This window comes from Sus scrofa, chromosome 15, assembly GCF_054392235.1.
Source record: "Sus scrofa isolate SSC_HxYL_T2T_F1_AM1 chromosome 15, Sscrofa_HxYL_maternal_Yorkshire_Landrace_v2.0, whole genome shotgun sequence".
Taxonomy (NCBI): Eukaryota; Metazoa; Chordata; class Mammalia; order Artiodactyla; family Suidae; genus Sus; species Sus scrofa.
In genome coordinates this window covers 79,193,214-79,310,781 of record NC_139397.1, presented here as the reverse complement: position 1 = coordinate 79,310,781, position 117,568 = coordinate 79,193,214, and the positions used below count along the sequence as shown (strand labels likewise).

Sequence of the window (117,568 nt, the reverse complement as noted above, 5' to 3'; positions counted from 1 at the left end):
TACAGAGAGAGAGAGAGAGAGCTCTGGTGTCTTTTCTCATAAAGGCACTTATAAGGCCCCACTCTCATAAATTCATCTAAACCTAATTACCCCCAAAGGCTCCATGTCCAAACATTGGTGATTAGAGTGTCAACATATGAACTTGGCAGGAGGACTCAATCCATAGCATAAACCTTAAAATTACTTTATGTTTGGATGCTGGGTTCTTGGAAGTTTGCTCTCTGCTTATGGACAGAAACAAAAGGGGATGCTCTTCTCATCAGTAGGAAACTTTTGAGGAAGAAGTATAAAATCGAGTCTGACCTTTTCTGATATTCAAAGCAGAGGTAGGATGGGGAGAGGACTGCCTTGATTATCAACTGTCATGATAGCTTACACGTACTGGGCAGCTTATTTCCACAAGGCACTCTTCAAAGTGTATTATATGAACCATCTCATTTTACCCTACAACTGCCTTATTAGACCTATATAGAGAAGAAGACACCAGTATAAGGAAATTCTAAGTAACTTACATAAGGTCCCATAGCTAATATGAGACTAAGTATGCATATGAAACCCAGCAGACTAATTCCAGAGCCTACCCTCTTAATCACTGTGCTCCACAGCCTCAGACTAGACACAGGTTATAGGAAAGGTACACACACACACACAAAAACCCAGAGATGTGCCTGAACAAAGTTACATGTATTCATATATTAATAACATGTATTAATTAATGTGCTAATGCCTATAGGCTATTTACACTTTCTGAAGGACTTTCATCAACTCAGCAAAATGCTTTTTCTTAACATCTGGCTGAGATCAGAATTTTAGGAAATGGGGGTTTTGATGAGTGGTGAAGAAGAAGAAGCTATTTTGGTTTGGGGCAATTGATGGATGAGAGGCCTAGATTGAAGGCTGAATTTAGGAGCCATGAACTACTAGGGTATGAGACAAAGGCTTAAGTGCTTGAAGAAAGTAAAAGGGTGAAGGAGAGAAAGGAGGCCATATTGAGGAGAGGAGTACGGAAAGCAAGTGTGCCCTCTCCAGAGCTGTGTGTGCCAGACACTCGTCTCAGGACATGACCAATGTATTATTTCCCCCCACAATAATCGTTTAAAGTAGATTTTGTTATCACTTTTTGCAGCTGTTGAATCCTGGGGATATTAAAAAAATGTACTTTAAGTTATGTAACTGCTAAATAGCCAACATTTAAACTAAAAAAATCTATACTATCTGTTCAGCCTTCCTAGAACAAGGTTCATTTACTTTTGCCCTTTTTGCCCAACATAGCCAGCATCAGCTACTAAAACCTATTTTTGTGTCATCCAAGTGCTCAAAGTGGGTCATGCCTTGCCATCAAGATGTGATGCATGGCTTATGTTAAAATATGACTTCACGTGGGACAACACTCAGGAGAGGCTCAAAGATTACAATGGTCCAGCTCAATGCCAGAATGGATGAACAGCCCAGTTATCCTGACTATCATCTCAAATAGCCTCACAAGTCAAAGGCTGGTGGGCATTCATGTCCAATATGAAACTGGCTGAGAGTAACAGCTTGGTTTCTGGATGGTCATGTTCACTAAATGGCAAGAGGGAAGAAACAAAGTCTAAGTGCAGAGGTTTTTCCCATCTTGCTTGGTTTTTAAAAATGTCTATGATGTGTTTTCCCATCTTTCTTGGGTTTTTAAAAATGTCTATGATCTTAAAGACCCTGAAATTACAACCAAGTATATAGCTGTTTTGGAAGTGGGACAGGAATGGAACATTTCTGTCTTTAATCAATTATTGAAGATCTCCTCAATGACTGATAATCAGTAGCTCAGCTAACAACAAGGCCATTTGCTGACATGGTCCAACTTGCTAATTTTATTCTTAAAAGGTAAAGTATACCATAAAAAATATGGAAGAAGAAAAGGAAATGAGCAAACATCCAAAGACAAATCACGATAGGGGGAGGAAGGAGAATAAATTTCGGGAGGGGGAGCAGGTGGCTGGGGTTTTTGGGGAGCTGATGGAGAGGACACCTGCTGGGAAGAGGGGACCTTGGGGAAGGTGGTTTTGGAAATTGGCCCGGGGCTCTTGCAAGAGCCAGGGCAGGATCTAGTATGGGGGAGCTGGAACAGTCAGCACAGGCTCTCCCTGCAGGACTGCTGAATTCTCCTCTGGCCCTTGGTTTCCTGCAGGAGCCAGTGCAACGATTCCTTCTAGAGGAGGTAAACACACATCTATCTGGGCTGCTGCCAGAGCAGCTGCAGGTTCTCCCTGCAGGGGTGGTGAGTCCTCATGTGGACCTAAGCCTTCTGTAGGGGCAGCTGTAGATTCTCCCTTCCCGGGTGATGAGTCCTCATGTGGACCCGGGCCTCCTGCAGGAGCAGCTGCAGGTTCTTCCTGCCTGGGTGGTGTCTTGGCCTCTGGCTCAATGTCTCCTGCTGGAGCTGTGAGGGAAGAAAAGCTTCCCTGCATGCCTGCCTTGCCATGTGCTCTTCCAAGGATAGCAGTCTTCCCAGAACCTTCCAGTCTAGTGCCCACCCAGCAACTTCTGGGTCTGCAGTCCACCAGGTGGGTGGTGGCGGTTAGTCTTTGCTCCTGGCCCAACACCATCCTCTGGGACTCCCTGCTGTGTGGCCCAGAACTCAGCTCTCCCCACACTCACAGGGCCATGGCCCCATCTTCTCACCTTCAGGCTAGGCCTCAGAGGGGGCCAGGCCATCCAGCAGACCCAGGCCCAGGTGTTCTCTGTCCTCCATGCCAGAGCCAGATGTCCTGAGCTCCCCATGAGCCCAGGAGAGGACCCCGGGGAGTGGCCTGGGTAGAGTTTCATCTGGAGTTTCTTCTGGCTTCCTTGCCCAGCTCCTGTCAGGGCTCAGGCAGGGGGCTGTGCAGTGACAGTGAGTGGCAGAGGGCCCAGCCCCGAGGTGTCAGAGCCCTGCGGTGCCATTATCTTCTCTCTGCTTCTTCTGCCCCCTTGACCTGTTCCCAGATCAGGTGAGGCCTTGTCTGCTCAGATACCCCACCACTGGGGGGATTGAGACCCCCCTGGAGGGCTGGGGTACAGCTCATACAATGGGCTCAACCCTGACATTCAACACCACCCCTGCTTTCTCCCCAGCCAGCTTCATCCTGAAGTGTGGACATGCCCCACCCAGCAGGCATCCAACCCTGCGTCAGCCTGCTCTTGCTTAAGGCAGACCAACCCATCACAAACCCCTCTGCACACAATCATCCAGGGAGGGAACATGGGCTACCATGTGGGATCAGAGAGGTCCCTGAGCTGGGCTGGAGCTCACTCTCCTTCTCCCTGTGTTACCTCTGGGTCTCTGCAGGCAAAGGCCCACAGGCATCTGCCCTGAGTTCTGATCCATTTTCTGCTGGTTTTGCAGACATTATCTGGGCTGTGCCCCCTCCTGTGGCCTTGGCCTCGGGAGAATGGGACAGAGCAGAGCAAGTCCACCGCTCCTCTGTCCTCTCCTGGAGAAATGGGCTCCTGGCTACCCATGTTCCAAGTTCTTTTGGGCTCTATTGCCAGGGAAGTAAGGTCACTTCCTGGGGTCTGCTTCGCCAGGCTTCCTCCTTCCACAATGCTCCCCAAGGGTACCTCTGGACTGCTCTAGCTCAAGCCCCCAACCCCATGCCAAGTCTAAACAAAGTGACACCAACACAACCCAGCCCACAGCTCTGGGGAGGCCTGAGTGCAGCCAGGGCCCCAGCTCTGAGGACACAGTTAGTTCAGACCCAGCTCCTCCTCTTCACCAGGGATGTGACCCTGGACAAGCCACCTGTCTCCCAGTCTCCCCACTGATACATCTGCACAGGATGGGCCATCTGGCATCTCCCTCCTAGGGAGATCATCAGGTCTATAGACCTAGAAACACTTCCAGTGCCTGGAAACCCCATGCCTAGTATCACAGGGAACTCCTGCATAGACTTAGCAAAGGAAGGATGACATCCGGTGCTGGCTGAGCACAGAATACAACTGCCACAGGCCTGGGTCTGCTCTGGGATCTAGGGGAAGTCAATCTGGGAAGGGTGAAATTCCACAAAAGTCAGACATCAACCCCTCTGGCCTACAAGCTTCCTGGTCCTCCTGGTATGTTTTGATTCAGTTCCAAGTGACTCATCTCGGCCCGTGTGGGGTGGGCTGCCCCACAGCAGCCTCAAGTATTTTGCCTCCTTGTCCAACATCCTAGTTCCATCTCCTCCCCTGCCAGGTGGAGGAACATGGTGACTGGGTTCTAACATATAGACTGATCGGTGAAAACTGTGTGACTGCTATTCATTCTCTCTCTCCTGTGTTCATTTTCTCTCTGTCTCTAAGCAACCTCCTTCCCCTCCCCACATGTATATGTATGTAGGTAAGTATTGTTAGGGCCCAGGGGCAGGTCATTTCAAAATGTGCCTTCATGCATAATGATTATTTTGAATGAATGTTACTTAGGAAAAGACCCATGCAGCAGAGGCACTTTCCACCTCCTGTCAGCCTCCATGAAAGCATGAAAGAAATCTCTCCTTTGATATGTACACCCTGTGGGGGCTGAGGCTTGAGGGCTGCAGCCATGCTGGCTCCTGAAAATCACTTCATTCTGGGAACCTTCTGTTTGTATTAACCAGGTGCCAGTTAGCTTTGCAATGGTCAAAGCCAGCTCCTCTCTCTGCTTCTTTCTGGGAAAGCCCTGAGTCTGAGCCTCGCTAGATTGTCTGGATTTTTTGGCACATGGACTGACCCACAAGCTCCCATCCTGCCAGACGCCTTGTACAAACACCTCCAAGGGAAGAGTTCTTCCTCCTCATCCAGATAGGAAACCACCCCCAACCCCCATCCCAAACCAGGAAGCAAACAGATATCCAGCTGGGCTCCTTCAACCTCATCCCCTTCAGAGAGCCCCTCTCTTAGAAATCCCTTAAGCTCATGACCTCCTGAAGTTGCCCTTTCTCCAGCACAATGCCATCCTTTCTCCTATGATATCTCATCACATTCACCTCAGATGCTGAGGAGCGTCTATGTTGTTTGCCTCTGTCTTGACAATTGCTGTGTATTCTTCTTGGACTTTTCCCTTGATCATTAGGTCGGGTCCTTTTTTCGTCTCTTGTCACAGTCTTTATTTTCAAGACTCTTCTGTCTGATTGATAGAAGTGTGGCTACTCCAGCTTCCTTTTTAAATTTTTTATATGATTTTTTTAAATTAGAGTGTAGTTGATTTACAGTGTGGTATCAATTTCTGCTGTTCTGCATAGAGACCCAGTCATATATACATTCTTTTTTATTAATGATTTTTATTTTTTCCATTATATTTGCTTTACAGTGTCCTGTCAATTTCTGATGTATACAAATTGACCTAGTCTCACACACACACACACACACACACACACATATATATATACATTTTTTTTCTCACATTATCCTCCATCATAAGTGACTAGGTATAGTTCCCTGTACTATAGTTCTCTGTGCTGTACAGCAGGATCTCATTGCTTGTCCACTCCAAATGCAATAGTTTGCATTTATTATCCCCAGACTACCAGTCCATCACACTCCCTCCCACTCCCCTTTGACAGCCACAAGTCTGTACTCCCAAGTCCATGAGTTTCTTTTCTGTGTATAGGTTCATTTTATGCCTTATATTAGATTCCAGATACAGGTGATAGCATATGGCATCTGTCTTTCTCTTTCTGACTTCACTTAGTATGAGAGTCTCTAGTTCCATCCATGTTGCTGCAGATGGCATGATTTTGTTCATTTTTATGGCTGAGTAGTATCCTATTGTGTATATAGATGCCACATCTTCTTAATCCATCTCTTAATTCATGTTCAATGGACATTTAGGTTGTTTTCATATCTTGGCTATTGTGAATAGTGCTGCAATGAACATAGGGGTGCATGATTCTTTTTCAAGGAAAGTTTTGTCCGGATATATGCCCAAGAGTCAGATTGCTGGGTCATATGGTAGTTCTACATATAGTTTTCTGGGGTACCACAATACTGTTTTCCACAGTGGTTTTACCAATTTACATTCCCACCAACAGTGTAGTGTGATGGTGGCCTCACACTAATTTTCTCCACACCCTCTCTAGCATATGTTATTTGTGGACTTATTAATGATGGCCATTCTGACTGGTGTGAGGTGGTATCTCATGGTAGTTTTGATTTGCATTTCTCTAACAATCAGTGATGTTGAGCATCTTTTCATGTGCCTGTTAGCCATCTGTATATCTTCTTTAGATAAATGTCTACTCAGGTCTTTTGCCCATTTTCAGCTGTGTTGTTGGTTTTCTTGCTGCTGAGTCGTATAAGTTGTTTGTACATTTTAGAGATTAAGCCCTTGTCAGTTACATCATTTGAAACTATTTTCTCCCATTCCATAGATCGTCTTTTTTTTTGTGGTTTCCTTTGCTCTGCAAAAGCTTTGCAGCTTGATTAGGTCCCTTTGGTTTATTTTTGCTTTTATTTCTGTTGCTTTGAGAGACTGACCTAAGAAAACATTTGTGAGGTTGATGTCAGAGAATGTTTTACCTGTGTTCTCCTCTAGGAGTTTGATGGCGTCTTGTCTTATATTGAAGTCTTTCAGCCATTTTGAGTTTATTTTTGTGTACTGTGTGAGGATGTGTGCCAGTTTCATTGATTTACATGTGGCAGTCCAGTTTTCCCAGCACCACTTGCTGAAAAGACTATCTTTTTCCCATTTTATATTCTTGTCTCCTTTGTCAAAGATTAATTGACTGTAGGTGTCTGGGTTTATTTCTGGGTTCTTTATTCTGTCCCATGAGTCTGTATGTCTGTTTTGGTATCAGTACCACACTGTCTTGATTACCGTAGCTTTTGAATATTGCCTGAAGCCTGGTAGAGTTATGCCCCCTGCTTGGTTTTTTCCTCCTCAGAATTGCTTTGGCATTTCTGGGTCTTTTATGGTTCCATATAAATTTTTGGATTGTTTGTTCTAATCATATGAAAAATGTCATGGGTAATTTGGTAGGGATTGCACTGAATCTGTAGAATGCTTTGGGTAGTATCGCCATTTTTACAATGTTAATTCTTCCAACCCAGGAGAGTGAAATATCTTTCCATTTCTTTGAATCCTCTTTAATTTCCTTGATTAATGTTTTAGAGTTCTCAGCATATAAGTCTTTCACCTCCTTGGTGAGGTTTATTCCTAGGTATTTGATTTTTCCAGGGCTTGATTTTAAAAGGTATTATATTTTTGTATTCCTTTTCTAATATTTCATTGTTAGTATACAGAAATGCAACTGATTTCTGATTGTTAATTGTGTATCCTGCTACTTTGCTGAATTTGTTGATCAGTTCAAGTAGTTTTTGTATGGAGTCCTTAGGGTTTTCTATATATAGTATCATGTCATCTGCATAAAGTGACAATTTACCTCTTCTCTTCCAATTCAGATACTTTTTTATTTCTTTTGTTTGTCTGATGGCTGTGGCTATGACTTCCAACACTATGTTGAATAAAAGGGGCAAGAGTGGGCATCCTTATCTTGTTCCAGATTTTAGCAGGAAGGCTTTCAGCTTTTCTCCATTGAGTATTATATTGGCTGTGGGTTTGCCATAACTAGCTTTTATTATGTTAAGGCATGTTCCCTCTATACCCACTTTGGTAAGAGTTTTTATCATGAATGGATGTTGGACTTTGTCAATGCTTTTTATGCATCTATTGAGATGCTCATGTGGTTTTTGACTTTTCTTTTGTTAATGTGGTGTATGACATTGATTGATTTGCATATGTTGAACCATCCTGGTGAACCTGGGATTAATGCCACTTGGTTGTGGTGTATGATTTTTTGTATATGTTGTTGGATTCGATTGGCTACAATTTTGTTGAGAATTTTTGGGTTTATATTCATCGAAGATATGGGCCTATAATTTTCTTTTGATAGTGTTTTTGTCTGGTTTTGGAATTAGTGTGATGGTGGCCTCATAGAATATTTTTGGGAGTGTTTCTTCTTCAATCTTTCGGCAAAGTTTAAGGAGGATGGGTATAAGTTCTTCTTTGTACGTTTGGTAGAACTCGCCTGTGAAGCCATCTGGTCCTGGAATTTTATTTGTAGAGAGTGTTTTCATGACATATTCAATTTCATTTCTAGTGACTGTTCTTTTCAGTTGATCTATTTCATCTTGATTCAGTTTTGGTGGGCTGTAAGTCTCTAGAAAGTTGTCTATTTCTTCTAGCTTGTCAAATTTGTTGGCATATATTTGTTCATAGTATTCTCTTATGGTTTTTTTGTATTTCTGCAGTATCATTGAGATTTCTCCTTTTTCATTTCTTATTTTGTTTATTTGGGTTTTTTCTCTACTCTTCTTTGTGAGTCTGGCCAGAGGTTCGTCAATTTTGTTTACCTTGTCAAAGAACCAGCTCTTGCTTTTATTGATTTTTTTCTATTGTTTTTTGAATCTCTCTTTTATTGATTTCCTCTCTGATCTTTATGATTTCCTTCGTTCTGCTGACTTTAGCTTTTGTTTGTTCTTCTTTTTCTAATTCATTTAGGTGGTGGGTTAAGTTGTCAATTTGAGATCTTCTTTTTTGAGGAAGGCCTGTATCGCTAAGAATTTCTCTGTAAGCACTGATTTTGTGGCATCCCATAGATTTTGTCTTTTTTTTTTTTTTTTTTTTTTTTTTTTTTTTTTTTTTTTTTTTTGGCCCACATCTGTGGCAAATGGAGATTCCAAGGCTAGGGGTCAAACTGGAGCTATAGCCACTGGCCTGCACCACAGCCCCATCAACACCAGATCCAAGCCATGTATGCAGCCTACACCACAGCTCACGGCAACAGCAGATCCTTAAAGCACTGAATGAGGTCAGGGATTGAACCTTCATCCTCATGGATGCTATTCAGATTCATTTCCCCTGAGCCACGACAGGCATTCTGGCATCCCATAGATTTTTGAATGGTTGTTTCTTCATTATCATTTGTCTTGAGGTATTTTTTCATTTCCTTTTTGATTTCCTCAGTGATACACTAGTTTTTTAGTTGCATATTGCTTAGCCTACATGTAGTCAGTTTTTTCTCAATTCTTTTACTGTGGTTAATTTCTAGTTTCATGCCATTGTGGTCAGAGAAGATACTTGAAATAATTTGTATACTCTTAAATTTGTTGAGGTTAGTTTTGTACCCCAATATATGGTCAATCCTTGAGAATATTCCATGTGCACTTAAAAAAAAAAAAACTGTATGTTCTGAGTTTTTTGGTTTTAATGTCCTGAAAACGTCAATTAGGTCTAACTTTTCTATTGTATCATTTAGGATCTCTGTTGCCTTATCGATTTTCTGTCTAGAGGATCTGTCCATTGACATAAGTGAGGTATTAAAGTCTCCTACTATTATTGTATTCCCATCAATTTCTCTTTTTATGTCTGTTAGTATTTGTTGTATGTATCTGGGTGCTCCTATTTAAGGGGCATACATATTGATGATTATAATGTCCTTTTCTTGAATGGATCCTTTTACCATTAAATAGTGTCCTTCTTTGTCTTTCTTTATGGCCTTCATTTTAAAGTCTATTTTGTCTGATATTAGTATTGCAACTCCTGCTTTCCTATCATGTCCATTGGCATAAAATATCTTTTCCCATCACCTCACTTTCAATCTATATGTGTCCTTTGGCTTAAGGTGAGTCTCTTATAGACAGCATATTGTAGGCTCTTGCTTTTTTTTTTTATCCAATATGGTACTCTATGTCTTTTGATTGGAGCATTCAGTCCATTGACATTTAAGGTAATTATTGATAAATATGTATTTACTGGAGTTCCCGTCGTGGCGCAGTGGTTGACGAATCCAACTGGGCAGTGGTTGACGAATCCAACTGGGAACCATGAGGTTGCGAGTTCGGTCCCTGCCCTTGTTCAGTGGGATAACGATCTGGCGTTGCCCTGAGCTGTGGTGTAGGTTGCAGATGCAGCTCCAATCCTGAGTTGCTGTGGCTCTGGCGTAGGCCAGGGGCTATAGCTCCGATTCTACCCCTAGCCTGGGAACCTCCATATGCCGTGGGAGTGGCCCAAAGAAATAGCAAAAAGACAAAAAAAAATATGTATTTATTGCCATTTTAAACCTTGTTTTCCGGTTGATTTTATGTTTCTCCTTTGTTCCTTTCTTTTATTGGTTGGATGAGTTCCTTTTATTTTATACTTGCATCCCTTTCCTTTTAGTTTTTGTGAAATGTTTGGGTTTGATTTGTGGTTGCCTTGTTTTTCAAGTATATTAGCCATTTCCTATATTTTCTTTCTTTAGCCTGATAGTCATATAGGCTCAAACACATTCTAAAAAAAAAAAAAAAAAAAAAAAAAAAGAGCCTAGATTTTCTTACTTTCCTTCCCCACATCCTATAATTTTGAAGTCCTTTTCTAACATCTTCATGTTTGTCCTTTTGCTGTTCCTTGTGTTTACTGTCACTTTTACAATAGGTTTTTTTTTTCCTTTTAATTCTATGTACTGGTTTAAGTGATTGCTTTCCAATTGTGATTTCCTCCATCCTATTTCTTTTCTTTTCTTTAGTCTTTTTTGTCTTTTTAAGGTCATACCTGTGACATATGGAGGTTCCCAGGCTAGGGGTTGATTTGGAGCTACAGCTGCAGACCTACACCATAGCCACAACAAAGCCAGATCTGAGCCATGTCTGCGACCTACACCACAACTCATGGGCAATACCATATCCTTAACCCACTGATCGAGGCGAGGGATTGAACCCATGTCCTCATGAATGCTAGTTGGGTTTGCTAACCACTGAGCCACAAGAGGAACTCCCATCCTATTTCTTCTTATTTCTTTTTTATTTAGAGAAGCCCTTTCAGTATTTCTTTTAGAATGGGTTTACTATTGTTGTACTCTGTTCACTTTTATTTGTTGGAGAAATTCTTTCTTTCTTCTTTTATTTTAAAGGATATTCTTGCTGGGTAGAGTCCTAGGCTGCAAAATTTTCCCATTTGGAACTTTTTTTTTTTTTTTTTTTTTTTTGGTCTTTTTAGGGCTGCATCCATGGCATATGGAGTTTCCCAGCCTAGGTGTTAAATCAGAGCTACAGCTGCGGGCCTATGACATAGCCACAGCAATGTGGGATCTGAGCCATGTCTGTGACCTATACAGCTCATGGCAATGCTGGATCCTTAACCCATGAGGGAGGCCAGGGATTGAACCTGCATCCTCATGGATGCTAGTCAGGTTCGCTAACTGCTGAGCCATGATGGGAACTCCCTGTTTAGAACTTTGACTATCTATCCACTCTCTTCTGGCCTTTAGTGTTTCTTTTTTTCTTTTCTCCTTCATTTTTTTTTTTTTTAGGGCACACCTGCAGCATATGGAGTTTCCCAGGCTAAGTGTCCAAACAGAGCTATAGCTGCCAGCCTACACCACAGCAATGCCAGATCTGAGCCATGTATGTGACCTACATCACAGCTCACAGCAACACCAGATCTTTGACCCACTGAGCCAGGCCAGAGATTGAACCCACAGCCTCATAGGTCACATTCATTTTCACTGCACCAAGAAGGGAACTCCTGGCCTGCAGTGTATATGTAGAGAAATCTGCTGATAGCCTTCTGGGGGTTCCCTTATAATTAACCCTTTTCATTTCTCTTGCTGCCTTTAGAATCCTCTCTTTAACTTTTGCTGTTTTTATTATAATATGTTTTGGTGTGGGCCTGTTGGGGTTCAACATGTTTGAAGCCCTCATCCTTCCTGTATCTTTATATCTGTGTCCTTTAGATTTGGAAAGTTTTCAGCCATGATTTCTTCACATATATTATTCAATCCCCTTTTCTTTTGTTTCTCCTTCTGGAATTCCTATTATGCATAGATTGGTCCACTTTATGTTATCCCATAGATCTCTTAAATTGCTTTCATGTTTTTTCAGTGGATTTCTGTCTGCTGTCTTGATTGGCTAATCTCCATTATTCTATCTTCCAGGTCACTAATTCATTCGTCTGCATTATTAATTCTGCTCTTTAGTGCCTTTAACTCAGTTTGTGTCTCTGCAAATGAATTTTCTATTTTTTTCTTGGCTCCTCCTTATATTTTATAATTCCTTTCTCAAGTCATCTGCATTATTATTTATACCTGCTCTTAATTCCCTCATATTCACCCTTAATTCCTTCAGGATTTTCACTATCTCCCTTTTGAACTCAGTGTCTGTTCAACTGCAGAGATTTCTTTCATTGTTTGCTGCTTCAGGTAAATTCTCCCTTTCTTTTAACTGGGAATGGTTCCTGAACATCTTCATTTCACTCATATTTTTCTTTTTCTGAGAGTTTAGGGAAACCAACTACTGTAGTCTTGGAGGGCTATTTCTATGCAAGAGTGCCCCTTTGTATTTTGTGGGGGGTTACTATTTATTTTTGGTGTGGGAGTTTGGATATTTGCTGTTTCTGTCTTTGATGTGAGCAGGCTGTTATTTCCCTGAATGTGTTTCCAGGGAGAAGGAGGCAATGGGTAGGGCTAGCAGTCAGTGCCTGGTTGCTGGGATCTTGACAACATCAAGGACCTGCAGGAAGTTGGCACAGGCTACTCCTAGTTGCAGGGCCTTGGGAAGTAGTAATGAGTCTTAGGCAGTTTTAGGAAGTGTCCATAGCATTTGGAAGTGGCAGTGGCAAGGTGTGTGAGTTCCCAGAGGAGTGAGAGCAACAACAGGTGGTGTTTTGTTGCAATGCCCTCCTCTGTCGTGACCTCTGAAGTGATTGGGGCCACAAGTGGTGCCTGTTCACAGACCCCTAGTGGTGGTGGGCCATGCCCACCTGAATATAGAGATAACTGTGGTGGTTTGCCCCTGCAACCCATAGAACATGCTACAAATACTTCATCTTGCTTAGCCCATGCAGGAGGTGCTGCACAGGCTATTCCAAACTGCAGGGTCCTGGGAAGTGACAGTGATGAGGCTTGTGTGGGCACTGCCCAGAGCATTTGGCAGTGGCAGCAGCAGGGCAGGTGTATTCCCAGGGGAGTGAGAGCAACAATGGGTGGTGCTCAGTTGCAGTGCCCTCTTTTTTTCTGACCTCTGAGATGACTGGGGCCACAGGTGCCTGTTCACAGATGCCTAGTGGTGGCATGCCATGCCTCCCTCTGGTTTCTGAGATGACTGCTATGGTTTGTCCCTGCTGCCTATAGATCACAAAAGAGGTGCCATATTGCTGCTGCCCTTAGCCCACACAAGAGATGCCTGGCCACCTGAAGCCCAGATAAGAGGCAGCTGGTCTCCTGTAGCCTGAGCAAGAGGCCTCTCACTCACAGCCTGCACCTGAGGCACCCCACCCTCTGAGAGCCCACATGTGCACAGGGAAAGAGATTCCTATGGCAGTCCCCCCTTCCTTCTCTCACCCTCCCCAACAATGGAACCTTGCATCTCCTGTGGGCCCAGACCTCCTGCCGGGTTCCTTTGGCTGTGGCATTCTGCTCCTGAGCCTGTGGCACACCACTCCCTAGGCCCTCAGTGTGTCTCCACACAGCCAACCCTAGTCCTCTCCCTGGAATTGATCTCCAGAGCCTGAGTTTCAGCACCCAGCCAACACCCAAGCATCACAGGCTGTGGTGTCAGGGCAGTGGTGCAGATAATCTGTGTGGCTCTCACTTTGCTTTGCCCTCCTAGGTCCAGCTGCTGTGCTTTTTCTCAGCACCTTTGAGGTCCCTCCATCTCAGCTGATCTCCCTCTTGGTAAGTGGCTTCCCAGGGTATGGGTTCCTTTCTTCTTTCACAGCTCCCTCTCAGGAGTGCTAGTCTTGTCCTGATTCCTTTTATTCCTCCCCCCCGTTTTTCTTCTACCCAGTTATATGGAGGGTTTCTTGCCCTTTTTGGAGGTTTAAACTCTTCTGCCAGCATTCAGTAAATATTCCCTATGCTATACAGCAGGATCTCACTGCTTATCTATTCTAAATGTAACAGTTTCCATCTACCGACTCCAAACTCCCCATACATCCCACTCGATCCCCCTCCCTCTTGGCAACCACAAGTCTGCTCTCCACGTCCATGATCTGTTTCTGTTTTGTAGATAGGATCATCTGTGTGATATATTTAATTCCACATGAAAGTGATATCATATGGTATTTATCTTTCTCTTTCTAACTTCACTTCGCATGAGAATCTCTAGTTGTATCCATGTTGCTATAAAATGTTGTGATTTTGGCCTTTTCATAGCTGAGTACTATTCCATTGTATATATGGACTGCATCTTCTTAATCGAGTCATCTGTTAATGGATATTTATGTTGTTTCCATGTCATGGGTACTGTTGTTTTTGTTTGTTCATTCAGGGTTTTGTTTTTTTTGTTTGTTTGTTTGTTTTTTGCTTTTCAGGGCCAAAACCATGGCATGTGCCTAGGCTAGGGGTCATATTGGCTACAGATGCTGGCCTTTGCCACAGCTGCAGCAACAGGGGATCCAAGCCATGTCTGCAGTCTACACCACAGATCATGGCAATGCCAGATCCTTAATCCACTGAGCAAGGCCAGGGATCAAATCCACATCCTCATGGTTCCTAGTTGGATTCATTAACCACTGAGCCACGAAGGGAACTCCTAACAACCTTAAAAGGAGAAATTGACAATAACACAATAGCAGGGGGCATTAACACCCCACTTACAGCAATGGCCAGATCATCCAGACAGAAAATCAACAAGGAAACACAGGCCCTGAATGATGCATTAGACCTGACAGACTTAATAGATATTTTTAGAACATTCCATACAAAAGCAGCAGAATACAATTCTTCTCAAGTGCACACGGAACATTCTCTAGGATTGATCATATTCTGGGATCAAACCCGCATCCTCATGGTTCCTAGTCAGGTTCATCTACCACTGAGCCACGAAGGGAACTCCTCTCTGTCTTTTCATTGTGTCTAGTTTTCTGTGTGGTCTCCTTTTTGCAGGCTACAGGATTGTAGTCTCACTTCTTATGCCTCCTTGTGGGTGAGGTCGATAGAGGGGCTTGTGGCCAGTTTTGTGATGGGAGGGACTGGTGCCTGCACACTGGTCGGTGGAACTTTGTCTTATCCCTTCAGTGGGAGGGGCTTTGTCTGTGGGTTTGATTGGAGGTGGCTGTGTGCCTAGGAGGACTTTAGGCAGCCTGTTTGCTGATGTTTGGGGCTATGTTTACAGCCTGTTTGCTGTTTGGCCTGGGGCTTCTCAGCCATGACTTGGCTGAAAAATATGGGGGGCAGATTTTTCTAAAATGGCAGACTGCAGAGAAGCTCATGCTGATTATTATTTTCTGGGACTCCTGCCTCCAAAGTGCTGCCCCCGCAGTGAGCTGCAGTCACCACTCCTTTCCTGGAAGACCGTCCAAGACCCACAAGTAGGTCTGACCCATATTCTATGGTTTTCTTCATTTCTATTTCATTGATTTCTGCTCTAATCTTTATTATTTCTTTCCTTCTGCTACCTTTAGGTCTGGTCTGTTCTTCTCTAGTGCTTTAGATGTAAAGTTAGGTTGTTTATTTGAGCTTTTTTTTTTTTCTGAGGTAGGCTTGTATTGCTATCAACTTCCCACTTAGAACTGCTTTTGCTACATCTCATAGGTTTTGGATTGTTGTGTCTTTGTTGTCATTTGCTTCTAGGGTTTTTGTTGTGTTGTTTGTTTTGTTTTGTTTTGTCTTTTTAGGACTACACCCACGCAATATGGAGGTTTCCAGGCTAGGGGTGAAATTAGACCTGTAGCCACTGGCCTATACCACAGCCACAGCAACCCCAGATCAGAGCCACGTGTGTGACCTACACAACAGCTCATGGCAATGCCTGATCCTTAACCCACTGAGTGAGGCTAGCGATCGAACCTGGGTTCTCATGGATGCTAGCCGGATTCATTTCTGCTGAGCCATGACAGGAACTCCTGCTTCTAGATTTTCGGAATTTCCTTTTTGATTTCTTCAGTGATCTATTGGTTGTTTAGTAGCATATTGTTTAGTCTCCACGTGTTTGTGTTTTTTGCAGTATTTTTCCTAGTTCATTTCCCAGTCATATAGTGTTGTGGTCAGAAAAGATGCTTGATAAGATACCCATTTTCACTTAAAAGCACAGCTTTTCTAGGTTCTATACAAGAGAATTTTATAATCTACGAGAGCATTTTTAGAGGTATATTGCATAGTCATAGAAATCAAGGAAGACAGCTTTGAGAGTGTAAAACCTGAGCTGAAGTTTGAAGAATGCATGTTAATCAGGCAAAGAGTGAGACAGATGAGATCCTGGGTAGAGGGATCTATAGGCCTGAAGCCCTTGTGTTGGGAACGAGTGTGTGAAATATAAGGCACTGACCTGTTAGTGTTTCTGCAGCAGGGGGAGGGAGGGTGAGTATTGATGTGGGAAGGTTCTAGAAAGGGAAACATGGGTGGGGTAGACTCCACAGGACTTTGAAGGCAAGTCAAGGACTTCATCTTTCCCTGATGGCAGTGGTAAACTATGAGAGATGTTAAGAGTTTGTGAGGAGGAAGACATAGTATCATCATCAGATTTGAATTTTTGAAAGATCACTCTGGATGCAGTGAGTAGAGTAGATTGACAGGGATGGGGGGGCTCCAGTATACTAGTCAATTATTTCAGTGATCTGAGTGGAAGCTGATGGCAACACAGAACAGGGTTTTGGTGGAGGTGAAGGAGATAGGAAGGCACAGACAGACTTGAAAGATAGACAAGGTAAAATTAATGGGATTTGTGTTCCCATTGTGGCTCAGCAGGTTAAGGACCCAACACTGTCTCTGCAAGGATGTGAGTTTGATCCCTGAGCTCACTCAGTGAGTTAAGGATCTTGGGGTTGGAGTTCCGGTCGTGGCTCAGTGGTTAACTAATCCAACTAGGAACCATGAGGTTGTGGGTTCATTCCCTGGCCTTGTTCAGTGGGTTAAGGATCCAGCATTGCTGTGAGTTGTGGTGTAGGTTGCAGACTCGGCTTATCCCAAGTTGCTGTGGCTCTGGCATAGGCCGGTAGCTACACCTCCAATTGGACCCCTAGCCTGGGAACCTCCATATGCTGCGGGAGTGGCCCTAAAAAAGGCAAAAAGACCAAAAAAAAAAAAAGGATCTGGGGTTTCCCACAAGTTTCAGTGTAAGTTGCAAACATAGCTCAGATCTGACATTGCTGTGGCTGTGGTGTAGGTCAGCAGCTGCAGCTCTAATTCAATCCCTAGCCCAGAAACTTCCATATGCCATGGATGTGGCCCTTAAAAGACAAGAAAATTAATAGGATTTGATAATTTGGTCATGAAACTAAGGAAAAGAAACTAAGTTGATGCTGACTTCTAGATTGCTGGCTTGACCAGCTGCATAGATGGAGATAGTACTCACTGAGGCAGAGAAACATGAGAAATCTAGAATAAGCCAGCTATGCCAAACTCCTTGCCATTTCTGAAGCACACTGAGAAAATACTTGCATAAGACATATTCGATAAAGGGCCATTATCCAAAATATACAAAGAACACTAAAACTCAGCAACAAGAAAATAAACAACCAATTAAGAAATAAAACAATGACCTAAGAGACACCGCACTTCAGTGCCTTCCAACATTCTCAGCACATGAAAACCTGGCTTCCCTTTTCCTGTGTTTTCAGGGAGCTAGGTTGTATTTAATAGCACTGATGCTGGCAATATGGTATAGGAGTCAAGCCTCTAGACACTGGAGGCAGACTGCTTGAATTTAAATTCTGGATAATTGCATGGTTGTGTGAGTCTTTCCAAATCCCACTTTCCAGGATAGAAATAGTACCTGTTCTTTGAGAGTCCAGACTCTACTGACTGAGATAATGTATATAAAGTGCTTATCACAGGGACCAGTACACAATAAACACCCAGTATATGTTAGATATTATTATACAAGTGCGTAAAAGTTAACTCTTGCCCTTGATAGAGAGTCTACATCTCTCTTACTTATTCTTCTAGGTCAAGGCTTCTCAAAAGGCAGATGCATGGGGAGAAAATATTTGTAAAAGACATATCCAATAAAGGGCTATTATCCAAATATACAAAGAACCCTTAAAACTCAACAACAAGAAAATGAACAACTGATTTAAAAATAGACCAATTTTTAATTGGTCTTCAGAGACACCTCACTGAAGAAGATATATGGATGGCAAATAAACATATAAAAAGAAGATACATGGATGGCAAATAAACATATAAAAAGATGTTCCAGGGAGTTCCCATTGTGGCTCAATGGAAACGAATCTGACTGGTATCCATGAGGATGCTGGTTTGATCCCTGGCCTTGCTCAGTGGGTTGGGGATCTGGTGTTGCCATGAGCTATGGTGTAGTTCGCAGACATGGCTTGGATCCTGAGTTTCTGTGGCTGTGGTATAGGCCGGCAGCTGTAGCTCTGATTCTACCCTTAGCCTGGAACTTCCATATGCTGCAGGCGCGGTCCTAAAAATCAAACAAAAACAAAAACAAAAAACAAAGAAAGAAAGAAACAGAATAAGAGATGTTCCACATCATATGTCATCAGGGAAATGGAAATTAAAACAAGATACCAGTACACTTCTCTTAGAATGGCTAATATCGAGAATACTGACACCACCGAATGCTAATGAGGTTGTTGAAAAACACGAACTCTCATTCATGCTGGTGAGAATACAAAATGGTACAGCCACTTTGGAAGGCAGCTTGGCAGTTTCTTATAAAACTAAACATACAATCCAGCAACGATGTTCCTTGGCATTTTCCCAAATAAGGTGAAAACTTATGTCCACACAAAAAACCTGCATTTCATTCATCAGTGTCTTACGCTTTTCAGAGTACAGGTCCTTTGTCTCTTTAGGTAGGTTTATTCCTAGGTATTTTATTCTTTTTGACGTGGTGGGAAATGGGATGGTTTACCCAATTTCTCTTTCTGATCTTTCATTATTAGTATATAGAAATGCAGTCAATTTCTGTGTATTAATTTTATATCCTGCAACTTGGAGTTCCCATCATGGCTCAGTGGTTAACAAATCCGACTAGGAACCACGAGGGTGTGGGTTTGATCCCTGACCTCGCTCAGTGGGTTAAACATCTGGCATTGCCATGAGCTGTGGTGTAGGTTGCAGATGTGGCTTGGATCCCACGTTGTTGTGGCTCTGGTGTAGGCCAGTGGCTACAGCTCCAATTGGACCCCTAGCCTGGGAATGTCTATATGCCCCAGCTGCAGCCTTAGGAAAGACAAAAAAAGACCAAAAAAAAAAAAAATCCTGCAACTTTACCAAATTTGTTGATGAGCTTTAACAGTTTTCTGGTAGTATCTTTAGAGCTTTCTAGGTAGGGTATCATGTTATCTACAAACAGTGATGGTTTTACTTCTTCTTTTCCCATTTGGACTCTTTTTTTTTCTTCTCTGATTGCGATGGCTAGGACTTCCAAAGCTATCTTGAAAAACACTAGTGAAAGTGAACATTCTTGTCCTGTTCCTGATCTTAGCAGAAATGCTTTCAGTTTTTCACTGTTGAGAATGATGTTAGCTGTGGGTTTGTCGTAAATGGCTTTTATTATATTGAGGTAGTTCCCCTCTATGCCCACTCTCTGGAGAGTTTTTATCAAGAATGAGTGTTGAATTTTGTCAAAAGCTGTTTCTTCATCTATTGAGATGATTACAGGGTTTTTATTTTTCAGTTTGTTTATACGGTGTATCACACTGATAGATTTGCAGATATTGAAGAATCCTTGCATCCCTGGGATAAATCCTACTTGATCATGGTATATGATCTTTTTAATATATGTATATGGATTGGGTTTGCTAATGTTTTGTTAAGGATTTCTGCACCCACGTTCATCAGTGATATTGGCCTAAAATTTTCTTTTTTTGTGGTATCTTTGTCTGGTTTTGGTATTGGGGTGATGGTGGCTTCATAGAATGAGCTTGGGAGTGTTCCTTCCTCCACCATTTTTTTGGAAGAGCTTCAGAAAAGAGGTGTTAACTTTTCTGTGAATTTTTGATAATATTCACCTGTGAAGTCATCAGGTCCTGGACTTTTGTTTTTTGGAAGTTTTTAAATCACGTTTTCAATTTCAGTGCTTGTGATTGGTCTATTCATATTTTCAGTTTCTTTCTGGTTCAGTCTTGGTAGGTTATACCTTTGTAAGAATCTGTCCATTTCTTCTGGGTTGTCCATTTTATTGGCATACAGTTACTCAATAGTAGTCTCTTATGATTCTTTGTATTTACATGGTGTCAGTTGTAACTTCTCCTTTTTCATTTCTAATTTTATTGATTTGAACCCTCTCCCTTTTTTTCTTAATGAGTCTGGCTAAGGGCTTTTCAATTTTGCTGATCTTTTCAAAGAACCAACTTTTGGTTTCATTGATTTTCTCTATTGTTTTCTTTGTCTCAATGCCATTAATTTCTGCTCTAATCTAATCTAATCTAATTTCTTTCCTTTTGTAATTTTGGACTTTGTCTATTCTTCCTTCTCTAGATGTTTAAGGTGTAAGGTTGGGTTGTTTATTTGAGTTTTTTCTTCTTTCCTGAGATAAGATTGTGTTGCTATAAGCTTCCTTCTCAGAACTGCTTTTGCAGTATCCCATAGGTTTTGGATTGCTGTATCTTCATTGCCATTTGTCTATAAGTATTTTTTAATTTCCCCTTTGATTTCTTCAATGATCCATTGGTTGTTTAGTAGTATATTGTTTAGCTCCCAGGAGTTTGTGTTTTATGCTTTTTTTTTTTTTTTCTTGTAGTTGATTTCTAGTCTTATAGCATTGTGGTCAGAGAAACTGCTTGAAATAATTTCAGTTTTTTAAAGTCTACCAAGGTTTGATCTGTGGCCAAGATGTGATCCATCCTGGAGACTGTTCCATGTGCACTTGAAAAGAAAGTATATTCTGCTGTTTTGGGGTGAAAAGTTCTGTAGATATCAGTTAAGTCTATTGGATCTAGTGTATCATTTAAAGGCTGTATTTCCATATTGATTTTTTTGTCAGAATGATCTGTCCTTTACTGTAAGTGGGGTGTTAAAGTCCTCCACATCATTGTGTTACTGTCAATTTCTCTTTTTATGGCTGTAGGTAGTTGTCTTATATATTTTGGTATTCCTACGTTGGGCGCATGTATATTTACAGTTGTTACATCTTCTTGGATTGATCCTTTTTGATCATTATGTAACGTCCTTCTTTGTCTCTTGTGACCTTTATTTTAAAATCTATTTTGTCTGATGTGAATATTGCTACCCCTGCTCTTCAATGATTTCTATTTGCATGTAGTATTTTCTTCCATCCCCTCACTTTAAATCTGTGTGTGTCCTTAGATCTGAAGTGGGTCTCTTGTAAACAGCATATGTATGGGTCTTGTTTTTGTTTCCATTCAGCCAGTCTGTGCCTTTTAGTTGGAGCATTTAATCCATTTCTATTCAATGTAGTTATGGATAAGTGTGTACTTATCGTCATTTTCTTAATTTTTTAGGATTGCTATTTTGGGTCTTTTTTTTCCCTTCCTCTTTTATTGTCTTCTCTTGTGATTTGCTGGCCATCTTTAGTATTACTTTTGGCTTGCTTTTTCTTTTTTATGTGTGCACCCATTATAATTTTTTGATTTGTGGTTCCCATTATATTTTGATATAATCATCTATATGCATGCAGAATTGTTTCTGGTTGCTGCTTTTTTAATTTCAAGTGCATTTTCAATGTTTTGTATTTGCCCTCTCCTCTTCCCATGCTTTTTAGTTTTGATATCATGTTTGTCAAAAGTAGAGTGGTTTTCTACTTTTATATTATCTTTGCCTTTACCAGTGACCTTTTTCATTTGTAATATTCTTGTTTCTAATTGTGGCTTTCCCTTTCCTGCTTAGAGAACTTCCTTTAGTAGTTGATGTGGAGTTGGTTTGAAGGTGCTGAATTCTCTTTAGTAGTTGATGTGGAGTTGGTTTGAAGGTGCTGAATTCTCTTTAGTAGTTGATGTGGAGTTGGTTTGAAGGTGCTGAATTCTCTTACCTTTGCCTGTCTGAAAAGCTTTTGATCTCTCCATCAAATCTGAATGAGAGCTTTGCTGGGTAGAGTATTCTTGGGTCTAGGTTCCTCCTCTTCGTCATCTCAAATATATCTTGCCACTCCTTTGGGCTTGTAGAGTTTCTGCTGAGAAATCAACTGTTATCTTTATGGGGGTTGCCTTGTATATGCTTAGCTTTTAATATTTTTCCTTGTGTTTAATTTTTGTCAGTTCAATTAGTATGTGTCTTGCTGTGTTTCTCCTTGGATTTATCTTGTAAGGGATTCTCTGTGCTTCCTCGACTTGAGTGAGTGTTTCCTTTACCATATTAGGGGACATTTTCAGCTATAATCTCTTCAAACGTTTTCTCTGGCCCTTTCTCTTCTCCTTCTGGAACCCCTATGTTGGTACGTTTAATGTTGTCCTAAAGGTCTCTTAGACTCTCCTCAGTTCTTTTCATTCCCTTTTCTTTGTACTTTTCTGTGGCAGTGATTTCCACCACTCTGTCTTCCACCTCACTTATTCATTTCTCTGCCTCCATTATTCTGCTATTGGGTTCCTTCTAGATTCCTTCTACAGTATTTTTCATTTCAGATATTGTGCTATTCATCTCGCTCTTTAAATCCTCTAGTTCTTTGCTAAACATTTCTTTTAAGTTCTCTATATGTATCTCCATTCTTTTCCCCAAGATCTTGGATTATCTTTACTATCATCACTCTGAATTTTTTTTCAGGTAGGTTGCCTATCTCTTCATCATTTAGCAGGTTTTGTGTATTTTTGTCTTGTTCCTTTGTCTGAAAATTACTTCTTTGTCATCTCAAACTATTTCCTGTAGTTTGCAATGTCAGCAGTTGCTCCTGCAGCCCCTCCCTTTGCTGGGGAGGTTCCTGGGACTACCTTCTGTAGCTGTAGGGGCAGGCACCATTCTGCAGTCACTCCCCTTGTTTGGCCACTCTAGGAATCTCTCTATATAGCCCCAAGGGTGGGCTGCTTCCTGACTGTTGCTACAAGGCTCTCTCTGTAGTTGCACTTCTGGTAGTCCTTCCCCCCACCTGGCTGCTGGGAGAAGTGTTCTCTGTAGCTGCTGTGGATTGGAATGTGGACCAATGGGCCTCCCATGGCTTCCTTGGCATGGGCCAAATGCCACTGGTGTGCGCCCTCACAGGACCACTGGCAGGGGCCCTGAAGCTTTTGCTTTTTTCCAGCTGGGTAGCCTGTAGCTCCGGCAGGGAGCGTGCCCTGGCAGTCCTCTCTTGGCTCTTTTAGTGCAGATTGGGTGCTGCTAGCATGAGGCCCTGCAGGGCCACTGGGCAGAACCATGGATCTTGTGGCTTTTCCTAGTCGGGCAGTTTGCAGCTCCTACAAGGAACGGGCGCTGGTGGCTCTTCTGGTGCAGAATGGGCACTGCTAGTGCCAGGGCCACTGGCAGGAGCTGGGAGCATGTGTTATTTCCCCAGGCCTTTACTGCCTGCTCCGAGTTTTCTGTAGCCCCAAGGGCAGGGCTACTTCCCAGCTGTTGCTAGGCAGCTGCTGCTGCCCAATGGCTCTTAGAACTGAGCCCGCATGTGTGCAGGGGACAAGCCTGTATTGGTGGATCCCACCCCTTCCTTCCAGCACCCCCAAACAATGGCTCCCAGCCTCTAAGCCTCCACTTATGCCCTCAAATGTAGTCACCTCTACTCTAGTCCCTCTAGGCTGTTTCCTTGCAGCCAACCCCGGTTTTTTCCCCACATACCCATCCCCAGCTCCCTCTTTGGGTATGATCTCTAAGGCCAGAGTTTTAGTTCTTGACACCTGCTGGCACCCACATCCAGTTGCCCGTAGCACTGACTGTGGAGGATTGTTTCTATTTTAACTGCTTCACACAGATTGTCTAGAGTTCCTCCTCCATCTTGGCTGATCTCCTCACTGGTGGGGGACCTTCCCAGGTGCAGAAGCTTTCCACCTCCCTTCTAGCAGCTCTTTCCTCCCTCCTCCTCTTAACAGTGCTTTTTTTCACTTCTTTTTCTTCTTTCTTTTGTCCTATTTGGTTTTGTGAAGTTTTTCTTGCTCAATCATAATCCTGAGGTCTTTGGTCAGTTTTTAGAAAATATTCTGTGCAAATATTTCCACATGGAGATATATTATCATTGTATTTGTGGGAGTAGGTGAGCCTCACATCTTACTACTCTGCTATCTTCCGGCAAGGTCCTGAAAGTGTGTGCTTTTAATTCAGTCTCTCAGGACCTGGATAATGAGTGGCTACCATTGGCTAATGCCACTAGGGATCTAACAGTACACGAATCCTTTCCAGGTAAGAGTGACTCAATGCTGTCACTGTTATTGAACATTTATCACAAGTGTACTTCTTCCTGTTTTATACATATCCTGGTTTCTCTTCCATCACACTTTCTCTGGCAGCTTCATGTGAAAATAAACTTAGGAAGGTACCTCTTTCTTTCCTTAGGAAGATTCCTCACTGTTCATTGGATGCTGGACTCATTGTTGGGTTCCAATTTTTTTACGTGTTTTTTCCTTTGGGTTCCTCCCTTTCAGAAAGTACCCCTAGTCCCCCCACCTGAGGCTGCCATGTAAAATGCAGGACAGCAGTTGAATTTGAACTTTAGGAGTTCCCATTGTGGTTTAGTGGGTTAAGAACCTGACACAGTGTCCATGAGAGTGTGGATTCAATCCCTGGCCTTGCTCAGTGGGTTAAGTATCTGGCATTGCTTCAAGCTACAGTGTAGGTCACAGACATGGCTCGGATCTGTAGGCTGGCATTTGCAGCTCTGATTCAACCTTCTAGCCTGGGAACTTGCATATACTATAGGTGTGGCCCTAGGAAAAAAAAAAGAAAAGGAAATAAAAATTTGAATATTAAATAAACAACAATTTCTTAGTATAAGTATGCCCCATACAGTATTTGGGACACATGCAGAGTGTCTTACATAGATTTATTTGTGAAATCTAGCAACCTTAACCCCATCCCTATATTTTTATAGCTGGAAAATGAATTATCCACTGTAGAGTGGTGGGGAAATTACTTGGAAGGCCTTGTTGGTTAGGGAAAAGAGCACATGATTTGTTGTTTAAAGATGCATGTGTCAGGACAGCTGGGGAATTACCTACATTTCAAAAACCTACATTTCACCCCCATGAAATGGGGGTAATAGTGTCCCAATAGCTAGGTTTTGTAAAGACCTAGTGAAATGTTGTATGTGAATAGCACTGGGCTCAATAAAAGCTAATAACTGTTGTTTTCTAGCAAAGTAAAATTTGTTCATTCTCTTTCATTATTCCCTCTGAAAATCTGGATTCTGAAAAACAGCTATTCCTCCATATGCCCTGCGCCCAATGCTGTTGGATTTTGTCCCCCGAACCCTTTCCTTTTTGAACATCTGATAGGAATTTAAATGATTGTTAAAGATGATTTAATCATGAAGTGTACAAAATCCTCCCCTGGTTTATAAATTTCTTAGGAAAGAATTCAGTTGTTATAAAATGAAGGATTATTCCATACCTTTCTTCCTTACAGTGTCCCTCATGAATTTGAATAGCTCACAACCAGTTATATCATCTAATTCTGAGTGTCACCCTATTTCACATCCCATGGTCACATCTGATTACAAGCAAATAAAAACTCGGTTTTAAAAATTCCTTGAGGAGTTTCCGTCGTGGCTCCATGGTTAACAAATCCAACTAGGAACCATGAGGTTGCAGGTTCAATCCCTGGCCTTGCTTAGTGGGTTAAGGATCCAGTGTTGCCGTGAGCTGTGGTGTAGGTTGCAGACACGGCTCAGATCCCGCATTGCTATGGCTGTGGGGTGGGCCAGTGGCTACAGCTCCGATTAGACCCCTAGCCTGGGAACCTCCATATGCCATGGGAGCAGCCCTAGAAAAAGCAAAAAGACAAAAAACAAACAAACAAACAAAAATCCTTGAATCACAGAATTTTTGTCTTCTTTGTTCACTCAGTAAATGTCAGATCCTTCTTATTCTGAGGTCTCTTTTAGAGACTGGAATTTGACATTGGAGTTAATGCAGTTTTTCCTCTTATCAGGGAACAAGGACAGGATAAAATAGCACATGAAAGGAAAGAAAGAAAGGAAGGAAGGAAGGAGGGAGGGAAGGAAGGAAGGAAGGAAGGAAGGAAGGAAGGAAGGAAGGAAGGAAGAAAGAAACAAAGAAACAAAGAAACTAAGCCAAGTAACATTTGTGAACAAATTGGAGCCAAACTGTTTACTTCTCACTCCTCACTTGAGTCTTTGCCTCTGTGCTTTTAGCAGGTAGTTGCTAACGGCTCTCATGGGTTCTTAAAAATGCAAAATAAAATAAATAATATGTTACTTCTTCAGGAGTTGATTTACTCAGGAATACACTCATGGAAAGCCTTAGCCCCTAAAGGTGCTTATTTATGTCCCAAGAATCTCTTTAGCAAAACTCTCTCTGCTAAATTTCTGTGTCCAGAACAAAGCATAAAACCCTCCACTCTCCATTGTTGCCTGTTATTCTTAATATGTCCACTCCTCCACTCAGGAAAAAAGAAAAAAAGAAAATTGAGGAAATCAAGGAGATTGACTATCAGAAAGAAAAAAAATGAATCAATCACCACTGTGAAAGAAGAACCCTGGAGCCAAAGGGATTTTTGTTTCAAATTGTGATGGGGCTTGTTGGTCCAAATAAAATCACCAAAGAGCCCTTTTTCTTGAGTCCCTCCCAAGTGAAATTTGTCAACAGGATTTAAGACTTAAACAAATATTTTCGAATTCTAATGTACAATCATAAGAAGCTAATGGAAAACATTTACAAACTTCTTCTCTGCAGGTGCTATTCCCCAGTGCACCTTAGCATCCCAGAAGAAAGCTGATGATTATTTTACCGCAGACTTCAACCTCTGAAATGGTCTTAGATCCCAAATGCAAGAGGCAGTTAATGTGCTAAGGCTCCCACTTCCCACAGGGCACGTGAAAGTCTGATGGCTACAGCCTGTTGTCTTGGACTATAATTTCCATGCACCTGTTGTTCACAGTAGGAAAAAGACTCACTAATGTATCGCCTCCTAAAATGAAAGCGGCCGAAAAGCCATTCTCTGCTATGAAATGCTGGGCCACAAACAGATGAGGAAATTTAAAAAGGAAAGTGGGGGAAAGAACACATAACAAGACCTGATGGCCCCTGGTTTGCATCGCACCTGAAAACAACTTGGAGTTTAACTGATGAGGCTAAAGGAAGAGAGAAGGGTTGTGGCATGGAAGGGGATGCTTTTATTTCCCCCCTCAGGTGCTGTGATTTTTCGAGGGTGCCACTGTCAGATGCACAAGCCCCTAAATCACTCTTATCTGTCCCAGAGCCTATGGTGGTGGCTGCATGGTAAAGAAAATATATATATGTATAACTGGGTCACTTTGCTATACAGCAGAAGTTGACAGAACACTGTAAATCAACTACAATTTTTTAAAAAATTTAAAAAGAAATTAACTATCTCTCACACTTTGCTTTTAATCTCTCTCTTTCCATGGGGAAGAAGTGAGCCATGGGTCCACAGCCAACCATTATTTTAGAATGTGATACTTCAGTACAAGTCACCTAGCGGGGCCCTCAAGGGATCAGACACATAACAATTAAATTGTGATGGGGCAGGGCAAACAGACTGGAGCCACACTGGGGAGACATGCATTGCCAGGGCTCACCCCAACAGCGCTGGTGCTGGAGGAGGGGAGCTACTGCGGTGGAAATGGAGAGACAGCCAAAAACACAATCCCCCACATCAAGTCTTTCAAGAGCCTGCTCTGCTTGGCTGGGGGGTGGGGGGTGGGGTAGAAATTGGGACGCTCTTCATCTCTAGTTTCAGATGCCCCTCAGGTCTTCATGTGGCTTTCTGATTTCCTCCTTTTCAAGCCATTCCATGGTAGCTCCAAGAGAAACGAGAAGAATAAGGTTAAACGTGGAAGCAAGAATCTTGAATAGCTAATCATTTGCAACTCTTTAAACCAATATTCTTTAAATATTTGTTTGACTTAAATGTCTGAGGAAACTGAGAGAGAGGGTGTGTGGGGAGCCTTCAGTTTCATTTGGTTTCCTGATCAGTTCAGGCTTTAACATTCACTGTTTCAAAAGCCTGCCCAGGGGTCAGTCACACACCTGCCACGTCTTGTCCAAGGAGTCCTTCCAATCACACAGAGTACAAAATATGAGACAAGTTCTTGCAAAAACCTGTGGTCTTTCTTATGCCGCATCCAGTGGAGTAGATTATGTGCTTGGGGTGGGGAGAAGCCAGCAACCCAGCTTTTAACCCATCTCTGGTTAACGGCCAGCTATAGATCCTCAGAGGCCCCCACCCTCTCACCTACCTTCCACGGAACGCTGCTCAAGACTGTTCATCCTACATATCTCTTCTCGCTTCAGATTTTGAGCCATCCTGAGAATAAAAACACAACAAAACTAGTAAACCAGGGCTGAGGTGGGAGAAGAACTAGCTGAGATTTGCAGCCCAGCAATGTCAGAGGCTGGCATTTCATAAATGTTCACTAAACACTAGTTGGATAAACACAGATTAATCAATGGGCCACAGGGACCTGGAATGAGGATGATGGGTTATCCATTACCTTCAAGTATAATTGAAGGTACATTCATGTATAATTTGCCTCTGTCTTTTTTTTTTTTTTTTTTTTTCTGCTTTTTAGGGCTGCACCCATAACATATGGAGGTTCCCAGGTTAGGGGTTGAATCGGAGCTACAGCTGCCTGCCTACACCACAGCCACAGCAACACAGGATCCAAGCCGCGTCTTCGACCTACACCACAGCTCATGGCAATGCTGGATCCTTAACCCACTGAACAAGGCCAGGGATCAAACCCGCAATGTCATGGTTCCTAGTCAGATGCTGCGCCACAATGGGAACTCCTAATTTGCCTCTGTCTTAATCTACCTTTCAACAGTTACAACTGCTATCGAAGTGAATGTTGTTTTCGCATATGACACTAAAGAGGGGCACCGAATTAGGAAAAAAGAAAAGGAAATTTTCTGTGCTTTCCCTCTTCAGCTGGTCTCTTGGTTTGCCATGTGATGTCTCTGAGTAGACAGACACGCCCAGGTTTAAAGCTGATGTCAGCTACCAAATTCTCATATCAACATGTTCTTCTTGCCACTGACATGCAAACTTGAGAAAAGCGCAGGTTTAACAACTTAGGCTGATGTTAGACAAATGAGTGAACCAGCAGCCACCTGTATTTCCAAACACCCCTCAGGTCATCATGTGGCCCAACATTGGCCCAGCAGCCCCGCACTCCTGCTGAAGTGTGGTTCACCTGGAATGGGCTTCGTCATTGGTTCCCCTTAAATAAACCTCAACACCCCTGCTAGATGAACATGTGGAGTTCCTGACAAAGATGTTGATGAGTAGGAAATACACCACAGGGCTTTTGGATGGAATGAAACTTAGAATAAATGCAGCATGGGATGGAATTATAAACTGACTTAGACTATTAACCACAAGGCTCTCAGATGCACACATAAAGAAAATGATAGCTAACTTTTCATAATTACAACCCAGAAAGACTACAAAGTACTGAACTATCTTCTGAATTTTCAAATGAGGGTAGTGGGAGTGTGATTTTAGTTTATCTGTTTTAATACATATATTTAAATTCTTTGAAAAAATCATATTCCACTGTAACATATAATAACAACATTTTATTGACTATAATATCTGAGTAAGTAGAATATGTAAATGAAATTCTGCATCAGAAAGAATTGACTGATTCCTGATTCCTCAGATGGGAAAAGGAGGTGAAATTTACAGGACTCCTTAAGCTTATTTCTGGTAGTGGAGAAACTCAATCACAATTACGTAACTCTACTGGGGAGACTCAGAGGAAAGAACATGTTGTCAAGATTCAACATTTTTATACCTTTACAGGGCACTTTTCCCAGTTTTTCTTTGGTCATGACTTTAAGAATAGGTGGAAGAGTAAAGAATTGGCTATTCTATTAATTTATCTACCTCTGACACTTTCTTGGAACTTCCCCTGTGTATAGTTCTGTCTCTTATTTCCTAACTGGAAAGTCAGATCCCAATCGACACAACCTGGCTCAAAAAGATGATCTGGGACCCGCTGAGTCTCTGAGTGCAGAGTCTCTGAACTAACACACTGTGTGCAAATCAGACACTTAGCAGTGAGAAATGAAACTGTAGACAATGATTTAGAGAGCCATTGAGAAGTTGGCTGGGAAGTTATGATGGACCATTTTCAAGTGAGGTTTTGAGGGAGCAGAAACTATGAGCAAGCAGACACTCTCATGGTTGGGCTATAAATTTATTTAAACCTCAGTTCCACTGTGCAGAGAAAAGAAAGCTTCCTCATTTAATTTCTGACTCCTTTAATCCTCTTCATGAATCCCTATCCACTGAATAACAAAAAGAAACAAAGCAAAATAAAACAGAACACCTTAGTCTAGTTATTAGCTTGAAGTAATATTTTGAGATTTCTTTTGTATTAGTTGTTTAGTATATTATTGTTTTTCCTGCTCTATTTCAATATGGCATCTGGGTATATGGGACAAGTGGGGCTTCAGTGACCTTGTGTCTCTGAATGGAAAGAGACCTAAAAGTCATTTGATATCCTCTGTCTCCACTAGTCTCCATAGCCATCACCTTTGAGCACCTGGTCACAGCTGGTCCTGCTGGCATTCAAACCAGTCACAGGCAGGTGGGGTCACTTGTGATCTGGTCTCTTAAAGCAAGCATGGATCGTGGCTGGTGGCCTCCCTGGCTCATGTGGCCTCACTCCGTTCTCGTTGATGCTAAAAGGCTATGACACCCTCCCATTCATCTGCTGTAACATCAAAACACTCTTGCTAAGATATAAAGCTCCCCAAACTCTCGGTTTCCTCTGTGTTGAATCCACATCACTGGAGCACCAAAGACAGACCCAAAACACTAAAACATCAGAAAGTTAGTCCTTTATGCCACACAGAACCACCAGGTTTACTTTGATGAGGCTGCTGCAGAGAGCTACAGAGGGCAACGTGGGAAGTGACTGCCTTCTGGAGTCCCAGGGGTGGAGTGCAGCAGACGCCTCATCTACTTAAGTACCTCAGATTCCCTAGGTGTTCCTCATGCTGCCCACTGCCCTTGACGAGTTAACCTTGAGGGGGTGGGAGGAGAAAAGAGGAAGAGAAAAATAGGTGTCTTATGTCATCTTTCTTCCATCTCTGCCTCTCTCCTTTCTCCCATCATCCTTCAGTCTAGAAAGGGAGGGGGTTTTCCATCACTTCTGCTGTATCATATTATCCCTTCCATCATTATTAGTCAAGCCTTGAGAGTTGGCTAGATTAGATGGAAAAGCTGTCATCCCCATCCCTGGGAGGAATTCTGTGATCTGACCCATCCAGGTTAGTTCCTAAAATTCTAAAGGGATTTTGAGAAATCCTCTCTCTCATCCAAGCCTGGTTTTCAAACCTGTTACTTTCTCATAGGACAAGGGATTTTATGGCTGAGACTCAGAAGTGGAAAGTTACAAAGAATATGACTTATAAAACATATTAGTTTAATATTTTGCAAACAGTCTCCCTATTGCACTATAGAGAATAGGAAATATGTTTATATATTTATAAAGTTGGGGTCAGAAGTAAGAAGACCGAGATGTGAAATCAAGCCTATTATTTGTAGAGTGCTAAAATGAAACCCACAAGCATTTTACTAGAGCCATCTGGGTTATAGAAGACTCTCCAGTTACTGTCTCCCTGAGGCCTCCTTTTGTTTGTTTGTTTGCTTAACTTTGCCTGAGTCCTGACGCTTGTGTACAAATCATTAATTACTTGATTTAACTTGAGAGCATTTCTGTTCCTTAAAGCCAAAATATCTGAATAAATAAAAGCTTTCAATTACGGCTTTCATACTCTCCACTGTATACACTGGGCATGTGAGTGTCACTAAGTCTTATTTCATGTCTCCTGGAAAAGTCTTTACAAGCCATCCCCCCATCTTGCCCCAGATCCCACCTGTCATAGTCCCAAATCACCTCCATGTTGCTCTAGATGGCTGGCCCAACTACAAGCTCTCAACTCCCTGTTATCCTGAAGTCCTTGCCCCTGTAGTCTTCCTGAAACTCTACCTTCACCACATCTTCTTCTGTTCAGAGACCTACACGCTTGATTCCTCCCTTCTCCCAGTCATACTCACTTGTTGCCTCAGTCCAGTTTTCCGGCTCTGATCTTGGAAAATAATCCAAGTCCCCTCTTTGCCCACCATTCCTCTTCTCTAGGCAGCTGACATCCAGACTGGCCCAGGAATAGAAACACTGCTGTCTGTGCCTTCTCTCTTTCTTTCTTTCTTTTTTCCATTCTTTGAAATGATTTTTGCCCCTCTCCACTGTTTATTTAAATTTTACAAGCCTATTTCAAATGCAACTTAGGCCAGGTCATGCCACACTACTTTAAAGCTTAATTTTATTCCATTTTTGAATAATGCATAGTATCAATAGCTAATATTGAGTGCCTTGTATGGGCTAAGTGCTTCACAGGGACAGCTCATTTGATCTCCATGCCGACCCTATGAGGTGGACACTATCATATGCACATTGGAAGGTGAGGAAAATGAGGAAGCTTATAGAGCTGGTAAGTTGATGGAGGCACAATTCATGGAAAGAAATCAAGTGATAGAGTCTAAACTTTCACTTAATACGGCACTCAGAGAATTGCTCCTTCTAAGTGTCTTCATCTTATCTCCACAACGAGACTATCAGTATCTTTATGGCAGGATCATGGCTTCTGCACCCTCTGGAACTTCCTAAGCAAGCACATTAGACTCTTGAATGACACTTCTTATTTCCCAATGACAGGCCTTTCTCATTGAATCATTTTCAAATCTAGAGCAAGGTGACCTCTCCATTTTAGGTGTCGTCAGACTCTGCGGAGGCTATGCCCTGCCTCCGTCCCCTTTCTTCCCATGATTGCTCTGTGAGACCCTGCATGGCTGAGGTGACCACCACCAAGAGTAGCTGGCATCTGATGCCCTGGTAGAGACTCCAATTCTCTCTCTCCCCCTCTCTCTTCCTATCTGCCAGGCATGACTTCTGACATCCCAAGACCCTGGCCACCACCTGATGCCCTTTTGCAGTGCCAAGGTGGCCCAGTGTTCCTAAATCCACCTTCAAGACACACACTAGTCCCAAAGGATTTTATAAACAGAATTGTAGCCTGCAGGAGGCTGTCTCAGGCCAGTTCCCCTGAGCTGGGCTTTTTGAGCAGAGTTTACACGAGACCCCAAAGATCTCTCATTAAAATACTCAGCAGTCCTGGGATTTATCTGGAGAGAAAGCAGATGCCCCAGCAAGAGTGAAGAAATGTGTGGCTTGCTAACAGATTTTAAACATTAGAGCTTAGCATTTCAAGGGGGCTTTTCCCAAGAGAATTTCTCTTCCCCAAGTGAGAAGCCACAAGCATTTAGGACTACCTTAAGATTCAGCGAATTGAGGCTTTGAGGCTGTCAGCATTTGGTTGGGGTCTTTGCAGACGGTATGTGGGAGCTTCCACAGGCCTAAGCCTGGCATGAGAAGTTTCCACAGCTGCCACTCTGTCGTGAGAGGACTTGGGGGTAGGGGGTAGAGGAAGTGGGATTTCCTCAAAGGGCCTCCTCCCAACAGACAGTATGGCGCCTCCCTTCCTCCAGCCAGCACAGCAGTCTCTTCAGAACCTCTATCTCTCGCCTTCCTCTTCCCACCCACTGTCCTTGGGAGGAAGAAGAAAACAAAACACATTCAAAAGGGCCTTCCCAATTCCTCAGAGCACAAGCTTCTTGTCATCCTAAGATCGAGGTGTGGAAATGAAGCAGCAAGGTCAACAGTGACAAGATTATTTCAGGATCCCCTTAAAAGGCCTGCTGTTTGTTTAAATTTCTGGCCACAGCAGCCTGTTTAGGAAATCTAACAAAAGCACTGTGAAATCCTGTTTGATCTCAGCCGTATTCACTGCTAATCCCACAGGATGGGAAAGTGGAGTTTGGTTCAAGGTGAGGGAAGAGTGGCTTTTGTGATCACGACAAACATCAGACACTTCCCCTTCTAGACATGTCAGGGAATGTTATGGGTTATGGGATGTGCTCAGGAAAAGATGGGGTTGTTCTTCCTGGCCTGCTTATGTCTTTAATCATCAACTCTTCTTGCCTCCAGAGGACAGAGAGGAAAGAACTCCATAGGCCTATATGAGTCAGGGCAGCAGGAAAAGGAAGACGTGCTCCCAGTAAAAAATTCACTCTTATCCTGCAAGTAGGGAGTTTATGTCTACGCCTGCCCCACTGTATCTACTGCACAATGGTCTTGGACCTGGGCCCTTGCCAGCAGGAAAAAAAGAGAGACAGCATCTCTAAAGAAGAGTGGATGTACCCTGCTAAGAAAATCTGATTCCTGGAAATCCAGATTTATGAAAGTAAGATTAAGTCAGAGATTAGGTAGTTTTCTCGTTTTACTGGAGAAAGATCAGAAGATGTCTTAAAATAGTGTCTCCCATCCAAGGGCATTTGAAATGCAATCTGTTCTTAAAAATTTGGTCCCAAATCAAATTCTTAGGAATTGGATCACATACAGTTTTAATGGGAGTAGGGGGACTCATTAACTACATCTATGCAGTCCCAAGATTAGGTGGGGAAGCAAAAATTCTCAGGGCAGAGAAAGAGTTACTAATCAACTGACCACTTTTTAAATTAGTTCCCATTTAATCATAAGTTCCCATTATACTGGTATCTGCCCTCACACAGGGCATCAGGATCTTTGTTGGACACTCCCATGTGGTCAATAATATGATGCAAATCAAATGCAAATTGACTACAACAAAGTGAAATTGCATATCCTGCGAAAGATGCAGGCTTACATCCCACTTGGATGAGGACGCAGTTTGAAATTTATAAGGGAGAGATTTAAATATCAGAGAATTAAAAGAGACCATTGGGAGAATAAGTGAAGTCCTTACTATATTGGCAAGAAAATGATCCTTTCAATAACTATGTAGCAACAGTCACATGTAAAGTAAAGGGGGTCTTAAAATTTTGTCAAACTTTCTCACAATATACACAAAAATAAACTCAGAATGGATTAACAACTTAAATGTAAGATCTGAAACCATAAAAATGCTCAAAGAAAACATAGGCAGTGCATTCTTTGACATTGGTCTTAGCAATATTTTTTTGGATCTGTCTCAGGCAAGGGAAACAAAAGCAAAAATATGAGACTACGTCAAACTAAAAAGCATTTATACAGCAAAGGAAACCATCAACAGAACAAAAAGGCAGCCTACTGAATAGGAGAAAATATTTGCAAACAATATATCTGATAAGGGGTTAATACCCAAAATATACGAAGAACTCAGACAATTCAATATCAAAAAACCAAACCACCTAATTAAAAAATGGGCAAAGAACCTGAATAGACATTTATTCAAAGAAGACATACAGATGGCAACAGGCACATGAAAAGGTGCTCAACATCACTAATCATCAGGGAAATGCAAATTAAATCACAATGAGCTGTAACCTCACACCTTCAGAATGGCCATCATCCAAAAGAAACAAATAACAAGCAGTTAGTAAGAATGTGGAGAAAAAGGAACCCTCATGCACTGTTGGTGGGAATGTAAATTAGTGCAGCCACTGTGGAAAACAGTATGGAGGTTCCTCAAAAAATTAAAAATAGAATTATCATACCATCCAGCAATTCTACCCCTAAGTATTTTTTCTAAGAAAACAGAAACACTAATTTGAAAAGATACATGTGCCTCATGTTCACTGCAGCATTATTTACAGTAGTCAAGATATGGAAGCAACTTAAGTGCTAATCAATAGATGAATGGATAAAAAAGATGTGGTATATATGGACAATGGACTATTACTCAGCCATAAAAAAGAATGAAACCTTGTCATTTACATCAACATGGATGGACCTAGAGGATATTATGTTAAATGAAATAAGTCAGAGAAAGACAAATGTTCTATGATTTCACTTATGTATAGAAGCTAAAAAAACAAAACAAATGAAAAAACATAAAACAGAAACAGAGTCATAAATACAGGTGGTTGCCAGATAGGAGGGGAGTGGGGGAATAAGAGAAATAAGTAAGGGAGACTAAGAGGTACAAGCTTCCAGTTACAAAACAAGTCATGAGATGAAATGTATAGCATAGAGAATATAGTCAATAATACTGTCAAAAACCTTCCATGGTGAACTTAGGGTGGTGATCATTTTGTCATGTATAGAAATATTGAATCACTATGTTGTGCACCAGGAAATAATATAGGGTTGTAGGTCAATTATACTTCAAAAATAAACTCACAGAAAAAGAGATTAGATTTGTTGTTACCAGCAACAGTAGGGGGGTGGGGAGGACAAGAGGAAGAATTGGATGAAGGTAGCCAAAAGGTACAAATTTCCAGTTATAACTAAATACTAGGGATGTAATATACCACAGGATATATATAATTAAAACTGCTCTAGGTTGTACATGAAATTTGTTGAGAAGGTAAATCCTAAGCATTCTCATCACAAGGAAAAAAATTTTCTTTTATTTTGCATCTATATAAGATGATGGATATTCATTAAACTTACTGTAGTAATTGTTTTGTGTTGTATATAAGTCAAATCATTATACTCTACATCTTTATCAAGTATATCTCAAAAAAACTGAAAGAAAAAAATTCTAATCGAGAAACTTGTCAGGTTAAACCAAAAAATTAACATTTGATTTATTTTCTGATTCTAAAAACCAGCAAATAATTACAGTTACAAAGTTCAAGTAAACATAGAACAGAAACTAGTTTCATTTTTAATGATGAAATTCAATCAATACTTTAAAAAATACTACATATGGTGAAATTCTGGTTCTTGTTTTAAGTGATTTCTCCTTTAATTTTTAAAATACTCATTTTTTTGTTTTTAATACTTTTTAAAAACTTTATTGAATACTCTAGAGGTTCCCCTTTGACATTTTTAGGGCAAAAGGAGAGGGCTGTGTGTGTATTTCTTAGGATTTTTGTGTTTCCATTTTGTATGGTGAAAATTTCTTTTTCATTATTTTCACTTTTTTCCAGATATATGTATTAGTTTCAGGTGTACAGCAAAATGATTCAGTTTTACATATACATATATCCATTCTTTTTTCCCTTATGGGATAATTATAGAATATTAAGTAGATTTCCCTGTACTATACAGTAGGTCCTTGTTAATGATCTGTTTAATATATGGTAGTATAAAATACCATTTATTAAATATTAATTATCCTCAAGTAAGGTGGGCACCTGTGGTACTTTATCATTCCATCTATATTATTGAATACTCACAGCCACCCCATCTCTTAGACTAAGCAGCTATTAGCACCATTTTACTAGTAAGAAAATTGAAACCCTGTTAAAGTGATTTAAACAACCCCACAAATTTAGTAAATATTAGCCTCAATTATATAGGCAATGCATATATTCTTACTATGTAAATAAGAAAAGTTCGTCTCTAAGAGATTTAACCCTTGGCTACATGGCTAGGAATATTAGTCTTATTAGAAAAAAGGCCTTCTGACTCTCAGATCAAGATTTATCCCACTGTACCATCAGATTTTTGTACAGATAAAAATAGCAAATTGTGATATAACCAATATTCTGAGCACTTACTATCCACCAGGTACCATTCTAAGTGTCTTATGTGTCCCTCTCATCTAATGTTTACAATAGTCATGTGAGACAAGTATTGTGCTTTATCTCTTTATAGTTTTACAAATCAAGCAATGGAGGCTCAGCGAGTTTAAGTAAATTGCCCAATGTCACATAGATGGTAAATGACACCAGCTAGAATTAGAATCCATGTGTACTCTTTGTGCTCTTAATTGACACACTGCTGTGTGTCAGTTACTACTGTGTGCCTTTTCAGGTATTGATCAGGTATTTCAGGTATTGACCCACAGAATACAGCTCAGGATCTTTTCCCTGAACAGTTATGGGACAACTTTACACTGTGAAATATATTATATTGCCTGAGACACTCTTTCCACAACTGGTTTATTGGCAAGGAGAAACCTGAAAGAATGGGGCACAGGATAGTTAAATTTGACAGAGTGATTTGAGAGCAAGGATAGCAAATAGACTTGTCCCATATCAGAAAAGGGTACTTTACTATTGATGAGCTTACTACTGATGGGTAGAAGCTGCTAGAACGCAGCCTAACTGCAAATCCAAACTCCGTGGCAAAGAATGGCATGAGCTCTCCTCTGGAAAGGGGAATGCCCCACACAGGGACCTTCTATTTCCTATATTACCCTAGGACAGAGTGCCAAGGGTATGGGCACTTTAAGATTCAAAGACTCATAATGAATACATTCCCTAACATGTATCATTCCTAATATGTATGTTCAGAGGCTGCCTGAGATAGCAGAGGGGGCAGAGGGTGGAGAACATGAAAAGTGCCAATACTTAAAATTCAAAAAATAAAGACTAACTGCCCTTTGATCATAGTAACAATTAACTACCCAATTCAGCTTTAACCTCTTCCCAAACAATTAATAACAACTTTGAATTGGTGACCGTGGGTCTGAAAGCCAGCCAATCAGCAGCAGCCATACACTTCTGTAAGTCAGCCAATCAGCAGCAGCCAGCTTCAGTAACTGCTTTCCATGGCTGCAGGTCAGCTGATCCCCTGACCATGCCCACTTCTGAAATCTCAGAGCACCATGCTTCCCCAAACCCTACAAGAGCAGCCATCTGCTTTCTTCAGAGAGGCTGTTTTATAAACACAGCTTTGTCTTGCTTAGTAACTGGTATGATCAGCTGTTTGTTTCAGGTATTGGGTGGTAGCTTCTTCCTTGTCCAGGAGGACAAGCAGAGAAGGAAGAACGTGGAAGGCGGGGGAAGAAGCCATTGTTAGCATATATCTGAAAAAAGTGAAAAACAATGAAAGAGAAATTTTCACCATACAAAGTGGAAACACAAAAATCCCAAGAAATACAAACAACTCCTCTCTAAAATGTCAAAGGGTACCGCTAGAGTATTGAGGAAACAAGGTTCTGTTGCAATCTCCATCCGAGGGAGGGTTAATCACTGCTAGATTAAAGTATATGTTTAATTCATTTTAGATTGTTACATTGGCACTTCGGTTGTGAATACAGCCGGCTATATTCTTCTTCATTAGTGACTCACTTGCCAAGCTACCGCAGTGATTAAACACTAAGCAAATACATACATAGGTAAGATAAAAAATAGCAGTGAGATGTTGAAAACCTAAACTTACCCAGCTCATTTGAGCCTGGTGTAGCAAGGCATATGTGGTATCTGTTTTTATTAATGGAGTTCTATTTCTGGCTTCTTTTTTCCCTTCCTGCTTTGGTAATGCTAAGTGTAGGTACAAAAAATCTAGATATTTATTCAGAAATAGGTACTTTAGTACTAATGAGTTGATGCAAACAATATAACTGGGGCCATTATAATGTTAAGTGAGTTTTGAACAAATAGAGTTAGAAATCCAATTATCTTTCCATACAAAGCTTTTGTGTAGAGTCATTGTTATAGAAAGGAGGGGAGCCAGTGGGAGAGCTAGAACAGTAATTTCTCCTGCCTGCAAAAGGACATTAGAGAATTTCATCTTGCACATACATTAATCCGTTCATAATGGCCTCCCTGCTGCGGTCAGCCCACAAAGATTTCTTCCGGCTACTGGAAGCTTCCTTTCGGAAGTGGAGCAGCGAGTCAGGAGCATGTGACTTGGGTAAGATATTAAAGGATGAAACTCAGATTCTTGCACTGGGCAAATGGCTTGGAAATAACTTGAGGAAAAAAAAGGCGCCCTTCTCCTGGCTCTCTAGGGCCTTCAGAGCTTACCAGAGGTGATGCAAAACAAAAATCTCTTGCAGTGGTTCCAGTTTGACTGACCTATAGTCAACTTTAGATTGGTGTCTCTCAACCTATAATAAGTTTAAAATGTAGGTTATGATTAATAAGTTCAAAGTGGGATCTGAGATTCCAAATTTCCAAGAAGATTGCTGATACCCATGCTATTAATCTATGGACTTTGAGTAGCAGGACTCTAAATTAAGCTTTAATTGGGACACAAAGTTTTCCACTTGACCCTCAGTAATGGCTGTTAAAATCATATTTGGGAGGGAGCTTAGAGATTCTCTGGGCTTTGAAAAATACTAGCTGTGTGACCTTGGTTGTTAACTTGTCCTCTCTGCGCATTGTTTTTCATAAAAATTTGGTTATGGGGATTAAATGGAAGAATGCTTACTATAGTGCCTAGTATATAGTTTATAGTATTCGGCATTTGCTTTGTAAAATACTAACAAAATGCATCTGGCTTCTGTCCATTTTGCAGAAGTCAAGCCATTCTGAGGTAAAGAATCTTGCTCAACGAGACACAGCTTGTTAGTGCCTGACTTCTAGGAGAAAGCTCTCTCTGCCACGTAGAGCCTGTTGCTAATTGAGAAAGTTAGCCCCAGTGGGCAGTCAGCCCCCTTCCCTACCCCAGCCTCAGACACCCACAGAGCTACCATGATTTAACCCACACGCCCAAATATTTTTGCTCCAGCCAGTCCTGACAGCTCAAGTTTTCTGCCGTTAATTATGAAGATTATTCAGATAATTGATTTAATTGGGAACAGAGGGTATCTCAGTGCAATCAGCCAAAATGGATTAGCTCTTCTCCATGTAGTATGAAGAACCCTGTGGCTCTCAAGGAAAGGCATTTCTTCTCTGGAGAAAAGGATGGGTGCCCCACTGGAACCTGTGGTGTAGATTCAGTATAACATTAGTCTTAGTGGCCTGGCCCATAGGAATGAAGTGGAATCTAGTCCATAGGTTGGGCACCTACAGTCCTCTCTTCTTCCCTACCCTCTTTAGAGAAACCCTCAGTAGAGTTTTTAATGCCTGCACTTGACAGTGATGTCTTTGGGGAGTTCAGAAAGCAGAGAGTCAAAACGTCTCTCCCAATGTGGTTTTGCAAATGGGCATTAGCCACAGGCTGTTCCAGCTCAGTGGCAAATAGGAGCACAAACTCTTGCCTTTCTCTGCAGTGAAAGGAATGAAATGACTTCTTTCTACAGCAGTGCTGAGTTATGAATAACTGAACTGTAAAAAATATTAGCTGTCTGTCTAGTGTTGCCACATAATACAAAATATATCATTCCAGCATCTTCCCAGTGAAAAATTACAAACACACCAGCAAATGCACAACAAAAAGTATCATACTTTGGTTGTGCTCATTATTGGTGCAATGAAAATGGGGTGATCAATCTCATGATTTGAAGTTGAATATTTTAGTATCTACTTATCCTAGAGACACAACCCTTTAAACACTCAGCCTCACATCACTCTAACCTCTGTGGAATGGTTTTTTTGTTTGTTTGTTTTGTTTTGTACCTGTTTCTATATACATTGAAGCTGTGTTGAAAATCTGGTAGGAAGAAAGCCCTGGGGAGAAAAGTCACCTTAACACACTGCAGAAAGCTGGTGCTATTGATACAAATACTGAACAGTGTATCCTGACGTCTTCAAAATTGGCAAACTAGAAATAAGGTGGTTTTGGAAATTAGTGATGGGATATGGAACCTTTTAGTTGGCTGGTGACATTCTAATCAGAGCTGAGATAGAAAAAGAACAGAAACATTCCTGTCCTTTGTGGATACAGTATTGGATGTCTTTGTTTCTTTCAAAAGCCTCATGAACCTGCCATCACAAATCAAACCTATCTAAGGTGATACCTGACATTCTTTGGTAACAAATTATTTGATGATGTCTGATAATTTCTCATCCCCTATTATGGATTTGTTTGTGTCGCCCCACCCCCGAAAAAAAGTGTCAAAAATATGTCCTAACCCCCATTGCCTGAAAAGATGGCTTTATTTGAAAATAGGATAATTGCAGAAGCAATCATTAAGATGAGATCACACCAGAGTAGCATGGGCTCCTAATCCAATGTTTCTGGTGTCCTTATGAAAAAATGTTGCATGGGAATTCCTGTGGTGGTTCAGCAATAACGAACCTGACTAGTATGCATGAGGATGTAGACTCAATCCCTAGTTTAAGGGTCTGGTGTTGCCGTGAGCTGTGTTGTAGGTTGCAGATGCAGCTTAGATCCCACATTGCTGTGGCTATGGTGCAGGCCGGCAGCTGTAGCCCTGATTCAATCTCTAGCCTGGGAACTTCTATATGCCATGGGTGTGGCCCTAAAAGAAAAAAAACAAAAAACAAAAAACAACAGACTGAAGTCCATGTGAAGATGGAGGCAGAGACTGTAGAGATGTATCTGCAAGTCGAGGAACCCCAGGGATGGCCCACAGTCAGTCCCTGAATGTCACTAAAGACTAGGAGAGAGACAGTGAACAGATTCTCTCTCAGGTGGCTTTTTGGCCTTTTGATTAAGATTAAGTAAAAATTCTCTCCCAGAGCCCTCAGAAGGAACCAACCTTGCTGACACCTTGATTTTGTCTGTTTTTTTATAGTGATTTTTATTTTTTCCATTATAGCTGATTTACAGAGTTCTGTCAATTTTCTACTGCATAGCGAGGTGACCCAGTCACACATACATGTATACATTCTTTTTTCTCACATTATCATGCTCAATCACAAGTGACTAGACATAGTTCCCAGTGCTATACAGCAGGATCTCATTGCTTACCCATTCCAAAGGTGATAGTTTGCATCTATTGATCTCAATTCCCAGTCTTTCCCACTCCCTCCTCCTCCCTCTTGGCAACCATGAGTCTGTTCTCCATGTCCATGATTTTCTTTTCTGTGGAAAGATTCATCTGTGCCATATAATAGATTCCAGATATGAATGAAATCATATGGTATTTGTCTTTCTCTTTCTGACTTACTTTACTTAGTATGAGATTCTCTAGTTCCATCCATATTGCTGCAAATGGCATTATTTTGTTCTTTTTTATGACTAAGTAGTATTCCATTGTGTATATATATACCATGTCTTCCTAATCCAGTCATCTGTCATGGGCATTTAGGTTGTTTCCATGTCTTGTCTATTGTGAATAGTGCTGCAGTGACCATGCAGGTGCATGAGACACATTGATTTTGGACTTTGTAGCCTTTAGAACTGTGCAAGAGTAAGTTTCTGTTGTTTTAAGCCACTCAGTTTATTGTACTTTATTATAATAACCCTAGGAAACAAATATATCCCCCTTAAAGGGATATTGTTACATTTCCCTCCTTTATTTCGAGTTGTCAGAGGGTTGGCCCTCTAAGATAAGAACGAATCTGAGATTCCAGGAAATAAGTTCGAAGATTAAAAAACCCCAAAAAAACAAAAACTTTCCCAGTCCAATGCAGGCTTTGAATTGAGCCAGTGTTTTATTGAAGATACATTACTTTTTTTTTTTAAGAACATACAGACGACCTTGGCTCTCCTTGACTGTCTGTCTGGGACCTGTCATCGTGAAGCAAAACACATTTGAAAATGTGAAATTTTGACTGCACCCCTTTCAACTGATCACCATTCTTTGATTCATTCAATGAATATTTATCTTCTGCCCACAGGGACAGGAAACTGACGTGTGGAGTACTGAAAAGTAACTGGTCTTATCTTCATTTGCCTTTCCATAAACATTTATATTCACAGCATCAGTGTCACAATCTATAGTTGATTGATTTCAAAGTTGTGTGTTTCTCTAAGCTGCACACCAGCATATGAACAGATAAAAGCTGGCAAAATTCCTGCTCTGAGTCTGTACATAAACTTGCACCACTGGTTATAGTTTGGGCTGGGCAATAGCTTTCATCTTGCATGGCATACAGTAGGCCAACACTAATGGATTCGTAATGAATGCCATAGCCAAGAGCTATGAATTGAGGTCAATTATAAGACCACTGGGGACCCAGCAGGACCATGTAATGTCTCTGCTTAGCACATGGGGGTTCATGTGCTAACTATTTTGCTCCCCCTGCTTTTTTTTTTTTTTTTTCTCCCACTGCTTTTCAAGGCTCAAGTGAAAAACACTTTAGGTTCAACTCTGAAAAAGAAAACTGTAAAACATGAAATATAACTTTAATAACATAATGTGTAATGCTATGAATCTTGGAAAATGTCTTAAGAAACTCAGTAAGCATTTTCCCTAGCCATTCTCTGATGGTGTACCCTTCTCCTGCTGCCCAAGCCACTCCAGTGTCAACAGCGGCACCTCCAAGTTCTTGGAAATGATGGCCACCTATTGGACATAATCCTTATCCTTCAGAACTCATTAATCTTGGTTTAACATGAAAATCAACTTTCTAGACATCCACTCTCCAAGTAGTATGTAATGATAAAAGCTGCTAATTGGAAGAAACCCAGTTTCAACCCTTGTGTATTTGAACAAGTACATCTCATGTAAAATAAGATCTCTGGGTCAGTCAATCCCTTCCGTAGGGAATTTCATGCTGGTTTTTATAAAGTGTTAAACAATTTGGCAGATCAAATATCATCTATCTATGGACTGGTTTCACTCCTTTGGCTATAAGCAACAGAGAGTATAAGGCTGTCAGTGTAGACCAATTAGTCAGCCTAGTAACAATCCCATCTCATGGTAGTTGGGTGTGGTGCTCCACTGATAACCCTATCAAGATCCTAGGAAATAGGGGAGGAACTCCTCTGATTGAAACCAGCACACTAGGGAGGGGATAGATGCTGACCAGTACCAGAGTCCACCTCCAGCCTTTGAGCCCCTTAACTCAGGCACCCCAAATTATGTCTCTGTGTGTGCTCCAGTTTCCAGCACTGCACTTGAAAACTGCAGTCCTTTAATAAATGCTGATCAAGGAGAGAGGATGCAGTGACGTAAAGCATTCTTCATACTCCTTCCTCACTTCTTCTAGAACCCGGTCCTCAGACACAGACAATCTCGCTTCTTCTCTGGAAGAACACAGACTGCTATTTCCCCCTTCCTGCTCTCCTCTGTGGGAGGGCCACTACTAAAGGCCCTCTGCTCAGTCACTTCCCCTCTGAGGTGTTTGAATGCTAAGCTGGTTTGTAAAAGAGCACATTTGATTGTCAAGCCAGGCTCCCAGCACGTCTTAGAACTTACTGACATCTGCTGGACATTTCTCTCTCTGGAAAGCATCTGTGCAGAAGCCTTTGTTCTCTATGCGTGATTGGCCCGGGACACTGGTTTCCGGACTGGGATAGGAATGGAGAACTTGCTATGTACACCCTGCAGACTGCTCAGTCTGACAGTGGAAACAAGCCTCCTCCCCACTGAGAGTAGACATAAGAATCTCCAGCCACCTTCAAAGACAAAGGCCCGGATGGTGAAAATGAATGCAAGAAGAGCGGGCAGAGCCAGGCAAGGCGGGAAGGCTGGAATTGGTGATCATGGACAAACTCTAGATTCCCGTGTTTTTTCTTCCTGGAGAAAGTGAACGTAAAGCTGGGTTCTGAAGCATCTATTTCAGGACATAGAGCCTTATCCTAGGCTCTGGACCCCCAGAACCAGGAGATGATGCTTGACTGGATCTGTGTTGGGCCACGGCAAGTCCTAAAGGAAGTAAATGTACTTAGTTGTCGTTGGCTGCCTGCTCCAACCCTGATGCTTTCAGGACCATGCACTCCTCCTGTCACAGAGGAATAAGCCAACAGACTAATTTATTCCATCCTGGTAAAATTGCATTTTCAAAGAGAACCTCAGGGTGAGACATGCTAAAATCTAGTGAATCTATCCTAAATGGTAGCATTTTAAATCTCAGTGTAGGCTAATGTGTGGCTTCTGGAACCCCTCAAATGAGACCATGTGGGGCAGCTGTCTGTAGGCAGCTCTTAAACAAGGCAGGGCTGTTACTGCTGCCATCCTGGCCAAGGAATCACCCCACCTGGAGATCCACTATTGGACTGTCCTCTTCCCAGCTTCTTCTTCTCTCAGGGAATGAGAAAAGGGCTGGCTGGCTGCTCACAGGCTCCCTGGAAGGTCCCTTCTGGAAAAGCTGCCTTTCAGCCCTCTCTGTCTGAACCACCCCTCACATCCATAGCAGTGGGTCACAGGAGCCCTGAGCCTCATCTGGGCTTTCCTCCCAAAATCCAGATCAGTGCAGAAAAACAGAGAATAGTGAATGTGGTATGTGCCTCTGAGGAGACAGGGAGGCCATGAGCAGACCTGCAGCCAGCGCTGAGGGGAGGGAGGCCTCCCCAAGAAGGGAGCTACACACAGTCAACCCAGGCACACAGCCTGCCCAGGCCAACTTCACAAACCACACACAGGAAATACCTACCTCAAAGGCCCGCCACCTTTGGGCCCCTATTCCTATCTCCAGAATGCTTCAGGCCAGAATTTAGGGAGAGCTCTGAAATTTGCATTCTAATAGCTGGGTGTTGCCTACACTTGTTGTTCTAAAAGAACTCTGGCCTCCTGGGGGTAATTATACAGTGGGTTTTGAGGGTTTAGGGATGGGTAGGCTCACACTGAGGATTTAGGGATGGGTAGGCTCATACTTCAAATGCTAAAAGAATGTCCCATTTCCCTTAAAAGCCTGTTAGGGCTAAATTGTCCAGTGATGAAAGGTCAGGAAAATGCCATGATATTACTTGCCGTCTACCCTAACATTTGGCCTCTCTGAGGTACGGCACAAAGGGGCTGGCACTGCCTGTCAAATATGAAAGGCATTGCTATTTAGCAATTCAAGAACCAACAGATTTATTCCAGCAACCTCAAGTTCAGGAATTCCCAGGATCTGGTCTCTGATCTTCTCAATGAGCCCTCTCCTCACAAACCATCCTCTCTGTTCTAGGCATACACATTGTTCCAGCCTAGTCTGTTCATGGAGTTGTTCCTGAATCCCCCTCACCAATGATCCCAGTCCAGGGCACATTTCAGGGCCCACCCCACATCCCACCTCCTGCTGAAGGCTTCTGCATCTATTATTGCTTCCCCCCACACACACACACCCTAGTCTGTTTCATGTATATTACTTGTATGTTTACTTAGGCATCCTTTCCTGTAGAAGACAGCAGGTGCTTTGTAGCACATCTTTTTTTTTTTTTTTTAATTCATAGGAAAAACTTTATTTATCTATTCCAAGTATGGATTGAATTAGCAAAGATACCGTAATACTGATGCGTGCACTTTTTCTGGTTTATCTGAAATTTTTGTGCTTGAAACAACAATGTCACAATTACATATTTTTGCTTCACGTGGGTTCCAAGGCTCACCTCCTGACCTTCTGGAGGCATAGGTTCAATTCCCTCCAGGGAGGTGAAATTTTCAGCTTACACATTAACTCCCCTACATTCTTTGCTTCCTTCCTTCCTTTTCCCTCCCTCTCTCCTTCCTTCCCACCTCTCCCCATCTTCTCCCGCCGTCTCTTGCTTTCTTGTTTAGGTAATACATTCATGTGGCATAAATTTTTAAAATAAAAAAGGGAATACTATAACAAAAAGTTCCCCCTACCCACAGGCCCCCATATCTTGGTCTCTCATCAAGGGGGATCCCTATTATCAGTTTCTTGTGTATTCTTCCAAGAATATTCTATGTGTATTCCTGTTTGTTTTTTTCCATCAATGTCACTGCATGATATATAGTTTTATATACTATTTTTTCTTATAAACATATATACTTTTGGAGGTCATTCACTCTTTATATATAAGGAGTACATCTTTTTGTATTGTCAATGCAAAGGCAGAGGCTTTCATTGCAAGTTATGTGGGAGAAGTACCCCCCATACAGCTCACGCCCTCTCTCCATGAACCTTGCTGGTGACAGATGTTCATGGCTTCCTCCCAGCCAGTACCAAAGAGCCCTAAGTTTTATTCAGATCTTCTTTACAGAAAGACAAATGAGCCATATCAGGTCCAGATTCTGCATTATGGGTGGCTGCCAGCTCTCAATTTTGAAGTTAGGATTTTCAGAGTTCCTGTTGTGGTTCAGCAGGTTAATAATCTGACATAATGTCAAAGAGGATGTGGGCTCAATCCCTGGCCTCGCTCAGTGGGTTAAGGATCTGAAATTGCTGTGGCTGTGGTGTAGACCAGTAGCTGCAGGTTTGATTTGACCCCTACCCTGAGAACTTCCATATACCACAGGTGTCACCCTAAAAAGAAAAAAATAATTAATTAATTAAATAAAATTAAGTTTAGGATTCTTCTCTCCAAAACAGAGAGGCTCAGTGATTTTGCCTGTCCTTCATTTTTTGTAATTTTCAGATCCTGCACTGTCCCGGCAATACTTTCCTAGGAGCTTGCTGGTTCCAATATCCCTCATGAAATGTGTTGCCCAGAAGTGAATGTAATATTCAGCTGTTGACGTTGTACATTCTGGGTGATGAACACAGCACAGAGGGGAGGCATGCAAGGGAAATGTTCTGATACTCATCGTGATGATTATGATCATGACTGGATTCCAGTGGCCTTTTCTTAAGAAGAGAAGGAAATGCTTTTTCAAGAAAGAAAGCAAATATTTTACTGAACCAGGGGACTGCAGTTTTAATGAAAACCAAAAGTGTAGGAATTAGAACCACCAGGATTGTGGCAGACATGAAATCTATTTTCTCAATATTATCTCATAGCTTCTGGATGGTGTGGTTGTGGTTCTATAAAGAAGTTCACAGAACTGGTCCTCCAGCTCTAAGTGGCACCAATCCAAAAGGTAACTAGAGCAGGTTGGAGAAGGAAGGGTGTCAGAGCTGAAAGCCTCCCAACCTGGCGCTGGGTGACTCTTCGGATATTTGTTGGAAAACAGCTGGGTCAACCAAGTGGCCTCAGTGGTGCTCCAGCACTTTCCACCCACCCCTAAGCCTGCCCCTAGCACTTCAAAATCTCTGAAGTTCCTCTAAAGGACCAAATCAGGAGAACAGAGTTATCACAATTAAGAGCAAGGCTGCCAGGAACACATGAGTTCCTCTATCCCAAGCTTTTCAACACACCAAGTAATATCTTACTTTAGGGTTTGCGAGGCCAGATGATTCTGTCTTGTTCGTAAGGGCCTTTTGTGTATCTGCTTGGCCTTAAAGAAGTGGATTCTCCTCCCTTGACCTTCAGTTTGCATCCTACTCCAAAATTTATGAAACTAAGTCTACAGCTAATGGAAAAGGGAAGCCTAATTTCCTTATTTTCACAAAAGCCTAAGAAATCAGAGGATTTCTCTAATCATTTCAGCCACACTGATCTTTGTTTCTTTTTACTTATGAGGTGTTCATTTTCTGTTCATCACCAAGGACGTTAAATTTTCACTGTCTTTTTACTTTTATTTTCATAGATAAAAGGAATAGTCAGCTCTAGAAGGAGACATGTAACTCCCTCAGAAAGTTTAAGGGACTTGCCTAGAGCTGCAGAGCTGGTTAGCACAGGAGCATGCCTTATCCTCCCTTAACTAGACACTAAGCTCCCAAGAGGAGGAAGAGACCAGGTCAAACACATCCTTTTTTTCTAGATCCACCCAGTGGCTGCCTTTTGATTAATGTTCCCCAGGCCACCTTAACACCAAACTGGGTTAGGGCTTGGGTCTATGACTGAGGCTGCTTAGAGACTGTGATGGAAAGGAAGTGCCCCTGAGCCTTTCAGTGTAGCCCTAAGAGACCTTTGGTTGTAGAGACCCTGGTATCATCTACAAATCTATGAATCTTTAGGATCTGCTCATCTTCACCATCTCTTTACCCCTCACATGTGGTATTTTGAAAGACAGCAACTGGGCTTAGAACAAGGTAGACATACCTCATAGGCTTAATGGCCTGCTCTATCCCCTGATGAGTTTGCTGCCCAGACAGGAAGCCAGGGGGCCCCTCATTCTCCCAGGCTTAACCCCAGGAGCCTAACACTACAAAACTACCCAGAACAGAAACCCACATAGTGATTACAACATATGCCTGGATATAAGCTGACCCCCAATACAAGGTGATTGCTTATAAAAAGAGCCAGAGGAAAGTTTTTAGCCAATTTAAATATATCACCTTATAGGCATATGGATGAAATATTCAAGTATCTGCTCACAACATTTAATTTGTTAATTAAATTTTATAGTGATATTAAAAATCATGTATTACATAAAATAATGCTTAATTTAGAATTTTTTCCATGCTCATATTGCCTCCACCTATATATTCCATTTTCATTATTTCCGTTATATTCTCCTTCCACACAATGGCTAGTCTTTTAAATCTTTTACCAAGTTGTCCGGAGCACAGGTCTTCATGCTTCATTGTTTGATGGAGAGCATGTCTAAAAATCATGTTGGATGATGTTGCTGAAAGATGTCTTTCACATCATGAGCTTTTGGGACAATAGGGGCTTCCATTCATCCTAAGGGTTGACAGCACAACCACTTACCTTTCTGCTTTTTCAAATGCTTGCAAAATCCAACTGAAATTTGGAGGGACTATCCCCAGGAATTATTACTAAATCTGTCAATGTTCTATGCCTCCTTTTGCCTTTTGGAAAATTCCTTCCCATTAATTGACCTCTATAAAAATGCAAAACTATCAGTGTTTGAATCATTTCAGGATTTTTTTTAAAAGTATTTTATTGTTAAAACAAAAAACATGAACTGGAATATGAAAAACTTCATAAGAACTCGAAAAATATCTATGTTATATCTACATCTCCCTCCTTTCTGTGAAAAACATTTGAAGAAGAAACCTTGCTTAAAAGTGCCAAGGTCCCACTTTATATCTGTTTTCCTGGAGTAATTATTAATGCTGCCTCTTTTTAGTTTCAAAAGTGTCCCAGTTTGAACAATAAATTATATAGCTACTCTGCTTATAGCAAGGAGTATATATTACACCATCTTGTAATTCTGTGGCCTTGCCAAGGCATCTAACATATTGGCCGTTCAGCAAATTTCCTGAGAGACTAATATCTGCATGGCTGCCAGATACAACTCAAAGGCACAGTTGTTGGAAATTAAAGCAATGTAGCACATTATCAAAAGTGATATTAAAATGCCTAAGATTCCAGTAATTTGACTACTAGTCAATAAAGCATCTGCTTCCAAAGAAAAAAAAAAATTTTTTTGTCTTTTTTTTTAGGGCTGCACCCACAGCATATGGAAGTTCCCAGGCTAGGGAATTGGAGCTGTGGTCACTGGCCTACACCACAGCTCATGGCAGTGCAACACCGGATTCTTAGTTAACCTGCTGAGCGAGGCCAGGAATTGAACCCATGTCCTCATGGATACAAGTCAGGTTTGTTACTGCTGAGCCACGACAGAAACTCCAGAAAACATTATTTTTTTAAAATAATTATTTTTTAAAATCTAATTATAATTAGTTAAGGAAGGCTCTTCAATCTGAAAATAACATGTTTATTATTACTTGAAACTATTTAGCTTAATATTTCTAAATAGTTGGAGAGAAATTGTCTTTAATTCTTATTTCATGGTTTGACCATTCATACTTATAAAGATGTCTCATTTAAGGACCTGTTCATTTCTAACTCACTGCCTTGCATGTGAGTGTGTTGTGTGTCAGGAGGGATGTGAAAGTTGGCAAAGCAGTGAGCTCCGGGGCCCATGAGGCCCAAGGCAGCATTCTTGCCCCTGAGCAAACTGCAAGCTTCCTAGCTTTCTTTGGGTTGGGATCCTACCTGTGCAATGCCGATGGCTATGCAGAGAATGAAGGAAAGAATACAGATGAATCCATACAAATCCACATCCATTCATTAGAAAAATCACTCTAAGCACCACCCCCACCCCCCACTACAGATCAGCAACTTCATCTTCAAACACAAAGTCTGCCATGCAAGGTTAAAACCAACAAAGACTCAAAAAGTTACTTCTTAAAACTAACTTCCCCTGTGTTTCTCCTGCCTCTAAGAGTTGAGTGCCTACATGTCAGTAAATCAGTCCAGGTCATTGAGATATGTACCCCAAATTTAAGGCATTTATCACACTGGCTGTGGGATAGGGTTTTCATTTAAAGGACCATTAAGTTGGAGTCCCTGTCGTGGCTCAGTGGTTAACAACTAGTATCCATGAGGACACAGGTTCGATCCCTGGCTTCACTTAGTGCGTTAAGGATCCAGCCTTGCTGTGAGCTGTGGTGTAGGTCGCAGACATGGTTCGGATCTCGAGTTGCTGTGTCTGTGATGTAGGCTGACAGCTACGGCTCCAATTCGACCCCTAGTCTGGGAACTTCCATATGCCGAGGGTGCGGCCCTAAAAGACAAAACACACACACACACACACACACACACACACACACAAACAGGACCACTAGATAAACTACTTGCCTTTATATCACCAACTGTATTTTACATTAAACATAGCCCAGCAGTCTTGGGATAGTTGGCAAGATTTGAGCTCTTTCTGTGGGCCTACCTCTGGGCAGCCCACCTCTCTGGATCCATGATAACGTGACGGGAGAGGGTCTTGTCAAGAGGGGGTGTCTCTTAGGTTACCCCTCCCCTCAGCCATATAAGCACCTCTTCCAACTGCTTCGCAGCACAAGGAAGGTTGTCATGGGCTACAATCCTGAAGACACCCTTGCTCTGTGTTGAGAACCTTTACCTTCTCTGCCAGAACTCTTGTCTGATTTCCCCTGAACAAAAGGACCACTGTCTCTCAAAACAACCAGGACCTCGAGGCTTTGCCCTGGCCCCAAGCTGGGAGTTTAAAAGAAAAAAGAAAGGTTTTCTTTCTCTCCTGCACTTTCCAAACTTCTAAGACACTGCTCCCCTCTGCTCTTTCTCTTTGAAAGAGTTTTCTCCCTCCTAACATTTCCTATCTTGACCAAGGGCACAAAGGGAGAAACAAGGAAAAGTGAGAGTAGGATGTGATTTTTAATCCCTCTACATGCCCCTCCTTTAACCCTTGCTAGACATGATCAAATGTGTCTGGGGTGTCTTTAATGCGACCTTGACAAGGTGATCTTGTGACCAGCGACCTTGATAGTGGTTTGGCCTTCCCATGGTTCTAGGCTGTGCTGCTAAGCTTGAAGTTGTGCTGTGATGACCCATAAAGCCTCCTCTCTCTGCTCTCAGCCCACTGGCTTCTTCACCTAGTGCTGCTCCTCCCAAGGAGCTGAGTGGAATCTCTGGCAGAAAGTCTCAGGCCCACACCAGCTATGCCACGGCTCAGCAATCATTTTTGGGCCAGGGCTGCCCTGGTGTTATTATGTTAGTGCCATTTTCTTTCTTCTTTTTTCTTTCATTCTTTTTCATTTTCTGGTCCTGATGACAGACCAATAAAAAGGAAATCTTACCAGATGATCCCTTTTTTTTTTCTTTTCACTTTTTAATGACCAAATTGCATCTGCTAGTTCCCCAAAAAACAAGCTTCTCAGAAAGCTTTTAAGATACTTTCTTTGAGTGGCGTTTTTCATTTTGCAAAGACCACAGCCTTTTCTCAGATTTTTATCTTTTTCCTGGAGTTTGATGTGGAAATCTCACTAAATTCCTCCATCTAGAGCATGTCAGTATTTGACTGAAATGCGAGCTTGAAGCCTCTCCTGTTAAGCTATTTCTGCTGCATCCTTTTAAAATTAATGCACACTTTTAAAATTAATGATGTATTTAATATTGAAAATAAGCTCAAACCAGATAACACACAGAGCGTTTCAAATACATGCAGAAGATTGCCACCTTGTGGCCACTGTGGAATCTGCCACTTAGACTTTTTGCTGTGTTTTCCCAGGGTTAGGGTCCTATCGCTAATTAAATTAAATGATTTCTAACACATTCTTTTCCCATGCAGCTCACATCCCAGTCCTGCTCCTCTGTAGGTCACCTTGTGGCAATTTCTTGGCAGTATGGGGAAAGGAGGCTATTCTATGTGGCTTAAGTGGTTTGATTGAAGGAAGCCTTTTGAGTCCTTAAACTTCCTTTTGGTCAAGAGGGGAAACAGCTTCCTGGGAGTCCAGGTCTTTGTTTCACTTGAAGTGCTCCAAGGGGATACCTGTATCAGCCTCTTCAAGGAAGATATTAAAAAGCCAGGTTTCCAGGCTCCCCCACCCTAAGACCTTGGAACATCTGGGGATTTGTTCTGGGATATGCATTTTCAAAAAGCCCCTTAGGTGATTTTTCTGCACATTAAATTTCTAACAACTCTGCATTTTAGTCTACCAAAGGAAGAAATTAGAAGCCTAACAAATTAAATGGGTTTGACCCTAAGGAATCTCCCTATGCACTGGGAGGGAAGTCATCGGGAGCGGGAGAGAGCTCAAGGGACCAATAAATAGGGTGACTTTCAGAAGCGCCTGCCAATCTGAGTGTCTGCCGCTTGAATGAAGGCAAGCCCACTAGAGACTGCAGTAGCTCACTGACTTCAGCTTAACCCTCTGAGAAGCCATCATCCACCCAAAGAGTGACCCCCCTCAGGTAGGGCACCACCCTCTGGCTGGTGTAGGAAGGAGCAAACCTCAGTGAGACCAGGGAGAGGCTACCCACCTGCTCTAGAAGCTCCTCTCCCTGGCCGAAGCCAAGTCAGGAAACCAGCTGTCCCACTGACCAGCTGTGTGGACTTGGGTGAGTTGTCCTCATCTGTAAAATGAGAGCAGTTGGATGACCATTACTGAGTTTCATCCCAGTTCTAGCATTTTGTGGTCATGTTTTTGGTTTTTTTGGGTTTTTTTTTTGGCTTTTTAGGGCCCCACTCACAGCATATGGAGATTCCCAGGCTAGGGGGCAAATTGGAGCTGTAGCCATTGCCCACACCACAGCCACAGCAACCAGGGATCTGAGCTGCATCTGCGACCTACACCACAGCTCACAGCAACACCGGATCCTTAACCCACTGAGCAAGGCCAGGGATCCAGCGCATGTCCTCATGGATACTAGTCAGATTCATTACCGCTGAGCCACGACAGGAACTCCCCGTCCTGTAATTTTTGAGCTTTCAGAAGTTAAAAGAGATTCTTCTTGAGGAGTGATCTTGGGAGCCCTGTATTCCTTCCAAGCACAGGATTAAGTCTTTGCTGAACCCACTAAATTGATTTTAGTGGAATTAATTCTTAGGAAGTGTCACCACCAAAGATGAGATCTTCTGTCAACATGAAAATAACACACTTTTGCAATGTCAACTCTCTGTAGGAGAAAAAAATGAGCACTAAGCCCACAGTGCTTCTGATTTCTCCATAATCCCATGACCTCATCACTTCCTCTCCCCTCCCCCCCTCCCCCCGCTACTCTCCAAAGGCTTCAGCTCACCCTGTCATCATGGACTCCCTTCCCATGCCCACCCCACCCCTAGTCCTCTGGTCCATGGACCCATCTGCTACTCAAGAGCTTATTTGGGAGGGCATTGAAATGCCTGCAAGAGATTGTCTACTCAGAGGTTTCATCCAGCCCTTTTAAGCTCACTGCCACCAGGTGCCACTCCGCTGCCTGCACATACCCAGTTCAGTTCTTTTTTTTTTCAATTTTTTTATTAAACTGTAGTTGATTTACAATGTCCTGTCAATACTCGCTGTAAAGTGACTCAGCCATATATACATGTGTGTATATATATATATGTATGTATATGTATATGTATTTGTATATATACATTCTTTTTCTCATGTTATCTCAGTTCTTAATATGTGACACTATCTGTTTATATGCCTATGGCCCTAGATGTAAGACCTGTGTCTGCCATATGTGTATTTATGGAATATGTGAATATTCCATAAATATTTCATTGAATAAATGTAACTCAGAATCAAAAAATGAGTAAAGAAATTAAAGAATGAAGGTGATAGAGACTGATTATTTTACAGAACCTCCACACCTGTTCTTTGAACAGACCTGGATGAAGAAAGAAGGACTGGGTCTAGACTTGATGGGCCCTGCAGTTTCTGAAGATGATCTGGGAATTTCTTCAGCCCTACATAGGGTTGAAGAAACATGGTAACATTGTTAGTCAAAGTGCAAGTCATAGCCCATTAGAGGGTTGTGAAAACAATTTAGTGGGTTCAGACCTTTAAAATGAAAGTGAACAGAATAGAGCAATGTTAGAAAACATGTCCCTTAGTAAGAGCAAATACTGTTTCATGGAACTTTTGTCTTTATAAATACATGAATATATATGTCATATATAAAGATATATATTTATGATGATGATTTATATGCTTCTGTCCACATGGTGGTCAAAAAATATAGAAGCCACTAATCTAGGAAAGGTCATCTCTATACACTTTATTGACTCTATTTGAAAAAACATAGAGGGTTCCCTTCGTGCATGGCTCAGCCGTTAACGAACCTGACTACTATCCATGAGGATGGTGTAGATCTGGCGTTGCTGTGGCTGTGGCTGTGGCTGGCAGCTGTAGCTCCGATTAGACCCCTAGCCTGGGAACCTCCATATGCTTCGAGTGCAGCCCTAAAAAGCAAAAAAAAAAGAAAAGAAAAGAAATGATAATCGTCTGATCTTATTTCATCTATATTCAGAACAGGTTGGAGTTCCCATCGGGGCGCAGCAGAATCGAATCCAACTAGGAGCCATGAGGTTGTGGGTTTGATCCCTGGCTTCACTCAATGGGTTAAGGATCCAGCGCTGCCGTGAGCTGTGGTGTAGGTCACAAATGCAGCTTGGATCTGGCGTTGCCGTGGCTCTGGCATAGGCAGGCAGCAACAGCTCCAATTAGACCCGTAGCCTGGGAACCTCCATGTGCCACAGGTGGGGCCCTAAAAAGACAAAAGACAAAAAAAAAGAAAAAAGAACAGGTAAAGATTCTTTCTAGTGATTATCATTGTAAGACACTTTTACTGAAATAGAGACCTTACCTTCTGCTTTCCCTTTGGTGTCTACCGAGGTATTACCTTTCTATGCTGATAGCATGACACCAGCTCTCTCCTCTTTTCCATCAGGGCGAAAATCTATTTTCTAAGAGTTAGTAGAAAGAAGTGGTAAAAGCAAATTAAAAACCTTAAATCCCAAAGCCAGACTTTTCAAACTCTATCTAAATATCTCAGTGGGAAATCACAGTGGAAGGTGAGATACTAAAATTAAAATCACAAAGAAGAATAACTACTGACCTTGCTATGAACCTGAACCCAAGCACATGGGATACAAACATCCTCTCCACCACATTTTGTTCTCTTCCATTGGACATGTGGCCATTTGTTAGACTTTCCCTGGTTTGGTCATGACACTGGCCCCTCTCTTATCTGTCAACATCATATGGGATCATCACCCTTCCTTATTTATAAAGAGTCTCCTACAATCTCTTATAAGAAGGTTCCAAAGTGGTGACCAGCAGAAATGTACTTTGGTAGACTGGCTCAGCATTTGTTTGCTTGTTTGTTTTTCAATATATTGAAACTTAAAAATCAAAAAAAACTTCATTTAAAAAATTTGGATTTTGAAAAAAAAAAAGAAAAGAAAAAAAATTTGGATTTTGGCTTCTCTTAGAAAATCAAAAGAGTTGGCACTACAAGGCCCTTATTGCTACATTGGGACAATTGTTCTTAACCTAAATCTATGGGATCCCTTTGCTTTGACGTAATTAATTTCCTTTGCAATCTTATGTATTTTATTTCATTTAAAAAAAATCCCCCTGAGAGGGAATCCAGAGGTTTTTCCAGGCTGCCAAAGGGGCCTAACAAATGTCAAGAATCCCTAGACCATAGCCAAGTAGCAACTGTCCCCTTTACCCATATAAGTGGCCACTATTCTCATCGTTCTTTCCTTGCTTGAGGCCACGCATCCATTTCCATTTTCCACTGCACTGATGCTTTTCTAAGAGGCATGAAACATCTCCCCGTAATCATGTCTCTTTCAAAAGTTGGCAAAAGAGAAATGAACCAAGAGGAATTCTTACATTAAGTTGTCCCACTTCTTTATGCTGCCTCATTGGTCTTTGCCCACAGGGTTACATTTCAACACTATGGGACATCGGGGGAGCACCTGGTTGCCAACTGCAAGCAGACAATCCTGACATGTGCCATCTGAACTTCAGCCCTGCACCCAGCATCTTTCTGGTCCCTGCTCCCCTGTGCTTCCTAGCTGTCTGGACATTACCCCCTGTTGCATCCTCTCTTCCTCCTGGGACACCAGGGTGTGTGTGTGAGGGGGGTGCTTTTTAGAGCATGCTTTGGAATATCAACACTTACAGTCTCCTAGGGAACTAAGAGAAGACCAGCTCTATTTCTGTTGCTCCTTTTCAGCAAACCTCAACCCTGCTGTCCAGTCTTGGACTGGAGGGTACACAGAACTGTCCTAATAATACCCATAACCTGTCATCCACAGGGCAGTTTGCATAGCTCTCTCTCTGGGGACCTCACCTGAGAGGATCCTCCTACCAATCTGTCTGAAGAAAGGAAAGACATGAACCCCATTTTTTTAAAAGGAAGACCACTGAGGTTCAAGGAGAGTGAGATGCAAAGTCAGAGGAGAGCACAGACCTCCTGAATTTCTGTCTATCTGAACAACACCCTGGGGGAAAAACAAAACACCCACTCCTCAAGGAAACTGACTTTGGGGGAGTTCCACAGCAAGTATTGATCAAGTGTTGTTTGACTGGATGCATTAATGTTTTAACAAAGCAAGTCAGGACATTTCAAATAAATTTGTCCTCTTCCAGTTAGCCACTTTAGCCTTTATGCTCATTTCAGGGAGATAGAGGGAGGGAGAGAAAGGCAGAGAGAGAGAAGAAGGGAGGTAGAATCTTACAAAGGAAATGGGTTTTGTTTTTTTTCTTGTGGTAGTAAACTATTTTGTTTTACTTTTTAAAATTAGAATACAATGAAATTGACTTTTTCGGTATGTAGTTCTATGAATTTTAACAGATGTACAGATTTGTGTAATCACCTTCAGGATACAGATCCAACGTTCCAAAAACTCCTTAATGTTAATCCTTTGAAATAGTTTTAAAAATAGTTACACTACAGGGATATTCGATAATAAGTATGTATTTTGTTTGTAAGACATTTCTGTGTGTGTGTGTGTGTGTGTCTTTGAGGATTTGATTTCCTTCCACCTGGGGGTATATAAAAATTGTTGAGAAATATCCCACACAGGCCATTGTTGAATTTTTCGATAATTTCTCACAGCAAAATGATGGTTTGATTAATTTCAAGTTGTGACAGAAGACATTGGAGTAGTCGGTGAACGACGTCTTGAAGCCTGAAGAAAGTGGTCCCTGGAAGGAGGCCCATGTGCATCTCTCACAGTCTCCACCAATCAGCGGCCTCCAGCCCGCCCCCAACTCCCTCCCAGCGCCTGAACCCTGGCTCTTCTCCGCTTGCTCCTCTCTCCCTCTCTTCTTGTACATCCCACCCGCTTGCCTCTTCCCTCCTTTGCCACTCTTTCTAAATTTTCTGTCTCCTACTCCTCCGGTGAATATGATAGGCATGAAAGAGTCTGTTGAGGAAAGAATTTCCTTTTGTTCCTCCCACAAGAACTTTACCTGATACAGACTTCCCGCCCACCTAACATTACCTGAAATAAAGGGCATTTGTCTGCGCTGCCCACCTGCTTTCCAGCCGAAGAGACAAAGCAGTGCGCTTCCCCCAGGGCCACAGGGAAACAACCAAACCCAGACCTTCCAGCCTTGCAGCCTCTCAGCTTAGCTGCCCAACCCTCCCCTCCCCACTGACTCCTCTTCGCCAGAAATCGGGGCTGGGAGTTGAGAGGAAATTGAGGAGAGCAGCAACTGAGTACAGGTAAAAAATAAACTGTTGCTCACTCAGTAGAGACTATTGAGAAAAAAAGACGCAGTGCCCTATCCCCTGCCCTCTATAAATACCAAAACAAACGTGTTAGTCTTAACAAGACCCTTAATTTGGGCAACAGTTGCATTCTTTCTAAATGTCTTTGGAGAAGATACTTCATGAGAGTTCACAGAAAAATAGAACTTTTTGTCAGTGACTTAAACTAGTCACTTTAGATAATGCTTAGTATGGCATCACAGAAGAGAAACTGTTTACTAAATGCCTTCCATTGGTTATGATGCAGTCTAGTTATTGTAGGTGACTTCGGTGAGAAAGAGAAGAAATAACAGATGAGCTGTTTTCTCATTTTTTAAACACTATTGTCATTATATCCAAATGAGGTTGCACATTGTGTCAAGCTGAAGGCCACACTATGTATAGACACACACACCCACTCTATATATACACACACGCATATATATATATATATATACACACACATTATATATTTCTTTATGGGTTTTTAATTTATTTTTTAATTATAGTTGATTTACACCTTTGTGTTTTTTTTAAATACCTCAAGGATAAAGTTTATTCAGAATGTCACACTTTACCAGCAGCACATTTTATCCGTAGAATACACTTGTGTACCCATCATAGACATATATCTTTTAATAGACCACAACTATTTTCAAAGAATGTAAGCTTAAAAAGAAGTAACAAAGAAAGGTAGAAAAATTGTGTTTCACTAAGAAATGTACAGGATCCTGGAGTTCCCGTCGTGGCGCAGTGGTTAACGAATCCGACTAGGAACCATGAGGTTGCGGGTTCGGTCCCTGCTCTTGCTCAGTGGGTTAATGATACGGCGTTGCCGTGAGCTGTGGTGTAGGTTGCAGACACGGCTCGGATCCAGCATTGCTATGGCTCTGGCGTAGGCTGGCAGCTACAGTTCTGATTCGACCCCTAGCCTGGGAACCTCCATATGCCGCGGGAGTGGCCCAAGAAATAGCAACAACAACAACAACAACAAAAGACAAAAAGACAAAAAAAAAAAAAAGAAATGTACGGGATCCTGTTATAACAGGGGAACCACAACTTTATGGTGAGAATGACAATAAATAAAAAGCACTTGAGTATCTTAATTTGTTTTGGGATTTAAAATTCTCTGTATATTAGAACAAACTCATCACACAGGCTTAAATCAGCTTTTGCATGTCCGAAAACAATAACTCTAATCCAGGTGTTGGGTGTATGAACTTTTCACAATGTCAACACTCAGATATACAAATATTTGACTTTCTCTAAAATTTCTTAGAGAAACCTTCTGCAATAGGTGTTAGCTTTTGAATCCTTGTTTCAATTTGGTGGCAGAAATTTAAAGTTTGCCCATTTGAAATACAGCTCAGTAACTTCTGGGGTTAAGATCAGTATGTTTTGGGTAAGTGGTCAGAGTGTCCCCTGTTCCTACTTACATCCAGGACAGATGTTAAGTACCAGGAAGGCGTATGTATTATCTAGAGAGATGAATTTAACAGCTTAAATATGTTCTATTATTCACAAGGAACTTCTGGGTCACCTTTATTATAAAACTGGAGAATATTTTTAAAATAAAGTTAGGGCACACTCCATAAAAGTTTTACAACTCACTTAAAACCAGAGAAAGCTGTATATTTCAAGATGAAGATTTAAACCCTGGTTATTTAGCAGGGTCTTGGGAGGAGGGAATTGCTGTGTCAACTAAAGTTGTGCTCTATATTTCATTACTGCCTTTATGCTTTTTTAAATACCTCAAGAATAAAGTTTATTCATAATGTCACACTTGGCCAGCAGCACGTTACATCCATAGAATATACTGATACCATTGCCATTACTCTTATTTATTACGGTAGGTTAGTTATGGACCCTCTGCCATAATATCTTGGCTTATTAACATACTGCATACAAAAAAGTGTAATGAATGGCCCTGTAATGAGCAGTTACAAAGTCTAGTCACTCTTCCTTGGCTCTCCCTTTTGTGCAGAGGGAAAAATTGAAGAGGATTGGACTTGGGCCTAAAACATCAGCACCTGATTTAACTTGGGGGGTGAGGAGGAAAGGCGACCATCTCAACATTTAATTATTAAGAAATCCTTGGTCTCCCTCCAGGGTTAGAGATGATGGCCATAATCATCAAGCTTGCCTGAACTTATCTCAAGTTCAAATTCCACAGGAAAAAGGAATGGAATAGGCTTGGGTGAACAAGACTTAGAGCCACAGCATTCGTTTATCCAACTCAGTCTAAAAAAATGAAGTGACAGAAATATATCAACAGTGTAGAATTCACTGCCCTGTCTAGTTCACAAGAATATATTTTCCTAATGTAAATTGCCCATAAATTTCTGCACAGGGTGGAGCCTTTAAAAGATCCCTGCAAGATACTCAATAAATTTCAAGGACACTAAAATAGAGTCCCCTGTGCCAGGGATCAGATCTAAGCTTCACTTGTGACCCATGCTGCTGGGATCGAATCTGCATCGTGGCCCTGCAGAGATGCCACCAATTCCTTTGCACCACAGTGGGAACTCTTCAACTGAATTATTTAAAAGGGATCTCTCATTTTTAACAAAAATTTTGTTATTTTTTTAAGACCATAATCAAGAGAAATTAAGTGATGCTCAAAAGAGTCCTCACAGACTAGAAAAATGGGTAATTTTATCCAACCAAATTTTCTGCCTCCTACAAATCACCTTGGCTTAGTATTCCAAAATACTCTATCACCATATAACCCAAGGATTATTTTGGGCTATGAGCATAACTTTTCAGAAGTATGTGTGACCCAGCAGTTACATGGAAATCAAATTTCCCTGGGAAACTCAATGCTTTGATTATTTTGTTGTGTCGGGTGGAAGGTGTAATAGAATTTGCTATGATCCTGCTGGGGGTGCTGCTTCTGTGTTTTGGCGATAGAGACTAACTGTATCCACCAGGAGCAAATCATACAAGGCACAGGTCTTATGTTTCACTGCTCCGTTTTATGCCGTGCAACAGCAATTGGCCAACCGCAGTCCTGATGAAATATAGCTGTGCAGCAAAGAGAGCATTTATTATCAGAAACACATTTCTGGCATTAAGGGGGGGAAGGGAGGAAAGGGGTCCAGATTAACTATACTTTTAATAAGAAATGTAGTGCCATTGGAAAACTGTTAAGGAAACTGTGGCTTTAGCTTGGATTCCGGGAAGCTCATAACTGAACTTTTCTACCTTCCAGCTTAATGCTGCAGCAAGGCCCATGCTACAGGGCCCACCACTGCTTGAATAACTCTGGGGAGTATTGCTAGATGGGGTTGTTCCAGGAGAGGCAATTATCCACTGATGGGCTCCCCTGCTTAACTTTCCTAATTGATTCCACCAGACCCTCCTCGCAGACTAGTCGCCAGCCCTACCCACCCCAGCTGTAGTCTGGATGCTGATGCCAGAAGAGTCTTCAGAGACCACTTGCTGGTTCAGAGTTGGGCCTCGGAGCTGCAGTTCAGGCCTGTCAAGCAAATGCGTAGGCGAGGCTGCAGCCAAGTGTACAGCACATTTACAGCACATTTTCCTCCATGGAAAGACTGCGCTGGAGACAGAACATTACTTAACAGTAGGTGGGCAGTTCAATCCTAAATAGCTCAGTTTTTCCCCATCAGGGACCCGGCAGAAGCAGCTTCTGCCAGCTGTGGGAGTAAGAGGCAGCTCTTGGAATGGCTTGGAGCAGACAGTGGCTACAGAAGACAGTCTCTTGGGAAGCCCCTATCTGTGACTTTCCTGCGTAAACAACATAAAATAAAACCCCTGGGCTTGCCTTCTGTCCAAACAAGCGGCACAAAATTTCCCCTCCCCAGCATGTGCTCCTTTGCTGTTCTCCCCTCAGAGCTCCCTTTACTCCCGCGTGAAGGCGTTTTTGACCAGATACCTAAAGATGCAGAGGAGACCGATAGGTAAGCACCCTCCTCCTTCTCAGGAGAAAGAACTAATATTATCACATGCCTGTTGCCACTAGTTAGAGAGCTATGAAGATGTGGGCCTGGAAGTGGCAAAGAGCCAGTTAAGAAGCAGAGGAGAGGAGTTCCTGTTGTGGCTCAGCGGGTTAAGGACCGGACGTTGTCTGTGCAACGACACGTGTTCAATTCCTGTTCTCGCTCAGTGGGTTAAGGATCTGGCGCTGCCATCACATACTGTGTAAGTCACAGTTGCAGTTCAGATCTGGTGTTGCCATGGTTGTGGCGTAGGCCGGCGGCTGTAGCTCCGATTTGGCCCCTAGCCTGGGAACTTCCATATGCTGCACATGCAGCCCTTAAAAAAAAAAAAAAAAAAAAAAGGCAAACAGGATGAAAAAAGAGTCCTGCTTCCACTCTCCCTGAGCTGATCACTTGTTCTGTCCTGCTGGCTGCTGGATTCCCTCCAGCTGAAACACAGCCATGTAAATCCAGTGTGCTCCCAGGGCAGGGGCCTGACACTGCAAAGCTATGTTAAGAGGTCAGGCTACAGAGATGGGTAAGCCAGTCTCCCAGGTCTAGTGAAGCAGAGAAGTGCAAGGTCAAATGCTTTCTCAGGTTCATTAGGGGCCTCACCACACTCGCTCTCAGCTTTTAGCACAACTCCCACTTCACTCAACATTAATTCAACCTGCATTTACTGAATCCCTGCCACGTATTCCCCTTTCCAATCTGTGGCCTTTTAAACTGAATTGATGCCTGCTCTTCTGTCTTTCCTGCTTAACTTCATCTCACCTACTGGGAAAATTAAGAGAGGATCCCACTTATGCCCAGAACTGTGAAAATGCAACGTATCTTTAGTGGAAAGTTTACAGATAACCACCAGATGGGGCTGCTATGCAATGAAAGTAAACTTTTGTGGGGGCATGAGGAGTGGCTACAATATACTCCAACATCCAGAACAGCATTATTTATATCTTTCTTCATTGAAAACTAGGAAAAAAATGTTTTATGGATGTCTATGCTTCTAAATTTTTATAAAATCAAATCACTGCTTATAACAAATTTAGAAAATACTCCTCTTAGAAAGGGAATGTACATATATGTATGACTAGGTCACTTTTCTGTACAGCAGAAATTGGCACAACATTGCGAGTCAACTACACTTTAATAAAAAAAATTTAAAGAAAATACTCCTCTTAAAAAACAAGTGATCTTTTTAGAGAAAAATATATGTGCTTATTATTAGATGTTTTCCCCTCGGAGGAGATCCTGCCCACATCAAGTTTGCTTGCTTGTCTTTCTTCCTGATCCTTTCTCTTCATTCCTCTGTCTCTTTCAGTGAAAGGCCATAATATGAAAGGGAAATGCATTTATTTATTTATTTTATTACAGTCTTCTATGTGCTCTGTAATCAATTTCAAAAATAAATGAATGGCGTTTGACATTTTCTATCAACAGGCTCTTCTATCCTGATCTCTTCCATCTCAATCTAAATTAATCACTTTGACCTCACTACTTTTTCCTTCAGGTTTAGTTTGAAGATCTAGACAATTCTTGATTAATAACACTCACATGAGGTTGCCCCTGTCTCAGAAAATCCGAGAGACAAAAGGAGGGAGAGTGCCAAGTATGCCTTTGCTATCTCAGGAACACCCTGCTTAATGGGGCAAAGTAACCACAGGGGGTGGGGTTGGGGGGCAGCTGGAGCGTGACAATTGACCCCTGGGATGCAGAGGCAGGGAGTCTGCAGAGTCTGCGGACAGCAGCAGGGAAAGCTGCAGAGGGGAGGCGTCCCTCCTCTTTCTGCAGCACGATGCAGCCTGTGTCCCACTAATGCAAAACCAAGAGCGTCCTGGTGAGAAATGGAAAACCTAAAAATAGACCTGCAGAAAGGACTTTGACCTTGGCTTGAAAGTCAGCCCAGTGCTATGACAAGAAGGACTTTTTCCATGAAGATTATGTTTTTAAAATTCATATTTCATCTGCGTGCAGACTCTCGGTAAAACCACACTCAGAAAATGTGCATGTTGGCTGTCTTTCAGCTGTAAAGTCATTATATTTGGCTCTGGTTCTTTTGGACATTAGATGTCTGTGTAAGCGTTTCTTTTTGAAATTTCTCATGTAAGAAGTTAGTGGTTATAAACTGGATTAATAGTGACATTTAAGCATATCTCTATTACTGTATGTATCCAGTACTTAATGATTTCTGGAAAGAATTCAAGGACAAAGCAGGAAAATGTTGCATTCAAGTAATATAGAATGTACATGCTTTAGAATTAACTACAAAGAATTAGTAATTTCTCTTGAAGATATCTATCCACAGTACCAAAAGAATATATATATTTTAAGCTTCAGTAATTAAATCCCAAATTAAAGGATACTGTCCTATAATTTCTTGTGTATGTTAGTTATATTTGAAATGTTTGCTATCAAAGAACTTCAGGGGACCTTTATATGTACTCCATATATATGTTAAGAGTAACTTTGTGTGTGTATGTTTTGTTTTGTTTTTTTTAAGGCTATTAAATGGCAAAAACACTTTTATATACTTAGGTAACTTCCTAAGGAACAGCTGCCACCAATTAAACAACATACTTTTTAAAGACTCTTGGGGGTTCAATATACCGTCAGTGGACTGAAAAATCTGGAAAAATGGACTTCATTAGCTACTACAAAATTATTGAAAAGATGGTTGAAATGGCGTTTAATACCTGCGAAGACAGGAATAATCAGTGGTTTAAAGTTTCACCATAAAGATTGGTAAATAACCCTGATTACAGGTCTTATTCAAACAGAAAATAATGGATATGTGATGAAAGGAGAATAATGATCCGAATTGCTCTTAATCTTGGAATCATGCCTATTGATTGGCCTAGAAATAATGGGACTAATCATATGGTAAGAAAGCCAAGTGCTTGAGAAAGTCATTAACTTTGGGGAAACAAGATACCCACTAACTTCATTGTACTAGTACAGTATTTTATTGAGTAAAGCCTTCAAACATCTGTGTATTTAGGAAAAATTCCAGTGCTAACCCACGTCAAATAGCATTCCTTTCCACTTCTCCGGAACTGGTAAAAGCTATTTAGGTACTCTTTATAATTCATCAAACATTGACTGAACACCTACTGTATGCCTGGAATACCACAGAATCAAATAAGTAATTTAGCATTTTGAAAGATAATTACTAATCTCACATTGGCTTATTTCTAATAAGCTAAAGAAGTAACGATCTTCTCAAAATAGTCAATTTACCCTTTAGACTGGCATTCCTGAAACACTCTGGCAAAGTTTCATGAATAGACATATGTACAGTTGTCCTCTCATCTCAGCTTTTGCTTTCTGTGGCTTCCGTTACTCAGTCAACCACGGTCTCAAAATAATAGGCGGAAAGTTCCAGAAATAAACAATTTGTAAGTTTTAAATTGCAAGCCATTTTGAGGAGCATGATGAAATCTCGCGAGGGTCTGAATAGCGTGATTACGTCTCTCTGGGTGCCCTGCCCAGGACTTGAATCTTCCCTTTAATCTGCGCATCACCTGTAAGTCCCAGAGTAGCCCTCTCTGGTTATCAGATCCACTGTGTTTGTGGTATTTCAGTGTTTGTGTTCAAGTAACCCTTATTTTACTTACTAATGACTCCAAGGTGCAAGAATAATGGTGCTGGCAATTAAGATACGCCCAAAGGAAGCTGGGAAGCTGTAAAGGGCTTCCTTTAAGTGGAAAGGTGAAAGTTCTCAATAAGGTTAGGGAAACTATGCTGAGCTAAGACCTGTGGTAAGAAATTGTGAAGAAGGAAAAAGAAATTTGTGCTGTTTTTGCTGTCGTACCTCAGACTGCAAAATTATGGCCACAGTGAGTGATAAAGTGCTTAGTTAAGTTGAAAATGGCATTAAATTTGTGAAAGACATTTTGAGAGAGAGACTACATTCACTTAACTTTTATTATAGGAAATTGTTATAATAATTCTATCCTATCATTGTTTATTGTTGTTAATCTCTTACTGTGTCTAATTTACAAATTAAACTTTATCATAGGTATGTATGTATATGAAAAATCATAGCTTATATAAGGCCTGGTACTATCCAGGGTTTCAGGTATCCACTGGGGGTTTTGGAACGTACCTCCTGCAAATAAGGGGGACTACATCATATTAAAGAGACACAAAGTCTTTTTTAAAAAAAAATCATAATTTCTCATCTCTAGGGAAAGCCTCAGAGGATTTTGAATTCGAAATATTCTTACTTCCCATTAACTTTTCTTGAGGACTCCTGTAGCCAATTACTACTTAAATTTACAGCCTCTTTAACCCATTTTTGAGAACTTTCATGTCTTTTTAGATCCTGGTCTTGACAATGTATCACTGTTATTTTCATTTAAACAGTAATATATAAACAGCTGATTCATAGAAAGAGAAGTATGTGGGGAAAAAAAATGCCAATCTTGGCAAATGTGTGTTGACCAAGGAACTAATCCTGTAAAGGCTTGCCAGGTGGGGGCGGCAGAGAGCACTTGCTAAGACACAGTTGAGAACCTCAGGCCAGGTGATTGCCAGGAAACCCTCAAGGGCACTGGGGAACCACAATATCAATCTGTTGTGGGGAGTTAGCTGAATGGAGAGTCTGTTAAGAGGAAGCACCAGCCGGGAGACACAAGGAAAAGGAACAAGAAAGGGCTGAATGCAAAGAGGAAAGAGCTTGGGCTTTGAAATCACAAAAAAAGACTACTTCTGACACTTAGAAACTGTGTCACATCAGGCAAAAGGCTTAATCTCATGGTTGGTGCTTTCCATGTATAAAATGAGTATAATGATCTTATATTCCACTTCACAGAATTAATACAAGGCTATAAGACGATGCTTGTAAAGTGCTTTTTGCATTGCCTACCACTATACAGAGAGGACTTAACAAATGTGAGCTATTATGATTATTTACTGCTGATGAGGCCAGAGAACCTGGCAACGTGGAGCTGAGTGCCTGCCTCAGAGAAGGAAATGAAATGGGTATCTGGAAGTCAGAGAGGAGAAGGAAGCAAGGAAAGGGGAGCCAGGATGGTGAGGACTCCTGTAATTACTCTTGAGTTGAGCTGATGGCCTTTTCGGACACTTAAATCTTCCCTCTAGGTATGTCCACCTCTCCCCACTCTGTCTTAAAGATACCTTAAAAAAAATATATTGGAGTATAGTTTATTTACAATGTTGACTTGGTTTCAGGCATATAACAAAGTGAATCAGTTATACATACACATATATCCATTCATTTTTAGGTTCTTTTTCCATATAGATTTTTATAGAGTATTGAGTAGACTTCCCTGGGCTATATGTAGGTGCTTGTTATTTAACTATTTTATATATAGTAGTGTGTATGTTATAATCTCAGCCTCCTAACTTATCCCTCCTCCCAACAGTTCCCTTTGGTAACTGCAAGTTTAGTTTCAAAATCTTTGAGTTGGTTTTATTTTGTTTGGTTATCATTTTTACTAGATTCCACATATTAGTGATCTCATATGATTTTTGTCTTTCTCTGTCTGACTTACTTCACTCAGTATGATAATCTTTAGGTCTATCCATGTTGCTGCAAATGGCATTATTTTGTTCTTTTTTATGGCTGAGTAATATTCCATTGCATTTATGTACCACATCTTCTTTATCCATTCTTCTGTTGATAGGCATGTAGGTTGCTTCCATGTCTTGGCTATTATAAATAATGCTGCTGTGAACAGAAGGGTACATGTATTGAAGATACCTTTTGGATCCAATCATTTATAGTAGCTGCTCTGGTAAGCTGGTGTCACTTCTGATTAAGACCCAGCTATCTGACAAGTGCATTTATTGAATAAGGATGAGAATGAGAAGCTAGTTCAGGTACACATGGAAGGGCATCCACTGGAAATTGTCTTTTAGCTTGTTCATCCAAACAGCTGTTTTCTGGAAGAAGTTGATTTTTATTTTTTTATTTATGTAAGTGGTGCCTTTATTTGCAAAAAATGTGAAGCAATACCTATTCCTTACTCTTGGAGAAGGCTTGAGGGTTGCATAAACCTGGATGCACTTGCCACACTTTGTCAGAGGCAAAATGTTCTGCTTTGTAATGGAAATTATGGACATTTTTAACTGGTCTGTGCTCTACAGCACTTTTTCTGGCCATAAAATTTTTTGTAACTTGGGCTGTCCTCCACTTACTGTAGTTTCAAACTGAAGAACCTGGAAATGTTCTCTGGGAAATATACTCCTGGGGTGTTTTGCTGATTGCTTTAGATGGGCAGTGTAGCTGAGGCCATCCTCCATGTTGGGGGGAGGTTCTTCCCATCCTTAACCATCCTGGGATGGAAATGAACATGCCTCAGAATAGAAGAGGGGAGTTCCCGTCGTGGTGCAGTGGTTAACGAATCCGACTAGGAACCATGAGGTTGAGGGTTCGGTCCCTGCCCTTGCTCAGTGGGTTAACAATCCGGCGTTGCTGTGAGCTGTGGTGTAGGTTGCAGACGCGGCTTGGATCTCGCGTTGCTGTGGCTCTGGCGTAGGCCAGTGGCTACAGCTCCGATTCGACCCCTACCCTGGGAACCTCCATATGCTGCAGGAGCGGCCCAAGAAATGGCAAAAAGACAAAAAAAAAAAAAAGAATAGAAGAGGGAAACTGCTTTGTTCTAAGGGGACTAATGGGTTAGACAAGGGACCAAGGCTTGCAGAGCCCTGGACATTTTACAGGTGGGTTCTGGCCACAGAGAAGCCTCCAGGGGCTAGCCTGGGGCCCTGAGGTTTGTTTGGGGCCCCAAGAATATCCCTTGGCTCCTGCAATGTCAAGCACTCAACTTGAGATTCCTTTAGCACTTAGTTGAGTTTTTATTAAACATCATGGTTTTTCCCATTTTTAATAAATGGCACAGCCATATGAATTCACCCAAATGTCAAGTTGGCAACTTCCCTGTTCCTTCCCACTGCTATGTCAAATCCATCCACAGTACCCTCCATTCTGCCTCCAAAGCTGTTAAAAATCAAGCCTGTGTTGTTTCCCTTTCCTCTTGGCCCCTCTGAGCCAGCCTCCACTATTTCCTACCCGGGCTACAGCAGGAGCATTCCCACTCTCCCTACTGCTTCTCAACTCTTGTTCCCCATTCTTTATGAAGCAACCCCAGGATTCCTCTTAAAATATAAGTGAAGCCAAGTCATTCTCTTCTTAAAAACTTTTAGTTTCTTTAGTATTTTCAGGATAAAGACTAACGTGGCAAGGCCACGATGGCACTTGGTGTGCTTTGGAGAGTTTAGTGTGAGTGCCTGGAACCCAAATGTAGGGCAGTGCAAAGTGACTGTGCTGCTGGATAGGTGACAAGTGACCATGACATTCTTTTTGAGATTTCTTCTGGAAGGCAACTCAGTAGAAGAATGGACATCCCATTCGTGTGGGTGGTATGACAGGACAGTAAAGGAAATGTGACTAATGGTGTAGGAACAGATTAGTGAGGTCTGGGGACATATCAGTGACACACCCAACCTGGGGAGGGAAACAGCTTCCCTGTCAATCAAAGCCACCTTCTTTCTCTTGGTCTCAAAAACAAGAACCAGAATTTGTACAACTTACGCATAATAATGGCTCTGTTTATCAAGTACATGCTAAGGGGCTATCTTTATGCTGGGTACTTAATGTATTTGATTATAACAGCCTTATAAGATAATTAGTATTATCTCCATTTTTTATATTTTGAAACCCAGGCTCAAAAGATTACTAAAAATTAAATGATTGATAAGGCACCAACTTTTAAGAACTACCAAATTACCTTTCTTCATGAAGGGAAGGGACTATCTAATGTTTATCACCAACTAACTTATCCTATAAGACTGTTTCTTGTTTCCAACTGGAAGGAGAGAGCACTGTGAGGGCAGGGGCTCTTTGGTTCACTGCTGCCTTCCTAGGACGGTGACCAGCCATAGCAGTCCTTAAACAGTGGTTTCTCCACATATTGAAGAAATAATTGAAAGACTGCTGCTCTAATTATCCAGTGCTTTGGATTCTGAGCTTTATGAAAATAGGAAAAATTAGTGTGAACATCTATGCGTCCATAGATTTGATGTTGGATATTTTTTTCTTTTACTCTCCACTAAAGAGCTGCTATTAAAATACAACTATGCCTGTTCAACTGGAGGTTTCCATTAGCAACAAGAATTAATTAAATTATGAGTCATCAGCAGATGACATACTAAGGCAGATCACCCCCCCCCACAAGTATTGTTTTTTTTTCTAATTATAACAGTAATATAATAAAGAACACAAGCTAGATTTATTAATTTTAAAAAAACCAGGTATGAACTGTTATGAAAAGATAGCTAAGATATATTTTCAGTGGGAAAAAAAAAAGATGCAGTATAATTCTCATGATATGCTTTTATCCCACAAGATAATGATACAGATATTTATTGAGAGTTTTCTATGTGCCAGTTACTGCATTATACCCTCTACATTAATTATCTCATTTCTTTCTTTTAACAAGATGTTGTTAGTACTATACTTCCATTTTAAATAGTACCATTATACCTATAGAAACAATGTTGTTTTTGTTTTGAAACAATCCCAAACTTAGGAAAAGGTTGTAACATACAAAGCAGGTACAAACTCATATATGTGCATTTTACATATATTTACTTCTACATCTCCGTATGTTAAATGAGATCATATAATATCTGTAATTCAATTCTTACATCAAGTTTTTGTTTTCACTCTTTTTCTATATGTATTGCTCTTTTCCAATAATGAGAATCCTGACTCCAGTTATCCTCCAGTTATACTTCTTATTGATTTGATTCCTTGCATATAACTGATTTTCTGTCACTTCCTCTGTCCCCATCCCTGGCAAGAAGGTCTTTCTCTTTCACCAGTCTCCAACCCCCACAGCAGCCCTTCCTGTGCCTTCTCCCCCTTCCCTCAGGCTCTACCACCCCTGCCAGCACAGAGCTCAGAGATCCGCCTTTCCTGTGCTAGGCAATCCCTACTCCACTTGGGGTGTGACACTACACTCCCCCAGTCCATCTCAGCACAACAGGGAGAACGCCCTCACCCATTCTGGGAGAGCCATAGGAAATGGCTCCTGAGGGTCCACGGTTTGGAAATTGGGTCAGGCTTAATATGTGTTAGCATCTTTGATAGCCTGTTCTTGAAAAGACCAGAAGCCTGGATGGCCACTTAGCTCGTCATTTGCATGAGGATGAAAGGTGAACGTGGAAGAAAAAATAAAGAAAAGAAAAGGAAAAAAATTGCACCAGAGAGGAAAATATTTCATGAGCTGAATCCCAAGCAGCAAAGTCACCACTGATGTCACAACAGTGTTGCCAGCTAATAATGGGCTGCTTCTTAACTGTCGGGAAATGCAAACAGCACAACATTAAAATGGTTCTATTTTTTCCATCCTTACAATAGCAACACAGCAACAGAGTGCTGATCTCTGAAAGACAAAGGCTGTGAAAATAAATATGCACTTAAGCCATGGGGCACATGGGTGGTGAGCTTTCTTTTGAAATATTAGATAACATATCCAAAATATTTAAACCACCCCTGGAACCATCTCCCGAGGTGCCAGTCTGAGATCACCCACCCATCTCAAACGGCTCAGCAAAACTCTTGGTCAGTGTAGGCCTGCCAAACCACTGGGCTTCCTCTATTCCTCATTTGCCTTGACTGAATTGCATCCAAGGTGTTTCAGAGAGCAAAATGCCAGATGCAAAATAAAGAGCAGACACCCAGGCCAGGCCTACATTTTCCTCTAACTGTGTTAATCGGCAGCTGCTTGGCCTCTGGTTCATCTGCCACAGCCAAAGCTCACTAAGTCCTGCTCTTCCTCTGTAATTGTACGATTGCCAGTGGTTCTGAGTGGAAAGTTTATCTTTAGTACTTTTCCCTTTCTATTCTGTTACTTCACCCATTCCCTTGACTTCACTTTTATCTGTGTATTTTACAACTTGTTTTTCATTTTGTTTTGTTTTATTTTTTGCTGCACCCACGGCATATAGAAGTTCCCAGACCAGGGATCAAATCTGAGCCACAGCTGTAACCTATGCCACAGTGGAAGCAAAGCTAGATCCTTAACCTACTGTACCATTCTGGGGATGAAACCCATATTATAGCAGAGACAACCCTGGATCCTTCACCTGCTGCGCTACAACAACTTGTGTAACAACTTGTTTTTACCTCATCTCCCTCTATTTTATTATTATTTTTTTAAATTATTACCTTTGCCCCACACCCCTGGCTTCTTCTCTAAGGACTTTGGGAAATGAGGTGAATTTTGTGTCTCTGGAAGATGCCGCGAGGCAGATCTTTAAAGCAACCCCAGTCCTCTCCTCCCACTTGAGTCCACATAAGGTGGCAGCTTTTTTTCTTGGTGCAAATTCTCTCCAGTGTGTCAGTAAAGCTGCCCCTTTCAAGAAAGGGCTTGATTGGGAGTTCCTGCTATGGCGCAGTGGGTTAAGGATCTGGTGTTGTCTCTGTGGCAATGACAGTTCAATCCCCAGCCTGGTGCAGTGAGTTATGGATCTGGCCTGGCTGCAGCTATGGCATAAGTTGTAGCTGTGGCTCGGTTTTGATCCCAACCCTGGGAACTTTCATAAGCCACGGATGCAGAAAACAAAGAAAAGAAAAGGCTTGATTGAGGATACACTCAAAGTTCATAACTAAAGAAATAAAACTCCCTATTATGAGATTGCAAGCTTCCAGGCACTTGTCACCTGGCCACTCCCTGTCATAAAATACATACTGCATTTGGCAATTTTTTCCCCATCCCAGGTTATGGATGTTCTGAGTTCCCTACTACAGGACCAGGGAAATCCTAAACAGACAGAGGTTTTATGAACATCATCAAAAATAGATTGTTCTGAGAATAGAGACAAAAGCAAAAGCATGAGTCCAAATGGACTAGGAGATCAACCAATAGGATCAAATAGGTGTGATGCATGCACCCAGGAAAAGCATCCAAACTAAGTCCATAATGTAGGACGTGCTGGTTGTTTTCCATTTGTTCCTCTAATCTACTCTTTTCCCCTTGTCACCCTCCTGGGTTAGCCTTGAACTGGAATGACAGGGTCCTGTGCCCTTTGGCAGGGAACACAGGAGATCAGAGAGAGGTAGAGTTCAGGGTATTTATTCACTGGCTCCCTCTCCATGGGGTCACTGCAGCCTGGCTGAACATCCAAGTTCCTGTCAGTTTCTAGTCACTCTCTGTCCTCTATCCCTTCAAGCTTTGGAGAATAAAAAGTACCCTTTTACTATCCCCAGGTACTGTCCTACTCCTCATGATTTCCCTGTAACCTGCCAACACCTTTGTTAATAATCCCTTTATTAAACTCTCTTCAAATTACCTAATTCAAGTGGACCATCTATGTTTACTGCTACTAATTTGATGCTTACACAAGATTTCTGCTTAAGCAAGGCAGAAACAGGTATTTTGGGAAATTGCAGTGGGAGATGATCAGGTACCCAGCTACCTGGAAATTGAGATAGGAATTTAAGTTACTCTCAATATAGAGGGACAAAGGAGAAACTACTGAAGATTAGTGATGCAAAGAAGTGAATAAATCTATAGTACCTGGAGGTGCCAACCTGATTATTGATAAAAACATAAGATTTACTGTGCTTTTATCATAGGCCAGGCATGGTGCTAAGCTGTTAATACATTATCCCATTTTAGATTATTTCACCCACTTTGCAAATGAGGAAACTGGGTGCATTGATCATTGCTGTTTTGTCTCCTCAGCATCCCTCCCTCAATATGCTCTAGTAACAAAACTGTTTTTTCCTGCAAGTACCTTATTTTACATGTTTTAGATTGGGCTAACTGTGGCCTTGCCTGTTAGAAAAACATACCTCTTATGTGCAATATTTGTTTCAATGATGAACAGGTAACCCCTGAGAGACCAATAGAACTTCCTTGAGTTTTGATATATGAACTTAGGGGAAGAGCTGAAAGGGTAATGATGTTAGCTGCTCTTGTTTCCTGTTACACCTTCCCCTTTGCTTGGAGGAAGCCATCTCCAGGAAGAAATCATACAGTATCATGCAGAAAAAGCCAGAGAGAAGAGATAGATGGAGAAAGAGCAAGAGCAAGCCCAGGAGGGATGACCTCATTTGCTGCTGCATCCACTGTCTTCAAGTTTCTCCTCTCCCTAGATTTTTCTCAGGGGCCAACCAATTTTATTTTTTACTTAATGTAAGTTGAGTTTCTGTTAATTATCATCAAAAAGTATTCTATAACCATACTGAGGCTTACTTAGAGATTCTTCACCTGAGCTGTGACCAAGACATGTGTGTAAGAAAACCACCCAAGGTTGGGGAAAGACATTCAGAGAGAGCAGATAGTATAATCCTCAGAGTCCACATAGATCCAGAAATAGCTGGTGGTCCCATAGGCCAGGATGAAAAAAACCTTCTGATACATGGGACACCAGTACACAGAAATATATTACATGATTAGTAGAAGAAAAACTTCAGTCCTGGACTTTGTTTGTCCTGAATAACGAACCTTAAAATCAAGACCTAAAAGAATCAAACTGTTCCCAAGTAAATTATCTAGAACAAAGCTCAGGAATACATATAGAGGAGTTCCTGTTGTGGCGCAGTGGTTAATGACTCTGACTAGGAACCATGAGGTTGCAGGTTTGATCCCTGGCCTCACTCAGTGGGTTAAGGATCTGGTGTTGCTGTGAGCTGTGGTGTAGGTCACAGACGCAGCTTAGATCCTGTGTTGCTGTGGCTCTGGTGTAGGCTGGTGGCTACAGCTCTGATTCAACCCCTAGCCTAGGAACCTCCATATGCTGCGGTTGTGGCCCTAGAAACGCCGAAAAAAAAAGGAATACATATAGAAATACAAGAATATGAAGCATCTAAAAATGTAAAGATTGGAGTGTCCCCTATGGAGCAGTGGGTTAAGGATCTGACTGCAGCAGCTTGGGTCCCTGTAGAGGTACAGGTTTGATCCCCAGTCTGGTGCAGTGGATTAAAGGATCCAGCATTGCCACAACTACAGCATAGGTTTCAGCTGCTTCTTGGATTCAGTTCCTGGCCTGGAAACTTCCATATGCCTAAGGTATGGCCATTAAAAAAACAAAAAAGATTTTGCAAATTTTTTTAATAAAATAAAAATAAAAATGTAAAGATGGCACTTGCTGGCATCCAATCAAAAATTACAGCCATGCAAAGAAGTAGGAAAATAAAACCCATATGATGAAGAAAAACCAATTAAAATGGACGTAGGGCATCTATCTGGAGAAAACCATAAACTGAAAAGATACATGCACCCCACTGTTCATTGCTTCACTATTCATAATAGCCAAGACACGGAAGCAACCTAAATGTCCAATGACAGAGGAATGGATAAAGATGTGGTACACACACACACACACACAAAATGGAATATTACTCAGCCATAAAAAAGTGAAATGATGTCATTTGCAGCAACATGGGTGGACCTAGAGATTATCAAACTAAGTGAAGTTAGAGAGTGAAAGACAAACATCATATAATATCACTTATATGTGAAATCTAAAAAAGGATACAAATGAACTTATTTGCAGAACAGAAACAGATTCACAGATTTTGAAAACAAACATGGTTACTAAGGGGACAAGTGGGGGTTGGGCAGGGATGGACTGGGGGTTTGGAATTGGCATATGCACACTGTGGTATATGGAATGACTGGACAACTGAGACCTGCTGTGTAGCACAGAGAACTCTACCCAATGTCCGTGATAATCTATAGGGGGAAAGAATCTTAAAAAGTATGGATGTATGTACACATATAGCTAAATACTTTGTTGTACACCAGAAATTATCACAACATAGTAAATCAACTGTACTTCCATAAGACTTTTAAAAATGAAAAAAATAAATAAATAAAAAGATAAAACGGACCCAGAATGACACAGATAAGAGAACTAAGTAGTCAAGGGCGTGATAACCACAAGTTCAAGAAAGTAGAGGAAGCCATAAGTATGTAGGGAGAAAAATATATGATGGCATGAAAAAGACCCAAATCAAATTTCTAGAGTTGAAAAATACAAGGTCTAAAATGAAAAATGTATCGAATGGAATCAAGTGCAAATCAGACACTGCATTAGTGAATTCAAAGATATATCAATAGAAACTATTCAAAATGAAACCCAGAGGGGAAAAACAAACCAAAATGAAACTCAGAGAGAAAAATGACTAAAAAAAATCAGCAGAGCATCAGTGAGTTATGGGACAACCCCAAGCAGCCTGTTATACATGTAACTGTAGTCCCTGAAGGAGAGGAGAATAGGTGACAGAAAAAAATATTTGAAGAAATAATGGCTGAAAATTTTCCAGATTTTTTTGAAAAATGTAAACATCCAGATCTAAGATCTCAATAAACCCTATTTAAAAGAAACAGCAAGAACCCATACCAAGGCACATTATAATCAAATCAGGGAGCCTATCTCAGTGTCAGCATCCCTGAGAGTCATACCTGGCTCCAGTGAGGGCTGCCACAGAGTGTTTTAAAGATGCAGATGTACTGTTTATTAATGTATTTCTCAATGGCTTGATGAATGGAATGCATTTGGGGACAATTAGTGGAACAGAGGTATGGAGATGGATATGCAAGTTGAACATGATATACTCAGTCTAACATTCTTACCTCCCTAAGCCTGTGGATTCCCTCCTCCAGATGCCAGGGAAGCTGAGGCATGTCATCTCATTAAATGTAGGCCACCACTGAGTCCAAGTTTTAGTCAATCAACCAAGGAAGATGTTAGAGTCACTGTCAGATGCATAAGCTAATACATTAAATCCAAAATCTCTAGAAAATGCACACATATCATTGAATTTAACCCAATCTACTATTAGATCTTATATGTCCTTGGACACATGCCCTTAAAATGCACCCCTGCAGATGTTCCCTAAGTTTCTATTGATATACAGTATTAACAAGGCCTTGAAAGTCTTTAGGGGTATGTATATGTTATTTCCTCCTAGATCATAATGTATACCCAACCCCTGGACCATGCTCGATTTGATCCAATACACAGCTTCAGTGGTTAGAGGGGATGGTTGTGGTAAGTCTTACAGAGAATGGACATCCACTTTCAAGGCATTTGCCTCAGGGCAAGTTATCCCAGGGTTTCCCCGGCAAAAGAAGTATAACAATAGACTAAAAGCTTATGGAACTACATGGTCTTACCACAGACCCATTTCTCAGAAAAGACCTAATGGCTTAACTAAGGACAGCTATAGTGGCAGCTGAGAGACAACAGCCTGAATAGATGGAGCTCTGTATGTGCTGTGAATCAGAAACCCTTACAAGATGCATCTCCCCCATAGTACAGATCTGGAAATTAAGGAGCAGAAGTGAAGGAGCAATTTATTCTGAAAAGGGAATTCAAAAATTTATCTCTAGAGAAATCAGAATTTTCTAATAATTTTAAAATAGCTAATTTTGGTTCCTAATCCTGCCTTTCCATTACTTCTAAGTGACAGGATTCTAAAAAAGACTGAACGCCAATTTTAGCTACCTAAAAAATGTGGGGGATCTTTATACATGTTGAGTGTTGTGTATTGTAAAGTGATAACCTTATAATAAAAGAATTGAGCAAAGATTCACCAAATAACATAGAGTCCCAGGCAGCAAAATAAGAAATAGGAGATCCAAAACCAAAATATTCTGTGGTATCACAAATACATTTTATTGATTCCCTAATAAGCTCTCTACTTCATCCTCCTCTTTGATCTAATTATCAAATAGAGAGGCAGCCCCTGATGTTATAGACAAACCAATTACCTTTGGCATTTAGGGCACTGTTCCCAAGGAAAGAGAAAACAGCAGGGAAAGATTCCTGTGCGTAGCCCTTCCTTTAGCCCTTAACAATCTGCTGCTACAGTGGTGTGAGGACACACTGCTGAGGTTAAAAGTTAAAGGTCAGTGGAGTTCCCTTTGTGGCTCAGCAGTTAATGAATCCAACTAGGATCCATGAGGATGCGGGTTCCATCCCTGGCCTTGCTCAGTGGGTTAAGGATCCAGTGTTGCTCTGAGCTGTGGTGTAGGTCACAAACACGGCTCGGATCTGGCATTGCTATGGCCCTGGCATAGGCTGGCAGCTGTAGCTCCAGTTGGACCCCTAGCCTGGGAACTTCCATATGCTGCAGGTGCAGCCCTAAAAAGCAAAAAAAAAAAAAAAAAAAGTTAAAGGTCAGGTCAATGTTATTATTCTCTTGGTCCCTTAGTTGACTAAAAATATTCACTGTAACGGAAGCAATTAATGAAAAGAATGACAGGTATTTTACTAGTATGACTGAATAAATGCCTCTTTGGAATGCAGCATCATATTGCCTCCAAGCATGTCATATTGCCTTAAAGTTATTCAGTTTCTGGCCAGGGAGGGTTTCATTATAAGAATTCCCTATTAAATTTCTCATTGATATGGGCCTTGACCAATATGGCCTCCTGTGAAGTAAACCTAGGACTTGGAAAAGTGAACCCCTATGAGTACTATCTGGGCTTACCCAAAACATTGATTTTTCAGGCTGCTTCTTCTCTGCTAAATTGTAGAAAGCTCAATAAGGATTTGATAGCCATGCAAACCCTCAAAGAATACAACTCTGAAATGGATTTGAAAGGTTTAGAATTAATTGAAAGAAGTATTTCCTTTAGGATCTAATTCTTATTTCCAAGTCATTTTTAGGAGCTGAACCTAGGCAGCAATATTGCAAGAATGTGACTAACTCAAACCTCAGATTGGAAACCATCCATTTATTTGGTAAAGGGTGAACAAGTTCTAAGGCAATAGGTGAGTGAATAAACTAATTATAAAATCATTTTGAGATTTTTCAGAGAAAATTCGACCCTACATTTTGAAAAAAGTACATTTGGAGAATAGTCATGTCTCTTAACCAGAGCAATGGTAAATAAAGATATTAGCCAAAGCTATGTCAAACCACAAATGAAAGCTCCTCTCTTCAAAAGAGAGAGAATTTATTGTCTCTACAATCATGTGGACATAGTGGGTATGGGGCTGTGGCTGGGCATCTTTGCTCCCCCAAGTTTCACCTTGTTTGGACAGGCAGTTAAAAGGCAAAAAACTAAATAGGTTTAGATCCAAACTTTAAAAAAATTCATGCAAACAGGCATCCTCACACTGAACTGGGACCTTGTGTATATTGGTAAAACCAATAAACAGGGCAGTTAGCAATATTTATCAAGGGCCTTAAAAATGTGCATATACTTTGAGTAGGATATTTCACTTTAGCCTAAGCAAATAATAAGGTTTTTTTGTTTTGTTTTGGTCTTTTTAGGGCCTCGCTAGAGGCATTTGGAAGCTCCCAGGCTAGAGTTCAAATTGGAGCTATAGATGCAGGCCTACACCACAGCCACAGCAACATGGAATTGGAGCAGTATCTGCGACCTACACCACAACTCACCATAACGCTGGTTCCTTAAACCACTGAGCAAGGTCCGGGCTTGAACCCATGTCCTTGTGGATACTAATCAGATTTGCTATCACTGACCCATGACAGGAATGCCAAGATTTTTTTTTTTTTTAAGTGGTCTTCATAGCAAACAAAAAAAGAGAGAAAGAAATAATTTAAATGCCTAAGAAAATTGTTAAAGTTTTAAAAAATTATTAATACTTAGTATATTAAATTAAAAAAAGACAGGTTACAAACCATGTACACATTATTAACACTGTATAACTCTGTATGTGTGCGTGTATATGTATGAAAAAAATATTGAAGGGCTTAGGATAATTTTTCTAAGGGTTTTTCTTTTTGTGTTTTCAAATTTTTCTTTAATGAAAAAAGATTTTTTTAAAGATTGAGTAGCCACCTACCTCAAAAATATTATGAACTCATGATTTAAAAGGTGAAAAAAAAAAAAGGCAGCAGAGCAAGGCTGTTCACCTAGTGCGTTTTTCTCAAATACCCTCCCTCATCTTCTGTAATAGCTGCCTGCTTTTCAGTGGCCTATAGCCTCAAAAAAGTTGCAAAATTCTGCTAATGTGTGTTCCATCATCCCTTAATTATTTGTGCCAACTGCTGGGAGCTGAAATATGGAAAGCATCAAAAAGATAATCCTACACTAATTTGTATTTGGACTTGGAATATGACCAGACACGTGTGTTTCAATGTGAATCTATTTACCTCCCCCCACTAAACCTCATACCATGTCCTCACCACTTGTTGGCCTGGCTCCCACTTATAGCCCTGGGGAGGTCCCAGGAAACAAAGAAAACCTGAGAAAAGATTTTCTGGTGATGGAGGTTTGGCTTTGACTTGTGGATATGTGTACGTCTAAATGCAAAAACATCCATATGTAATTGTCCACATATTTATATTCCACCTAGAGTGGGTAATTTTCCATAGTTCTTTGATTAAAAGGAGAGTTTTATTTGTGCAGAATTCTCCATATTTGGTGAACGTAGTGACAGAAGTAATGAAAAAATGTCTTGGCAGGATTGGCTATACCATTTAAGGGACCTAGTGCCAAATAAAAATGTGGGGCCTCTTGTTCTAAAATTAATTATTAAGAATTTTAAGACGATGACAGCAGAGCATCATAGCAAGCATGGAGTGCAGTGTGAATGCACAGGTCACATGCCTATGAAGCCAGACCTGAGGCGTGGAGTCAGGTAGACCTGAGATCAAATTCTAGGTTTTTCATTTGCAAGCTGAGTATCTTGCATAGGATATTTAAACCTTTAAAGCTTCAGTCTTCTCATCTGTAAAATCAGAATAATTGTTGTATATCACTCTCAAAATCATTAAGATGATTAAGAGAGAAAACTATATACTAAGTACATAATATAGTGCCTGGCTTGTGGACATTCTGTTTGGTCTGAATACTATAGTTAGAGTTCCTGTTCTAAAATTTAAACTTGAAGGTCACTGCCCATCTCAAAATTATTTTTGGTTACCTTTTATCTACAAGACAGAATGGAAATGAAGAACTTTACTATTCAGGTTTCATCCACTTCTCTAGACTTCCCACCTACCACTTTCCCACATGTATCAAGGTCCAAAATATAATTTGTGAATATTTTTACTTTTCCTTAAAGGTCAGTAATTATAATAGACACAGGTGACATATGTTAACAAGATAACAAGCCCAAAATGGAGTCACCTATGCTAAGTCCCAGTCACTAAACTGAAATTTAATTACAGTTTCCACCCTCCCAGAAATAGAATCCTAAATCAGTCAATCAGAAATCTCCTGATCATCACTAGTTAAGGAGTCTGCACAATAGACCCTTCTCATCCCATAAAGGGAAGTAACTTTGCAATAACCAACCTACATTTTTGCCTGGTAAAAAAGGCCTGCTCCCTTCTGCCTATAAGAGTTTTTTATTTGGTACAGCTCCTTGGAGCTCCTTTCTGTTCTCTAGATTGGATGCTGCCCGATTTAAATCATTTTTGTTCAAATCCATTCTTAAAATGTTTAATATATCTCAACTTATCTTCTAACACATATAGGAGATGTTTCTTTGTGCCAGGCACTGTGCTAAACATTCTGTTGGAGGGAGCATTCATTCTTGGCTCCTGATCTTTTCCCCCAGGAAAAGGAGCTCCTGCATACTTCCACTTTCTAACTTACCCTCCCTGGGTGAAGAGTGATTTATATCATTGGTGAGCTTGGAAGAAACTGGGTATTTATAATTCAGCCTCTTCTCTCTTTAGCAAATCTTCCTGTTGATCTCAGGCAAGCTGTAAGCTTAGTAGCAAAGACCTTTGCCCAGTAAGGAACCTATTGTCTAGGACAGTGACCACGTGGTAAATCTGTTTCTGGTGTTATAGGTTGGAAAGCCCAGGCTCTCCGATGTCAGCATTATTGATGATGATGTCTCCTGTCTTACTCTTTTGCCTATTTCTTCATTGGTTCAGGACTTAGGTGGGGAGAATGGGAATATTTCTCAAAGCTATGCACATACTCCAAGACAATCTATCTCCATTAGCTCCTTTCAATCTCATAAGTACCATATGAAATAAACATTTTTCTCATCTAGTTTTTACAGATAAGTGAGGAACAGTGATCAAATAAATGACATAGTCAAGATCTGAACCAGGTCTATTTGATGCCAAAGATTATGCTCTTAAAATTTCCATGTTGTTTTTGCATGCAAGTTTAATAATAAACAATAAAGAACATTTAAATCTTGGGTTGAAAAGAAAGCTAACACAATATTATATTCAGTATACTTATATTCTATTTGGCAGAAGAGTAAGCCAAGCTAAACTTAAATTCAGCAAATGCTGAATTTTATTTTAGGAAGAGCAAGCTGCAACCATAATAAAGAACTGTATTTACAGCTAACAGCAAGAACCATGTTACTCTATAGGTCTTACACTACAAACTGAAACTACATTTCATGATTTACAAGGTCTGAGATGTAAACAGTAAAAGGTATTTTTTTTTTTTTTGGAGAGTTCTCATTAACAACCACGAAACTAGCTATTTTGCAAGGAATTATGTTGTCTCTCTCAAAACTCATGCAAGACATTTCTTTGATGGTAAACCCATTCTGATTACAAATTCCAACTATTTTCAACATTCTGGAACTCCTCCACATCCCACCTGTCTCTGAGAAGTCTTGACTCCCTACCCACTCAGTGGAAAGAAAGGAGTTTAGAACATTTGAGGTAGCAGACTGCTTTCTTATGACCACCTGAAGATTAAGCTCTGCCTACTGCAGGTCTTTCATACAGGTGCATGAATGAGTCATCAGTAATTCTCTGATACTTCAGTTATTTATGTTGATGGCAGTTGTGCTAATAATAAGAGAAACAACAAAATGAGGCAGTTCCCAAGAAGTTCTAAATCTGGCAGATTTCATGCCTCCACTTATATCCACAACTCAACCCTTCCACCATGTGATCCTGGTTATTGTGTTCCATAAGAATTTCTACCAAGACTCCACCCAGTGCTCCCATCTCTCTTGTGGGCATAAGAATGTCAACTCTATGCAATATTTTCCTCCCTATCATGTCTGTATCCCTCCATGCTTTGCTCATCAAGATGTATTTTTCTCTCTGTCATGTTTATCTAATCCTGTTGATTCAATGCATTATAGTTCTATCAAGAAAGCAATATTAACAAAATATGGAGTTTGAAACATACAAAGTACTCCCAAGCATGTACATGCTTTTTTGTATGCAGATGTCCCTGCATTTCTCATATATATTGCCTGAGTTGACATTTCCTTTTTTTTAATACCAAGCTTGCCACTCCAGATTATCTCTTTAACATTCTATCCAAAATTGCAACCAGAATAGCAAAAAAAAAAAAAAAAGGAAAGTAAGGAATGTAATTTTTACTTCTTATAACCTTCATTATTCATCAAATACACTTTTTTTTAATAACCACCTTTGTAGCACTTCAAGACATGCCTAACCACCAGTGTTCACTTTTACAGGCCCAGTGAATAATGGAACTCCTGGAGAGTCCTGGCTTGGAAGGGCAATCAATAAGGTTAGTTTGACACTACTCTCTATTGATGAAATTGTCTTTTCTTTGAGAGAGAAGGTTGACTAATGGCTACCAGATGAGGTTCTAGAGAACAGTTGTAGACTCAGAACATAGATTTTAGTCTGCATGGATGTAGCACCTGATTTACAAAAAGGTTTCATTTTGACTGCCTCACTGTTATTCATATAGCCTGGTGACATAGTGAATATTTTGCCCATTTTTAAAATTGATAACTTGAGGCACAGACAGGTAAATGACTGGCTCAAGAACACATAAAATATGGTCAGGTTATAAACTTGGAACTCAGGCTCTCCTATGTAACTTGATGGAGAACAGATCTTCTCCAGTTTCCTAAACTGCATAATATAGAGAATTCAGGAGCATGGCATCAACTTGCTTCAGTTTGTTGCATAGAAGCCTATCCAACTCAAGGTTGAGAAATCCACTTCAATATCTACAGGCCTTTGATTCCAGCAGGTCACCTCTAGTTGCCTGCCTTCAGTCTTCTCCTGCCAACAGTGACCCTTACCTCTCTGGTTTAAGCAGGAAGTTCTAAATAGTTGTTGGTGGTTACCATGGTAACATATGCCTAGATTTCAGCTTCAAATACCTCTTTTAATGAGGCAATTTCAAGAATATTCATGATAAATTACTAGACCACAAACTTAACTGTGGGAGATTTTCCTTTGGAAAATCTAATAAAAAGAAAGCAGAAAGAATGAGCGGCAAATGCACTAGCGAAAATGGGGCCAAATTTGGCGGGGCAAATGGAACAGAAGCCAGGCCTGACTACCAAAAGCCAGATCAGAATCCATTCAGACCAGAGCTTTGAATTACAAATGGTCCCTGAAGGGCTACCCAAGAGATGGAGCCAAGATTCCTTGGGAGGAAGAATGGTGAAGTGAGTGGTAGAAAGGACAGGAGTTGAGTATGTCCTACAGGAGTCTGTGTTTCAAAGAGCTTCAGTTCCCTATTTTATTGCTGACTTTGGTGACTAAGTGTCAGCAATAATCTTGCTCTTGTTTCTCCATTTATGAAACCAAGATACACTGTGACCTGGAGAGGACACACTTAACTAGATGTGGAACTTGGCATGCGTGAATTTTATTAGCAGCCTAGGTTATCCACAAATCGCAAAGACATAATCTTGATAATGTTCCAGGATTCTGTTATTAACCTCTTATCTCGTCTACCCACTAAAAATCTCATAGAAAGATAAAAGAAATTTAATAACATTGCTACACCATTACATGGAAAGAAACATCACAATTACTCAAAGGAAGACATGTCAAGAATCCTTTCATGTTTTAATATTAAAGTGTGCCTTGTCTCTGTAGGGTAGATGAAGTGTATTCTGTATTGAAGGCAAAAGGATAGCCTAAAAGGTCTTTCACAGGCATTTTAAATTTCTGGCCAAGCTCCTTAGGTCCCTATAGGACTGTCTTACTCTTGCTGCTCACGGAAAGCACCAAGGAACAGATGCATTACAGTTTGTGACAGGAGAACAGCCTGTAGATTCCGCCTACTCCCTCCAGTCCATCTGGGAGGTGGGTGAGATAGGGAGCCCAGAGCGGGAGGCTCTCCTGGGAATCCCTGGGGGTACCGTGGTTATTGGTGCTTCATTTTCAGTAGATGGCACTGTGTCTATTGTGATAAGCAAAAAGAGAGTCGAGGTGGGAAATCTAATTGTTTCTAGAGAAAGCATACTGCATTGGGGAATGCATGGTATATATACATAGCACCCTCTTTGGAGCTCAAGGAACTTTATGATTTATTATTCTGGCTCAGATTCAGGGCTGTGGTAGAGCCCAGGGCCATTCTATAAGAGATATCATTGGGATAAGAATAAATCACTCTGAATGTTCATCTGCTTTGCCATCCAAACACATATATCAGTACCTGTACTCTATCTATGCCTGGATCCTGCCCTTGCCCCCTACTTCCTGGCCCAGTGCACTGGATTCCCCTTTACCTGAAACAGAAAGCTCTGTTACCTCGGTTTCTGTCCAGCATAAAGGAATCCTCCACCCCCAGAATCAAGGTAACTAGATCCGTTTCTGACACGTTGATGGTCCTATGTAGCAGAAACTGGTAGTTGCCCATCCATGTTTTTTCCTTTATAATAACCATCTAACTAATTTTTCTCTCTTCTGAGTGCTTTCCCACTTAAAACTGGGAGGAGAGCCTCTAGCTTGCTTCTTAGCAAATGAACTCTAAACACATTATGGAGAATGGAGTAGATGAAAAGAGGCTCTGTGAGTCTAGCACTATGCTATGCACTTAATAGAATACTCTTTTATTCCTTATTATAATCTTGTTGTAGGTGCTATGCTACCCATTTTGTAGATGAGAAAACTGAAGCTCAGAAAACTTAAGCAACCTTCCTAAAATCTCCCTTACTATTGACTGAGCACATGCTGAGATTCTAACCATTAGAGAGGTCTGCTGTGGGATTTCTGGGAAAGGGAAATGCAAGGAGAAATCTCCTATTTCTGTCTCTTGAATGACCTTCTGAATATGACCCCTCAGACTGCATTTTCTTGAGAAAGAAATAGGAGCCGACCTGAGAGGATAAGACAAAAGTCTGAGGATGATGGAGCAGAATAATGGAAAGAACCTGGATCCTTGACGATGTTATGGAGCTCCTGAATTAACCAACCCTCAAACTTCAGATTTACATTTCAGCCCCTTTGAAATATATCTTCTGCTACTTTCAGCCCCCCAAATCCTAACTAATATAACCTAAGACCCTAGCCATAGACAATTAGAAAAACAATTGAGCCAAATGTAGGTCTCCAGAGAGTAACTGCAAGGGAGTCAGGATATGAGAGTCCACCCAGGGACATCTTTGTTGGGTCACATCTAATGAGACCAATTAGATCCTTTTCAGGGGAAGTCTGAAGCTCATTTTATCTCCTTTCTTCCAGAACCTCCCTTCATCTCTCCTCTGTATTGTCAATGTTTTCTGCTTATACTAGCACCTTCTTAAGTACCATTTAAAACTTTCATATTAAAAAATGAACATAACACCTTTATCAAATACCAACATTCTTACATATCATGCTCTAAATAGCTTCTTTCTTTCCCAATCAACTTTTTAAAAGAGTTATCTCCAGTTTCTACCCTTCGAGTAGCTCTTCAACCCAGGGCGGTTTATACCAGCAGTGCTCCAACAGGACATCATCTCTTACAGATATTATGAAATAGTAATAACATAGGGTTATCCAGTGCTGAGTAACAAACAGACCCCAAACTCAGTCCTTTAAAACGGTTGCCACCATTTATCATCTTTCATGATTCAGTGGGTTAACTAAGCACAAGTAGGTAATTCTGTCTTGCATGGCATTGTCTGGAGCTGTGGTCATCTGGTGGTTTGACTGGACTAGAACATCCACTCTGGCTCATTCACATGGCTGCTGGCAGGTGGCATTGGCTCTTGGCTGAGAATGTAGCTAGAAGTCAGTCCTTCTTCTCATGGCGCCTCCAGATGTGGGCTTCCCATAGCATGATCACTGGGTTTTATGAGGGACTGTTTCAAGCCTGTGAAAGTAGAAACTGCCCAATCTTAGAAGTTAACAGTTCCACTTCTGCCACATTTTGTTGGTCAATACAGACAGACACAATCCAGTCCAGATTCAAGGGCAGAGAAATAGATTTCACCTCTCGATGGGACCAAATTAGAAAGACTTTGCAGCAACTTTAAAATGCCATTCTTTTTAATGGTCTTCCTTATTGCTAATTCCAATGAAAATAATACATTTTTAAAATTTATGTGGCATCTCTATTCTTCAAATATTTCATTCTTTCAATTTCCATGACAAGACACTCTCCTGGTTTTCCTGGTACTTCTAGAGCCACTCTCACTTTCTTGTGAAGAATCCTCTTCTTTTCCCAAACTCATAATATTGTTTTTTATTTCTATTTTTATTTTTATTTTGCTTTTTAGGGCTGCATCCACAGCATATAGAGGTTCCCAGACTAGGGGTCCAATCGGAGCTGTAGCCCCTGGCCCATGCCACAGCCACAGCAATGCAGTATCTGTGCATCATCTGCGACCTACACCACAGCTCATGGCAATGCCCCACCCTTAACCCACTGAGCAAGGCCAGGGATTGAACCCACAACTTCATGGTTACTAGTCAGATTCATTTCCACTGCACCATAATGGGAACTCCCATAATATTATTATTTCTTATGATTCCATTACCGCCTTTGGTCCTCTTATATTATTACTTTGTGTTTTTCTATTTATCTTACTGGACATTCTAATAAACTCTCAAGCCTTCCATTACTATCTATATATTAAATATACTCGAGTCTTTACTCATAGCTCATATTGTTTACTAAATTTCCAAACCTAGATATCTCCTCTTTACCAAACATTTCCTATTTCCATGTACCTTATAAGCATCACAAATTCAAAATGTCTAAAATTGAGCTCACTGTATTTTCCCAAATCTTTAATTTCAAAGGCATCTCTCTCTGTGAATAGCATCATAATTCCCTCTGTTACATGATACAGAGAATTAATCATTTTTTACTTTTTTCTTTTGTTCAACCCTATATCCAGTCACCAAAGCTATTTAATATTATCTCTTTAATATCTTCCAAATTTATTAGGTTTCCTACATCTCTTCTCTAGTATTCTAGCACTGAGCTCTAGTTCAGACCACTATCATCTTTCACCTGATTTATTTCGACATCTTTTATCTAGTCTTCTCACGTCCAGATTGGCCTCCTCTTTAATTCATTTTCCACACTGAAGCCAGAGTAGTTTTTAATGGCAATATTACATCATGTTGTGCTCAATTTGGCAGCACATATACTAAAACTGGAACAATTCAGAGAAGACTAGCATGGCCCCTGTGCAAGAATGACTTACAAATTTCTAAAGCATTCCTTATTTTTTACTTTATTGATGGGCACACAATATATAAAGATGTAATTTGCATGACAATAACAGCACGAATGAAGAGAGAGAAGATAAAGCCATTTAGGAGAAAGTTTTTGTATGCTATTGTAATTAAATCAGTATTAATCTGAACTAGATTCTTATAAATTAAGATGTTAATTATAATCTTTATAGCAACCACTAAGAATATAACTCAAAAAAACATAGTAAGAGAATCAGGAAGGGAATTAAAAAAGAAACTATCCTTTTAACACAAAGTACTTAGGGAATTCCCCCTGTGACTCAGACAAGTTGACTAGCATCCATGATGACACAGGTTCAATCCCTAGCCTCTCTCAGTGGGTTAATGATCTGGCATTGCCACAAACTACAGTGTAGGTCACAGACGAGGCTTGCATCTGGCATTTCTGTGGCCAGCAATGGCTGTAGCGTAGGCCAGCAGCTGCAGCTCTGATTTTACCCCTAGCCTTGGAACTTCCAAATGCCACAGGTGCAGCCTTAAAAAGGAAAAAAAAAAAGTGGTCATTAATAGAGGATGGGCCTCTCTCCAAAAAAACTAAGACATATAGAAAACAAGTAGAAAAATAGCAAATATAAACATGAATTTATCAGTAATTTCATTAAATAAAATGGGATTGAATTGAAAGGCAAAGATTAGCAGAATGGATTTAAAAACAAAATCCAACTATATATTCTCTATAAAAGTACACTTTAGATTCAGAGACATAAATTGAAGTATGGGAAAAGGTATACTAGGTAAATAATAACTGAAAGAGACCTAGAATGGCTATACTAATATCAGAAAAAGACTTTAGGACAAAAATTATTACTATAGACTAAGAAGAACATTTGACAGTAACAGAGTTCATCCATCAAGAAGATATAACAAACATATACACACTTAACAACCCCAAACTCAGGAAACAAAAACTAGCAGAATTTAAGGAGAAAATAGGCAATTCAACAATAACAGCTGGAGATTTCTATGTCTTGCTTTCAATAATGAGTAGAACAACTAGACAGATTTTCATGAAGCAAATAGAAGACTTGAACAACGTTATGATTCTATTAACAGACACCTGCAGAACACTCCATTCTACAACTACAAAATACACATTTTCTGAAGTACATGTGGAACATTTACTAGGACAGAACATATGTTACACCATTGAAAAAAGTGTCAATAAATATGAAGTATATGCTCCAACCACAGTGGAATGAAATTAGGAATTAACGGAAAGGAAATTTTGCAAGTTCACAAATATGTAGAAATTAAACCCAATCATAAATAATCAGAGGATCAGAAAAGAATAAGACGGAAATTAGAAAATATTTTGAGATGAATGAAAGTGAAAACACAACATAACAAATATTTTGGGATGCGATGAAAATAGTGCCTAGAGGAAAATTTATAGCTGTGTTGCCTATATTTAAAAAGAAGAACAATCTCACATATATAACCTAAACTTCCACATTAAGAAACGAGAAAATCAACAGAAAACTAAATCTAAGGCAAGCAGGAGGAAGGGAATAACATAGGTTAAAGTGAAAATAAATGAAATAGAGAGTAGAAAGACAAGAGAAAAAATAAAACTGAAATTTGGTTCATTGAAATGATCAACAAAATTGACAAATTTTTAGCTAGACTAATTGAGCAAAAAAAGAGAGAAGATGAAAATAACATCAAATCAGGAGTTCCCGATGTGGTGCAATGGGATCAGTGGCATTTCTGGTGTGCTAGGAGGCAAGTTCAATCCCTGGCAGCAGGTTGGGGACCTGGTATTGCTGTAGCTGCAGCTAAATTGCAACTGCAGCTTGGATCTGATCCCTGGCCCAGGAATTCCATATGCCTTGGGGCAGCCAAAAAAGAAAAAAAAATTAATTAAATTAAATTAAAATTACTAAAATCAGCAACAAAAAAGGGGATATTACTACTAACTTTACCAAAAAAAAAAAAAAAAAAGAGGTGGTATAGACAATGTTTGTATCCCTCAAATTCATATATTTAAATCCTAACACCTAATGTGATGTTTGGAGACAGGGCCTTTGGGAAGTAGTTAGGGATAGATTAAGTCATGAGGGTGGGGTTCTCATGATGAGATTAGTGACCTTAGAAGAAGAAAAAGGTCTCTCTCTCCCTCTCTCTCATCTTCCCTCCCTCTCTTATACCCCTCTCCTAACCCCACCCTAGGTGCATGCAAAGAAAGGCCATGTGAGGACATAGTGAAAAGATGATTGTCCATAAGCCAGGGAGAGAGCTCTCATGAGGAACCAAACCAAATTGTTTTGCACCTTGGTCTTAGGCTTCCTAACCTCCAGATCAATGAAAAATGTATTTCTATTGCTTAAGCTACCCAGTCTATGGGTTTTTTGTTTATTTTTATTTTTGTTTTTTTGTGGCAGTCTGAGATGACTAAGACATAGGCATACAGTGTAGGGCAATGAAGCAGGTAACCCAGATGAAATTCCTAGAAATGTAGAAACTGCAAAAACTGATTAAAGAAAAAATAGAAAAATCTGAAAAGATATATAACAAGTAAATAGCCTAAGGTAGTAATTTGAAAAGTCCCAGCAAAGAAAAACCCAGAATCATATGGCCTCGCTGCCGAATGCTACCAAACATTTAAAAAATAATTATTTTGTTTGTTTGTTTTTGTCTTTTTGTCTTTTCTAGGGCCACTTCCCATGGCATATGAAGGTTCCCAGGCTAGGGGTCGAATCGGAGCTGTAGTCACTGGCCTACGCCAGAGCCATAGCAATGTGGGATCTGAGCCACGTCCGCAACCTACACCACAGCTCACGGCAACACCGGATCCTTAACCCACTGAGCAAGGCCAGGGATCGAACCTGCAACCTCATGGTTCCTAGTCGGATTCATTAACCACTGTGCCACGACAGGAACTACAAAAAAGAATTATTCTTAAATGCCAGCTTTGTTGAAATGCAAAAATTTTATTAACTATAAGCAAAAAAGAAGAAAAGTTAGGACCAATTCCTCAGAAGCTTTTACAATAATGAAAAAGGAGGGAACCCTTTCTAATTCATTATTCGTGGCCAGTATTCCTTGATATCAAAGCAAAACAAGGACATTGCAAGAAAATTACAGAACAATATCCTTATAAATACAGATACAAAACTCCTCAACCAAATACATACTAGCAGACTGAATCCAGCAAAAGACATAAAAGAATTTTATAACATTGCCAAATGGGATTTATACTTGGTTCAACATAAGAAAATCAATCGGTATAATATACTGTATTAATAAGCCAAAGGGAGAAAACCCGCATGATCATGTCAAGAGGCAGAAAAAGCACTTGACAAAATTCAGCATCTTTTCATGATAAAAACAAACAAAAACCACTCAACAAAACCTCCACAGCTAACATAGTACTTAACGATGAAAGATTAGAAGTACATAGGATGCACAGAAATGAATCTGGAAGTCTATGCACCAAGAGGATGCCTGTGGCAATCTTGGGATGGTGGCAATCAACGATGGTGATCTTTACCTATGTTTCCTTTCTTTGCTTTTGTTTCTGTTTTTATAACCACATTATTGAGCTATAACTCACATACCATGCATTCCACCTATTTAAAATGTACAACTCGATGATTTTTAGTATATGCAATCATTGCCACTAACAAATTCCAGAACATTTTCGTTTCTCCAAAAAGAAACCTCATACCCATGGGAAGTCACTCCATATTTCCCTCTCTCCAAACCCTGACAACCGTTCATCTACTTTCTGTTTGTATGGATGTACCTATTCTGGGCATATACCATATAAATATCATACAGTATGTGACTTTTGTGTCTGACTTCTTTCATGGAGCATAATATTTTCAAGGTCCATCTGTATTGTAGCATGTATCATCACATTCCTTTTTTATGACTGAATACTGTTTTGTAGTATGGAAGTCCCGGATTTTGTATATCCATTCAGCAGTTGATGATTATTTGTGTTGTTTCTACTTCTTGGCTATTTTTACTAATGTTGCTATGAACATTAATGAACATTTTGTGTAGACATGTTTTCATTTTTCTTGGAATATACTGTGTATTTACTATTATAAGAAACCACCAAACAATTTCCAAAATGTTTATACATTTTACATTGCCATCAGCCATGTGTGAAAGTTCTCATTGTTCTACATCCTCACCAACATTTTGTTTGATTAGTCTTTTAAATTTTTACTTTTCTGTTGGTTGTGTAATAGTATCTCATTGTGGGTTTAATTTGCATTTTCCTGATGACTAATGATGTTGAGTACTTTTTCATGTGCTTATTGATTAAAGTGTCTTTTCAAAACTTGTCCACTTAGAAATTGGATTAATTTTCTTTTTGATACTGATTTATAGAGGTTTTTATATATTCTGAATAGAAGTCCTTGTGAATATTTCTACCCATCTGTGGCTTGCCTTTTCATCTTCTAACTTTGAGTCAAGCTCTCCTATTAGATTCCATACATTGAGCAGGCCTGAAGCTTTGTCATCTATCCCCCATCCCCACTTCCTGTGAAACCACTAAAAAATGAAATATCATTATCACCAGAATTTGACACACATGCCTAAGGCAAAAGCCATCTTTAGTGTTTCCTTACCTTCTAAGAGTTCTGTATTCATTTCACTTTTTGGCTTCTTAGAATCTTTGCTTTCTTGGCAGCTCAATGATGCATTTGAAAGTTTTGTTGGTTTGTTTCTCTTTTTATATATTTTATATGACAATGTTATTGCTTTCAGCGGGAGGATTGAAGTTTCCCTTGTAGCCAGCATTAGCCATGTGATAGGGTTCTGGCCAATAAGGTAGAATAGGAAGTCTGCTGGCAATGATCCTTCCTTCTTCCTTCTGCTTTGAATACTGATATAAAACCCAGGGATGTGGCCATAATTTTTAATTCATGAAGTGATAAAATAACAGATTTGCCAAGAATGGCAAAATGGAAGGAAAATAGGAACTCTAAACAGTGACAACATCATGAGCTGTGGCACCAACCCTAGATGTGTTACTCTAAATGTCTTAGCTTTTTAAATGTTATAAACCCTAATTTGTCTAAACTACAGTAAGTTAGTTGGGTTTTTGGTTACTTGCCATCAGAAGTTAATCATTTTAGAGAAATAATACTTACACATTCATTCATCCATCCAATCAATAAGCATGTGTTAAACACATACTGAGTGCCAGACACTGCTTATAGCAGAATTTGTCAATATGGATTATATTGTTATTTGAGAGTGTTTTAAAAATTTGTGGAAAGGTTTTTATAGTGTCACAATAACTGGGGGCTACTACAATTTAAGAAGTTGATACTGGAAATACAATATTTCTTAAAACGCATGGGGCAGTCTCATGCAGTAAAAATTGTCCCATATCCTGCATACTTTTTGACACTGACCAAGACATACATTTAGGTGAAAATGAAGTTTTCATTAACTGAACTTAGAACCTAACTCTGTTTTACAAACAAAGGCCAAATATTTTCTGTATATTTAATAAATTCAAACGTTCTAGGAATATTTTGCAGTAGAATCAGTGTAAATGAGGACGCTATAAGAGTAGCAATGCTGCATATGGTTTTCGAGTCTTCAGTTATAACACACCTGTATCAGTCTGCATTTATAGCGTCCTCATTTACACTGATTCTACATATAGGTGCAAGCATCTGACTATGTTATTATGTCTACCAGTCACATCCAGACATTTACAAATTAAAGTATGTGCTGTTTTATCATAAACAACTTTACTTTTATTACTCCTTTACATTACAATTAGGCATTGTGTTCCCTTTTTTGAAATTAGGTTCATATGTATGTTATATTAATTTAAGTATTAATTTAGTCTAGTAATTTAGTGACTAATGAATTGTAAGCAGGTTTTCAAAAATATCTATCATAAAAAAGGGAGTCAAGCTTTGATAGAGTTGAGAATTACTGGCTTTAATGGTAATTTCATAATAGTCACCCCATATCTATAAGAAATTGTTAAGTAGCATTTAATATTTCTTAGATGACAAAATGTCTAAAGACAAAGAAAACTCCTGGTTGTTCGGAAAACTTGACCCTCAGCAGGATTTACTGCTTGTAGATTTTAAGTCTGTGAGTTTAAACGTATGGCTATTTGACGCAGATCACAGAATTTCCTTCCCCTCTACCAACTTCCCCCATTCCTGCTGGAAATGCTGTGAAATCATCCTTCCAAGAATTTGACTTTACGTCTCTTGAAGTGTGATGCTTTCCTTTGAAGGGAGAACACAAGGAGGACTTATTGACTTAGACAAAGAATGATGAGTGAAGTGTGACTTGGCTAAGATCATGCAGAAGATAGTGAGTGTGAAGGGCTAGGATGCAAGTCCAAATTGTCTCACTCCCGAGGCTAAATAAATTTTAATCCACTAGTATATGTTTCATATGTTGAGAAAAAAACCTTGGGGTGGAGGGGGTGGAGCTGGAGACAAGAGTATCTGTGTATCATCAGGAAGAGTTCTCTCCTCTTTGAGCTTAAAGCATTTTAAAAAGTAGCTCTTACTTCCATATGAACACCTCTCATTGACCCTTCTCTTTTTCTAAGTGAGGAGAGTGAAAAAAGGAAAAATCTCAAAGGTCACAGAAATATTTATTGACAAGGAGGGAATCATCTTCCTGACATTCTAGCCTGGCTTCTTTAATATAATAAAGGGAATCAGTGTTTACCTCTTATTATGACTTTAAAGTGTCCTTTTTAGCCTTTTTTTTTACATTCAGTCCCCTATACCTTCATCACCACCCCCATTAGTTTACCCTTATCTCTCTTACTGGGTATAAGAAGGTTTCTTCCCTCTTTATTTTCACTTTTATTATTTTTTTGCCTTTTAAGGGCCACGCCCATGGCCTATGGAGGTTCTCAGGCTAAGGGTCCAATTAGGAGCTGTAGCTGCTGGCCTACACCACAGCCACAGCAACGCCAGATCCAAGCCACATCTGTGACCTACACTACAGCTCACAGCAACGCCAGATCCTTAACCTGCTGAATGAGGACAGGGATCGAACACGAGTCCTCATAGATGCTACTTGGGTTCGTTAATTCCTGAGCCATGGTGGAAACACCTCTTCCCTCTTTAATTGGGATTGCTCCTTTTGGCTCTACCAGATACATTTTGTGTAAGAGAATTATTAAAATCAGATGAGAGATTTTAAACACAGTGTGACACTTGGACTAGCCTAACTCTTGGGCAAGTGTCTGAAGCTCCCTGCAGTCTAGTTCATCATAGCTTCATATCTGCAATTATTTGTGCTTTATAAATACCCATGAGAAGGTTATAACATCCCAGATATTAGTGGAGTCTATAAAGCTACCTGAAATTTTAGGTGGAGGATAAAGGGATATGAGATGGACCAGCTCTACTAAGAATCCAAGAGTTTTGGCAATGTGGAGTTTTTCCTGTTTTGCCTGTGAAAATAGCCTGAAGCTAAAACATGAAAACTCGTGGAGGTATGGGGTGAAATGCAAGGCAGAAAAGTAAAAAATGGAAAAGAACAAGAATATATGTGATATGCATTTTGTAATTAAGAATGTAAAGAGGAGTATTCAAATGGTATTGCTATGAAGTGATACTGCCATGTTATCAAGCAGGATAATTTTGGCTGCCAGTGATAGAAAACTCAACCAAAGGTGAAAATTATTAGGACAATTTTTCCTCAACTGACATCAGTCTGGAAGTAGGTGATCCCCAGTTGATCTGGAAGCTCATGGTGTAGTCAAGTGTCTGGGCTCTTCTGATCATTCTTCTGGGCCATCCTCAGCATGTTGACCAAGTCCCCCTTTGTGGTCACACAGTGACCACTGTACCTCCGGGCACAAAAATCTCACACATCAGCTATAATTTGTACCTAAAGCAGAAAGGAAATAGGAATGAGCAAAAGGAGACTTTTTCTTTTCATGCCTTTCTCCTATCTGATAAAATATTCTCTTCCTAAAGTTCTCAACAGAGCAGAACTTGGTGACATGCCTCTAGTCCAATCACATCAAAAAGAAATGGGATTGACATAATGATTTAAACCAATCATAATTCTTGTCCCGAGGCTAGACTTATTACTGCAAGAGAGAAGATAGAAAGACCAGTGGGTAGACAAACATCAGAGTCTGTTACATAAATAAACACACACACATGTATACATATACACATATAAATATACACAGGCACACACTTGCAAGTAAAGCACTTTATACATTAACCTCAATTTCAATGTTGTTTTAAAAAATCTTAATATACTTTCTAGATTTTTGTTTCTGTTTTCGGTGCACGTAGAGTTATCTCTTTAAAACTACTGCAGGATAGTCCATAGTATGAATGTACCATTATTTAAGTAGTCATTCCCTAACTGGTGGTTGTTTGTGTTACCATTTTCTTTTTAAACCCTCCCAATATGGACTCTGGCTCATGGTCATGATTACTGGATAAGCTGGGTGATTTAAGCATGTTTCATACCAACTGTGATTCTTTTATTTGGTTCAGCTCAATTCAAAAGTACTCAAAATACATTAAATGAACAACTACTGTATTCCAGGTACTAGACTTAATATGAGGAATACAAAGACTAGTAATATACAATTCCTGGCATCAAATAGCTTATAGTCTAAGAGGGAAGACTTATTACATAGCTAAGTACAAAGATAGAGGTGCATGCTATTATGGGCATTCAGAAGAAGAGCATTTAGTTCAAACTGGGGATTTAGATCAGTATTCCAGAAAGAACATTTCAGCTGATTCTTGAAGGTCAATCCATAGTACTCAAATCAAGAAAAGTGAAAAGGAATTCTAGACAGAAAACACAGTGTATTCAAAGATGCAGGAATTGAAAGAGCATAGCATATGGTTGTGTTAGACAGTAGTGGTGAGAGAGCTTACTGAGTATGTTTCACTATAGTCATACCAGCTTCATCAAAACTCTAGTAATATCTCTAGTACAAAACTGCTCAAATGTATGTAATATAAGGCAGGCTATTGCCATTATGCTTTAATACTCTACTACAGGTACTAGCTAGCTATATAAAGAACAACAAAAAGGTAAGAAATATAGCATAGAAGAAACAAACTATTAGAACTAATATGGAGTTTTCACAAGGTTGACAGACACATAACTGTACTAAAAAATCAATTCCCTTTACTCTCAATAACCAAATAAAAATATTTTTAAAATAATGCCATTCTTTTTTTTTGCAAAAAAAAAATTAAGTATCTTAAAAGAAATCAAAATATTTTGTTGAAATTAATCACTTGACCAAGAATACACAAGACATCCATGGACAAAATTTTTAAATCTCTTAAAAAATTTTTATTTATGTATTTATTTTTATTTTTACAGCTACACCTGCAGCATATGGAAGTTCCTAGGCTAGGGGTTGAATCAGAGCTGCGCTGCAGACCCACACAACAACCACAGCAATGCAGGATCCCAGCCACATCTGTGACCTATACCACAGTTTATGGCAACCCTGGATCCTTAACCCACTGAGCAAGGCCAGGGATCAAACCCACATCCTTATAGATACTATGTCATGTTCTTAATCCACTGAGCCACAGCGAGAACTCCAAAATTTTTAAATCTTAATGAAAGGCATAGATATGATTTTAATACATGAAAAGAATTCATATTTTCAAACTTCATATTTTAAAGATACAGTTCTCCCCAAGTTAATCAATAGATTTAATGCAGTTCATCAAAATTCCAGTTGGAGTTTGTGAGAAAATTTATGCTCTAAAGTTTATATGGACAAGTAATGTCCTTAGATACTTATATTGCCTTCTAAAAATAGGATAAAATTTTATAATACTAAAATATACTTAAAATAATAGTAATAGAGAGCAGGATGATATTTACATGAATGAGGAATTGGAAAGAAATGAATACCCACTAGTAGTGTTTTAGAACAACAATTTATCATAGTGTTAGATGCCGTGAAATTATAATAGCTGATAGAAGACTCTATACAGCTGTTGCATCTGAATCTAGTGTTGAGTCTGAAATCTCTGTAGGTCAGACAGACCAGCAGTTGGAAAGGAAAGCTAGGTGTGAATGACGGCACAGACAAACTGGAACTGGTGGGAACAAACTGGACCCACAGGCGAAGTAGAACCAATGCCTGTCTCTCGTTCCCTTCAATCTCAACACTGTAAGATCACCAAGAGAAAGTAGCACCTTTCACCATGGAGCTGTCCATGAACCTGGGGCAGAACTTGGAGAAGATTTGACAGGAGCTGGAGAGTTGAATGTCTGGGTTGATGTAACAAGGTGAGCTAGCAGATCAGTGACAGTATCTGTAAGATGTCACTGTATCGTTGATCTTCAGATCACTAAAAAAGAAAGAAAAAGAAAAGCTACCCTTTCATTTTTCACTTTTCAAATATCACACAAAATGTCTTGGCGAACCCTAAGTCAGAACCATACAGAAAATAGAATTACAGGAAATGTGCTTCCAGCGTAGCTAATGTGACACAGTACCAAGCCACCACAGCAATGGTGGTTTGGTTCAAGAACAGAGACAAAAGAGAACAGAAGTGAGTGCCAGGGACATGCATATGTGGGAACTTAATAGACGGTAAAGACCAACTGGCTATAGGCACATAAAACTGGATGTTTATATAATACAACAAAAAAGATGGAGCTCATGTAGGTTTAAGAATAAATACAATTGTAAACTAAGAGTAAAATATAAGAGGACATCGTTGTGGCTTAGAAGAAAGGATGGATTGCCTATACAAAACTTCCAAAGCACAAATCGTAAAGCAAAATTTTTTTAAAAAGTAAATGAATTGATTACATTTAATTTGAGGCTTTCTCTTGAACAAAGAATACCTTGGACAAGTTAGATGACCAAGTATGAAGTGTAAAAATTTTAAGAAACTAATATCTAACATATTTAGTAGGTAAAGATCAAGTACAAATCAAAATGAAAATACAGCAAGCTCAGGGGAAAATAGGACAATGGATATCATCATAGCATGAATTTCCCCAAAATAGAGTCTGAGGCCAAGGTTTATGTGCTACTATATTATTAAGGATTTCAATCCCACAGAACAGGAATGAGGGAAGGGCAAGTAAAGAAAGAAATAGAGGAGTTCCCATCGTGGTGCCGTGGAAACAAATCTGACTAGGAACCATGAGGTTGTGGGTTCGATCCCTGGCCTTGCTCAGTGGGTTAAGGATCCAGCGTTGCCATGAGCTGTGGTGAAGGTCGCAGATGCGGCTTGGATCTGGTGTTGCTGTGGCGGTGGTGTAGGCCAGCGGCTGTAGCTCCAATTGGACCCCTAGCCTGGGAACCTCCATATGCCGTGGGTGCAGCCCTAAAAAGCAAAAAAAGAGAGAAAGAGAGACTATTTATTTATACATATACAGTCATAGTTTCCTACTTTATTCAGTGAGTTACAGTCCTTTACACTCATTAATTATTCTTATGCTCAGATTTTTCCCAATTTAGCCAGTGAACACCCCTTTAAGCTGGCTTCTGCATCTTTTTTTTTTTAATTTGCTCTTTATTTTTTTAATACAATTTTGAAAGATTACTTTCCCTTTATAGTTTTTACAAAATATTGGCTATATTCACCATATTGTATAATATGTCTTTGAGCCTGTCTTGCACCCAATAGTTCATGTACCCCACTCCCTTTCCCCTCTACTACCTGCTCACACACTGGTAATCACTAGTTTGTTCTCTATAAGTCTGCTTCTTTTTTGTTATATTCACTAGTTTGTTGTATTTTTTAGATTCCAAAAATAAGTGATATCATACAGTATATGTGTTTCTCTGACCTATTTCACTTAGCATAATCCCCTCCAAGTCCACCCACGTTGCTGCAAATGGCAAATTTTCTTTTCAATGACTGAGAAATATTCCAGTGTGTATGTGTATCACATCTTCTTTATTCACTCATCTGTTAGTGGACACAGGTTGTTTCCATATCTTGGCAACTGTAAATAGTGCTGTTATGAACATTGCAGTATGGGTATCTTTTCAAATTAGTAGTTTTAGTTTTTTCAGATATATACCCAGGAGTGGAATTGCTGGGTTAGATAGTAATTCTAATTTTAGGTTTTTGAGAAAGCTTCTTTTGATATGCCTTTATCATCCTTGAGTATAGTTGAAAGATAATCTTCTGTGGGTTTCTCATTTATCTGTACTTCTTGTGGGAAGAAATTCTAACTGCGCTTTTGTTCTAGGTGGTCTTTTCAAGGATGTTTGTATAGCAAAGAGCTTGGAAGGTAAAGAGAGTAACCTCCTGCAGAGCAGAGGTCAGTTTGCTCACCATCTGGTGTTACCAAAATAATATCTCCTTCCAGGAGAAAGGTCAGGCAGTTTGCTTACTGCCCATTTTAAAAGTTCAGGTTACCTAAGCCCAGGGTTCCTCGGCTATGACACAGACTCACTGCCTGTGCAGCATCTACCTGTGTCAGGCCCCACAGGAATTGAGAGGTCAGGGCACTGACACAAGTATGAAGCTCCTGCTACTTGCTATACCATAACCAAAATAATTCTTTATACTTGATGTAGGAGTTTCGTGTCCTCTGTGGGCATTGCTGATCCATGGCTGGCTAATTTGTTAGTTTGCAAGTAGGGTAAAAACCCTTCAACCCTTCATAATTTTTAACAAATATATGCTTTTTATAACCAGAAGATATTTTATGATGATCCTGTACATTTCTTGCCTCGGCTCTAGAATCAGCCACTTCTTCAATAAGCCCTAGTTCTTTTCAAGTGGAAATAGTATTTAAAAGCCACATCTAGAGTTCCCGTCGTGGCACAGTGGTTAACGAATCCAACTAGGAACCATGAGGTTGTGTGTTTGATCCCTGGCCTTGCTCAGTGGGTTAAGGATCTGGCGTTGCCATGAGCTGTGGTATAGGTCGCAGACACAGTTCAGATCTGGCATTGCTGTGGCTCTGGCAGTAGGCTGGTGGCTACAGCTCCGATTAGGCCCCTAGCCTGGAAACCTCCATATGCCATGGAGGCAGCCTTACAAAAGGCAAAAAAAAGAAAAAAAAAAAAAAAAAAAAGGCGGAGTTCCTGTCGTGGCGCAGTGGTTAAGGAATCCGACTAGGAACCATGAGGTTGAGGGTTCGATCCCTGCCCTTGCTCAGTGGGTTAATGATCCAGTGTTGCGTGAGCTGTGCTGTAGGTTGCAGACGCGGCTCGGATCTTGCGTTGCTGTGGCTCTGGTGTAGGCCGGCGGCTACAGCTCTGATTCGACCCCTAGCCTGGGAACCTCCATATGCCGCGGGAGTGGCCCAAGAAATGGCAAAAAGACAAAAACAAAAAAAAAAACAAAAAAAAGGCCACATCTGAGTGTTAAATGTCCTCATTATTAACGTGCCACTGATCCCAGTCCCTCTCAGTGGACACAGAGTTGCATCTATTTTTTTATTTCTGTCTCTATCTAAATAAATTAAAAACCAGGAGTTCACACCAATGCCTCCAATAACCCAAGATCAAAAATTTATTCTAATTTTCTGTTTCTCTGTGTTTATACTTACCTTCTTCAACAGGAAAAAAAAAATCTGGCTTCTACTCTCTTTGAAATATTCACTTGTTTGGTTAATTTTTCTCTATAGTAAATCTCACAACTCTGCTGTCATTCTGTCTTCCACATGCATAGTTTCCTTTCTGATTAGATCTTATTCTCCATTTCACATTGAATGGATACTCTTCTCACGTCCTCAGAGTGAGGGTGAAGGGTGATTTTATAGATATTATAGCTTGAGTTCGCCAGAAGCACATCCTGAGATCAAGTTTAATGTGAAAGGTAGCTACTAGAAATCAACACTCATGGAAAAGAAGGGGAAGGGAGTATAATTGGCAGAGGGAGAAGCTGAACCACAATGTAGTTCTGGCAAAATCTTAACAACCCACTGGGACCTCTGGAATATAGCCAAAGTTGTCCCACAGTAACCCCAAGTGGCTACACGTTTATATTGCCACCTGACAAGTTATTGGGTATAGGATACCCTGAACATGATGTGTTGGACAATGCAATTGTTGGCAGCTGAGATTAACTCTGAAGGCACTGACAGGGCAGCAAGCCTTTCCTTGAAGAGGGATTGATATAGCTCATATCCATATCCATTACAGTCCACCCTATGTGCCACTCAGATACATTTTTTCAGGTGTATACATATGGATTTGGAGAGCTATTCTTCCAAGATTCTGATGTCTCTCTCTTCCCAAAAGAAACTTAGAAGGGAAAGGTCAGTGGGACAAATTACAGTCCCTAACACTAGAGCTGGTCTTAGGACAAAAGCTGATACTTATCATCTTCATCCTCCAATATTTATTCTAGATTACTCCTACCTCAGCACTGCTTCTGCTAGCTTTGGTGACTTATCTGATGGAGTTACCCAAATTCTCATACCTAAGGGATATAAGCTGCTGGACACTATGTTTTCTTGAGGCCAGGTTTCCTGACATGTTGCTTTATCATCACAGTTCAGTAAAGGGATAGAAAAAAACACTCAAGGAGTTCCCATTTTTACTCGGTGTGTTAAGAACCCAACTAGTATCCATGAGGATGCAGGTTCAATCCCTGGCCTCACTCAGTGGGTTAGGGACCTGGTGTTGCCTTGAGCTGCAATGAAGGTTGCAGATGTGGTTCAAATCTGGCATTGCCATGGCTATGGCTTAGGCTGTAGCTAAGGTTCTGATTTGACCCCTAGCCTGGGAATTTTCGTATGCTGTGGATTTGGCCCTAAAAAGACAAAAAAGAAAAAAGCACTCGAACATATTGTCTGGATGTCATACATATTTATCCCTGCCCCCATTGTGTATGAGCAGCTCTACTGCCTCCTGATAATGAGGGTCCATTATCCCTACCAAGATGGTAATTCTCTCCTTGTCTGACAGTCCTAGACATAAAATCCCTGCAGCGCCTAAGTGGTTGTTGTAGTCTGTATTTCAATGGGACACTTGCAGTGTCCCTGAACAAAAGTGGTCCTCTTCGGAAACCAGAAACTCTAACCCTATAGAGTCTAGAAAGGACAAAGTCCCAAGTGGGTCATTGAGAGAGATGATAATTGAGATCATTCCTGCTTCTGTCTCTTGGCTCCTAGACCTGTGCTTTAATCTTACTTGGAGATACAGTATTAAATAAAATTTTTGATTCAATCTTCCTGAAGATGGTTTCCTTTTCTTGCAAAGTGTTGCTTCTAAGCCAGCACTTTCAGCTAGCTTACAACTAGTTTCAACTGCATCCTCAGCAGGTCATTTTAATGCTCCAGCAGGCAGGTACTTCCGAGCAGTATGGTATGTGATAATACCAGTGGATCCAAAGATTACAGGCCCACTCCCATACCTCCTTTACAGTAAAGTGGGGTCCCATCTCTGATACAATATGATATAGCATTCTTTACATATTCTATAAATTCTTGGACAGTTATGGTGGCTGAAGACTTGCAGGCAGGAAAAGCAAACCTATTCCCAAAATATGTATTTATCCCCTTTATTTTTTTTTACTTTCATTTGCATTTATTTTTGAAATTTTTTTTCCCAGGCCATAAGTTGTTGTGTGTTTTTTTTCTACAGTTTCTTCTGGGATATCTTTTTCTTCTGTGCAACCTATTCTTCTGATTTAGGAATAATCTGCTCTTTTTCAGTGTGGATCGTCTCAATGTGGCAGGGAGAACACATTGTGGTAAGGGTAGTCTCCTCAAGGGTTGACTGATGCTTCTAATGCCCAACAGCAGATACCAATGTTGAGTCCCTGATATAGCAGTCAACCCTCAATGTGGTAAGGCTTGATCAGACCTTGAGCTCTGTAAGTCCTACACTGCATCTTGGGGGCTTTGTTCACCTGGATGTGCTCAATGACCAGAGAATCTACATTTAAGCCCTTAAATTCAGCATTACTCTCTGCATTTTTGAGCATGTGCAAGAAAAAGTCAGCATTCCTTTTGGGCCACTGACCCTGTGTCCAGCCCCACTGTTTGGCCTGGGCACACCTATCAACTTCACCATTGCAACGATGGAATGGCACACATTGCTTCTGTAGAATGACATCCTTCAGATACTTGGTGGCTTTTTGGACATGCATACCTTTATTGGCCTGACAGTTTCACGAGTGTTCTTAAAGTGAACACAAAGATTTCAACCTCTTGATTTGCATGATTTTGTGGGGTTTTCTGTGTCAGGCAAATAGCAAACCATTTTTAGAGGTCACCTCAGGCCGCTTACCAGAAAAAAAGCTGTTTTTTTTTTGTTTTTTTTTGTCTTTTTCCATTTCTTGGGCCCCTCCCGCGACATATGGAGGTTCCCAGGCTAGGGGTCGAATCAGAGCTGTAGCTGCCAGCCTACGCCAGAGCCATAGCAACGCAGGATCCGAGCCACGTCTGAAATCTACACCATAGTTCATGGCAACGCCAGATCGTTAACCCACTGAGCAAGGGCAGGGATCGAACCCTCAACCTCATGGTTCCTAGTCGTATTCGTTAACCACTGTGCCATGACGGGAACTCCTGTATTTATTCTTATCAGAGAAAGCCTCTGGCCTTTCTAGGGAAAAGGAGACTCAATGTAGTTAATCTGACACCAGCGATCCTCTTGAGGAATAGTACTATATCAGGGACTCAACATTGGTATCTGCTGTTGGGCATTTGATAGAATCAGCAGTCTATCCAGCCTTGCTAAGTGGGAACCCCTGCTTTGGACCCATGTATAGCATCCATCTCTTCTACCATGGCCACTACATTCATGTACCCAGTGAGCTAACACTGAAATAACTGGTGACAGGGACAGGTGGAATTACCTTGTCTACTTAGCTATTTAGATTTTCTTCCATGGTTGATGTTCTCTGGTGGGCTTTAGCATACAATTTAAAGATTTTCACACTTTGTTTCCATTCTCATATGTTCTTCCATTTCCCGTTCCATTCTTTTAATCTTACTCTTTCATGGGCGCCTGCCCTTGAGTCTAGATATATTGTAACCTCAGGCTACCTCTTTCACATAAAGTGGATAAACTGCTGCATTACCCAAAACTCTGCCCATTAGGAGAATTTTCCCTCACTACTGTCTTTCAAAGCCACTTCAGAATGAGGCTGCAGTGCAGCTGCTCCCATTTTTAAGCACCCACATACTAAGCTGTTCTATTTGTAAACCAAGCTTGGAGTTTTGCTTTCCCGTCAGCTGGTGATGAGAGATTCCGGATATGATCAAAGTGAGGTGAGGGACAGGTCCTGGGACACAGTAATGAAGGTCTGGGTTACATGCATGTGAAGCTTATTTTTTACTCTCTAGTCCTTCTCATGCTTGGGACTCATGCTCCTCTTACAACAAACTGCTTCAGGGCTCAAGAGGTTTGACTTACGGACTCTTATGTGAATCCAGCTATGACCTGAGGGCTCTATGTGAACCCAGCTCTTGATGGGCAGTTCTGGAGGCATAGCTATTTGGTGTCTTGTGATTAGGCATTCCATCTGTATCAATGCTGAATAGCATGCAGAAAAATTTTTTTAAGTGTATAATTCTCCCTGTACCTGAATCTCAGCAGTTTGCACTGTTATTCTCCCACTGGAGCTCGCCATAAGCCCTGCTACCACTTTGCATCGTTTCCCGTCACTGATGTCTCTGATATTATAGGATCTGCACGGTTTCATGACCCAAGCAGCAGGGCTGCTCGGATTTGCTGCAGAACTCTTTTTTTGCACTGGGACCTACTCAAAGCTGACAGTGTTTCTTATCATCTGGTACATGAGCTGGAGAAGTATTCTCTGATGTGGGATATACTGTCTTCTAGAACTGAGATCAACCTACAAGGCATAGAAGTTCCTTCTTTGTACGGGAGGTGCAAGATATAATGATTTTTTTTTTTTTTTTGGAAGGTATGTCCTGGAATATCCCTAACTATAAAACTACAATTTTTTACTTATATATCAGGGATACCATTCTTTATAGAGTTTAATCTCACATGGAGCAGATGTGCCTCACAAGTGCTCCAGTATGCTCACCACTTCTTGTTCCCTAGTCCCATTTAGCCTAATATCATTGATGTAATGGATCAATGTGAAGTTCTAGAATATGTCTTGATGGGCCAGATCTCTTTGGACTATATTCTTATAGAAAGCAGAAAATTAACATTGCTTTGGGGATGAAGTGTAAATATGTATTATTACCCATTCTATTTAAATACAAACTATTCCTGATACTGTTTTTTAATCACAATGTAAAAGATGCATTTTCCAAGCCAATAACCACATATTGTGTACCTGAAACCATGTTGATCTGCTCTAGGAAATATACTACTCATATCTAGCATGGTGGCTTCATTTAGGGGGAGAGTTTGTTTGCAATGAATTGTCATTTTCCAAGATCTCTTTGGTTTCTTCTGGGAGCCAGATCGGCAAATTAAATGGAGTTGAGACAGAGTCCATAATCCCTATATTTTTTTATATCTTTAGAGATGGCACTGATTTTTGCCCTCTCCCTGCCCTGGGGTTGTGTAATTGATTTTTGTGCCTGGATGAGTTTGGAGGGATGATGAAGTATTTTCAGAGGCTTATACTTAGACTTCCCCACTATGAGAGCCCTTACCCCTAAAGGCCAAGAACCCCAAGTTGGAGCTCTGTTAACTACTACATAGGTCAGTCGCAATTATAAATTTGGGGATCATAAAAATGACTGCTGGGGAGTTCCTGTGGAGCTGAGCAGGTTAAGGATCCATCATTGTCATGGCAGCTGTTTGGGTCACAGATATGACATGGATGTGATTCCTGGCCTTGGAACTTCTGTATGCCATAAGTGCAGCCAAAAAAAAAAAAAAAAAGACTGCTGGGTGGATCAACAGATCCTCTAGATTCACTGCAAGCAGGACCTTGGTCAAAATGCCATCAGCCTCCATTCTAACAGGGAGACTGTGATGATATTTTGTGTCTCTGAATATTAATATCAACTCAGTCCTGGGGTTCCCTTGTGGCACAGGGGGTTAAGGATCCAGCACTGTCACCGCAATGACTCATGTCACTGCTGTGGTGCAGGTTCAATTCCTGGCCAGGGAACTTCTGCATGCTTCAGGTGCAGCCAAAAAAAAAACACACAAACAAAACAAAACTCAGCCTTTTATTTCCCATAGTCTGCAAAATGATTTGGGATACCTAATTATACGTGACTACTCAATCAGTGGGTTTTGTATCTATAAACTAACTCAGGTCCAATAGCTGAGCAAGCGATCATAACTTTTAATCATCTTCAATCTAATGATCATCCTCCTTTGATTTTTTCTAACAATACAAGCTGGGTTTGACCTTTGTTGGATGACCATTTATTTTGCCCCTAGGAATACTACGCTCTCTTAACCATCTCCATTACTCTCTGCAGGCTCCCCCCACCCCCCAACCCACTCTGGGGCTACCCTGTGACTCTGTCACTTATTATGAAAATAACATGAAGGAGTTCCCACCATGGCTCAGCGGTTAACAAATCAGACTAGCATCCATGAGGATGTAGGTTCGATCCCTGGCCTTGCTCAGTGGGTTAAGGATCCAGAATTGCTGTGAGCTGTGGTGTAGGTTGTAGACATGGCTTGGTTCTTGTGTTGCTGTGGCTGTGGCAGTAGCATAGCTCCGATTTGACCCCTGGCCTAAGAACCTCCATATGCCAAGAGTGCAGCCCAAAAAAAAGAGAGAGAAAATTACATGCACATTGCTTCTGGCAGTGAAGTGCCACTACCTATTTTCTATTGTTTTAGAGTCCTAACCTCCTGCAGTTAGCATTGAACCTAATGCTGTAATGGCCTCCCCTCTGTTAACCCTGTCTTATAAACCTTTAAGGAATGTTTGTACTCCTCTCACCAATGCCTTACTCGTGGCCTTGACAATGATGAGTCCAGTAGTCTTTCCCATAACACATATCATCCAGTGTTTCTTCCAAACTTCCAGAGATACCCATTTCAGGATGTCCATTTCCCTGAACCTTTTAATGCATTTCTCCACGGCCTACCATAGTAATTCTGGCACTTCAACTTCATGTAGCATGACCCATCGTTTTTTCCATGCTTCTGAAATCCATATTAGTGGTGAGTTCATACTCTCTCCTCAGGTCCTTGATAGGGTGTTAAATTTTATATTTTGAAAGAGTGTCCACAAATCAATCAACTCTCCCCTGTCCAATATGCTTGGTGGAGCCTGCTTGGTGGAACAGCCCCAGAATCCAGTCCTAGCTCCTACTAATACATTCTAATTATATTTTGCAACTTCTTGGGTAGAATCCCTTTCCTTCCTTATCAGGCCCAGCATGTTCCTAGATCTGTGATATAGGAACTTAACCCTAGCTATAGGCCTAATGGCCAGGAAGGGGAATGGGGGCAGATCATCAGAAAAGGGCATCATGCAGAGGGAAAGGCCTCTGCATGGGGTTTTCAAACAAGGAAAGAGTGGTAGTTCCTAATGAGTGAAATTGTCACTTCTGCAGGCCAGGAGGATTCAGAAAAGCCTGGGGTTCAAAATCTTAAGTAACATCTACTTAAATGTCCCCAGCTCAATTGTAGTTTTCTACTTTTCCTATCATAGCCCTGTCATAACAGAATTGCCTTGATTTAGCATTTAATCTTTCCCCATTATTTTATCAACTTAAAAAACAAAAAGCCTCTGTGTCAATACACATATAAGTGGACACACAGGCATGTACATGCCAATGGAGTTCATGAGCATTTACAAAATTTCTGGAAGGAAGTATCAAACTTATAACAGTGGTTAGACATATGGAAGGGGGTAAAATGGGAAGATGTGGAGAGAAGAACCGGAACAGGTATTGTAAATTCTTTCATGCTGTCTGAATTTTTTTTTTTTTTACAAGCATTTGTATGAGAAAATTTTAAATGATCATTGGCTTAGGGGGAGAGAACTGAAAGAAGAAGACCTTAGCTATGTTCTTAATCCCCCCCCCAGGAGAGTGATCTCACTTGACCCCATCCCAAGGGGAAAGGAGGGATGGGTGAAGGCCACTGTGCAGTGAACCAGCCTCCTGCTCCTGGAGAAGGTTGAGATGAGGGGGAAAGGTTTATTATTTGTGCTAACACACACACACCCTTTCATTCATCCTACAGAAGGGGACTAAGAGCTTTCAGAAGGCAACTCAAATCCAGGGGCACAGAAATTGCACCAGAAGCAAATCAGCCTGGATGCCCGTTATGGAGGATGATTCAGCAGGGGGTGGTCGGTGAGTGATACCACAGGAGCAGTTGAATCTGTGCATTAACAACTCTTCTTGGCATTTTGGCAAGTTAGTGGGAGAGAAAAGGGCCAAAAAAATCTATATAAATAGAGTGAAGTTTCTGTTTCTTACAGCTTTTGGTTAGACAGATTTTCAGTACATTTGACAAATGTATTTAGGGTGGTGTATTAGCTTCCTGCAGCTGCTGTAACAAATTACTGCAAACCTTGTGGCTTCGAACAACAGAAATTTGTTCTCTTACAGTCCTGCAGGCCAGAAACCCAAAGTCAGTTTCACCAAGTGGAAATCAAGGCTTTGGCAGGGCCACAGTCTGGACGATCTGGGGAAGAATCATTTCCATGCCTGTGTCTGGCTTCTTGTGGCTGTCAGTATTTCTCAGCTTGTGACTGCATCTCTCTGATCCCCTTCTGCCTTCATATTGCCTTCTCCTCTGTGTGTGGGTGTAGTCTCCCTCTGCCTTTCTCTAATGAAGATACTTGCAGCATTTGGGGCCCACCTAGATGATAATAATTAGGGCCCTCCCAGGATTATCTCCTCATCTCAAGATCCATCACTTAATCACATCTGCAAAACCCCTATTTCCTTATTCCTTATTGTTCACATATGCAATCAGCTCTGGGGGCTCTGGCTTTTTGAAGAGCAGTCTGCTTCTTAGAGCCACAAATTGAGAAACAATAGGAGTTTCTGCTATCTGCCAGTCAGAAGGGATTAAGATATCATGGATAGAGAAAGTAATCAGTGGTTTCCAAATTGAGCTCTAGGAGTTCCCATTGTGGCTCAGCAGTAACAAACTTGACTAGTATCCATGAGGATGTGGTTTCGAGCACTAGCCCCACTCAGTGGGTTAAGGATCCGGTGATGCCATGAACTGTGGTGTAGGTTGCAGATGTAACTTGGATCTGGCGTTGCTGTGGCTGTGGTGTAGGCCATCAACTGCAGCTCTGATTGGACCCTTAGACCGGGAAGTTCCATATGCCATGGGTGCAACCCTAAAAAGAAAAAACAAACAAACAAACCAAAAAACTTGAGCTCTAGACAAGCTCTAGACAAGTTCTTGAGCCCCTCCCATCCCTGACCCACTGAAGCAGAATTTCCTCATCTGATTCTCCTCTTTCCTAAAGGCATAGAGTAGATACTGGTATATAGGCTCCAGTTCAGTCAAGCTGTTTCTCACATAGGCAACTCCATGTAGCTGAGTTTTGGATAATCAGCAGGGATTAATTTGTCTAATCATGTAGGATCCACCAAAAAGTCAAATTGGAGTTTTAAAATGTAGCTAACATTTATTGGGCATTTATTATATTCCCTAGTACTGAGCAAATTCCCTCAAGTGTATTTAATTCTCAAAGCTAACTTTGGTTGTATCCTATATAAACTAATAAAAAGGATTTATCAGATGGCCTCTGGACTGGCTCACAGACCAGAAGAGCTGCAAGGTTAGGAAAGACAGAAGTGACAACAGTTCTGAGAAACTCAGAAACAACTCTTAGTGCTTTCTGTTCTGCAAATGAGTTCATTTGCATCCTTTTTAGATTCCACATATAAGTGATATCAGATGATATTTGTCTTTCACTGTCAAACTTAACTTCACTTAGCATGATAATCTCTATATCCACTCATGTTACTGCAAATGGCATTATTTCATTCCTTTTTGTGGCTGAGTCATATTCCATTATATATACATATATACCATATTTTATTTATCCATTCCTCTATTGGCATGCATTTAGGTTGACTCCATGTTTTGGCTATTGTGAATAGTACTGCAATGAACATTGGGGTGTATGTATATTCTCAATAAAAAACAGATTTTGAAGCAGTTTCCACATGAAGTTGCCTGGAAGAGTGATGGTATTTTAGTGAATTATTTTGAGACCCAGAAAAGTATTTGTACAGAGTGAGAGCTTCCTCTGCTCATTTATTTGGTGAGTACTTTGTGAGCATATATTTGATTGCTAAGCATGGGGGATGCAGTGTTGAATAGGTTGGGCACATTTTATAACCAGTCTGGTTGCAGAAACAAAAACTCAAAGAAGATTAAATCAAACAGTGTTTATTGACACAAGGGAATGGGCAATCTAAGGGAGAAAGTCTTTAGCAAAACTAGATGCAGTGCTGTCAGAGCTTCTCTCTGCCTCTCCATCTTCAGCTTCTATCCCCTGTGTGTTAGCTTCATTCACCCAGAGGATCCCTCCATGTGAGGACAGAGATGACCACCAGCACCACCAGGCCTGCATCACCCCAACAACTTGCAAGAGCAAGGGAAGAAAAAAACCCTCTTTTCTCCCAGCATTTATGGAAATGCTGAAAAAGAAAATCTGACTGGACTTTTGTTGATCATGTGCTGAACAACAAGCTAGCTTTTCCCATCACTGTGACTGGGGAAATGATGTACACATTCTGACCTGCTCTTCTGACTCCTGTGTCCATTCCTATGGTGGAATTTGTGGGGCCACATGATTGACAGACCCACCAGAATCACACAGAGTAAACTAAAAGCACTCCCCCCAAATAAAAGAGAAGTACTGTTGCAGAAAAAAAAAAAGGGAGAAGGGATAGCAGGTAGAAAAAAAAATCACATTACATACAAACCACAGTTTCTGGCACTCATGACCTAGAGATTCCATCTTAAAGCTTTTTCTGTATGCACCGGTCATAATCCTAGGACCAGAAGTACAAGCTGATCTTCCCTCTAAAGGAGAAAGTAAAAAAGCACATGAAACCCTGTGTACAGATCAGCCAGCTGGAGAGGCTGAAAAGTGAATCTATACCAGCACATTCAAAGTAGAATCTACCAACCAGGGGCAACATTATCACCTGAGAGTCTGTTTGAAATGCAGATCCTTCATCCCCACCTCATCATGTCAATCAGAATATTTCTTTATCATTCTTACACATGCTGAAGTCTGGTCTATACTAGAGTCTGCAAAATGAAAGGAATTCCAGAAGGGATGCTGCAAAAAAATAAGATCATGTGGGAGTGAAGTGAATCAAAACTAGGATGAAACATAAATAATAAAAGTGTGAAATAAAGGGAGAAAGGGAAAGAAAGAAAAGCAAAGACATCCACAGTAGCAGAAGCAGGATTTGGATGAATGAGGCATGTTCTCAGGGGTCAGGCGTAGCTTTCAAGCCTACAGGCAACCTTACCCTCTTGTATCTGAGGGTTTTGTGTAGCAGTGGTGACTCTACAGCACGAAGGTAGAAAGAGCATGGGCTTAGGAGGCAGAAAGGCTTGAGTGTGAATTCTCATTTTGCCACCTCTCTGATACCAGTCTTCTAATCTATAAATTGAGGATAATGATATCTTCCTCATAGTATCCTCCTGAGCCTTGAGGGAGAGCCTAGCAAAACTGTTGTTTATTGTGTTAGTTGCCTTTATTTCTCTTAACCTTTTTTTTTTTTTTTTTTTTTTTTTTTTTTTTTTGTCTTTTTAGGGCTGCACCTGTGGCATATGGAGGTTCTCAGGCTAGGGGTCTAATTGGAGCTGTAACTGCCAGCCTACACCACAGCCACAGCAAAGCCAGATCCCAGCCGCATCTGCGACCTACACCACAGCTCACGGCAACACCGGATCCTTAACCCACTGAGCGAGGCCAGGGATCGAACCCACAACCTCATGGTTCCTAGTCGGATTCACTTCCACTGCACCACAATGGGAAATCCTCTTAACCCTTTCTATGGAATGAAGACTAAGAGTTAGAAAGAATATGGAAAGAGATAGTTTGGGCCTTAATAGGAAAAAGAGCTTTGTAACACTTTGAGTCACACTAGCCTGATGATCTATGCCTTGTTATGCACTGAATGTTTGTGTCCCCCCAAAATTTATATGCTGAAACCCAAACCCCCAGTGTAACTGCATTTGCAGATAAGGCCTTTATAGAGGCAATTAAGGTGAAATGAGATTGTAAAGGTGGAACCCTGATCCAAGAGGATTAGTGTCCTTGGAAGAACAGATACCAGAGAGCTTGTTCCCTCTCCACCATGTGTGAATGGAGCAGAGAGAGCTCTCACAGGGAACAGATCCCTGCTGGCACCTTGATCTTGGACTTTCAAGCTTCCACAGCTATAAGAAAATCAGTTTCTCTTGTGTAAGCCACCTGGCCTATGTATGATATTTTATTATTGCAGCTGGAACAAACTAAGGTCCTCCCCTCACTGGAATCATTAAAACAAGGTGACAGTCACCTCTCAAAGATACAGAGGAACTTTCTGCAGGAAGACCGTGCATGAGAGCAAACTATCTCTAAAAGTCTATCCCAGGGCTTCTCAACGGTGGCTGCACATTAGAATCACCTGGGGAACTTTAAAAAAAATACTGATGCCCAAGCTCTCCTTCCCAGGACAATTAAATCAGGATTTCTGGGTGTGTGCGTTTTTAAATAATGTCCCAGGTGATTTTAATGTACAGTCAAGGCAAGGCTGAAAATCACTCCCTTAAGAAATATGAGACCCTTTCCAACTGTGAGTTACTGGTGTGTTTTTTTAAATAAATTTTTAATGGTGTTCTTTTATTTATTTATTTTGTCTTTTCTAGGGCCATCCCTGTGGCATATGGAGGTTCCCAGGCTAGGGGTCTAATTGGAGCTGTAGCCGCTGGCGTACACCGGAGCCACAGTAATGCGGGATCTGAGCCATGTCTGCAACCTACATCACAGCTCATGGCAACGCCAGATCCTTAACCTGATGAGCGAGGTCAGGGATTGAACCCGAAACCTCATGGTTCCTAGTCAGGTTCGTTAACCACCACGCCATGACGGGAACTCCTGAGTTACTGTTCGTTTACAAAGACTTACATCTGATGATATCAGGGGGAATGTGTCATGAACCTCATTTTATATATATGGAAGAGGGAAGAGATAGCATTGTGAAGGTGCTCCCCATGTCATAAGTGAGCTGATGGTGAAGATATACTATCTTCCTGTCTGTGACCTTTGGAACGCTCTAATGAGATGCAAATACTCTGTAGCAGTGTAGTAAATGTCTGTTGTTTTTGCTAGGCCAGCATCCCTGCCTTTGTTTTGGAAGAAGCTTGTCTTTTAAGGGGACTGCAGCTCTCTAATTCTATGCAGTCTTACTAGGACTGTCAATAACAGCTCCCCCCCAAATGACTCAAACTAAGCCAATCAGACTCTTTCTTCAGGGAGAATGACAGTAGGAATCTAGGTTGGTGTAGTATCTTGTGCCCATGGCACTACCTAAAAAAACCTCCTATACTTCTTAGTAAGATCATGTAGCTTCCTGCTTTCCTTTCTTTCCAAGCCCTGGCTCTCAGCATTTCCTTTAATTTTGTGAACTACAGAGTCTGCTTCCAATAAATTCCTTTTTCCACTTGGTGAGTCAAACCCTCTTTCAGTTGCTTGTAGAACTGGATCAAAAATTGGTACCTGGAAGTGGATACTGCAAAAACAGACTTTTAGTTGTGGAAATAGCAGAAGTAGGTAGGTTCGAGGCAGTGAGAATTCTCTAATTCAGCTAAGAAAGTTGAAGCCAGTTCTCTTTCTTGAAATTCTCAGTTTTCACATGCACCAATATATTTTCCTTTTTGCTCAGTCTAGTCCTGAGCAAATGTAATATAAATGACTTATTTAAAACGCAAGGACTTATACTAGTAAGGTGTTCTTTGTAGTTAGTTGGGGGATTTTTTAACCCATCAGAGTAGCCTCTATGTACAGCAAGACCTGGCCCAAACCAAGCCTTTTGCTTTTAGAGCCCTCAAGCTAATCAACTGGAAATCTAGATACAGACAGAAGTATCCACCCAAACTCCCTATCTTTCTAAGATTACCAGAAAGAGCCCATGAAAAGCAAAAAGCAGAGTACAGCAGGTGGATATCATAATAATGATGATGGCTACCATTCGTTAAGTCTTTACTATGTGCTAGACACTGGGCTATTATGTCATTTAATCCTGGAAGACCAGAAGACCAATACTATTTTGTTGTGTTTTGTTTTTAAGGTTGAGCTGCAGATACCCAGAACTGAATTGATTTAATGAGTTATTGTTTTCTGTTACTAGCATGATATAATCATCTGTCTAGACATGATCCCTCTTTTTTCTTATCTCCTTTATCCCTCATCCCTGAGTGTATCTAATGTGTGTCCTTCCAATCTATTTTCCATAGACTTACAGATCCACTAAAATATGTAGTGTAGTGTCTGCTTTTAAAATGTATATAAATGGATCATACTCCACATCTCACTCTGCAGTTTGCTTTTTTTATTCAGCATTAAATTTCTGAGATCCATCCATGTTGGTATATATAGATAGAGCTAGTTCATCTGTTTAAAGTGCTCCAATGTATACTATCATATTAATATACTATACCTTACTTATGATTTCTTTCCTGAGGGATATCTAGACTGTTGCAAATTCTTTCCTATTGCACAAAGTGCTTCAGTGAATAATCTTGTGCACATCTCTCTTGATGTATGGTATAGTCTCTCTAGGATTTACCTAGAAGCGGAATTGCCGCACCTTAAGATTCATGCATTTCAGTTTTAGTAAATCCTGCCCAATTACTTTACAAAATAGCTTTACTAATTTACACTCCTACCAACAGTATGTGAAATTTCTTGGAATAGATATTATCTCCATTTTGCAGATGAGGAAACATACAGAATGTCCAAAGTTAAGCATTCTATCTGAACCATATCTATCTATCTAGCTCCAGAACTATACTATACAGTATATACTAAACAACAGTTGGACATGCAACTAACAGAACTTCCTAATGGGCTTAAGCAGTATG

At 40.7% G+C, this 117,568-nt stretch overlaps 2 protein-coding genes, 1 long non-coding RNA gene and 1 other non-coding gene across 4 annotated transcripts; 3 read left to right on the top strand and 1 right to left on the bottom strand.

Annotated features, from left to right (window-relative positions):
* The first annotated feature begins 15,018 nt into the window (after window positions 1-15,018).
* LOC146395934 (uncharacterized) lies at window positions 15,019-58,675 on the top strand. The gene is made up of 3 exons (XM_085001212.1): window positions 15,019-15,259; window positions 57,532-57,719; window positions 57,911-58,675. The coding sequence occupies exons 1-3, from the start codon at window positions 15,137-15,139 to the stop codon at window positions 57,990-57,992; spliced, it is 393 nt and encodes a 130-aa protein (XP_084857338.1). The 5' UTR covers window positions 15,019-15,136; the 3' UTR covers window positions 57,993-58,675.
* A 581-nt stretch (window positions 58,676-59,256) lies between these two features.
* Window positions 59,257-112,646, top strand: LOC146395931 (uncharacterized). The gene is made up of 5 exons (XM_085001211.1): window positions 59,257-59,325; window positions 62,705-62,936; window positions 84,666-84,721; window positions 110,690-110,802; window positions 111,061-112,646. The coding sequence occupies exons 2-5, from the start codon at window positions 62,756-62,758 to the stop codon at window positions 111,215-111,217; spliced, it is 507 nt and encodes a 168-aa protein (XP_084857337.1). The 5' UTR covers window positions 59,257-59,325; window positions 62,705-62,755; the 3' UTR covers window positions 111,218-112,646.
* LOC146395933 (U6 spliceosomal RNA) lies at window positions 89,520-89,626 on the top strand. The gene has a single exon (XR_014830658.1). It is a non-coding gene; the product is annotated as a U6 spliceosomal RNA (small nuclear RNA).
* LOC146395932 (uncharacterized) lies at window positions 95,550-99,962 on the bottom strand. The gene is made up of 2 exons (XR_014830497.1): window positions 99,808-99,962; window positions 95,550-97,497 (listed from the first exon to the last, which is right to left on the bottom strand). It is a non-coding gene; the product is annotated as an uncharacterized LOC146395932 (long non-coding RNA).
* Window positions 112,647-117,568: the final 4,922 nt, after the last annotated feature.

Coding starts and splice junctions, on each gene's coding strand:
- LOC146395934 (XM_085001212.1), top strand. CDS start 15,137: ATGGCAGACTGCAGAGAAGCTCATGCTGATTATTATTTTCTGGGACTC. Junction 15,260..57,531: donor AGACCGTCCAAGACCCACAA/GTAGGTCTGACC, acceptor CTTTGCCCACAG/GGTTACATTTCAACACTATG. Junction 57,720..57,910: donor CTTCCTCCTGGGACACCAGG/GTGTGTGTGTGA, acceptor TGTCATCCACAG/GGCAGTTTGCATAGCTCTCT.
- LOC146395931 (XM_085001211.1), top strand. CDS start 62,756: ATGCTGATGCCAGAAGAGTCTTCAGAGACCACTTGCTGGTTCAGAGTT. Junction 84,722..110,689: donor TTGGAAGGGCAATCAATAAG/GTTAGTTTGACA, acceptor TTCATCCTACAG/AAGGGGACTAAGAGCTTTCA. Junction 110,803..111,060: donor GATTCAGCAGGGGGTGGTCG/GTGAGTGATACC, acceptor GTTCTCTTACAG/TCCTGCAGGCCAGAAACCCA.